Below are 144,179 nucleotides of genomic sequence, written 5' to 3' on the forward strand. Positions count from 1 at the left end.
TTTTGATCTTTATCTCATCCTCTCCTACCTCTTTCCCTCTTTCATTCTTTGTCCACTTCCCCTGCTCCTAGCCCTCTCCCCTGAATCTCCTCTCCCCTGAATCTCTCCCCTTGCCTAGCCTCCTGTCCCTTGTTCCCTTTTTCTAAGCACTCCTTCTCCCCTTGTTGGGGAAAGATCCAATATTCATACTCTGGAGTCTCAGTTACACCTCTGAGAGAGTCCACAGCATCAAGGGAGCCACTCACAGTTGAGGTTATGGTATGGCCCCCCTTGCCAAAGCACTCCCTCTCCCCTTGTTGGGGAAGGATCCAGTAGTTAGGTCTTGGAGTCTCAGAGACCCCTCTGAGAGAGTCCACTGCGACAAGGGAGCCTAATGCAACGGAGATGTGGGAATGATTCCACTTCCCCTGGGATGACAGCTTACCGGACTTTGGATGCAGCTTTTACTCGTCCTCCAGTTTGTGCCCCCATCACCCTCCCCTCCTCTTTCATACTCTTTCTCTCTCCTTCCCCAACCTCTTTCCCTCCTTCATTCTTTGTCTACTTCCCCTGCTCCTACCCCCTCTCCCCTCAATCTCCCCACATGCCTGCTCTTTCCCTTACGTATATGTCCTTATTATTTTTCTCGACCTAACATGTAACTATGATCTGAAATTGTGTAATCTTGTAATGATGTAACCTGCCACTATGGTCTGATACTCATGTAAAGCGCTCTGATACCTTCGGGTCTAGCCAGTGCTATATAAAACCTTTCAAATAAAATAAATAAATACATTTAATGGGTCGGTGGACAATAGTGTAATCATACTTCTGCAATCTCAACCCCCTCCTCTCCATTCAAGGGGACAGCTTGGCTTTTGGTTTCCCAAAAATGATGAGCAATGCCTAGTGGTCAGTGACACGGGTGAAATGTTTTCCGTATAGAAACACATGGAAGTGTGCACAAGACCACAGCACAGCTAGGCTTTCTTTTTCAGGTTGGGAATAAGCATGTTCAGTTATTGACAGACTCCGGCTCACATAAGCCACAATGTGTCTTCGTGCATTTTCACGACCATTGTGCTGATCCAGGATTGACCCCAACCTCACCGGGCTTGCATCAACCACAATCTCAGTATGCAATTTTGGATCAAAATAGGCTATTTCAGTGGCATTCTCAATATCATGTTTGATTTTCTTGAAGCTGTGATCACATTCATACGACCACCTGCTATGGCTCCTTCCTCCCCTCCTTTCCTATAAATTCTTTCAACCTTGTTGTTTGTTTACTGTACCTTACTACGCTATTTTAACTGATGTCATTTGTAACGCTATGTTCCTCTGTTATAGCGCTCAGATACCTACAGGTTTAGCCAGCGCCCCATAATCCTTTGATGTACCTTCTAGCGCAACGTTCCCCTGGTTATGCGCTCTGATACCTCTGGGTCTAGATAGCGCTATATAACCTTCGCGAATCAAATAAACTAAAACAGCTTTTTCTTGATCGCTGACACCGGTGCATCATGGCTGATGACCGGTGGAGCTGCTTGACAGCTAATGAGGAGATTGGCCCTCGTTTTCCCCCTTGACCGTCACCCACCCAGCCGGACTTTGGGTATTGTTTCCTCCTCATCTCCCCGCTATTACTCTTTCCTCCCCTCTCTACTACGAATTATTGAATCATTGTTTATGTGTACGGTACCTTACTATGCTCTTGTATCTGATGTAACTTGTAATGCTACGATGCTCAATGTAAAGCGCTCTGATACCCTCTATGGTCAAGTTTGCGCTATATAAAACTTTATAAATAAATTCCAGTTTGTCAAGTCTCTCAATGGTGCACTGGCCGTGGCAAAATTATTAATGTACCTTGAACTCTAACTGCCCATGCCAAGGAAGGACCACAGAAAGGTCACATCTGGTGGGGGACTAGTGGGTGATGAAGCTTGTACTTTAGACGTGTCTAGTGTCATTCCCCTTTCAGAGAAAACATGTCAGAAGAATTTCAGCTTTGTTATGTGAAACTCACACTTTTCTGCATTCAATGTGAGACCTGCATCAGCAAGTCAATGGCAGACTTGTGTCAGAGCTTTTTGTCATGTTCCTTTTGAGTGGCCCAAACACCAGTAAATCATGACTATAAATAAAGGCATGTGTGACAGGTTGTATTATGCGGCTCATTACATTCTGAAAGAGTTTGACAGCTGACGATACCCCAAAACTTAATTATTCATATCTTAACAAACCAACATGGGTCAAAAAGGTCATAATGTACCTGAAATTTTCTTTCAGTTCAAGATGATGATACCCTTTGTTCAGATCAAGGTAGGAAGATAATTGGCAACACTCAGCTGTGTAATCATATCTGCAGTGTGTGGACTTGGATATTGTTCCCGCTCGATTGCCTTGTTGGCCTGGCACTTATCACAACAGATACGCATGGCGCCTCAACTGTCCTTCCTGGGCGCTACCACTATGGGTGAGACCCATGGGGTCAGACAAATGGAGTATTCAATGATGTCAAGCTTTAACAGCATTTCCAGTTCCTTTTCAACAGTTTCCTGCAAGTGAAAAGCAATCCGACTATGTCGTTGAGCAACAGAACGAATATTCTCATTCCTGTGGAGCTGCCCCTTCATGGTTTTAAGCTTTCCTAGTCCATGAAATAAGGATGCGAACAGACTTGTTATCTCTGCATGTGCATGTACGTTGTGGTTGATAGAAATCAGAACCATGTCAGCAGCAGTGTTGAAACTGAGTAAACAGGCGCTCAACAAAGTGCCTTGAAGATCATTTTTCGGAGCTTGTACCTTTGTTATTCTTGCACCGTATGTTTGCTACAAACAAACTTTGAATCTGTAATTTCATGGAATCAGTCTATGTGTATCAGTCCTTGTCTTTGAAGGCGGAAGATTGGGCACCGCAGACAGTTCATGAGATTTTTCTGCCGGCATGATGTTTATTGATGCACCACTATCAATATTAAATGGTATAGGACAACTGTTCATCTTGGGTGTGATAGTATGGCACTGTCAAAAGAAGTTTGGTTGTTCCACATGGTGATCTCTTTTGGACAGGGCTCTTCTCTGCATGAGGCAAAACCTACATGCGCACATTGTTTACTAATAGACACCATCATCGCAAAGCCATTTTCTGCACCGTCGCTTCACACTGACGTTGAGGAGTCTGTGGACGATTACTTAGATGACGATCACCTTCATTCGATTTCCACATACCTCACTAGTTGTAGCATTTTGGCCTGATGGGCGTGGCTAGAGTGGTTCTGTAACTTTCTGGCATCCATTTTCCCTTCTCGACGTGACATAGTTGGTTTCTTTCTCACTCTGCAATCCGTTAGGAAATGGTTTTCTTTCCCGAAGCCCTTGCATATTTGTCCAATGGCAAGACATTTACACTCGTGTGGAAAGGAAAATCCGCATCGGAAATACAATTTCATTTTCTTCTGAGACATCACATTATGGCCCGCAACCTTGTGCTCAGCTTACTTTTCATGCTCAATGCTGATTCTTTCTGGGCTACTTGGGCTTTTATATCCACTGCCTGTCGATTAGCATGTTCTTTTGCTCTCACAGCCATGAGCACTCTCTCTAGACTGAGTGTCCTGTGCAGCATACATCGTCTGAACGAGTCAGACAGGCAACTAACGAATACTAGGAGGCGTCTGACTTCATCAATTAATTAATTGAATTTGCAATGCTTGATGAGAGTCTCAAGTCTTTCAGCAAATAAACTGTCTTTTTTCATTAATTTTTCCTTTTTTGCTCTGTATGTATGAATTGTATGGTCAGAAAGTGTATAATATATAAGGCTATACCCAAAAGGGAATTCTTATTTGACAATTTCAGCAAATTCATCCATTGTTTTCCAAGCTTGCTGTATAGCTTGTTTGAAGATGTATGTTTCATAGTCAACGTTCGACATTGGATTGAACTTGACCTCTAAAGCTGCTTTAATCTGTCAGTAAGAGATTTCATCAGCTTGTGGTATTGTTTTAATCACTTCTTTCACTCTGTCACCTGCAACGTTCTTCAAGTATTTAATGATCTTCTTGTCATCTGTTTCTTCTAGCACATCGATGAAATCATCGAACTACTCAATCCAGGCAGTCCCTCTGGGGTCAATATTCAACTTTTTGGTGGCATCCAATTGAAGCAGCGACAGTGTATTTCGTGCTTTTTTCCAAGGACATTGAAACTCTTCACTTCTCGAAGGGCTTCGAGTTGTGCTAAATGCACCCTGCAGCTTTGGTGGTTCACTGCTTTATCTACGAACAATTCTGTAAGCAAAACCTATGTGTGTTCACTTGGGTCACTGCACCCAATGCTGAGGTCAGATGGCTCTCTTTACTCTAGCTTTGGTGAATGCACTTATATTCTCCATACCTGGTTGTCGCGGCTTTGGCATTTCTTGAGACCTGTGTGCTTCAACTTTTGGTGCACTTTTGCACCCAGCTCTCACTGCCTACTGTGCTTCTCGTTATGTACGCTTGAAATATTACGCTGAGTGATGGTGCAGTACATCTTTTTTTGGCCTTACCAGTAGGGTTTTGGGCTGACTATGACTGAATTTTTTCTAGGGCCTTCACCTTCTTCAAAAATCTCACACTGGCTGGAGTGGCGTGTTTACTCCACACACGGCAACTGTCGACCGTCACTTTGACTAAGGCACACGTGGCACACACGAGCAGTTTGCAGGATCTCGACAAACTCTCTGGGAGAGCACTCTTGGATCTTCAGACTACAGATCCCCTGACTCGTCGCTAAAGTAGCGTCCCCCCCAACCTGGTAGCATGCAAATGACTACTCCAATTTTATTTAATCACACCTAGACACATCCCAGTGCTTACGTCATTCCTACGTAGTCCTTCAGGCACCAGAGGGGTCCCACTACACAAATATATGCAAGACACTACAGAGATCATTTGACAGCATGAGAAAATAAACATAGGCGGAGTGTTACAAGTCATGGGGGAGTAGTGAAGGGCAGAGACTCTGGGAAAGAGTATTTACCTCCTCCTTTCTCACACACACATGCATGTTTGCAGTAAAAACTTTCCTGCTTCTTCACCCTAATCAATATTTTTAGCCAAAGCTAGAACTGGAGGGAGGGAGAGCTGGGGGTCATTTTTGGGAAGGAGCAGTCTACAGGGAGTAGAAGGCCTGACTTTGATATTGGCCCACCTAAGGGCTTCCAGTTTTAACCCCTTGCACGCTGCGCACATTTTCGTGCTGTGGGGGTGAATTAATTAGTGGGCGGGATACGGATGGCCTTCGGCCATCCTCCCCACACGCCCACCATGACGTCGGACGGCAGGGGGCCGTCTGCAGCATGCAAGGGGTTAATTATGTAGTAAGGATAGGAAAAGATAAACTGCGAGAGGATGTGGAGTCTTTCACTAAGATGGAAATGAGATTGTACATGAATTTATATAGCGCAAATCACCAAGCGGTTTCTAAGCGCTTGCTTAGGGAACCCGTCCTGGTATTCCCCTGTGAGATAACCCCGGCAGGGTATCCGCAAGGTGAAAGCCAGGCATCCCGCCGCGAGGGGCCGTTGTGGAGATTAAGCAAGCTATTGCCCAGAGTCGCAGAGTGTGAACCCGTGAATCGAGTAGGCACCGGAGCGAGAATTGTCGAGTCCATGGACATTTTAGGACTCAAGACCCCGCCAAGCCGGGAATTGAACCCTGGTCCCGGGCTGACGTCTGCATCCAGGTCTGCCTCCTCTAACCAGTGAGCCACACTTCTCCACAGATTGAAGTGTATTAGTATATGAATTTGATGAAACTTTAAAATCATTATTTATGTTCTTATAGATTAATATTATGTAAAATAAGAGGGGATATATTATGTACTAGGGGCATGTCTGTATCCGGATATACATTCTGTTGAAAGGAAGCCAGTACACCAGCTCTCCATTAAATGCTCAAATGTACTGTAATTCTGTCTGAAAATACCTTGAATCTGCCAGGAAAGAGAGACCTTATGGCATATCTCTCGGAAATGGATAACACCGCAAATCTCCCCGAAAAGGAGAATAGTATGGCAGTTCCAGCTGAATGTATATTATAAGTGCATTTACATAGCCAGCCGCAGCCTGTACAGGGAAGAGCGGTGGGGCGGTGGGGGCGGCCGGGGGTGGGGGGATTCGACAGACGACCAAGATAGAAAATTAAATAAATAATTGATTTTCCCACGTCATAGTCTGTCAAAATCGCCCCCCGCCTCACCGCTCTTACCTGCACGGGCCGCAGCTGTATATAGGGCTTCATTGCCTGGACAAAGAATCAAGGTGTGTTTGCAGATGGTAGAACGCTGCTCTGAGGAAATGCTATGATTGGAAGAGTATGCTTCTGTCATGTGTCCTGTATGGGTAGTCTTTTGATGTTATGCGTGAGGATCAGGGTTGCATTCTTATCGTGAGCTGTAAGTGCACTCAGGCATTAAGCTGAGGTAAAAAGAAGTGAGGGAGGGGACCCAGAGGCCTTTGAGCAGGTGAATGAATGAGTAGAGAATGCCTGAGTGCACTGGGGCCTATGTGAGAAGTGTTTTCATGTTGTGCGTTTATGGCAGAAAAGGCTCAGCCTGTGGCGCGATGCTAGCTGTGGTCCATGCAGGTAACAGCGGTGGGGCCCCATAGGGGGCATTTTGAGGGACGATGCTGCGGGAAAATTAATTATTTACTTAATTTGCCCTCTGCGTCGGCCCTCGAAATCCCCCCCAACCCAGGCCCCACCGCTGTTACCTGCACGGACCGCGGCTGCACGATGCCCAGATACAAGTCTTTAGGCAAAATTTCAGAATAGACGAGGTGATGCAAGCAGATGGAGACCCGCCATCTTGGAGCGGTTTGTATCATGCAGTTTGTGTCACTATAGGACTTGCTATGAGTGCCTCGGCATTGAGGTCTGGTATCCCCCTCCACCAAGTTACATCGCTGACAGTTAAATGTACTCCACCACACTGGGGTGTGGCTACCATAGGTGCAGCATGTGCAGTAGCACCTGGGTCCAGAGCCCCGAGGGGCCCATTCAACCCTGATAATTGTTCTATTCTACTACCCTAACAGTATTCAAAGGGGCCATTTTTCTTGCTTGCACCAGGGCCCAATGCATTTTTAGTTCACTACTGCCACCACAGTGGACCTGTGAGATCAGCCCAGGAGAGATTAGACCTCAATCCCTGTAGTGCCTAATAGACACCGCAGTAGCGAGGAAATGACTTCTGTCCAGGTGGAGATTAGGGGTCAGCAGTAATGGACGTGAAGGCCCCTGGGTTTGTGAGGGAGACAACTGAGTGACTGCTATGTGGCGCTGTGTAAGCAATGTATGGATTAGGAAAACGGGCACTGGATGCTCAGACCCGAAATAAACATTATAATGCGGAATACAACAACAGTTGGAACCATGAGGACATTGGCCAGCAATTATTAGCAATGAAGTGGTTGTTAAATTGAAGGTTTACTTCTGGAGTGCCCATCGCCTGCTGTTTAGCACCTCTCACCAGGGTCGGCTTTAGCAATTGTGGTGCCCGGTGCGCCAATCATTTTTGGCGCCCCAACCCCCATGACTTCCTCCTTGGATTCTCTTACTACCACTGGGAAAAAGTATTCCTCATCTCTCCAATCATAGGTTATTGCTAAACATAGTGCACCCCCTGAGGTCAGCGCCCCCCTCCACAGGTCAGCGCCCAGTGCGGCCACACCGGTTGCACTGCCCTAAAGCCAGCCCTGTCTCTTACGTGTTGGCTGGAGTCTCAGATACCTTAGGATCAGTGCTGGAGTTTTGCTGGCAGGTTCCAACATAAGACAGGCAGGTACGGGCCAGACTTGATGGAAAGTCCAAACTGAAGGGAAAACAGGCCAGTTGTGATTTGGTAAATGATTGACAGGTTGAGAAGCTGTCTGGGGGCACATTTGGAATTCTCTGTAGCTTCTGTGGCAAAAAAGGGGTACTCCAAGCTAGAATCCATTATCATAGTCAAGCTTGGAAAGCATTATGTGATGGTAGCTTGGATGTTTTCAGGAAAGTGTATGGCAACATTCCTCAAACACTTCACATCAATTCTAAAGCTTTGCTTGGCCCATTGATTTACTTGTGATACAATGGATCATCCCTAAATTCCTCACTTCGGGGTTAGTTTTGAGGTGAGTGTCTAGGTTCCTGAGACCACAAGGTGAAAGGGTGGTGATTGTGTCCAGTTGCCACAGTTTAGAATTGTTTTTGGAGGTGCTGAGCTTGTAGTGGTTAATAAACATCCAGTGGTCAATTGCGTGTAATCATTTGCCCATGAGATATGGCTCAAGGGCAGATGAGCTTCCAGGCTTAAGAATGATTTCTGTGTCATCGACATAGTTATAGCAGCTGAGGATGTAAGGTCAGGCAGGACTTAGATAGATGGAGGGCACAACGTTTGAGCCTTGTGGCCAGCAGAGGAGGTGAGTCGATCAGAAGACGAAGGTGGGAGTGAGAGGGTGAACACCAACTCCATGTGGTAGGATGTAATTCATTTGAGGGCGGTTCCTTGAAAGCATACACATGAAGGGCCTCATTTATGAAAACTGTTGCATCGCTGCAACAGTTTTCACTGTGTCCTCCTTGCGACATGATGGATGCGCCGCATTTAATGTACCGCGCTACATGTCGCAAGGAATGACAGATACGTGAAGAATCCTGATGAATCTGTTGGCGAAAACGTCACGCACTGCTGAAGTTGTGTCTCAAACATGACGCAACTCCAGCAATGCATGGGGTACGCCTATTCCCATTGCAGTGCATCTCCCTTACGACTGCAATGAGGCAGGCGGAAGGTTTTGACGCAATGGAGTCCTAGAAGTGTTGCAGTGAAATCTCATAGGGCCAGATGTACGACCGTTTTTTGCGGCCGCAAAGGGGTTTTAGGCCCGTTTGCGACCTCAAAAAACATGTGGCCCGTGTACCAACCCTATTTTGCGAGTCGCAAACAATTGGCGACTCGCAAAATATGATTAGCGACTCGCTATTAGGAAGGGGCGTTCCAAGGGCGTCCCTTCCTAATAGCGACTCTAAAAGCTATGTATAAATGTTTTGCAACCACAATTGCAGTCGCAAACCAAACGCAGAAGGGTGGTAAAGCACTTGCAAATGGGAAGGGGTCCCCAGTGGACCCCTTCCCCTTTGGGAATGCCTGTGCAAACATTTTTTAAGGGCAGGCAGTGGTCCCAATGACCATTGCCTGCCCTTAAAAAATTAAACTGAAAAGTTTAATTTTTATTTTTAAAAGGCATGCCTTTTCCTGTAAGGAAATGGGCTGCATTAAAAAAAAAATCTGCTGTATTTAAAAGCAGTCCCAGACATGGTGGTCTGCTGACCCCAGCAGGCCACCATCCCTGAGAGTACTAGTTATTCCCAATGGGGTCGCAATTTGTGACGGCCTCATTGATATTCATGAGGCATGCAATTTGCGACAATCGCAGACAGTGTCTCAAACACGGTTGTACATAGTATTTGCAACTCGCAAATTGCGACTCGCAATTTGTCGCAATTTGTGAGTGGCAAAATGTTATGATCATACATCTGGCCCATAGATTTCACTGCTACACTTCTACGATCCATTTTTGCTAGGTATGCCCACCCTGCATACCTTATCCCTGACGCAAGTATAATGTGGCCCAGGGCTTTGCAAAGTGACGCATCTGCCTAGATGCGTCACCTTGTAAATATGGCGGAACGTGGCGCATTGTTTACGCTGCTGCTGTGTCACGAAAAGTGACATAGCAGCGGAGCAAAATTGTTGTAAGTCCTTCATAAATAAGGCCCGAACTCTCTTAGACCAAAGGCTGATGAGCCACGTTAAAGGCCCTGGAAACTTGAAAGATGAACTTAGATTAGGAGAGCTCTAACTGTTGTGCTGATGGCATCCCTTGTCGCAATTGTTGATGCTGCAACGCTAGGACTAAAGAGAAATCCATTTCGGTAGCCAACAGCTGGATAGTTATGTTCACTTAATTGATGATAATTGATAATACATGCACAGAAAATTTTGCACTCAGAAATCTTTTATTTTTATAATAAAAGGGAGGATTCTGATGAAAGTGTAACTGACATTTACTGTCGTTTACTCGATTCAGTGCTCACAAGTGTATCCTTCGAGCAATTAGAGAAACATTTTTACCACCCTGAACAGCAAATGTAGGGCTGCCCTGGGCCCACGAAGGGGGCCCTCCTACGTGCCCACGAAGGGGGCCCTCCTAAGAGGGCGGCCCTCTTAGTGCCACAGGATGGCACACAGGTCAGCCTCCCAGTGGTGGGGATCGTCGAGGGTCCCCCATGCCTACGTCACTTCCGGGCGGGATGGGGTGGGGGGAGAGGTACTTATACCCAGGGCCGGACTGAGAACCAAAACCGGCCCTGGCAAAGTGGGGGTGCGACCGAGCTCTTTGCCGGGCCGTTTTTCGGCCGATTTTGTTACAGGGCCGATTGTGCAGCTATACTGCATAAACGGTCTTGTAACAAAAACGGCCCCCTGGGGCCTAAAACAGGCCCCCACCCTTACGACGCACCGGGGGATTGCCCGGTGCCCGCAGTGGCCAGTCCGGCCCTGCTTATACCTCTTCCGCCCACTGATTGCCCTCTTTTTGCATGCTGCCCTGACGCTGTTTCCCTCCCACCGCTTACCCGGCGTACAGGCAGGGGGGGTGTTTAACAAACTTATTAATTTGTGTTGCAGGCGGAGTTACAGCGCGATCCAGAGGCTGTAAGGTACAGAAGGGCACCCTCTGCAGGAGCACAGTAAGGGTGCTAAAGCCAAATATCCCCAGGGAGGTTCTCGCGTTGGACCCTGGAGGAGCGACAGCGCCCCGTTAGTCCTATGGGCGGTTGTGGACCTGAGCAACAGGGGGTTGCCTGCAACTCTCCGCTCCCCTTAGCTGGGAGGGGTATGAGTAAGGGGGTGGACTGGCGGTCCCCCAGTGGGAGGGGCTAACCCCTCCCCCAAATCGACAAACACAGATTGGCTAGGGCCACAGTGTATTTTGGCTCATCAGGCGGGCAGGCGGCGAGGGGCTGCCTGCCCTGGGATCGCCCGTAAAATAGCCCACCATGTTCGCATATTTGTTATGCAAATTAACCTGCAGCAATTTTCTCCACTAAAAAGGTGTTGTGTCTGATTATTTCTCTAAAGTATTGCTGTGGGAAGGATGGGGAATGTTGCCGATATTGGCACTATGCAGTGGACAGTTGGTTAATCGGGTGTTGAGAAGGCGCGGGTGGGGGGCGCAAGTCTGTCTGCACAGGCTGAGTGGCCCCAGAGGCGCCCTCCCAACTCATGCCCCTCGCAGAGTTACAAGATACACAGTGGGGAGGATTACAACCACCCCATGACATATTAAAGAGTATTGTAGGAGTCATTGGGTTTTGGAGAGCGGGGGAGGGGGTTCAAGACCATAAAAGTGCAGAAAGATTCCCAGTACCCCTCATCTTCCTGGAATGTGTTCTACTGACCCAGAGAGGACGCTAGAATGGATGACGTCACAGATCTTCCTGAGATGGGTGAAAATTCTGCTGAACCGTCTGAAATGTGCGATGCATCAAATGTTCAGCATCGAGGCACTATGTCAGCGCTATACAAAACACCGACTAGATTAACCAACACATTAATCTCCTTGAAACGGACCTTGGGCATGCAGATATCCCGGACATAGACAAGATCTCGGAAATTACGTGGTTCCGCGGTGAGAATGAGGACCCCCCCTCCCCCACCTCCAAAGCACTTGCAAGGCATATTCCGCCCGTCCTGGTGCACTCTCAGGAGAACACGATGTTTGCACTGCTCGGCCACCCACATTCCGCCGTCCGAGCTCTCTGGAGCGTGGGAAATCCCTCCCCGTGTTACATGGGTGAGAGTTGGGGCAGAGCAGATACATGCGGCATACATAGTCCCAAACTTGACTTTGTTTCCCGGTATTATTACCCCCTACGTGGGTCCTACGCAATCCGCTATGCATACGTGGCCCCCAGTTTTGCTCCTATGTACCACTTTGTTTTTATTCTCTCCCCCTCCGATGCACTGTGTAGTTATTTTCCATGCCGTTTTTTTTTGTTTGTTTTTTTAATCTCTGGTTTTGCTTCCTTACTGCCTGCCTACTATAAATGTAATTTCCTTCTGTGTTTTTTTGTAACAGTGTTTATGTAAAGCGCTCTGATACCTACGGGTCAAGCTAGCGCTATATAAAACTTTTAAAATGAATAAAATAACTATCTCGGACCTATCCACTCTGCACGTTGGCAACGTACGTGGTCCTCAGATTTACTCCTACTCTCCCTGTCACATGCCTCCTCCGTGCACCTCTGACCCGTATGAACAGCCCTCCCTTGGTGGTCTCAGGCCCAACCCTTGCTCGGTCTGTTCTGTTGGTCTCCGCTTGTGCCCCTGGGCGCTACCGACCGACTCTGCCTTTCTACGGAGTCTCCGGTCTCACCTCTGCCCTCTGTCGGTTGACGGACTGCGGGTGGGAGGGGTGGTGGCTCTTCGGCTAGGAAAGCCCCTACCGACCCCCTCTGCTGGTGATCTCACCCTATTTTTGCCAGGAGTCTGGGCTCGAGGGCTGGAGTGCGCCCTGGCAGGCAGGAAGGACAGGATGACTCACTGGGCGCTATATATAGACGCGCTGCTGGCCCCAAACAATGTCTAGCGCCCCCGGGCCAGCCCCCTCCGCCCAAGTATTGTTCCCCAGCGAGAGAGGGAGGGGATTAGTGAAATCCAGTGACCCAGAAGGTCTCCCCTGGCTGAGTGAGTGAGTGAGTGTGTAACTGCACTTGTGAGGCACAGCAGTGTCTGGTCGCCTCGGCTACAGAGGGGGCCCGGGGAAGGTCACAGTGAAGTCACCAGGCAGACATGTGCGTGGGATCACGCATGGGGGACAATGGTGCGCTGTGCCCGCGCTAGTGAGACGCCCTGACTCACCACAGACCTGTGCAGGGTCAGAGGCGCGTGGGATTGACATCAGTCTCAGGCGGCGGCCCAGGGCAGAACTCCACGTCTGGGCAGGAAACAGGACAGTCGCTAGAGCGTCACTCTGTTACCTGCACCGCCCCCTCTCTCACACCTCATGCCCTGGTACTAGTGTCAGTCTACAGACTGATGGTGCGCCTCGTCTGGTACCTGCACCGCCGCCTTCCGTCCCTGGCAGTGCTGCTCTGCAGATAGCCACACACGTCCCTGTGTTACCTGCACACCACTTCCCTCACACCGGATTTCCCCGCTAAGGTCGGTCAGTGCAATGACATTGGGTGCAATGGCGCCTGCATACTCTGCATAGCTCCCAGACTCCGCCAACCCCTGCCCGGCCGCTGACTCACTGCGCCAAGGGACAGCGTCCAGACCCCCCGCAGGTAGTGCCAGGCCCGGCCGTCACATTCACAGCCGGTGACATCAGCGGCCGGTGCTGCACTCTGAACCTGCACCATTGACTCCCCTGCTGCGCTTTCCCTCGGGTCACAAAGGTCAAATAGGCTCAGAATTCAGGCAGCAGAACTATCCTTCGGGTTACACGCATCACAGGAGTTCACACCTAATACAGCAGAGCAACTCCTCCGGTGCACACATCGCGCATGCTCAGATCACAGGCCGCAGAAACAACCACTTATAGTAGTACACACACCATGCAGGCTCGGGTCAGGTCCGAACAACCGCTTAAAGTGCATACCACGCAGGCTCGGGTCACGGTCAGAACAACCGCTTAAAGTGCATACCACGCAGGCCCGGGTCACGGTCAAAACAACCGCTTAAAGTGCATACCATGCAGGCTCGGGTCACGGTCAGAACAACCGCTTAAAGTGCATACCATGCAGGCTCGGGTCACGGTCAGAACAACCACTTAAAGTGCACACCATGCAGGCTCGAGGCAGGCTCGAGTCACGGTCAGCACAACCACTTAAAGTGCACACCATGCAGGCTCGAATCACGGTCAGAACAACCGCTTAAAGTGCATACCATGCAGGCTCGGGTCACGGTCAGAACAACCACTTAAAGTGCACACCATGCAGGCTCGAGTCACGGTCAGAACAACCGCTTAAAGTGCATACCATGCAGGCTCGAGTCACGGTCAGAACAACCGCTTAAAGTGCATACCATGCAGGCTCGAGTCACGGTCAGAACAACCACTTAAAGTGCACACCATGCAGGCTCGAGTCACGGTCAGAACAACCGCTTAAAGTGCACACCATGCAGGCTCGAGTCACGGTCAGAACAACCGCTTAAAGTGCATACCACGCAGGCTCGGGTCACGGTCAGAACAACCGCTTAAAGTGCATACCACGCAGGCCCGGGTCACGGTCAAAACAACCGCTTAAAGTGCATACCATGCAGGCTCGGGTCACGGTCAGAACAACCGCTTAAAGTGCATACCATGCAGGCTCGGGTCACGGTCAGAAAAACCACTTAAAGTGCACACCATGCAGGCTCGAGGCAGGCTCGAGTCACGGTCAGCACAACCACTTAAAGTGCACACCATGCAGGCTCGAATCACGGTCAGAACAACCGCTTAAAGTGCATACCATGCAGGCTCGGGTCACGGTCAGAACAACCACTTAAAGTGCACACCATGCAGGCTCGAGTCACGGTCAGAACAACCGCTTAAAGTGCATACCATGCAGGCTCGAGTCACGGTCAGAACAACCGCTTAAAGTGCATACCATGCAGGCTCGAGTCACGGTCAGAACAACCACTTAAAGTGCACACCATGCAGGCTCGAGTCACGGTCAGAACAACCGCTTAAAGTGCACACCATGCAGGCTCGAGTCACGGTCAGAACAACCGCTTAAAGTGCATACCATGCAGGCTCGGGTCACGGTCAGAACAACCACTTAAAGTGCATACCATGCAGGCTCGAGTCACGGTCAGAACAACCGCTTAAAGTGCATACCATGCAGGCTCGAGTCACGGTCAGTACAACCGCTTAAAGTGCATACCATGCAGGCTCGAGTCACGGTCAGAACAACCGCTTAAAGTGCATACCATGCAGGCTCGAGTCACGGTCAGTACAACCGCTTAAAGTGCATACCATGCAGGCTCGAGTCACGGTCAGAACAACCGCTTAAAGTGCATACCATGCAGGCTCGGGTTATAGAAAGCAGAACAACCCCTTAACAAGCATTGGAAATGCAATAGGTCTCGCACCATTAGAGTTAGTGCTTTTAGAATTGTTTATGGGGTTTTTTTGTCAATGTTTAGCATTTTTGTTTCCTGTAGCCAATGCTAAAGTATTACAAATAAAAAAAGCCATAAACATTTCTAAAAGCTCTAACTGAAATGGTCTGAGAACTATTGCACTGTGTGAGGGTGAGTGAGGGTGAGTGAGGGTGAGTGAGGGTGAGGGGTTGAGGGTGAGTGAGAGTGAGGGTGAGTGAGGGTGAGTGAGGGTGAGTGAGGGGGAGTGAGGGTGAGTGAGGGTGAGGGGTTGAGGTTGAGGGTGAGGTGTTGAGGGTGAGTGAGGGTGAGGGTGGGTGAGGGTGAGGGTGAGTGAGGTGTTGAGGGTGAGGGTGAGTGAGGGTGAGGGGTTTTGGGTGAGTGAGGGGGAGTAGTTGAGGCTGAGTGAGGGTGAGTGAGAGTGAGGGTGAGTGAGGGGGTGAGGGGTTGAGGGTGAGTGAGTGAGGGTGAGGGGTTGAGGGTGAGTGAGGGTGAGGGGTTGAGGGTGAGTGAGGGTTTGAGGGTGAGGGGTTGAGGGTGAGTGAGGGTGAGGGGTTTTGGGTGAGTGAGGGGGAGTAGTTGAGGCTGAGTGAGGGTGAGTGAGAGTGAGGGTGAGTGAGGGGTTGAGGGTGAGGGGTTGAGGGTGAGTGAGGATGAGTGAGAGTGAGGGTGAGTGAGGGGTTGAGGGTGAGGGGTTGAGGGTGAGTGAGGGTTTGAGGGTGAGGGGTTGAGGGTGAGTGAGGGTGAGTGAGGGTGAGGGTGAGGGGTTGAGGGGGAGGGGTCGAGGGGGAGGGGTTGAGGGTGAGTGAGGGTGAATGAGTGAGGGTGAGGGGTTGAGGGTGAGTGAGGGTGAGGGTGAGTGAGGGTGAGGGTGAGTGAGGGTGAGGGGTTGAGGGTGAGTGAGGGTGAGGGTGAGGCTGAGGGGTTGAGGGTGAGTGAGAGTGAGTGTTGTGAGAGAGGGGTGATGAGGCCTGGTTGTTGTGAGAGAGGGGTGATGAGTCCTGGTTGTTTTGAGGTACAGCTGATGAGGCCTGGTTGTTGTGCGCTCTGTGTATTTTCACATGGCATTCTACATTCTTAATGGAGTGCCTGTAACTGTATATTCCACTCAGTTATCTCCAGTTGCATCTGGAGATCAACCTGGGCGGACGCCTTAGCTGTGCTGCAATAAACCTGCTTGTCTTCTTATCGTGGATTTGGCATCATTGTAATAAAGTCGTTCACTAAAAGAATTACATGAAATTACATTGGGAGATGAGGGTTGGAGGCGAGCTAGTGAGAGAAAGAAGAGGGCCGGCTTTCTGTGTGGAAATGAACACAGAACTGCAGCGGCTCCACTGTGGCGTCTGATAACAAATATTAAACATTATTTATCAGCATTGGGAGCCATTGAGAATGTAACCAGTGATTAGTGCTTATCTACTTCCATCGTCTGCTGCGCAGCGCTCCTAGAGCAATGTTTTGTGCAGCAGGCGCTTAACAACCCCCTTCCCCATGTGTAAATGCACACGCACTATAACTCACTGCAAAGCGTTAAATGTCGCTTCGCCCAACAAATATTCATGACTTGCTGATTGTAGCGAATAAAGCAGATATAAGGCTGGAGACATTGTAGGCGGTGTGAAAAAGCTATGCTGCTTTCTGCCACGCCTATTCCTAATGCTGACATGACATTTTTCGATTACGGCCCCAGGAACGTTTTGGAACTTTGTTTCCTGTGACCGCAAAAACGCAACAGGCTGTTGAACAGCGGCCACCACTGACAGCTTCTGAATGACAGCAAAGTAAATAAAGAGATGGGCGAGCCGCGCAGAACAAAAGAAAGGCATGCTACCGCCATTATTAAAGATGAATAAAGGCACGCGCCGCCATTGTTAATGATGAAGCTACCCAACAAAAAAAAAAATGCAGTAAAGCTTTCATTGAATAATTAAAATGTATCAACACATAAAAATGATCATCACTCCCCTAATTGTGCTACTAGATTGCATTAACCAGTTTCGCTGTCGGTGCCCCTCAGCTGAGATTTCAGGGAGAGTGTGTACCCACTGAAAGAACCTCCAGTAACCTCTTTCTTGTTCGTTCTCTGAGGTTCACGGCACAGGAGGACGTTAGTTACGAAGAAGCTGTGGCATGCAGTTACTGTGATTGGAACCTCTGTGCGGAGGAGCATGCGTGGGCTGCTAAAGGGGGCTGGTGGTGTGAAGGTGGCTTAATAGTCTGAAGCAGTAAGGTTAGGAACACGGATGTAAAGGGTACAGCTACAGGAACGTGAAAGCCAGCAGCATGCTTGCCTGAGCCAGAGAAACACTCACAAAGGGAGGAGAGCAAGCATCTGTATACATTAAAGTAAGGCACCCATGAATTGGGTGCCGCTCTAAGCCAGGGAAACGCTCATTCAAATAAACAAGCGAAAGGATCGGAGACACGGCGGGTAAAATAAACAAAAAAAAAAACGAAGCCGGAGGGAAGAGAGGGGAGGGGGGAGGAGAAATGCGACACGGTGGGAAGGGGAGGGGGCGGAGCGGGTCAAATCAACAAACAAGCCGAAGGGAAGAGAGGGGAGGGGGGAGGAGAAATGCGATACTAGATTGCATTAACCAGTTTCGCTGTCGGTGCCCCTCAGCTGAGATTTCAGGGAGAGTGTGTACCCACTGAAAGAACCTCCAGTAACCTCTTTCTTGTTCGTTCTCTGAGGTTCACGGCACAGGAGGACGTTAGTTACGAAGAAGCTGTGGCATGCAGTTACTGTGATTGGAACCTCTGTGCGGAGGAGCATGCGTGGGCTGCTAAAGGGGGCTGGTGGTGTGAAGGTGGCTTAATAGTCTGAAGCAGTAAGGTTAGGAACACGGATGTAAAGGGTACAGCTACAGGAACGTGAAAGCCAGCAGCATGCTTGCCTGAGCCAGAGAAACACTCACAAAGGGAGGAGAGCAAGCATCTGTATACATTAAAGTAAGGCACCCATGAATTGGGTGCCGCTCTAAGCCAGGGAAACGCTCATTCAAATAAACAAGCGAAAGGATCGGAGACACGGCGGGTAAAATAAACAAAAAAAAAAACGAAGCCGGAGGGAAGAGAGGGGCGGGGGGAGGAGAAATGCGACACGGTGGGAAGGGGAGGGGGCGGAGCGGGTCAAATCAACAAACAAGCCGAAGGGAAGAGAGGGGAGGGGGGAGGAGAAATGCGACACGGTAAACAAAGACGGACATGCACGCGCCCGTGACTTTTAAGGTCAATGCGCATGCGCATAAGCTTAATGCGCATGCGCATTGACCTTAAAAGTCACGGGCACTGCAAGGAATCGCCACGATTCCTTGCAGTGTGGATAAAGAGTGGATAACTCGCAATACTCTCGCCTTGCTCGATGCGCATGCGCATCGACAGGCGAGACCTAAAAAGCACACATCACGCAGGCTCGGGTCACGGACAGCAAGCAGAGCAACCCGCTTAAAGTACTCACGCAGTGTATGATAATTGCATTTATATAGCCTTACTACAACTGACCGATCGTCGAAGCACTTTTTCGGCAAGTAGCACACTTCTTTGGAACTTATAAAGGATTACTGGTGAATTCGTATTGTGAAAAACATGTCATTTGAGTGGTGGATATGTTAGTTCACACAGGCACAGGACATAGGCAGCAGAACAACCCTTCATTGTACACACAACCTACCAGAAGCACGTCTCAGCCTGTAGAACTGTGCACAAGGTGACACGGATCCAATGAGCTGAGCCGATTGAGATATCTCTCATGATACAGAGATCTTACAGGCACAGTGAGCAAGAGCACCCCACAGGTTGCAGAGATCTACAGGTTCAGAAACAAGACTTTCCCTCACTTTGTAGACATCTCACGTGCGCAAACTGCAAGAAGACCCTACAGAGATCCTACAAGAGCAGGCAGCGGGGCTTTCACTTTTATTAGAAAAAGCCTACAGGCTCAGACAGCAGGGCTATCCCTCAGGTTTCAAAGATTTTACAGACTCAGGCAGTGGAATTGTCACATAGGTTACTCCTACCTTACTGGCTCTGATTGCAGTACTATCCCGTGACTGTACAGTGATCTTAAGGGCTGAACCGATGTGAAAATCACTCAGGTACAACCTTACAGGCCTCAGCCAGTGAGTAGAACTTTGCTTTGCGTCTCACAGATCTTACAGGCTTCACAAATCAGATCTATCTCTGAGATCTGACCCCTCGGTCTCAGACAGCAGAGCAACCTTTTTAGGTACAGAGGTCCCATGGGTACAGCTCACAGGCCACAGAACTATTCCTAAAGAGACATATGTCTCATGGACTTTGGCCACTGAGTTACCTATTAGGGGATATAGATCTTACAGGCTCAGGCAGCAGAGCAATCCTCCAAGTTACACAGATATGACTGGTTCAGACCTCAGGATTTAAAAATACACCCATAATTAAAAATATCTTACAGACTTGAGGTTGTAGTAGCAGAGCTATCCAGGTTACACTCATCATCCAAACTTGGGCATCAGATAGCGGAACCATCTCTCAGGTTACACAGATCTTATAGGCTTCAGAAATCAGATCTATCTCTGAGATCTGACCCCTCGATCTCAGCCAGCAGAGCAACCACTTTGGGTACACAGATCCCATGGAAACAGCTCACAGAGCTATTAGGGAATACCCCACACATTGCATTACACAATTCCTACAGACTAGGCAGCATGAATGCCTCTCACTTTACAGAAATCATGTAGCCCCTGACAGCAGGTCTAGCTCTCGTGCTGTAGAAATCTTACAGGCTCAGACTGCAGGACTATCCCTCAGTTTATAGAGATTTTACAGGTTCAGACTGCAGGACTATCCCTCAGTTTATAGAGATTTTACAGGTTCAGACAGTATGTCTGTCACTCAAGTTACCCGAACCGTACAGTTTTAGGCAGAAGAGCTATTTCTCGAGTAATACAACTATTAGGCTTTATACAGCAGAGATATACCTTGATTTCACACTTCTAGCCTCAGCAAACCAAGCTATTTCCTGGTTTGCATCTCTGTCACAGGCCCAGATAAAACAAGCATTTACAATGCAACGGTCTCGCCTTTGCAAAAGTTAGAGCTATTGGCATTGTAAATGACAACATTTGTATTTATGTGTTGGTTTTGAAAACAGATAAATAAATGGCATTGTCATTTACAATGCCGATAGCTTAATCTGTCGCAAATGCGAGACCTATTGCATTTGCATCCACACACACACACAGAGCCACACACACACGCAGAGCCACACACACACACACCGAGCCACACACACAGAGCCACACACAGAGACACACACACAGCCACACACACACACACACACACACACACACAGCCACACACACACAGAGCCATACACACACACACAGAGCCACACACACACACACACAGAGCCCCACACACACACAGAGCCCCCCACACACACATACCCCTCGCCCCTACTTGGCTGTGGTTACCGCTCATTTCACCCTCATGCTTGTCTACTGTATGCCTCTGACCTTTAATGTTTGTTTTATTTGTCTGCTCCTGTTTACTGTGCGCTCCGCATAGGACCTGGACACCAGGCGCTTGTTACGCATTACAAACCCTTAACAATCATGTGAATTTATGAAGACTACCGGAACGCCACAGGTGCCCTGTGCAGCCGAGGATGCTCGGTGCTCCCGCACAGGAAACAGACGTGCACTACTAGAAAATGTAGTGCACGTCGCCGTTACAGTTTCTGTCAACACAGCCAAGGCAGTAGGGCTACGAGCCACCTGTTTCCACACAGACACTGAACGCCTGCTCTTTGCCGTGAGGGTGCCGGACGTGTCGACAGGTCTGCACTGAAGCGGCGCGCCACCGGGGCAGGGAGTGGGAACGGCGCAGCCGTCCTCACAGTTTCACTCAGAGAAAGTCCGTCCGACTGTCCACTTGTTAGAGCGTCTGCCTTCGCTTTCTGCAGCTCGGGCACTGCCAGACGGAAGCCCCGGTGCCTGCAGCGGTAAAAGTGCAGCGGTAAGGCGCGCCGGCGAGCAGAGCAGCCCTACGTTTGCACCAGACGCCCCTCCGCCTCCCGCCCGGCCTGTGCACTCACCGATGTCATGGCATCCTGGGGGTCCCTTTCCTGGCCCTGAGTGTGCCACCTCGCCCCGCGTACCCTATGCGGGGGTTAGAGGGGCCCTTCGGCTTGGTAGCGGCAGAGGCACTGCGAGCTGCATCGGTGCTGGTGTGAGTGACTCCTATCACGCTCCAGACTGCACGTCACCGGGAGAAGGCGCGCGCCGGGAGACACACTTTCCACACACTTTGCGGCGGCTGCACCACGCATCGCATGCACACGGGAGAGTGGTGGCTTCCCATCAAGGGTAAGATCAAGGGCGAACTGGGGAAACAAGGATGAGGTGGCATGCAAACCTCCAAGGAATACATCTAATTAGTTAGGGGGCAGGCGGGAGGGGGAGAGGGAAGAGGACGGCGGAGAGAGGGAAAGCGATGCCTTTAATCTTTTAGCCCCGTCTCTTTCAAACTGGGCACCCTGACTTCCTGCCAGGGTAAAAGGTTCCTTATCTTCTTTATGGGGCCATCTGGACCCATAAAGAATATAAGAAAACTTTTACTTAAGCAGTAAGTCAAGGAACCCAATCTGAAAAGGACGGCGCTAAAAGAGAAAGCAGAACGTCACTAGGACCTCTTCTCCAATGGCTGGCCACCGTTTAGGAGGCCAGCCAATGGAGAAGAGGGGCGGGACTTAATCCTCGCTAGTGAAGTTCTCCTCAAAACATAAAATCTCGCGAGCTCGACTGCGCATGTGCGCAGTACGCCACGCGAGACCTAAAAACTTGGGGGTTATCTCCTAAAGGGCGGACCGATGCAATTAAGGGTGTGGCTTCACAACACCTAAGCTAAAATTCTGTGCTTAGCATAGTGTGCCGCCCGTCTGAAATTTTGCAGTTCTATCATTGCATGCAGATATCAAGATACAACAAGTGACATTACACATATAACAAGCTAGGACTATTGGCTTTGCCAATGAGTGTTAGTTGCATAAAATAAAATTAGCATCAACTATGGCTTTGTTGTGTACAGTATTGAAAACGCTTCCATTCTGAAATGATGAGACTGTGAAAGTACTAAAAGGAATTTTTTTGGGGGTGGGGAGAATTGAAAATGTGTTTATTTTGCATAAGTTCATTAAAACCATTGCATAACAGTCAAAATAGTAAAAAAAAACATGATATTAAATCACAAGAAGGATTATATGAGCTAAAAACTTCAATTGCTTTCATGTCCGGTTGAAAAGAGTTTTACATAAAGCGTTGTGGCGGGTCCTTGCGTCAGAGTTCAAGAAAGGTAAGGTAGCTTCAGGTAACGTACAAGGAGGCATGCGCTTCTCGGGGGCCGACCCATGAAAGCAGCATACCCAGAGTCTCTTTGAAGTTACTTCAAAGGCAGTGAAGGGTGGTACTGCTGCAGAGTTCCTATTATTTTTGTTCACCCTGAGAGTTAGATGATTCAGAAAAGGGGGTGGTGATGAACAGAGTGCCTGAATTAAGCAGACCACTCTTACCCAGTCCAAAGATCAGGGCTTGATCCATCACCATTTTTTAGCTCACTGCACCATCCCAGCTCAGAACTTGGCTATATGCAAATTAGTCTGTTCCTGTCCCAGTGCATGATGGGAACAGGGCAAACCAAACTACTAAGCCAATTCTTATACTGGGAAGGAAACAAGCTTCCGGGGACCGGTTTCTGCCATTTCAGGCGTCGTCGGCCCGGCTTGCTTGAATCCTGATGGTGCAATGAGCAAGGGACTCACATCTGAGTATACCCTTCCACGCTTATGGTGGACAAAATGATTCAGAAAAGGGGGTGGTGATGAACAGAGTGCCTGAATTAAGCAGACCACTCTTACCCAGTCCAAAGATCAGGGCTTGATCCATCACCATTTTTTAGCTCACTGCACCATCCCAGCTCAGAACTTGGCTATATGCAAATTAGTCTGTTCCTGTCCCAGTGCATGATGGGAACAGGGCAAACCAAACTACTAAGCCAATTCTTATACTGGGAAGGAAACAAGCTTCCGGGGACCGGTTTCTGCCATTTCAGGCGTCGTCGGCCCGGCTTGCTTGAATCCTGATGGTGCAATGAGCAAGGGACTCACATCTGAGTATACCCTTCCACGCTTATGGTGGACAAAATGATTCAGAAAAGGGGGTGGTGATGAACAGAGTGCCTGAATTAAGCAGACCACTCTTACCCAGTCCAAAGATCAGGGCTTGATCCATCACCATTTTTTAGCTCACTGCACCATCCCAGCTCAGAACTTGGCTATGTGCAAATTAGTCTGTTCCTGTCCCAGTGCATGATGGGAACAGGGCAAACCAAACTACCAAGCCAATTCTTATACTGGGAAGGAAACAAGCTTCCGGGGACCGGTTTCTGCCATTTCAGGCGTCGTCGGCCCGGCTTGCTTGAATCCTGATGGTGCAATGAGCAAGGGACTCACATCTGAGTATACCCTTCCACGCTTATGGTGGACAAAATGATTCAGAAAAGGGGGTGGTGATGAACAGAGTGCCTGAATTAAGCAGACCACTCTTACCCAGTCCAAAGATCAGGGCTTGATCCATCACCATTTTTTAGCTCACTGCACCATCCCAGCTCAGAACTTGGCTATATGCAAATTAGTCTGTTCCTGTCCCAGTGCATGATGGGAACAGGGCAAACCAAACTACCAAGCCAATTCTTATACTGGGAAGGAAACAAGCTTCCGGGGACTGGTTTCTGCCATTTCAGGCGTCGTCGGCCCGGCTTGCTTGAATCCTGATTGTGCAATGAGCAAGGGACTCACATCTGAGTATACCCTTCCACGCTTATGGTGGACAAAATCATTCAGAAAAGGGGGTGGTGATGGGCAGAGCATCTGAATTAAGCAGAACACTCCTACCCAGTCAAAAGATCAGGGCTTGATCCATCACCGTTTTTTAGCTCACTGCACCATCCCAGCTCAGAACCTAGCTATATGCAAATTAGTCTGACCCTGGCCCAGTGCATCATGGGAACAGGGCAGACCAAGGAAGGGATTGGCTGAAATGCCAGAAACCGGTCCCCGGTAGCTTGTATCCTTTCTGGTGAAGAATTGGCTTGGTAGTTTGGTCTGCCCTGTTCCCATGATGCACTGGGCCAGGGACAGACTAATTTGCATATAGCCAGGTTCTGAGCTGGGATGGGGCAGTGAGCTAAATAACGGTGATGGATCAAGCCCTGATCTTTGGACTGGGTAAGAGTTGTCTGCTTAATTCAGACACTCTGTTCATCACCACCCCCTTTTCTGAATCGTTTTTGGCCACTATAGGTGTGGCAGGGTATACTCAGACATGAGTCCCTTGCTCACTGCTCCATCAGGATTCAAGCAAGCCGGGCCGACGAGGCTGAAATGCCAGAAACCGGTCCCCGGTAGGTTGTATCCTTTCTGGTGAAGAATTGGCGTGGTAGTTTGGTCTGCCCTGTTCCCATGATGCACTGGGCCAGGGACAGACTAATTTGCATATAGCCAGGTTCTGAGCTGGGATGGGGCAGTGAGCTAAATAACGGTGATGGATCAAGCCCTGATCTTTGGACTGGGTAAGAGTGGTCTGCTTAATTCAGACACTCTGTTCATCACCACCCCCTTTTCTGAATCGTTTTTGGCCACTATAGGTGTGGCAGGGTATACTCAGACATGAGTCCCTTGCTCACTGCTCCATCAGGATTCAAGCAAGCCGGGCCGACGAGGCTGAAATGCCAGAAACCGGTCCCCGGTAGCTTGTATCCTTTCTGGTAAAGAATTGGCTTGGTAGTTTGGTCTGCCCTGTTCCCATGATGCACTGGGCCAGGGACAGACTAATTTGCATATAGCCAGGTTCTGAGCTGGGATGGGGCAGTGAGCTAAATAACGGTGATGGATCAAGCCCTGATCTTTGGACTGGGTAAGAGTGGTCTGCTTAATTCAGACACTCTGTTCATCACCACCCCCTTTTCTGAATCGTTTTTGGCCACTATAGGTGTGGCGGGGTATACTCAGACATGAGTCCCTTGCTCACTGCTCCATCAGGATTCAAGCAAGCCGGGCCGACGAGGCTGAAATGCCAGAAACCGGTCCCCGGTAGCTTGTATCCTTTCTGGTGAAGAATTGGCTTGGTAGTTTGGTCTGCCCTGTTCCCATGATGCACTGGGCCAGGGACAGACTAATTTGCATATAGCCAGGTTCTGAGCTGGGATGGGGCAGTGAGCTAAATAACGGTGATGGATCAAGCCCTGATCTTTGGACTGGGTAAGAGTGGTCTGCTTAATTCAGACACTCTGTTCATCACCACCCCCTTTTCTGAATCACCCTGAGAGTTAGGGCAAAAATAATGAGCCCGATAGGGACCCGTCCCGGCACCTGCTTTTTAGAACTGCCGGTGCTGAGTACCGGCAGGACCCGGCCCACTTAAATCCCTGGGCTTAGATAGCAGATATTTATTAGCATGTTACAGAGATGTCTTAACCGCATGCGTGCGGGCGGAATTCCGCTCGTACGCTGAGATTTTGAAAAGCGCACTTTACGTGACGAGCTGGGCTCGTCATCAGCGTCGAAGGGGTTAAAGGAGTTGGGGAGGGAAGGGGGGGAGGGAAGGGGAGGGAAGGGGAGGGAAGAAGGGAAGGGAAGGGGAAGAGGAAGGGAAAAAGAAAAGGAAAGGGAAAGGGAAAGGGAAAAGGAAAAGGAAAAGGAAAAGGAAAAGGAAAAGGAAAAGGAAAAGGAAAAGAAAGGAAAGGAAAGGAAAGGAAAGGGAAAGGCCTGTCTATCAGTCAGCCAGTCCACCTCTTTTAGCTTCAGAAACCTAAGCTAACCAAAGGTTACAAATGACTCACAGCCCCCTGGTACAGAGCTGCCCCAGTTTGCAGAAATCCTGCACGCTCAGGCTGCGGGGAAGTAACTCAGTTAGAGTCTTACAGGCCTCTGACACCAGAGACGTCCCTCAGGTTGGACACCTCCCTTGGCCTTAGCCCTAAGGCAATAAAGCTCCCCCTCGGGTTGCACAGCAGGACTGTCCCACCAGGTTACAGCGATTTCGCAGGATCAGACAGCGGGGCAATCCCTCAGGTTATATGAATGGACAGGCCCAAACACAAGAGCTTGCTCCCAGGCTACACAAGTCCTACAGCCTCAGAAAACAGAGCCATTTCTCGGCTTACAGAAGGACTCACAGGCCAGTGCCACAGAGCTTAACCAGAGAGGTCTTGGAGGCTTAACTTGCAGAGGTCTTACTGGCTCAACCAGCGTGGCACCCCTCACTTGCGCAGACCCCTTCTGGACCCAAGGGAAGCCCTTGCCAGGCTGACGGATGGCAGGGACACGCCCCTGGCAGAGATAGCACGTTGCAGGGAGTCCTGGGTGACCCTGGAGTTGATTCAGAGCTGTGTCTAAATATAACCCATGAGAAGGGAGCTATTTACAGACCTGTGTTTGGATGGTACAGTCCAGGGCGTGTATATACAGTCTGCCCCATCCCTGATTATTATGTCCGAATCCTCATGTTATTACACTGCTGGGCTATGGGCATACTTAGGATGACATGTAATGCTTTTATAACACACATGAGATAACATTTGTGGCGATGCCTTGATTACTTGACACACGTTTAGCTTCCTGAAGTTATACAGGTAGTTTTGGCCTAGAAGTATCAGGTTACTCTCTGTAATCAAGACACTAGGCCTCAAAATGGGCTTCCATTCAAATTCCCCTAGCATCCTGGGCATTGTAGTCCTGGTTTCCTACACTCAACCAAGTAAACTAAAATGGAGTGCTTTAGAGTCGATGCATCACTAAGTTGGGAAGTATTCATCCAGTGCATTGCCTTCTACGTATTTTGCTCTTCATCCATGAATGGCGTTCCACTACCAACTCCACCCTAACTTAAGCTCTAAGCTTAAGAACAAAAATGTTTGGTGAACCAAAGCTTGGACTACAACATGGACCCTTAGCCCTTAGATGACATGGAAACATCTGGAAACCCAGAGGATGTGGCGTACGGTCAGAAATGCCAACTTTGGAACTGGGACACCAGGTTGGAGTGTTGGCTGAACATCCTGTGATTCTGAGCAATTTACTTAATTTTCTGTGTGAAAAAAAATAAATAAAAGATTATAACCTTGTATAATATAATGGTGCTCATGTAAAGTGCTCCAATACTTTCTGGTTCAAGTTTGCGCTATGTAAAACTGCAACAAAAAAAAACGCTATCGATCTTGGTAGTCTTTTGATCAAGTTGGATACAAATTCCAAAAGGCCTGTTAAGGAATGAACATTTTTCACTGCTCTCTCCTATCCTCTTTGGAAGTGAGGCAGAACTTAGCTCTGGTGAGAGTGTAGGGGAAAGGCACTGGACCAGTGGTTGCATGGTGAGATGATTTTTTTATTGATTAGCTTTGTGCTGAGGAAGCTTATGTCCATCCCAAATTGGGGTTGGGTTGAAACACAGTCAACTCTTTGGTCTTTGTAAGTAAACTCATGCACACTGTTGTAAAAATATTTTAGTGGATGAAAATATAATTTTTTGAAATTAGGTCCATTGAATGTTCTCTTTTATATGGTGCCAGGAAAGATTTCCACCAGTGGTCACCACAAGATAAATACATGGTTATGCATTTGTAAAATGTTTAATTGATGTTTTTGTTATTTTAAGATATTGATGAGTTTTACATACATATATATATATTGTTTTTCCAAGGACTGCACATGAATATCCTGCTACTAACGTCCCTGGTGATTCATTAAACTCGCTGGCTGTGCACCTGAGCTGTGCTGACCCATTCTTGAAGCAGAGTGGGATTTGGGATATATATACATTGGGAGCGGGACAAAAATATGGAAAGCGAGAATGAGGCTGGGAGGAAGAGAGCAGAGAGGCATAAAATACGTGAGTTAAAAAGAGAGGGGGGAGAAAGAGGGAGAGAGGGAGAAAATTCAAAAATGAGATTGTGGAAACCGAAGAAGCGAACTCTCCTTCCATATCACTCCATTTCCACACCGTGTACTCCCCTCTGTGCCCCACCTGTGAAGTCTCTATATCCCCCATCCTCTCTCCACCAGCATGTCAGTCTTACCTCTCTTTTCACGTGTCCACGTCTCTCTCCCCACCACCACCCTTACTTCCCTCCTCTCTCACTGGCCGCTTCGCCCGTCTCCCTTTTATCTTTCTCCATTTACCCCTCTCCCCTCCTGTTCTCTGAAGCGCCCTCTTTCTTTCTCGCCCATCTTTACTCTGCCCCCCCCCCCCCCATCTATTTTTCCCTCTCCCTCCCTCCCCCTCTCCTCACAGGGAGTCGACACATTTTCCACACTTTGGGGACTCAACAGTGAACTTTTCATCTCTGTGAACAGAGCAAAGCGGTCAGGAGGACATCAGAGACAGTTTGTCGTTTACTCGCAAACAGCCCCCACCCCGCCTCACACCACCCCCGTCACCCGCCCACTCCTTCACCACGTCCTTCTATGTTACCCCCTGACTTTCCATCTTCACCTGCCTTTATTGTTAGTTTTCCTCTACTTTATCTCTTCTACTGTTATGTATTAGCTTTTCTCCTTTCTACATTCGCCTCTGTTTTTTGTTTCCTTTTTCCTTTGACCCATCCTTAGTTTTCCCTCTTTCCTTCTTTATCTTCCATTCGCTTTCCTTTCACTCTTTGTCTTCTTCTCCTCGCTTCGGCATCTTCCTCCTTCCCCTTTACTATTTTTTCTTTTTTAGCTCTAGACTTTTTATGTCTCATCTTGCTTCTCCACGTTTTTCCATCTTCTCATTTTCTTCAGCTTTTCCCCTCTTTTTTCTCCTCCTTTCTCGATTACCTTTTTCTCTAAATCAGTGGTTCTTAACCTGTGGTCCGGGGACCCCTGGGGGTCCCGAAACCTACTTAGGGGGTGTGCGAATGCTTAGACAATCAAATAACATTAACAGACAAATAAAGTGTATAAAAATATAAAAGCAAAATGTAAAATTAAACATTTTAAAACCTTCTGTAAATGTGAAGGAATTTGAAACTGGAGGCAAAACAATTAAGTTGGTATCCTCAGATTGATTGGTGGGAGAACTGTACCAAACAGAATGCAATATGGATGATATGTGGCCTCAATTGAATTTAGAAAATCTCCGACCTTCAAATTAAATTAAAAAATGTTTTTTTTACATTTGTTAAATAAATAATATATTTCTTTATCTGTGCATTTTTTGGATGAATGCATGTGTCTGTGTGTTTGTGTATTGTTTTGCTGTTCAAAGCATCAAAATTGTTTCAGGACTTGGATCCCTGCTTCCCACAATGATTTCAATTTCGATTAGTGGGGGTCCCTGGATTACAATGATGATCTGTGGGGGTCCCTGGATTCAAATAATGGCTCTAATCATGATCAGTGGGGGTCTCTGGATTCCAATAATAATCGGTAGGGGACCCTGGATTCTAATAATGATCGGTAGGGGTCTCTGGATTCCAATAATAATCGGTAGGGGACCCTGGATTCTAATAATGATCGGTGGGGGTCCCTGGATTCCAATAATGATCGGTGGGGGTGCCTGGATTCTAATAATGATCGGTGGGGGTCCCTGGATTCCAATAATGATCGGTGGGGGTGCCTGGATTCCAATAATGATCGGTGGGGGTGCCTGGATTCCAATAATGATCGGTGGGGGTTCCTGGATTCCAATAATGATCGGTGGGGGTGCCTGGATTCCAATAATGATCGGTGGGAGTGGCTGGATTTCAATAATGATCGGTGGGGGTGCCTGGATTCCAACAATGCATTGTGGGGTGCCCTGGATTCCAGTAATAATTAAGTGGGGGTCAACAGAAGTCAAAAGTTGAAGAACTGCTGCTTTAAATCGTTCATTTCCTTTCTTTTACTTCTTGCTTCTTTGTGATGCTTTTATCTATGAGTTCTCTCAAGTAATCTTCATCCTTTCGCATCTCTCTTCTCCCCATTGTCACAACCAGCCTCACTCTCTTTCTCTGTTAGCTGTTCTCCCTTTTGCTTCTGCAGACCCACCCACCTACCTCCCTTGTCTGTCTGTACAATTCCACCCCTTAGCAGGGAACACAGACTTACTGTGGGTGCAGCACAAGCCTTGCTTCCCAATGGCAACACCAAGGGGAGGGAGGGAGATGGGAGGGGGAGAGAGAGAATCCAAAAATGATTCCAGTAAATACAGGAAAGAACACTGTGGCACACCTGAGGACAGCACAATAGCTTATGGTGCACACAAACAACGAGTTTCGGCAGTGAGCCTTTGCCATATATATATTGCAGTTATTTTGCACAAACTCGACCCGAAAGTACTGGAGCACTGTGGCACTTCAGGGTCGCCCGGGACTTGTACCTTAGGTATTGGAGGGGTCGGGGCAGCTGCGCTGGGTAATATCCCCTCAAGGAGACTCACAGACACCGGGGTTCTGGGTAACGCTGGCTTTATTAACTTAAAAGTGCGTTTGCGGTTTATGGTTTTCCGGTAATAAGGAAGTGCTGACTCTGCCTCTTCCGTCAGTCTTTGAAGGCGTTTCTCCGACGCTGTTTTCCTCTCGTCCCGGTGTCTTCTGGGACTGGGAGTCCGGTCCTTCTCCTCCACGGTGTCGGGCCGTCTCGTCAGGGGGCAAAGAAAAGAAAACACAACAGTGCTTTAGGCTCCTGGTCGGACCGGTAACACAGGGAAAGGGGGTGAGGACTCACACGTGCACAACTCGGCTCTAGGTGCTGGGTAGTGGTGGTGGGGGTAGTGCATAGGATGTGAGTGGGGTAATGCTACGGCGGTTTCACCCACTTAAAGCCCGCCCAGCCCGCAAGCCGTGACCGTACCTCTGGTAGCCACACTTCCCTCGATGAAGTGTGGCTGGGCGAAGAGCCTTCCTGATAGCCTCCTGGCTTTCCCCGTCGTCCTCTCTCCTCCAGTCCCGCCTCGTCCTCCTGCCTCCGTTGTTCTCTCGTCTCCTCTCCTGCCTCCTGCCTCCGCTGGTCTCTCGTCTCTCCTCCTGCCTCCTGCCTCCGCTGGTCTCTCGTCTCTCCTCCTGCCTCCTCTTCTGTCTTCCGCTCCCGCCTCTCCTCCGTCTCCGTCTTCAGTCGTCTCTCGTCCTCTTCTCCTCTTCTCTCGCCGTCGCTCTCACCTCCGCCTCCTCCGAGTGCATAACACACCTGAGTGTGCTCCTGGGCGTCCTTTACCTGGGTCGAGGGGGCGTGTCCAGTGACGATGTCTGTGTCCAGCTCCGCCCAGTTAAAGTAACAGGGTCCACCGGTATCGTCCGAGTCTGAGTCGTCCTGTTCCTCAGCTCCCCGCCAGGCCCCTGTATGCTGTGCAAAGAGAGGTGAGAGAGGTAAGCCAGGTGGACCCGCGTCCACCCCGTCACACACCTCCCCCCTATGATTCTCCCGATCGGGGAGAGGATACCTGGAAAGATAATCCGCACTAACATTTTCCTTCCCCTTTTTGTGCAAGACTTTGAAGGAAAAGGGCTGCAAAGATAGGAACCATCGCATGACTCGGGGGTTGTTGGATGCGTTGCGACTCATCCATTGTAGAGGGGCATGGTCGGTGAACAGGCTAAATGTGCGTCCCTCCAGATAATACCGTAGTTTATCTACTGCCCACTTGATTGCCAGGCATTCTTTTTCGATCGTGGGGTACCTCACCTCCCTGGGGAACAGTTTCCTACTAATGAACAGGATGGGATCGTCGTGCCCTTCCTCCGTCACCTGTGACAATACAGCCCCGATCCCGAAGTCGGAGGCATCAGTGTGCAACACGAAGGGTCTGGTAAAGTCAGGAGAGGCTAGCACCGGACGGGAGGTTATCGTTTTTTTGAGGGAAATGAACGCCTTTCTCATCTCAGGGGTGGGATTCTGAAACTCGGTTTTCGGAGTGTGTTTCCTCAAGGTATCGGTGAGGGGGGCTGCTATGTCCGAAAAAGAGGGTATGAATCGTCGGTAGTACCCCACCAACCCGAGGAAGGCCCTCATGTCTCGGAGATTGGTGGGGAACGGGGTTTCTGCGATAGCACGGACCTTCTCGTCTTGTGGCTCTATGAGTCCGTGGCCCAACACGTATCCGAGGTATTTTACCTTTTGGAATCCGATCCTCGATTTCTTCGAATTGACGTGTAGGCCAGCTTTGATTAGTTGTAGCAGGACGGTTTCCAGATGTCGAAGGTGTGTCTCCCAGTCGGGGCTGAAAATAATGATGTCGTCCAGGTATGCTGAACTATATGCCTGATGTTCCCGGAGCACCTCATTCATCAGCCTTTGAAAAGTTGCGGGGGCTCCGTGCAATCCGAAAGGGAGTACGGTAAATTCGTATAACCCGTCGGGGGTAGAAAACGCTGTTTTCTTGCGGTCTTCTTCGCGTAATGGCACCTGCCAGTAGCCTTTGGTCAGGTCCAGGGTACTGATGAATCTGGCTTCCCCCAATTTCTCGATTAACTCATCGATCCTTGGTATGGGGTAGGCATCGAAGGATGATACCGCGTTTAGGGCCCGGAAGTCCATGCAGAACCTGCTACTCCCATCCGGTTTTGGCACCATCACGATAGGGGACGACCATTCACTTTTTGACGGACGGACGACCCCTAGGCGGATCATTTCTTTCACCTCCCTGCTGATAGCTTCCCGTTTGGCCGCAGGTATCCGATATGGTCTTTGTTTGACGATGACCCCTTTCTGGGTCTCAATCCGGTGTTCTGCCAGGTTAGTGGAACCGGGTAGGTCCGAGAAGACGCCCGCGCATCGGTGTAGGACTCTTTGTAGTCCTTCTCGTTGTTCTTGGAATATTTCATCGTTGATGACCAGGTTGTGTATCGTGTTTTCTTTCTGGTGGTCTTTGTCCGGGACCGTGTATGCGGTGAGGGGTGGCACCCCTAGCCATTTTTTTAGGACATTTATGTGGAAAATCTGACTCTTCCGTCCGGGTAAGCGTAGTCGGTAGGTGGTGTTCCCGATGGTTTCCTGAACTTGATAGGGCCCCTGCCACTCTGTTTGGAATTTCTTCGTGGTTGAGGGTAACAACACCAAGGCCCAATCGTGCACCTCGAGTTTTCTCCACTTCTTCCCCTTATCATAATGGGATTTTTGCTTGGTTTGACTCTTCTCCAGTTGTGAGTAAGCCAGTTCTCTTATCTTTCCTATCTGGTTTCTGAGAGCCTGGCTATATTCAAGCAGCGTTTTTGTGCCCCTTGTGGGTTCGGCTTCCCAATACTCTTTTGTCATGTCTAGGAGGCTCCTGGGGTGTCTGCCATATAGCATTTCGAACGACGAACAGCCCAGGCTGCTCTGTTTTTGCCCCCGGATAACGTAGAGTGCCAGGGGAAGCAAACGGTCCCAGTCGGTCTGGTTGGCAGCCAGCATTTTCTTTAAAATACTTTTTAGTGTTCCATTATAGCGCTCCACAAGCCCATCTGTCTGGGGATGATAGATCGATGTTTTGATTTGATGGAGGTCTAGCATGAGGCACACCTCTTTCATAACCCGTGACATGAAAGGAGTGCCCTGGTCAGTGAGTATCTCCTTCGGGAATCCCACCCGAGAGAACAATTCCAAGAACTTCTCCGCGATGTTTTTGGAGGTGGGTGATTTCAGGGGAAAGGCCTCGGGATATCTGGTGGCGTAATCCACGATGACCAGGGCGTATTGGTTTCCTCTGCCGGTCTTCGGGAGGGGCCCGATGAGATCCATCGCCACTCTCTCGAATGGGGTCCCTATGATCGGTAGTGGCTGCAGTGGGGCGGCCGGGGGTCTGTGCACGTTTTTGCGTTGGCACACGTCGCAGGTCTGGCAGTGGGTCTTGATGTCCTGATAGACCCCGGGCCAATAGAAATTCTTTAGGATGTTCTGTGTGGTTTTCTCACTGCCTATGTGTCCAGCTAGTAGATGTGTGTGGGCATAGAACATCACCTGTTCTCTGAAACATACTGGGACAAGGAGCTGTTTAGGGTCACCCTGCTTCCCCTGCCTGTATAGCAAGTCTTCCTGTATTAGAAAACGGGGATATCTGGGATCGGGATTATCCTGTTCTGCATGAGCCTGTTCCCAGGCGTTAAACAATGTGGAGTCATTGGCTTGGGCGAACTGAAAACTTCTGTCGCCCTCCCAGGGATCAGGGGCTATGAGTACAGGCTTTGGTTGCATTCCCCCTCTTTTCAAGGTCTCAGAGAAAAGATCAAGGAAGTGTGGGTTATCAGTTCCCAAAATGAGCTCTTCTGGTAGGCTGTCCAATAACCCAACCTTTACCACTGTCTGACGCCCCCCCTCTAACTCTAAGGGGACACAAGCGACCCGGTAGCTCTTCACGTCTCCATGGACGCACTTTATGTGTACTAGGGACTCCGGTATTATCTGGGAAACACACACAAACCTACCCTGCATCACCGACTGTTTGCACCCCGAGTCCAACAGAGCCTTGATGCTCCTGCCATTCACCAGGACACTCACGTGGTATGCCCCTCCCAGCTCCGCTGAAAACATCACCGGTCTGGGTAGATAGCCAACCTCCATGGGTTCTTCCTGTATCCTCTTCTTAGGGCAAAACCGAGCGATATGGCCCCATGTGCCGCAATCGAAGCATTGTGGACCTCTTAATGGGGTCAAGTCTGGATGCACCGGTCTGGGTGCAGGTAGCCCAGGAGGGGGTCTGGGTTTCCTGTCAACACGAAGCGGGGGTCTGAGGTTCCTTTCAGGTTCCATGGGGTGTAGCCGGGGTTGGGCCCTTGAAAATGTTGAGGCCATTTCTATGGCTTGTGCGGTGGTCAGGTTGGAGTGTTGCCTTAACCACCGTTGGGTCCCGAAAGGTAGAGCCTCTAGGTATTGCTCTAAGTATATTTTGTCCATGATAGCCTCTTTGTTACTCTGTGCGGGGGTTAGCCACTTATCGGCGGCTGCCTTTAGGCGAAAGAAGAGAGTCTTAGGGTTCTCGCCGGGGGTCCCTCGTTCCTTACGGAAGCGGACGCGATATGCCTCTGCGTCTAAGCCTAGGTGATCGAGGATGATGACCTTTATCTGGGCGTAGGGCGTCTGTCCATTTCCGTTGGCCACCTGGTACGCGGCCTGGGCTTCGCCTGTCAGCAGAGGTGCCAGGAAAAACGGCCATTTCTCCAAAGGCCATCCGCATGCGAGGGCTACCCTCTCGAAATTTACAAGGAAAGCATCCGGGTCCTCTCCCGCTATGTATTTTTGTAGGGAGATGCCGGAGGGGGTTGGGGGTGCTCTTACTTCCCGCACTGGATTGCCGGCTTGATCAATCCTTGTCGGCTGCAGCTCCCCCAGGGTCTTTACTACGGAGTCCCTGAGCGCATCTCTGTCCGCTTGGGCTGTGGCTATCTGCTGTTCGATCGCCCACCCCAACTGCTCCTGCCCCTTCACCAACCGTTGTAGTAGCTCCTCCATCGTTGTGTCCCAGATGGCTATCGAATTGCCCGCATTCTCCACCACTTGTGGCACTTCAGGGTCGCCCGGGACTTGTACCTTAGGTATTGGAGGGGTCGGGGCAGCTGCGCTGGGTAATATCCCCTCAAGGAGACTCACAGACACCGGGGTTCTGGGTAACGCTGGCTTTATTAACTTAAAAGTGCGTTTGCGGTTTATGGTTTTCCGGTAATAAGGAAGTGCTGACTCTGCCTCTTCCGTCAGTCTTTGAAGGCGTTTCTCCGACGCTGTTTTCCTCTCGTCCCGGTGTCTTCTGGGACTGGGAGTCCGGTCCTTCTCCTCCACGGTGTCGGGCCGTCTCGTCAGGGGGCAAAGAAAAGAAAACACAACAGTGCTTTAGGCTCCTGGTCGGACCGGTAACACAGGGAAAGGGGGTGAGGACTCACACGTGCACAACTCGGCTCTAGGTGCTGGGTAGTGGTGGTGGGGGTAGTGCATAGGATGTGAGTGGGGTAATGCTACGGCGGTTTCACCCACTTAAAGCCCGCCCAGCCCGCAAGCCGTGACCGTACCTCTGGTAGCCACACTTCCCTCGATGAAGTGTGGCTGGGCGAAGAGCCTTCCTGATAGCCTCCTGGCTTTCCCCTTCGTCCTCTCTCCTCCAGTCCCGCCTCGTCCTCCTGCCTCCGTTGTTCTCTCGTCTCCTCTCCTGCCTCCTGCCTCCGCTGGTCTCTCGTCTCTCCTCCTGCCTCCTGCCTCCGCTGGTCTCTCGTCTCTCCTCCTGCCTCCTCTTCTGTCTTCCGCTCCCGCCTCTCCTCCGTCTCCGTCTTCAGTCGTCTCTCGTCCTCTTCTCCTCTTCTCTCGCCGTCGCTCTCACCTCCGCCTCCTCCGAGTGCATAACACACCTGAGTGTGTTCCTGGGCGTCCTTTACCTGGGTCGAGGGGGCGTGTCCAGTGACGATGTCTGTGTCCAGCTCCGCCCAGTTAAAGTAACAGGGTCCACCGGTATCGTCCGAGTCTGAGTCGTCCTGTTCCTCAGCTCCCCGCCAGGCCCCTGTATGCTGTGCAAAGAGAGGTGAGAGAGGTAAGCCAGGTGGACCCGCGTCCACCCCGTCACAAGCACTTTACATGAGCACCAGTTACATTACCCAAGGACGCAATTATGTTTTTATTAACAAACTACAGAGGCTGTCCAACACCCCTGAACCAGGGACCAACGATAATGACACCTAACAAAAGGTTCAGGTGGGAAAATTAAGTGGAACAATCAAATTACAAACATATAATCAAACATTTACTGAAAAAAGGAGGAGGAAGAGGCCTATACATACAAAAGAAATGTATTACATAATGTATTTAAAACAACACAATAACGCTCAAAAAGGAAAGACTGTTGGCAATACACTAACAAACAATTCACATGCCAAACAAGTGACTAACAACCAGACATTACATATAAAAAAGTAGAAACAACAAACAACAATGATGTGTCCTTCACAAATTGTGGCCACAGGAAGCGTCGACGGCGTTTCGACCGCAGGGTTACTGTGCGGTCATCATCAGGACTACAGTTTATTTGAGCGTAAAATTTCACTTGATACAAGGCAGGCCAATCCTAGCTAGGTTGGCTAATTGCAGGAAAAAACGAACTTCAAAAGATTCAATCCAAAGTTTCCAATTTTACTCAGGCGGACATAGATAACCCTTGTGGGTATGCTTAGACAATATCTTCAGCAGGTAACTAATAAATGGAAAGTGGCAATGGCCCAGTAATTCAGTCAAACAAATATATATTAGAACAATCCACTGTTTCAATTTCACTCGGGCAATTATGAATAACGCCTGTAGGTATGCTCGGTCAATATATTCAGCAGGAGACCAGTAGTGTAGGAATTAGCCCAATAAATCGACTAGCTCAGCCCACACGTCGGAGCACACCACGGGTAACCTCCGTGACGACCGCGCATTCATGTTTTTAGGCACAAATGTGTAGACTCACAAAGGGCCTCCGTACTCTTGGTGGAGACCCCGCAGTCATGGGGGAGTCTCTGCACTCAGGGTGGAATCTCCGCAATCAGAATTTATTTCGGAGATTCCGCCCGAGTGCAAAGACTTCCCCGCAATTACGGGGCCTCGGACACAAGTGCGAAGGCCCTTTGTGAATGAGGTCCAGATGGATTAAGTGATGTGCCCAGAATCACAGGATGTTGAGTCGAGGCTCAAACCTGGTTACCCAGCTCCAAAGTTGACAGCTCTTGCTGGGTAACAATAATGTCTGTACCCTCTGGACCGACATGCGGTTCACAAGTCCACATTGGGTTACGCTTGTGCAGTGAAGTTTTTACCTCGCCCTAAGTCACATATGGCCCCTGTTTGCTCAGGACAGCCCCAGACTCTCTGGGGGTAACCTAGATCCAACTGTTTGTGTAGTAAAGCACTCTACCACTCCCTAAGTAACATAGAGCCCTGTGTCTGTCTGTGTAGGGTTGCCCCTCTCACTCCTTGGGTGTTATAGGGCCCCTGCCATGAAGGCCAGCCTCCATTGCTCCCTATATGCATAGGACTCCTACACGTGCATGACACCCCCATTTTCCACAAATGGGCTCCTCTCTTAAATTGTCCTCTATGTTAAGCACTCTACTTTTCCCAACATACATGGCACCTCTGTCTGTGAACGCCTCTCCCCATCTCTCCCTAGATACACAGGGCCACCTTCTGTGGAGGGTGGCCCCTACCTCTCCCTAGATACACAGGGCCACCTTCTGTGCAGGGCAGCCCCAACCTCTCCCTAGATACACAGGGCCACCTTCTGTGCAGGGTGCCCCCTATCTCTCCCTAGATACACAGGGCCACCTTCTGTGCAGGGCGGCCCCTACATCTCCCTAGATACACAGGGCCACCTTCTGTGGAGGGTGGCCCCTACCTCTCCCTAGATACACAAGGCCACCTTCTGTGCAGGGCGTCCCCTACCTCTCCCTAGATACACAGGGCCACCTTCTGTGGAGGGTGGCCCCTACCTCTCCCTAGATACACAGGACCACCTTCTGTGAAGTGCGGCCCCTACCTCTCCCTAGATACACAGGGTCACCTTCTGTGCAGGGCGGCCCCTACCTCTCCCTAGATACACAGGGGCACCTTCTGTGCAGGGCGGCCCCAACCTCTCCCTAGATACACAGGGCCACCTTCTGTGCAGGGTGGCCCCTATCTCTCCCTAGATACACAGGGCCACCTTCTGTGCAGGGCGGCCCCTACATCTCCCTAGATACACAGGGCCACCTCCTGTGGAGGGTGGCCCCTACCTCTCCCTAGATACACAGGGCCACCTTCTGTGCAGGGCGTCCCCTACCTCTCCCTAGATACACAGGGCCACCTTCTGTGGAGGGTGGCCCCTACCTCTCCCTAGATACACAGGGCCACCTTCTGTGCAGGGCGGCCCCTACCTCTCCCTAGATACACAGGGTCACCTTCTGTGCAGGGCGGCCCCTACCTCTCCCTAGATACACAGGGTCACCTTCTGTGCAGGGCGGCCCCTACATCTCCTTAGATACACAGGGCCACCTTCTTTGCAGGGAAGCCCCTACCTCTCCCTAGATACACAGGGCCACCTTCTGTGGAGGGTGGCCCCTACCTCTCCCTAGATACACAGGGCCACCTTCTGTGCAGGGCGTCCCCTACCTCTCCCTAGATACACAGGGCCACCTTCTGTGGAGGGTGGCCCCTACCTCTCCCTAGATACACAGGGCCACCTTCTGTGCAGGGCGGCCCCTACCTCTCCCTAGATACACAGGGTCACCTTCTGTGCAGGGCGGCCCATACCTCTCCCTAGATACACAGGGTCACCTTCTGTGCAGGGCGGCCCCTACATCTCCTTAGATACACAGGGCCACCTTCTTTGCAGGGAAGCCCCTACCTCTCCCTAGATACACAGGGTCACTTTCTGTGCAGGGCGGCCCCTATCTGTCCCTAGATACACAGGGCCACCTTCTATGCAGGGCGGCCCCTACCTCTCCCTAGATACACAAGGTCATCTTCTGTGCAGGGCAGCCCCTATCCCTCCCTAGATACACAGGGCTACCTTCAGAGATACATATGGCATCTATGTTTACAGAGCACTCTACTTTTCCCAACATACATGGCACCTCTATCTGTGAACGCCTCTCCCCATCTCTCCCTAGATACACAGGGCCACCTTCTGTGCAGGGTGGCCCCTATCTCTCCCTAGATACACAGGGCCACCTTCTGTGCAGGGCGGCCCCTACATCTCCCTAGATACACAGGGCCACCTTCTGTGGAGGGTGGCCCCTACCTCTCCCTAGATACACAGGGCCACCTTCTGTGCAGGGCGTCCCCTACCTCTCCCTAGATACACAGGGCCACCTTCTGTGGAGGGTGGCCCCTACCTCTCCCTAGATACACAGGGCCACCTTCTGTGCAGTGCGGCCCCTACCTCTCCCTAGATACACAGGGTCACCTTCTGTGCAGGGCGGCCCCTACCTCTCCCTAGATACACAGGGCCACCTTCTGTGCAGGGCGGCCCCAACCTCTCCCTAGATACACAGGGCCACCTTCTGTGCAGGGCGTCCCCTACCTCTCCCTAGATACACAGGGCCACCTTCTGTGCAGGGCGGCCCCTACCTCTCCCTAGATACACAGGGTCACCTTCTGTGCAGGGCGGCCCCTACCTCTCCCTAGATACACAGGGTCACCTTCTGTGCAGGGCGGCCCCTACCTCTCCCTAGATACACAGGGCCACCTTCTGTGCAGGGCGGCCCCTATCTCTACCTAGATACACAGGGCCACCTTCTGTGCAGGGCGGCCTCTACGTCTCCCTAGATACACAGGGCCACCTTCTTTGCAGGGAAGCCCCTACCTCTCCCTAGATACACAGGGTCACTTTCTGTGCAGGGCGGCCCCTATCTGTCCCTAGATACACAGGGCCACCTTCTATGCAGGGCGGCCCCTACCTCTCCCTAGATACACAAGGTCACCTTCTGTGCAGGGCAGCCCCTATCCCTCCCTAGATACACAGGGCTACCTTCATAGATACATATGGCATTTATGTTTACAGAGCAGAACCTATCTCTACCTAGACATCACAGGCCCCTTACTTGACTGGTCATTGCAGTCTCCAGCTTTCTCCGGATAAAATAAGGGCATCCATTCCTTGTAGCCGATACCAACAGTTTTATCACAGTCATGTAAAATATGCATGTGGAAAAAAACATTCATAGAAGAAACAACAGTAGCAACACATCATCAAGAATTAAGCACTCATCCTGAAGAAAACATCACACAAGAAACAGTGCAGTATATGAACTCATGAATCCCCCACAGCACCAGAGACCTTCCGCAATCCCAAACGCCATTGGACCACACAGGTGAATTCACCTGCATCAGTGAGAGGCAGTCCCGCCTCACTATCCCTTGTCCTAATACCAGGACATCCCCCTCCCCCCCAATACTAACCTGCCTGAGGGGCTGAAATAAGGTGGTTTTTAGGGCTCGGCCTACGTCACCACGAAGTGGGGCGGAGCTCCGAGCTCCTATTGTTAAAGAAAAAAAAGAAAAAAAAGGTTTCTTTAGGGCTCGGGCCAGAAACATTCCTTAGTGCGCGAGCTTTTTTTATGGCATCTGCATAGTGATTCGTCTTCGCTGTGCTGTCTTTTTAGTAGCCTTGACGCGATAGGCTATATCTAATTTTCGTCCGCCATTGTTGGCATTTTCTATGTGGTTATGCGCACGGCAGTTCATTAATTTTAATTAGGAGCTGTCAGGGTGCTCCTCCAAATGCAATTCAGATGGTGGGAGCGCGTTCACCATTCAGCATTGCATTGCATGTATCAGGCGCGCGTTCGTCTGCAGCGTGTAATGTCTTTTTGTTAGGCGCGCCCAGGCCTGTGCACGGCACACTCACCCACACCCCGACTCTGTTACATTTTAGTAATGTGCATTAACGTTTCACTGTTGAAGCAGAGACACGCTGCTTTACTGCAGGGATACTAGAGTACAGGGTACGGTAACGGGAGCAGCTCTGAATAAAGCCAATTTAATACCCAATGTAATATCGGTCAAGTGGAAGTAGATACTGGTTGGGGGATGTGAAAAAGCTGTTGTGCTGAAATAAGTAATAATAAAAGCGTGCAGCGGGTAAACAGCAAGTTATTTAAAATTCTTTTGATGCTGAAACTTTTGTTTGTTCCGGAGGTGCTCAGTGGGAATGTTAACCGATGACATGATGGCAATTAGCAAAGCTAATTTCCGAGGTGGCAATGTGTGTATTTCTAAATTAGGTGCTCCAGGCACGGGACGTAGGGAGATTGTTCGTGCTGAAGTTTGCAAAAGGCAGAGGGCGAGTCACTGAAAGCCATAGGAAAACGTCATCGACTGCCCATTCACGGCAATGATTGTTGCGTGAAGGCAACGTCAGGCCCGGACTGGCCGTTGCAGGCACCGGGCAATCCCCCAGTCGGCCGCATGTGTGGGGGCCGGTTTTGGGCCCCAGGGGGCCGTTTTTGTTACAGGGCCGTTTTTTGCAGCATAGCTGCAAAAACGGCCCTGTAACAAAATCGGACGAAAACCGGCCCTGGCAAAGAGTGCGGTCGCACCCCCAGGGTAGAGGGGGGGCCAGCTGAGCACTTTGCCAGGGCCGATTTCGGTTCCCAGTCCGGCCCTGGGCAACGTGGACGATAGGTATGTGTGACATTTTCATAATTTTTGAGTAATTTTGAGTGACATTTCAATGACCATGAGTGACACTTTCTCACCAGCAAAATAAATCAATGAAGAGGGAAACATAAAAATACCATAATTTAACCCACTTCAACAATGAGAAAAAGATGATTTTAAAGCTGCTTCAAAGCACCAGATATTGAAGGACAATAATCTAGTGCCCCTTGCAATCAGGTCGTACTGTTAAACTGGGCTGGACGCCCCGTGCTGGAGAGATCGTTGTTGTATTCGGCGCACAGCGACGCCCATGGCGCTATAGTCCGGCAAATTGCATGTAGCGCTAGTCCACTAGCACGGCACACTCACCCACACCCCGACTCTGTTACATTTTAGTAATGTGCATTAACGTTTCACTGTTGAAGCAGAGACACGCTGCTTTACTGCATGGATACTAGAGTACAGGGTACGGTAACGGAAGCAGCTCTGAATAAAGCCAACTTAATACCCAATGTAATATCGGTCAAGTGGAACTAGATACTGGTTGGGGGATGTGAAAAAGCTGTCGTCCAGCGGCCACGGCGGTGAGCAGCACAGGGTAACTGTGGTAACGGGGTAATGGCCCCACTGGCACACATGTCATGGCCCCGCCCCGGGTGTTTAATCAGTAGAGTCAGTGAGTTTGGTCGACAGCCTGGCGTGCGGCACCGCGGTCGGGCCGGGAATTAATTAATTAATGGAGCTAGGCTGGCGGGCGGCTGAGGCCGCAAAGGTAACATTGTAGCACTGCCGCCAGCACTCTCAGTGACTCACTTGACCTGAGCTGGGGAGAACGAGAATTTAACTATTTATAAGCCACACTGCCAGAGCTGCTTGAGGCAAGTCTGGTACAGCAGAGGCAGCATGCTAGCACCAGTGCGATAGCCTGGCTGTTTCAGTGGCATTTAAAATGCGTGACAAAGCATTTCAGTGCGATGATGCAGAACACCGCACCGAAATGCGTTAGTGTCACACGTGATGTGTGACACTTGGCAGGACTGTGCGATGCCAAGTCAACGGCAGATTGTGCGCTACACAAATGGCAATTCAAAAAATACATAAGAGCAGAGCGCGAGGGCACCAGCTTTTCATGCAAGGTGTCGGGTGGAGGCAGAGTTTTCACTGTACTTATCATCTGCACAGCTGTATCACTCACTGTAATGCGTTTATAGTGCAGAGTGACAGTGAGTGCAGAGTGACAGTGAGTGCAGAGTGAAAGTGAGTGCAGAGTGACAGTGAGTGCAGAGTGACAGTGAGTGCAGAGTGACAATGAGTGACAGTGAGTGTAGAGTGAGTGCAGAGTGACAGTGATTGCAGAGTGACAGTGAGTGCAGAGTGACAGTGAGTGCAGAGTGACAGTGAGTGCAGTGTGACAGTGAGTGCAGAGTGACAGTGAGTGCAGAGTGACAGTTAGTGCAGAGTGACAGTGAGTGCAGAGTGGCAGTGAGTGCAGAGTGAGTGCAGAGTGGCAGTGAGTGCAGAGTGACAGTGAGTGCAGCGTGACAGTGAGTGCAGCGTGACAGTGAGTGCAGCGTGACAGTGTGTGCAGAGTGACAGTGAGTGCAGAGTGACAGTGTGTGCAGAGTGACAGTGAGTGCAGAGTGACAGTGAGTGCAGAGTGACAGTGAGTGCAGAGTGACAGTAAGTGCAGAGTGACATTGAGTGCAGAGTGACAGTGAGTGCAGAGTGACAGTGAGTGCAGAGTGTCAGTGAGTGCAGAGTGACAGTGAGTGACAGTGAGTGCAGAGTGACAGTGAGTGCAGAGTGACATTGAGTGCAGAGTGACATTGAGTGCAGAGTGACAGTGAGTGCAGAGTGACAGTGAGTGCAGCGTGACAGTGTGTGCAGAGTGACAGTGTGTGCAGAGTGACAGTGAGTGCAGAGTGACAGTGAGTGCAGAGTGACAGTGAGTGCAGAGTGACAGTGAGTGTAGAGTGAGTGCAGAGTGACAGTGAGTGCAGAGTGACAGTGAGTGCAGAGTGACAGTGAGTGTAGAGTGACAGTGAGTGACAGTGAGTGACAGTGAGTCACACGCCATCAGTGCACGCATCAATTGTTAATGCATCCACAATTAACTATTGTAGCAATCGCAGTATGGTACACTTTACTTGTAAACATATTCATCTAAAGCACAGCATGCCACCATTGGTAAAATTACAATCCAACCCACATAATTCCACTACACACCACATGCACACACTCCATAACACATGGCGAAAAGACATTGCCATTTACAATGCCATTAGCTCAAACTCAAATAAATCCGAGCCCGATTGCATTTCTAATGCTTGTTAACCTTTGCCGAGGAAAGAACCTGAAGTAAGCGGCTGTTAGAACGATTGAGCTAAATAATTTTGCGCTTCAGGAGTCAGGCAGAAAGAGTGACTTTTTGCTGTATTTCCATCGGGGTTTTAACTTGAATTGAGTGCACATCAATTGCACTACCCTGGGCATGAAAAAAAGAAATATGGGATACATTAAGAGTCCTAATCTACACCAAATTACTGAAGTGTGCATATCTGATTTTTTAGAGGAGCCACACCATCCTGAGTGCTTTAGCACCGGTGCACTATAATTATATCAGTGAACAATGTGGGTAAGGGGAGAAAATTGTTAGTCCTGAGGAAGGTGGGCTTATTTATATAACCCCTCCGAAACGTGTCGATGCAGAAGATTTTGTTAAATTTGAAGAGAGTCAGCAACTACAAAAAATACAGGGAATCCTTTCCCCTGCGGGGTGCTGTGTACCTAAGTTTTCAAATTAACATATTGTAAGACAAATTTCACTGTCTGTTAGTTCCTGGTCCAGAGAGGTTACTCATCTATGAATTAGTGTTTATCTGACTAATTAGGTGTTTTTAACATCTTTAATTAAAAAAATATATATTGTTTATTATGATATGTAAATGCCCAAATGTTTATTATGATATGTAATGTTATTATATATTCTTTTGTTTACGTGGTATGATCTATTAAATAAGCACATGAGTACTCATATACTCTGATTGGAATATATTTTTTTTAATCTTGGGAGAATAGTGAAACATCATATGTCTTATGATTGATGAATGAAAGGTTAAGTGTATAAAAGGATTTCCAAAGGTAAAAATTCTGGTTTTAACTATTCGTTTACACTGGAGCTCTGTCCCTTGGGACTCTTTGAGCCCCTCTCCTTGTTTTCAAGGCTGCGATAAGGTGGCCAGGAGCAGCAGCCCCGTGCCCACCCCAGTGATCTGTGCGCCCTAGCACCCAAGCGGGTGTGTATATCATCTGATTGGTTCAGGACTGCTGGACCCTACCCGTGGTCCTGTTCTGGGGAATCTGCTTTGCAGGGCCCCTCTGCTGACTAGAGGTGAATTTAGGATTTCGGATCCCGCCAAAAGGGAGACCAGGGCAAAGAGGTCCTTCGCCCTTCCCCCCCCCCCCCATGTTCCTGCGGTGGCGCGATGCTCTGCTTCCGAAAAAAGGCTGGGGTAGGGTCACCTATATACCTCTGGCCATCACCGCAGCGGTGGGCGGAAGTAATGGGCATACAGCGCAACTTTGGACTTCCCTTTGTCCCCTCCCCGCATCTTGCGAATTGAGGCAAAAGGAAGTCGTCATCTGCCGACTCATCGTCGGATCGAGGTAGGGCCCAGGCCACCATGATCCCCACGGTAATACCGGGGCCTAAACGCCACCCACCTCCCTTAAGGAGGGGACGCTGTATCCATTCTCTCTAGCATCACTTAAAGCACTGCTGTCTGTGGAGAAGAGGGCAGGCCCGGCCTCTCCCGAGACGAAGTACAACACACTAGCATAGCAAGGATGCCACAGGCCCTGTGCAAGCAAAGAAGAAAACAAACAGCCCTTTTGACCAGGGCTTTAAGTGCAATGAAAAAACAAGCATTTACAATGCAATGGTCTCTGCATTATTAAAGTTAGCGCTATTGGTATTGCTCATGACATTATTTTTATTTATGTTTTTGTTTTGAAAACATAAATAAATGGCATTGTCATCTACAATGCCAATAGCTTAATCTCTCGCAAATGCGAGACCTATTGCATTTGCACCCACACACAGAGCCACACACACAAAGCCACCCACACACACATACAGAGCCACCCACAGTCATTCACATAGAGCCACCCACACACACAGAGCCACCCACACACACAGAGCCACCCACAGACAGAGCCACCCACACACACAGAGCCACCTACAAAAAAAGCTACCCACAGAGCCACACACAGAGAACCCCACACACACGCACACAGAGCCCCACACACACACACAGAGCCACACACACAGAGAGCCACATACACACAGAGCACAACACACACACGCACACAGAGCCCCACACACATGCACACAGAGTCCCACACACAGAGCCCCACACACACAGCCCCACACACACAGCCCCACACACAGAGCCCCACACACAGAGCCCCACACACACAGCCCCACACACACAGCCCCACACACACAGCCCCACACACACAGCCCCACACACGCAGCTACCCAAAATCTGAAGGAAAATTATCAGAGCTGCCTAGAAGCAGAGCCCACTTTGAACTTGTTGTGGCAGAGACAGAGCTCTGTGCTGAATGTGTACTGCTGCAATAAATCATACAGACCTGAAACTGCAGTCCTGCAATTGGTACTATGAGAGACTCCTTCAGGGACCTGGGAGCCAGTATGACCTTACCTTCTGCAGGCAACCACCATTTTATGCTGCGTGCAATACAAAGTAGTAGACTAGTGCGTGCTGCCCATCTCTGCACACATTAACGGAGAGCAGATGGACATGGTACACACGTTAGACAATGCACAACGACTTAAGAACTCATTGGATTTTTCCAAGGTCGAACGGGCAGGCCTCCCACTACCATCATTAAAGGCTAAAAGGCAAGGCCCTCTAAGAATCAGTTCAGCTTCCACTGGCATTGTCTCCTCACAGCCTTGTACTACGGGAAGTACACCCTATGGGACTAAGGGGGCAACTTGGACGCACCCCTTGGCAAGCGAAGCTTGGTGTTCTGCTAGGAAGCAGCAATGAAAACAAGCAGCACTCTTACTGGATGTTCAGGTTCTGGAGTTCGCTGAATGAAAAATAACAGGACATATCTTGAACAAGCATTCACAAAGTAAACGGGTCTGGCTTGCATTTAGAGTCCTCATTGAAATACTTCTAAAAAGCGTGCATCAATGAAATAAAAAGTATTGCTTTGTGTTTAAGATGCATCTGTTTACCACAGAAAAGTAAATTTGCAGCTTCATCCACATTTAGGTCACGGTGGCAACGAGGGTCAGGGGGGCACGTACACAACGAGCAACAGGGGGAGGGCGGGGGGTGAGAAAACGAGCAACAGGGGGGCGGGGGGTGTGAGGAAAGCGAGCGCAACGAGGGGTGGGGGGCACGAGCACAACGAGGAACAACGGGGTGGGGGGGCATGAGCACAAAAGGGAACAGCGGGGTGGAAGGGCACAAGCACAACGAGGAACAGCGGGGTGGGGGGGCACAAGCACAACGAGGAACAGCAGGGTGGGGGGCACAAGCACAATGAGGAACAGCGGGGTGGGGGGCACAAGCACAACGAGGAACAGCGGGGTGGGGGCACGAGCACAACGAGTAACTGCGGGGTGGGGGGGCACGAGCACAACGAGGAACAGCGGGGTGGGGAGGCACGAGCACAACGAGTAACTGCAGGGTAGGGGGGCACGAGCCCAACGAGGAACAACGGGGTTGGGGGGCACGAGCACAACGAGGAACAACGGGTGGGGGGCACGAGTACAACGAGGAACAGCGGGGTGGGGGCACGAGCACAATGAGGAACAGGAATAAACAAACAAACAGGTTGCAGGTTCAGGTTTTAAGGTCTTTATTTCGATATCAAAATCATAAAAGACAATATTTAAACACATTTCATTATGATTACATTATTCCTTTAAAAACAACAACACCATTATCTTTAAAAAGTTATTAAACATACAGAAATACAAGACAAACCTGACCATAACATATTAAAATTTGTGAGGCAAACAAAAGATGCGGGAAACATACCTCATGCTATATACAATTTTTCCAACATTTAGTTTAAGAGTGGTGTGGGGACCTTTATGAAGAAATTAAGAGGCCTTAACAAATTATCTGCTTCTTGCCCTAATGGCCCAGGCCCACCCTAGGAATTTGGCTGTACTCACCACAATCAGCTCTGAGGTATTGGTTTTTAAAACCTGAATAGCCTCCGAGGACCTTCTGAAAGGGAGGTGCTGGAACAAGGGTTTTAGCCATTTTGTGCAGGGTACAGAATAGATCGGGCAGGCAAACAAGAAATGACCCTCAGTTTCTTTATAACTTGTGCAGCAACTACAGAATTCAGATACTCCTTTGGCCCATTTTTTTGTAAAGGAATTCAAAGGCAGTGATCCTACACGAAACTGATGATAGAGCTTCTTGTCCAACGGTTTAGTAATGATGTCCCAGTAAGTCTCACGGGAGGGGAACGGACCGAAGCCCAGTACAATGCCTTAAAATCCAGCTTGGATGGGAAAGCGTTGGTGCTTGGAGAGATCCACAGATGTTCAAGTCCCATTTCAATCAGGATGGATTTTACACTTTTTAACCAGGGGATACTCCCAGATCCCCCAATTGACCTAACTTCGGCCAGTTCCCTGGCAAAAGGGGAGAGATCAGGGGATGTCCATAAGCGCCTCCAGAAGGCCACCAGTCTAAATCTAGCCATCTTATTGATAGGGTTGCATCCCATGTCCAAACATAGTGGTATAGAGGGTGACGATTGGGGTAACCCAATCAAGCCCCTTAGAAACTCGCACTGGGTTCTGAATAGGCTGGAGAGGTCAGTATAACCCCAGAGATCAGCACCATACAAGATTGCGGTATTGATCTTGGTGTTGTAAATTTTTAGCGCTGGGGAAACCCGTTTGGTAATTGATCTCCTTTGCTCACTCAGAAGGCAACCAGTGAGTCGGGCAAGTTTAAGTTGTTGGGCACCAACCTGATCCTTCCAACCCAGGCGACGGTCCAAGGTAACCCCCAAGTACGTCATGGTTTCGACTTGTTCCAAGTCGACTCCACTCAAACTAACGGAGCTACGGATAAGGTGCCTCCTGCTGAAAACCATAAACTTGGTTTTACCAACGTTTACCTTAAGATCATTGATGGCACAAAAATCCTCGAAGAGATCCAGCGCCCGCTGCAGACCGCTACGGGTTTTTGAGAGGAGCAAAGTGTCATCGGCGAAGATAAGCATTGGAAACCTCGTCCCTGCCAACAAAGGGGCGTCAGTGGGGGTGTCCGCGAAAAATTTGACTACTTGATCGATGAATAGCAGGAAGAGTGTTGGGGCCAGGACACAACCCTGACGAACGCCACGGGTCACGGGAAAAGATTTTGATACTTGGCCCTGGCCTCCCACCTCACCCTAGCATAATTATCCTCATGCATTTTGACTATCAGGTCAAGAAGTTCCCTTGGTAATCCCAAATCCCTCAGGACGCACCACAGTTTTACCCTCGGCACGAGATCGAAAGCGGACTTCAGATCAATAAAAGCGGCAAAGATGGTGCCGCCGCCGAGCAAAACCACCTTCCAGTAGATCAGACAAAATCTGAACACCTGATCGATGGTGCTCGTTCCAGATCTGAAGCCCGCTTGCATGGGAGATAGAATATCCTCTAGTTCAATCCAGCCTTGAACTCTGCTCAAAACTATGCGTGCAATAATTTTTTGGAGGGAGTCGATAAGGCTAATCGGGCGATAGTTGCCCGGGTTAGACCTATCGCCTTTTTTGTGGATAGGGAGTATCTCCGCACCCTTCCACAACCTAGGAATTCTTGCACCATTGGTTATTGCATTAGCGATCTTTGTTATGTAGGGCACCCAAAGAGCGGGGTTGGCTTTAAACAGGTCAACAGGGATTAGGTCCATACCTGGTGCTTTACCCCGCTGGGACAGGGCAAGTGCTAGCTCCACCTCGGTTTCTGTGAATATAAGTTTCTCCCCTCGAATGAGTGGCAGAAATACCTCATCCAATTCAAAGGGAGGTTCGGATGTTTCGGCACAAAATTGGGCCGAGTAATGGGTCACCCAAACTTCAGGGGATACATAGTTTGTAGGGGTGCGTGAGTCAGTGTCCCTACCCCATTTCACTATATTCCAGAACTTAAGCTGGTTATTTGAGGTGGAGGCGTCCAGAAGATCGGACCAGTACATGTCCTCCCACTCCCGTTTGGCTTCCCACTGAGCTTTCTTGTATTGCTCCCTGGCTGCCTTAACCGCACACATGTTCCGGGTCTTAACCTCTTTAACAAGATGTCTGTGGGCCTCCCTGCACTTTTTGTTGTACCATTTCTGGCGAATTGCATTCCGTTTAACAATACCCTTCTGACCTGGTAGGGAGAGAAGGGATTTGAGCTCATTAAAACAACGCTCATGAAGGTCAATAGCAGTATTTGCAGATCCACCCCCTGCAGTTCCCTGCGCATAATTTCGCTAAACGTGTTTGAAACCACGATCTCGACGCTCTAATGGAAGGTCTCCTCCCCCGCTAGCCTAGACCATTTTAACCTTCTACGGTCATTAGTCAAGAAAACATCCCCTGTCCGGGTGATATTGGGTTCTTTTAATCTCTTCATACCTGGCAACCTCAATTTAAGTGCGAGGGGATTATGGTCGCTTTCTGGGCGGGGTACAACTTCCATATCAACCAGCTGCGGCCAATATTCCAACTTCAGCAGGAAATAATCAATCCTGCTTTTCCTCATACCATTATCAAAGGTGTAGTTGGCACCCAAGTCCGATCTTGACCGGCCATTTATTGCCCTGAGCCCTTGAGTAAGGCACAAAGCCATCCAGTTCAGAGCGGCCTCAGTAGCTTTAACAATTTTGTTTAACAGTAAGTCTGGAATGTTCCAGACTGCATCTTCTGCAGAACCCCAACTGTCTCCGGCTGCATGTAGCGGCTCGAAGGTGCAGTTAAAATCGCCTGCCAGGAGGATAAAGTCTTCTCTGGCCTGTCCTGTGAGAAGGTGATCCAATACATCCAAAACAGCAGGGCAGCGGCCCCCTGGGAGCCCTCTTGCATATACATTAATAATAATCATATCCCGATAACCCTCTTTACTCAATTTGATTGCCAGGATGTCCGGGTTGTCTACAGGTATCTCCGATGGGTGATATCCTGATGACTGCTTCACCCAGATCAGGAGTCCCCCGGAGGCACGCCCTTTGGCACCCTTAATAGCTGGTTTAAAGAAATTTACAAAACCTACTCTATGGACTGGGTCGGGTGCCCAAGTTTCCTGTAGCAGGATGATATCAAACTATCCACAAACTCCAACCACTCTTCTGATTTCATGCTTCCCCTGACCCCTGCAACATTCCAAGACATTATGTTAAAAGTATCCAGTGATGGAACTACCAAAGGGATCATTCGTGTTGGTGCAGCAGGGGACAGTACCATACCTCCCCTTGGCCCGACTGTGTTACAAGAAGACAAACAAACACATTAGATGACAAAAAGAGACAAAATGCTTACCTGCTCGCAAATCGCTACGTCCATCCCGGCAACAGAAATCGCTACGTCCATCCCGGCAACAGAGACGTTACCAACTGCGCAAAAACAGCCCTGTAAAAAAAAAAAAGGAAACGCCCACAAAGGCCCACCTCTGAAAAAGAGACGGGGCTTAAAAAATGAGAAAGAAACGCCCATGAATCCGCTCAAGCCAGGGCTAGAACCGAGTGACGCCCCTCTCCTCCAATGGCTGGCCAGCATTTACGAGGCCAGCCAATGGAGAAGAGGGGCGGGTTCAAACTTCACTGTAGAAAACATAAAATCTTCGGCTCCGCCCACTACTTACGCAGTGCGACGAGGCCTCGACCTAATGAGGGGGTCTCTCAAAGAGGCATGGTTGATGCAATTAAGGGCATGGCTTAAAACACCTAAGCTAAAAATTTGTGCTTAGCATAGTGTGCCGCCCAACAGGTATTTTGTGGCTTCTGTCATTACATCTATATACATAATCCAACAAGTCACATTACACCTACAGCAAGTCAGGGCTGTTGGCTTAGCCAAGGGTTGTTAGTTGTGTAAGATAAACAGGGCACAAGTCCTAAAAAAAGAAGTGGGGGAACGCTGACGTCACGACAGGAAGTGACGTCACGAAAGATGGCTTGCACCATCAGACTCATTGCCTCCCCTCGCTCCCCCCTTAGATGCGATTGCATCAGAGAAGCCAGTGCATGAGCAGCGTTCTGAATGGGCTCCGATCTCGCCCCAGAGAGGCCAAAGAGTGAATGTGTGGCTCCATTTTCTCCAGTTATGAAGCTCCCGGTAAAATAAGTGGGGGGACGCCGTCCACCCGCGTGGTACCACGACTCGAGCCCTGATTAGATAAATGACCAACAACTATGGCTTCATTGTATAGAGTATTGGCAATTCTTCAATTCTGAAATGATGAGACTGTGAACAAATTAAAACAAGTCTCTTTGACGTTACATCAAAGCAGTGAAGAGTGGCATTGCTGCAGAGTTAATATTTTTTTTCGCCCCGAGAGCAAAAATGGAGAGCCTGATAGAGACCAGTCTCAGGACCTGCTTTTTGGGTTTCGCCTGCCGAAGGCTGCGCTCTGCGCAGCTCTTCAGCGCAGGTGAAATCCTATGTCGTCAATAAGGACTCCTGGAACGTCCCCCGGCTCTCATTGGTTAGCTCCATAAATGGAGGCTAGCCATTGAGTGCCGGATCTGTCCATCAAGGCTGGACCAGATTCGGGGGCGTTCCGGAGATTTTTTCCCAGGGCGGAGTTACGTTTTTTCCCGTTCCCTCCCCTTTCACTGAAAGTGAATTCAGATGCGCTGTCCATTCCCGCCCCCTCCGTGTGCCTTTCCGCCCCCCTTGCTGTCCTGTGCACGTTTCCCGCCGTCCGTGTCCTCTCCCGCCCCCTCCCGCCGTCCGTGTCCTCTCCCGCCCCCCTCCCGCCGTTCGTGTCCTCTCCCGCCCCCTCCCGCCGTCCGTGTCCTCTCCCGCCCCCTCCCGCCGTCCGTGTCCTCTCCCGCCCTCCTCCCGCCGTCCGTGTCCTCCCCCGCCCTCCAGGGCAAAGCTTCGGGCCGGAAAGCGCCCCTATGGCTGCGAGCAAAGTTCCAGGGACTGCTCTTCCGACTGGGCTGCTACATTCAGAGGAACTGCGGCAAATTCCTGGCGGTGGGTCTTCTCATCTTTGGCGCTTTCGCCGTCGGATTACGGGCCGCCAACGTGGAGGAGCTCTGGGTGGAAGGTAAGATGTGACCCTTGTTACAACATCCTATTAACAGCTCACAGACAGGCCTTCATTGCGGGTGTAAAATATCTTGCTTAAAGGCGAAAGTGAACGTCATAACGGAAAATATTCTATCCATATGGATTATAACAACATTAGTCATTGATATTTTTGTTTTTTTGAGCGTGCTGTTGCTCTTTGCGAAAGTTTGCAGAGTTGCCATCTACCTCATTATCAGCAGCAACGTCTATTACAAGTAAATGGTTGTTTATCCGGCACTTTGCATGCCGGGACTCGTAGTTTGGAAGTTCCTGTGCCAACGTGATTTTTTAAGTCCGAACATGCAAAGTGGTGAAGGTAAAAGTAGGTGACCATAAAAAGGTGCACGCGATGACACGGCGAGTCTCAGTTTGTTGCGCAACAGAAGATTTTGCACTAGGTAAACAAACGGCCTGCAGCCGAGGGCCCTTCTCATCTGACTGAACGCCTCCTCGTGCCACACAGAATGCTTACCGAGGTCGGGTGCTTACGCCTTGCACTTTTCTCCCCCGCCAGGGGAGGGGGCAGACACAGTGGCCATATGATCTGTGGGTCCGGCGGTATCGGGGTGCTGACTCGAATCTAGGGTGCGCCAGGAATAACAAGCGTGAAGGGGGCCGGGAGAGAAGGGGCAGGGTCTTAACCAGTGCGGGGAGGACCCAGACCTACAGCGGCCTCACGACGGGGGGAGAAACCGGGAGCTGAGACCCCAGGACCGGGGAGAACCGGAGCCCCCCTGCCTGCTGGGACTGCAGCCAGCGGCACAGTGGAAAACCAGGAGGGGACAAGCTTTAGGTGAGATGGGGTGGAGCCTCTGGCTGGGGGGTGGAGGGGTTGAGTGGCATCTGTAGGGGGAGGGATAACTGACCCCGAGATCCCGTCACCCTGGCCCCCAGAAGCCTGCCCTGAGACCAAGCTTCCAAGACCGCCGGGTCAGGCTCTCCCTAAACACTGCTCGAGCAGCTCCCCATTGCTTCTAAGCACTATATGCCCACTAGACAAATGACGAGGAAAAATCATGTACCTGGACCCTGGGAGTAGAATATAAAGGAGAAGAAGGGTGTCTGCTAGAAAACTGAACACATTGCTGCTGGTGAACCTTACAAGTATATACATGGCACAAGGAGAGAGAGAGCACCAACAGGTTTTCATCCTTTCTGCCATTAAAGTGGTTGTCACTCTGGCAAGATGGTTTGTACCATGACCTCATCGCTGTAATGTAGAGGTCTCAATAAAAGGCAGCTCGCTGTTCCTTTCTTCTGAGGTCGATAAACGGAGTACTGTTAAATGAGCTGTTAACAGCATCTGTTATTTACCGTGCTAAGAGAAGGCAGAGGTGTAGTTTGAAGCGCTATATAAAAAGCCCATATTATTCAGCATGACGTTGGTGATTCGTGTTTGTATGTTGATTTATTAGTTCTTCCAATGTGTGTAATGGTAGGACTAATCAACATTTTAGTGCGTTTCCTGAGAGACAATTAGCATTTCCCTTAAATGCCAAACAGGTGAGATCAGTTGGTCGTGCATTTTTAGGTTTGAGGATGTTTGGAAGGTTATGGTGTTTATTTTGTACTGTGTAATTTTTGTCTTTAAGTATTGACTACTTATTCATTTGTACTCAAGGCTGGTGCTACTTTTAAGCAATTGGAGACGGCTGCCTTATGGTCCCTCCGCAAATATCCATAGAGTGCTGTAAATGGTCTTAAAAATGTACCTCTCGCTGATGGACACGCAGCACCCAAACAGCAAAATGTAAATTTGCCTGGGCTCTTACACTGAAACTGTTTGTAGTGTTTGATACTCCCCCTCGTTGTGCTTGCCTTCCTGCCCCCCCTCGTTGTGCTTGCTTTCCTGCCCCCCCTGGTTGTGCTTGCTTTCCTGCCCCCCTGGTTGTGCTTGCTTTCCTGCCCCCCCTGGTTGTGCTTGCTCTCCGCTCCGTCCGTAGGGTACAATAGTTCTCACATTTGCGAGATATTGAGCTATTGGCAATGTAAATGACAATGCCATTTATTTATCTGTTTTCAAAACCAGCACATAAATATAAATTTTGTCATTTACAATGCCAATAGCTCTAACTTCTCCAAAGGCGAAACCGTTGCATTGTAAATGCTTGTTAAAACTGCCGGTGCTGAGCACCGCCAGGACCCAGCACACTTAAAGCCCTGCTTTTGACTACTATTGGTCAGTAAAATACAGCAATTATCAGGGTTCAATGAGCCACTCAGGACTTTGTGCTCCGGCACCGCTGCACCTCAGCACCAATTGTAGCTATGCACCTATTACCACAGCAGTTTGTACGTTTTTAATTTATTTATGCGTTTTATAGAGGGCGGGTCTGTCCCTCAGGTTTTAGCGAGCTTTGTGTCTGTGCACTGTAACCCCCTAGAGTATATCCATTCGTATCCCTTCCCTATGTATATAGAGATAACTCTAATCACTAGTATATGCAGTAGACCTTGTACTCTCTACCATTCCTATGTGACTCTTAGAGTATATCCATTTGTATCTCATCCTTGAGTGACTTTACTACTTGTACATTTGCAATTTTTCTTTGTTTGTATATTCTCCTTGTGTGACTTTACATCTTGTACATTTGCAATTTTTTTCTGTAACGCATGTAATCCTAAATCCTTATGTTTTGCAAATGGTTCTTATGTAAAGCGCTCTGACACCTTCGGGTAAAGTTCGCGCTATATAAAATCGCATTAAATAAATAAATAAATGAATCACTTCATGTTTTTCTTGTATCTGAGTCCAATAATCAGAGCTTTCCTCGCACATGCAAGTGCACAGCCTGAGCCCTAGGAGTTCGCTTTTCGCTGGGGGTGGGGGCGGGGGGCAGATCCCGTCCGGCGCCGCCCCCTGCCGCCTCCCACCCCCTCCAGTCATATAAGTACAGTCTGCCCGGGCGCCTGACACACCCAGCGCCGGCTCCCTCCCTTCCCTGCAGTGCCGACATTCCCTGGAACTGGGGGAGGGCTCAGGAGCCAGTGCAAGACAAGCGCCCGGGGAGACACACTGCAGACACACACACGCAGATAGTGTGCAACTAGAGAGAGAGGGCAGCCCTGCACCTGCGGCAGCGACGCACCTGGAGAGAGAGAGAGGGGTCGCGCGACCACACTGACAATCCGCGGTGCACCTGGAGAGCGGGCAGCCCCGCACCTGGGGGGAGAGAGGGGTCGCGCGACCACGCACCTGTGTCAGTCCGCGCCGCTCCTGGAGAGACAGAGGGTCGCGCGAGCACACACCTGTGCCACTTCACTGACAATCCCCGGTGCACCTGTGTCAGTTCGCGCCGCTCCTGGAGAGAGCGGGGTCGCGCGAGCACACACCTGTGCCACTTCACTGCGGCACCCACACTCCTCGGTGCACCTGGAGAGCGGGCAGCCCCACCCCTGCTGGAGAGAGGGCCGACGGTGACAACTGGTTGGCATAGGTCCGTCCTGCAAGGCTGGCTGGTGCCACCGGCCGCTGGCTGCGTTTACCCACAGGAGCAACAACAGCTGCCGAGGTTTAGATATCAGCAAAGAGCGCCCGCTACTGCCCGTGCCAACCCGCAGGCCGAGCAGCCGGCGAGAACTAACTCCATTGTTTGCGTGCGATATCGACCTGGTGCCAGCTGGTGCCCGCGCCAAGAGCGGTGCCCGAGGAGAACTCAGGTTAACAATATCAAACAGGAAGCCCATTGAAGTCGACCTCAAAGTATTAAAAATACACCAATCGGAGAGGAGACGGGCCCGGTTAGCATCAAGCTATCATAGTCGATCCACTATATCAACTGAACACAATATCACCAAAGAAACAGTTTCAAAGTAAAGAAGACAATAAAAAAGAAGAAAGTTATCAAAGTGTCTGAGGTAAAAACAAATGTACTGAGACAATATCAACAATTGTGGAAGAGAAATCAAAGGTGAACATAGCTGAGGCCTCCACAATCTCGAATTGCATCAAAGACGATAGGGCGTACAAAATGTATTGAAGACCATATCTAGGACAAGACCGTTGAAGAAACTTCTCGAAGACGGTTTCAAAGTCCCAAACTAGGGATGATGATATTGAAGACCTAATTCATCGAAAATAACCTCAAAGTGCGCGAAAGAGGAGACAGTTCCACGGACTGCACTGGGGATGAGGATTTTTTTTTCTGGAAATGATGCCTAGGAGAGATAGAATTGTCCTAAAAAACTTGTAGACGTTTTAGACATTTCATCATCCTAGAAGTGCTCGCCTTTTGGAAGGTTCTGCCCGGTTGAGCTCCTTTAGATGGACCGGTGGCAGAAGATGTGGTTGGGTGCCACCTTCACTGTAAGAGAGGTGCTGAGACCCACCTGGATGCTCCATGCCACATGGTGGAGTCAAAAGAGTTGCCAGTAGCGGATTTGAATTAGTTGGCTTTGGAGGAGACATAAAAGGTACCATTAGCGGAGACACCGGTGCTGCCAATTGTGAAATCACTGGAGTTGCCTAGAGCAGAGTCAATGGTGTTGCCAACAATGCAGTCGATGGTGGTTCCAACAGAGCAGTAAAAGGACGTGCCACTAGCAGAACTGCGGTAAAGTCGCGTGCCCGCTTGGAACAAAGGGCCTTTGCTTCGTCCAGGGGCTCTAGACGGGACCCATTGTAGCCGGGCTGTACTTTTAACTCTCTTAAATGCCCCAAAAACACTGGGCCTGGAGTCAGCATGATTTGGAGGTACCTGCTGCTCTCGCTGTGGTACCTGCGCCTCTCTGATGCACAGGTAAGTCGTCCAGTTTAACCGCCATTATTCACTGTGTTCCATAGGCAGGGCCACTGGAATTTTGCTGCAGGAGAGGGTCAAATTATGTTACAGGGTTGCGTACATCATGCGGCAAGAAAAGGCAAATTATGTGGCATAATGCTGCACACTTTGGAATAGTATTACTTCATTTTTTGTCAATTTGAAATTTGGAAACACTGTTGCACTCCATTACTGCCAATTCAACACCCAAATTTAGCAATAGGCTTTGTAAAAGCCCTTCCACCATGCAGCAACACGTGTTGACGTATTTTAGTAACTTTGAACCGTTTGAGCTAGAAACACCTTTTTTTGTTAAAATTTGCAAATTATGCAGCGGATAATGGATGATGTGGCAAATGCGTCAAATGTATATTTATGCGAAAATCGCCACACAATTGCATAGTTCCAGTGGCCCTGTCCACAGGCAACATGACTACGGCCTCTAAGGAGCAAGAAGAAGTATTTGTTTTGCTTCCAATAAATACCTATATTGCTTCAAAGCCTGTACATACATGTGGGCTAAGCACTATGTGAAAGCTCTAAAAATAGAACTTGGCTGTCTGCAGAGTTTACAGTAACAGGGCTATGGGTGGACGGGAGCTCCCTGCAGAGCTTAGAGTAACATAAGTCATACAGAGTCAAGATGGGGTTCAAGTCAGAGTTTATAGCGACACTAGTCATAAACACATCGAGGTGAGAAGGAACTTCCTCTAGCATGGGCTCAGGGGTAAGAGAATCTCTGAGTGCATTTTACTGTGTCATACAGTGCCGGGGTGGGCGGGAGCTCCCGGCAGAGCTTACAGTGATACAAGTCATATGCAGAAAGATGAAGCTCAGGTCAGAGTTTGTAGTGGCAGCGCTATGAAGACAGGGAGCAAAAGAGTGTCCCTGTGGCGCAGGTGGGTTGCACCTTGCGTGGGAGGCTCTGCATAGGAGATGCGAGCCGGAAGGCCCCTTAGTGCTGGGGGATTAGAATCTTGCTTGAAGGTCAATATTAAAAGTGTGTTGTGAATTGCTAATTATGCATGTGAATTTCCTTGTCATGTTTATGAGATGTGTTTATTAAACATGGCCGTTTTACACCCACGCAAATCTCTGTGGATGATTTACCTGTGGGTTTCTGGGTACCTTGGGGGGGGCGGGGACTATGCTGGGGGATCCGAGTCCTTTCCCGTAGAGTGCACAGTAACACAAGCCATACATAGGTGAGATGGAGTTTATAGTGACACAAGTCATGAAGGAATGGGGGGTGAGAGGGAGCTCTCTCAGGCAAGGGCCCAGGGGTAAGAGGATCTCTGGGTAGATCTTAAAGTGCCACTATGGCAGGCGAGAGAGTGCTCCCTGCAGAGCTCACAGTAACACAAGTCATACAGAGACAGGTGGAGCTCAATCCAGAGTTTATAGTGACACGTCATAAGGGCATAGAGGCGAGAAGGAGCTCCCTCAGGCCCAGGGGTAAGAGGATCTCTGAGTGGAGGTTACGGTGTCATACATCCGTGCTCTCGACGGGAGGCCACTGCGGCTTGCACCACACTTCGCCTTTGCCAGCTGCCAATGACAGTGCCAACACAACTACTAACCATCACGCTCATACAAGTGTAACAATTCATACTTTGCTAGGCCCCCAAAGCTATAAGAATGGCTTGGGAGGCAGCTATTAATCATTGTAAATGTAAATTGAACTAATAAACACCTGTTGTGTTCATACCTGAATTAGCCAAACAGTCTCTCTATGTGGCAGACTGCTGGTAATTACGTGCCGGTGCCAAGCACCGGAAACAACCGGCTTAAATTAAGCACTGCATACAGCGCCAAGAAAAAGAGGGAGCTCCATGCAGAGATTTCCCTGAGAGGTACAGGCCGAGGGGTGAGAGGACTCTAGTCATACAGGGAAAGTGGTGAAAGAGAGCACAAAGCTGGGCTCACAGTAATACAAGTAACACAGGGCCAGGGTTAGAATGAGGGCCATGCAGAAATGAAAGCAGCCTATGTTGCCCAAGCCAAGGTGTGAGAGAAAGTATTAACCCATTGAGCTGCCTCGCTATAATTCCACTCTTTGGACCACTGCCTCCTCAAGGATTTCAAATGAAGGAGCAGTAACCCCTTGTACAGTGCTAGCAGGATTAACAGATATGAAGCAGATTACACAGAGATTTACAAAGAAGGCACATTATCTCGCTGAGCAATCTAACCTTTTGACTGGGAATAAGTCCTCTTACATCTCCCTGAGGAATGTCTCAAGTGCCTGAAAGTGGAGAGACAGGCACGCAGAGGCCAAAAGGGGCGCTTGACTTCAGACTGCACTTATAGCATTTAGTGGCACACAGGTAGGAGAATTGTCCACCACTGAAATGTGGTAGATTGAGACTGGCCGAAGTCAGCAAAGAGGCGTGAGAATCAATGGTCACTTCATAGCGGGAGGCCTGCCCGTGGCCGGGCCTCAGCTCTCCTGCGGTCCAAGGTCCATGGGGAACTTCCTGGTGGAATGTCCTGTTCATTTTAGGAAGTCTATGCTCTTCTGAAGGTATCCAGGTCCTTGGGGCCCTTCTAGGGAATGTCCTCCCTGTTGGCTGGGGTCTCTGCTGTCCAGGTTATCAAAATCCATAGCCACTTCCTGGTGGAATGCATCTGCAACACAAGGGGGCTCCTCGTTCACGGGGGTTCTCAGAATTCATGGTGGAATGCCCTCTCTCTGTAAAAGTGGCTTTTCCTGATTCATTTTATTTTATTTATTTATTGAGTTTTATATAGCGCTGGCTAGACCCAGAGGTATCAGGGCGCTTTACATGAGGAAGGAACATTGTTTCGGAATATGGTTACAAAGTTACATCAGTTACTGGAGCTTAGTTACAGGAATTACATGAGTACAAAAGCATAGCATAAACAGGAGGAAAAAATAGACAATGGAGAGAAGAATAGGGGAGGTAGAGAAGAATAATGGAGGGAAGTGGAGTGGGGGGTATAGGAGGCACAGCGGGGAGATGAGGAAAAACAGTGTCGGATGTCCGGCTGGGTAGGTGCCGGCCGAGGGGTGAACCAGAGCCAAACTCCTCTATAGCTGCGTGGGACAGCTCCACCGGTCATCGGCCAAAGGTTGCTCAGGCACCGCAGTACAGTCAGAAAGGTTATAGTTTCCGCCTAGGGGGCATAATCCAGAAAGTTTCAATGAGCACGCCAGTCATGGTGTACGGTGCTGTGATTCCAGGGGTAATAACCCAGGCCTCCGCTGTGTGAGACTCCCTTGCCGCTGTGGACTCTCTCAGAGTGGTCTCTGAGACTCCAGGGCATAAATGCTGGATCCCTCCCCAATAAGGGGAGGAGGAGTGCTTTGGAAAGGGGCCCACTCATGAGAGGAAGGGGCACATTCTGGTGGAATGTTCTTCCTCTGGAATTCGGGGCTTGTACAGAACTCAAGATACTAGCTTCCCCAGAGTCATTGGAATAAAATCTTGCAGCTCTCAGAGAGGTGAATGCTTTGTTCATTTACAGACCTAGTCTGAAATGATGATCACAGCAATATCAATATATATGACAAAGTGCCCATGACTGCGCGCCATAAGGATACAGAGTACCCTCCACAGGATGCCATAAGTATTTGGAGTACCCCTCTATTACATTATTATGATTCTAGGCAGGAAACTGGTATCAGAAGTGGAAAAATGTTCAAACCAGCCCAGATTGCAGGATGCTGCAACTAGAATGGGACCATGGTAGGGCCATGGCAGCCAACCCTGCTCTGAAAGCAGCCCCCTTGCCCATTGCCTTCTGGGGGAAAAAAGCCATAGTGGTAGAATGACGAGTCCAGCCCTGGGTATGGCATGTCACTGACATGCTCAGCAAGCCCAAAGAATAACATTTGGTGGAAGACTGAGTTACTCAAAATCCAGCCACACTGATTTGTGACTTGCTATACCTTTAACAAAGAATGGCAGGGGGTACTTTATCCTGTATAATACATGATCATGTCATTGCTCGTCAGTTTCATTACAATGCTTGGTCTCTTGCTCCCTGTGAGGCAAGAGACATTTTAATTGCAGGCATGCAGAAAAAATAAAAAGCAATACACAGCCTGGAAATGTGTTAAAAACGTATTCATTTCACACAGTGGAGTATCAGTCATTGGTATGCCTGTGTTAGGATTCAGAGGGTATGCTTGTCGGTAGACTGATTCCTTCTGCTCACCACTGAATTCCAGCAGTACAAGAAATAAATACTCATATAAATGTCTCAATATCAACTGACAACTGTGAATTTTCAGGAAATATTTTTTTTGAACACCCATCATTAAAGTTCACGTGCAAGCTACAAATACAGCAATGCAGCAGTGTATTAATTCCATCATCTTCCTCAATCGACTAGGATTGAGGCAGACACACATACATACATACACACAAACACACCTCTGTGACAGATGTGTCAAATCACTAAGCACTCTCATTGGGATTGGAGCCTAAAGTCAAGGATGCCAGCAGCAGGTGAATTAACCCCCGAGCTATCTTACATGTGATCAGGAGATTACACCCAGATGTGTGCCGCCGGTGCAAAAACCCACTGTACTATCTTACTGCGATGGGAATCTGTAGCCAGGAATGTTCCTGATAACTCGACAGAATGTGCCTGAAAAGACTGAGATATCGAAATACAACATGAACCTTTAACCTACAGGTTACACAAGATATCCTGCAGCAGGTGTTCGTATTCATGTATCACAGGTTAGCGTATGGCTAGGGGCTTTTGTATCTCCCGACAGCTCCAAGGAGCGTGTGCCATCACCAGCTGATGCCACAAGATGCCCCGAGGGATGTGGAAAAATGTTATTTCAGAACAAACAACTTCCCTTCCCTCTGTGGGTCTTGCGCCTGCGGTGTGGTGTGTTCAGGTCTACTGCCGGTACAAAAGCACAGAGCTTTCAAGTTTCTCATGTTAGCATTTCACCCAGCACAGGATTCCTCTTTGCATTCTGGGACTTGTAGTCCTGGTTTTATTTATTGGGATAAACAGGTGTACAAAGTCCAGAATGTAAGGGCAAAGGCCTGAGCTGGATGAGTTACTCACGCATGGAACTGGGAGATGTGAGAGCCCAGTTAGTGCTACAAACGCCCCCACCCCCCACAAATTGTTAGGAGAAAATGAACTTCACTCGTGACTCTTCATTATTATTGCACGTGATTCCTACTTTAACTCCCACTTATAACATCATTAGCCCGTGACGAAGTAACCGTCCCCATCTGTTCTCCTTCATATAAAATTCCAAGTGATTTCACAGTCATGTGACGTGAGATGACTGGCAAGCATCTGACCAGGCAAACAAATTCCCTGATAGGGCCCTTGGAAGTGTCTTTCAAGTAGGCCCACCCCCTTCACCCCTTGCATCCTCTTTGATCCTACTAAATCTCTCCAGATTTAGGGGGATTACACAGGTGCAGCTGGGAAACCTTGTTAGATCTCTCAGGAGCCGTTCCTGTCACGCTACATTAGCTTTACTCAGACCATGTTCACATTGCCTTCTCTACAGAGGGGCAGATGGGGTCTATGTCTCCGCCCTTTCGTCTTGGCCCACTTTGTGTTCCACCACCACAACTGTTGAACATGCCAGGGGGTTGAGACAGAAAAACAGACACTGTCAAACAGATGAATTTGGCCAACTACCTTTCACTTCATAAGCAGTGTTAATTGCTTAAAATGTTTACATTTTATTTTGTGTATATATATATATATATATATATATATATATATATATATATATATATATATATGTCTGTGTGTGTGAGAGAGTATGTGTGTGTGTGTGTGTACATGCACACACACAAAGTCAGATGAAATCTTTTAAGCAAACATGTACACATATATACATACACACATATATGTGCATATGTCTGTATGTGTGTATATGTGTATGTCTATGGTATTTCTGTAGCACACACATAGCCAAGAGGCAGCAGAGTTATGTACAGGCCCAACCCTTTGTAGGTGGATTCAACATTTTTGTTTATGGCTCAATGTATGCCCCTCGTAAAATTCCCTTCTAGAAACGCCATTGCTTGTCCAATAACAATTAGATTTAATAAAAGTCTGTCTAAATCAGAAGTGGTGTTAGGATCCTTTCCAAGTAGGTACAAGATCAAGTGTGTGACAAACCAACATATAATTGGTATTAAATGCAAAAAAGCGGGTCAGAAATCCCCGTCCATGTGACTTGCTAAAGCCGTTTAAGGTAGCAATTCAGACACTACTTCAGATTTAGACAGACTCTATTGTGTCCTGATCAGGTCCTTTGACAGACACCACCTTGGGCTGAAACGTCAGCATCACGGCAACTGAACTGCGTATTATTATCACATACACATAGCTAAAGAGAAGCGGAATTGGCAATTTTAAGCTATTGAGGCCTAGGGTTTTACCAACTGAATCTGTACCATCTATAAATATTTGTTTGCATGTGTCACAGAGCATGCTCCGTCTACCCTATTTAAAGGATTGTTCACTCACAGTAGGACACTGGATGTAAATTTCAATCATTTGAGGTTATGCAGCAAAATTGGGTCCCCTTGCATTTTTGTGACCTTTAATGCAGTGCTATGAATTCTTTTGATAATAAGCTTAAAGCCTAAAGATCTAATTCTTTGATGCACTTCCCACATATGGGTATCACAGAATCATTCGCTCTAGTTATTACCCACTTCCTGTTGGATTTAAGGGTCAGTCACTGTGTTCACTACTTGACGTTTTCGTGGACATTTTAGGGGATGTTCTGAGTTCTACAGAATGCTCAGAGAACTCTGAAGTGTTTGCCATCCTTCTATATTCCCTCTGGCCCTATTTCACCCTTCTCGCTATATATAAATACACACAAATGCACCTAAACAATATTTGCCTACCCACGGCCGCTCCCTCACTCTATATATACTCGCATGCATCTGTGTGCCAAGGATTCCCTATACATAGACAGATCCTCTGTCTGTCTCCTGGGAGATTAGACATATTCATATCTCGCTCCCTGAGTCACCCGACTGGTGGTTAGTCAGTTCCCTGAGGTCACAAAGAGTGTCAGAACCTGGGTTAGACCCAAGTTAAAGCATCCTGCTCCAGACACAACATGAGACAGGGAAGCCTGTAGAATTCGCCACGGTCTATAAGACAGTGCCGGATGTTTCAAGGAAGAGAGCTGGTAAAATCTGTGTTCAGTTAGGGATATCTCTGATGCCCAGTCCGTAGATAGGTGTAAAGTTGGTAATACTTCCCTGATGTCTGAAGCCTGAGCCTGTACCGTGAGTGTAACCTGTGGGATATTGTTTCTGTGTGAAGTCTAAGTCTGTAATATCTGTGTAACCTGAGGCGTAGCTCAGCTGTCTGACACATGAACCATAGAGAGTTCTGTATCCTAAGGGACAGCCATGTTCTCAGAAACCTGAGCCTGTAAGGTCTGTGTATTCTGTAGCATGAGGGATGGCTCTGCTGTCTGAAGCCTGACAATGTGACAGTGAGAGCTGTGTTCCTGGAGGAATACATTTGGTCTCCGAGAACCCTCCTATCAACCCTCCTATCCACCAACCACCATCTTTGCGTTTTTCCCTCTCCCCTCAGTTCATATTTTGAACCCGTTTGTCCTCTAACATAAGACATGTGTAAGTTCCTGTTTGCTACGGTCAGATCCCAGAAACAACATCTGCCAAAATCCCCACACCTAGTTTATCAGGCAAGCTAACTTCATGTGGTTGCCTCCGAGCCCACCACACACTCATTCCAATATGCGAACGTCCCTAATACCATAAATTCACATGCCAGCCTAACACAATGCTTTTATTTCCCCCGCTCATAACCATATGCCACCCACGAGCAGAAAAAAAACACTGCCCAGCATGTCATCAGTGTTCGATGATTCTGCGGTTCACCACCAGTTGACACAAACACAGCTCGGCCTTATACCATTGTTTCCACATGTTAAAGCACTCATCCTCACATGTTAAAGCACCCATCACTTCCATTGAAAGAACAAACATAGCTGTGGCCTCACTGTCATCCACAAGTCCCCATGACCTCAAAATCTCTAGGAACACTCAAACCTCACCATCGCACAGCCCCTAACTGACAACTCCCCAGTTCTTGCCTCTCAGACAGGCTGAATGCGGCCTGATCTACAGACACCCCAGGAAACCGCAACCAATTGAAAGAGGTATTAACAGTCCTCCTCACCAGATGATCCTTCAATCACACCAACACCATCACCCCTGGGAGCTTCAACTTACCAGGAAAAACTTCTACACCAAAAAACTGAAAACTGTACTTTTCAACCTACTGGGCATCATCAACTAAGTCACGTTGCGAGCAACGCTCCGGATGTATTCTTTACCTCCAGGCCCTCCCTCAAATGCCACCTCCCTGCACAACTCATTTGATTCACCATGCATTTCACATGACCACCCGTTTGGGCCACCCACAACTAGCCAAGTAGAAGTAACCCCACATCAGGGTTTTCCCCACCAACGCAAGCCTTGCTCACTCTATTTACCACCACGCGGCCCACAGCCAATGTAAACACACTCCTGAGCTCTATCAACAATGACTCTCCTGGAGCACGCGCTGTGTCTGCAAACAAGAAATGGTGCAAAACCCTATCCCAGGACAGTCTCATGTCAAATCGCAGACATGCCTTATCATACCTGTAGTTGGGAAACAGCTGAACACCTTGCTAGCTGAATTCTACATTGAGGGCTTCACCCCTCACCCCTGGGGGAAGTAAGATCCCTCGGTTTCTGGATTGATTTTGTTTATCTAAGAACTCATACATTTAGCACACCCTAAAGTCAGTGTGGTACCTCTCCCTTGAATAAAAAAGATAAAACCTATTTTACAACCAGCTGATTTATGTTGGTGGTTCAAGCACTGGAGATCTGATGCATTGACTTTGGCAAAGCCACAGTCATGGGTCTCCATAAACCCTCTTAGCCACATCTCAAAGCTTTGACGGATTTTGTCACCAGACTCCTACCAAGGACAAAACCGTTTAATCTCATCACCCCTGCACTAAGACATCTTCGATGGCTTCCTCTTGAAGTCATAATTAAATAGTTAGCTTTTAAAATAAAAAAATTAAAAAATCTTACATTTTCATTTTCAGGACATGGTCTTACAGAAAGATATCCTAAAATACATGCATAAACATACTTAGACACAACTCATTACATTAACATCAATTTAAGTTAAAATAAGCCCCTTTCAACTGAACCAATAAAATCCTGTATGTCTCATTAACAGAGAGTATAGTGTTTTTGAAGTGCATTATGTAAAGTGCATCACAGATCGATCAAAAACTATCAAATTCGATATGTTAGGCTGGGATTATAAAATATATATATATTAACATCTACGGACTCATTGCAATTTGTACCGTTTTAAAAAGAGCAGTACTAGACAATTCGCCTTCAGCGATCTAAATAGACCATGTATCAGCCACTAAAAGAGATGAATCATACATAAATTGTGCAACAATACATTTCAACAGACATCATTGTACCTACGTACAAGAGTGCTGTTGTGTCATCTTAATATGCAAATACGTGGGTAGTCCTTTCAAAACACTCCATCTTTAACTCTTCTCCGGAACTGCCAAAATCTCAGAAGTAAAGAAATACTAACCGTTGAAACTACGACATTCAAATCACATTTGACTTCGACCTGGTGGGTCTGAAGGGTGGTTTCTTCCCTTTAAACCTCATTACCCGAAGACCACAGGTTTCAAAAAGAGCTTTTTTCATGAATTTACTAAAAAAAGTCCCTTATTCAGCTGTTGTCTGGTTCTGTAACCATGTCCTTATTGCCTTAGTTCCTTGTCTACCTCTCTTCCTCACCTGTCCCATCTTCCTCTCTTTCAGAGGCCTTTCGCACTTCTTCTATACAAAAACAGGGTACCTTCTCCTGGGTTCACTAAAACATAAATAGTATTTTTGTACCATTCATGAGGGCGTTAATGACGACGCAGGGGGTTACAATGTTTCACCAGTTACCAAATTTACACCTTTGTGCCTAATAGTATCAACAATGACATGAAACAGTAATATTTATAAAAACATTGATCAATCATTTATTGCAAAAAAGGTTAAAAATTAGTTAAAAATAAATGGTAGCATGTACAGGGTAAATGCACAATTTATAAAGATTTTTAAACAAAAACATACATCATCCTTACAAAGTTGCTAATATAGCAATGTGTTACGCAAACATTACAACATCATCTTTACAATTAAAATTAAAAGAAATTTATCATAGGAACGAAAATTGTCACTTCTTCCACAATATCCTACCGTAGCCAAACCACCACTTAGCTTTTCTCCCTTCCCTCTATAAAGTTACGAGCTTTGTCTGAATTTTGCAAGCATGAGGTTCAGTCTTTGAGCTTATATATTTTTCTAAAGTTTTCATATGTTCTCTCATGCTACTCCAGTGGTGTAAGACAAAATGGTGGGGCACCCCTTCAGAATGTTAAGAGAGGTCCCCGAGGTTCTCATATCTCACATATATCCATTGGCCTTGAGCTGAATGAGGACCCCTTGGAATGTTGGACATCCCCCTGACAAGCTGGGCCCCCCTTGCACCACAGGCGAAGCAGGGGCCCTTGTTATGCCGCTGAGCTACTCATTTTGTGGCTATATTCAGGGCACACATCCTAAAAAGAAGCAGGGGGACTAACCAAGTTAGGCAGTATGCAAGTGACATCATGACGCATGATATCTCGGCACATGACATCACGTGGCATCACAGGAAGTGACATCACAGGTTGTGGAATCACAACCCATGACCTCACAGGAAATGACATCACAAGAAGTGACATCAGATCTTAACACCTCAGACATATGTTAAGCAGTTCTATCACAAGTATATTTGAGCACATTACGAGATTAGGCCCCGGATCCCCCAGCATGCTCCACACCCGCCTACCCACCGAAACAAGCACTTGGGAACAGGTGGGTTTAAAAAGGCCATGTTTAATTACACTTCATAAACATGACATGTAAATCGTTTATACATTTCTCAAATTATGAGCAACATCCCTCCTTTATTATCAACTCTTCTTCATCAACTTTATTATACGTTTCAACTTGTATTTATTTTGCTCATAACTTCATGCTTCTCACAGCACCAAGGGGCCTTCAGGTTCGCATCCCCCAAGTAAAGATGCCCGCGCCAGGTGCAACCCACCTGCGCCCCCCGAGCGATGGGCCCCAGCCCTCGGGTCCTTGTCCGCCATTTCCAGGGCCCCACCTCTCATCCACCACGCTGCTAGGAGGCTCGTACCTGACGCCCTTGCCTCCCCAGCCGGTGGTCTCCATCCCCCTGCGGAGAGCTTACCCTCTCTCCCCTCAGTGCTGGCGTAGGGAGTGCGCAAGGCGGACTCCACTCCATTTTTCCAGTCTATCAGTGTTCAAATGTCTCTTTTCCGCAACGCACCCTCCAAATCACTGCCTCAAGGGACGGGTGGGTGGGAGATTAAAGTTAGCTGACTAACGGACAGGGAGTGGGCGATCAGGTCCGGCGCAGGCGGGGAAAGAGGCCGAGTTGACCGTGACCCAGACCTAAATAGGTCATGGCCTCTGCCCCACGCCCCCACCGGACGTGCGTCACCCGCCCCCTGACCCGGAAGTACTTCCCAGGATGGCTGCCCATAGGGCAGCCTCCTGGGACCTAAGACCAATAGCGGCGCGGTGTGGGCCGGGGGGCCGGGCCCTAAAGGCGGGCTCGTCTAGCCTCGCCCTTGGTATAGGCCCCGGATCCCCCAGCATGCTCCACACCCGCCTACCCACCGAAACAAGCACTTGGGAACAGGTGGGTTTAAAAAGGCCATGTTTAATTACACTTCATAAACATGACATGTAAATCGTTTATACATTTCTCAAATTATGAGCAACATCCCTCCTTTATTATCAACTCTTCTTCATCAACTTTATTATACGTTTCAACTTGTATTTATTTTGCTCATAACTTCTTGCTTCTCACAGCACCAAGGGGCCTTCAGGTTCGCATCCCCCAAGTAAAGATGCCCGCGCCAGGTGCAACCCACCTGCGCCCCCCGAGCGATGGGCCCCAGCCCTCGGGTCCTTGTCCGCCATTTCCAGGGCCCCACCTCTCATCCACCACGCTGCTAGGAGGTTCGTACCTGACGCCCTTGCCTCCCCAGCCGGTGGTCTCCATCCCCCTGCGGAGAGCTTACCCTCTCTCCCCTCAGTGCTGGCGTAGGGAGTGCGCAAGGCGGACTCCACTCCATTTTTCCAGTCTATCAGTGTTCAAATGTCTCTTTTCCGCCACAAGGGAGACTAGGGCCCTCAGGTCCGTCGCCCTTCCCCCCTGCCGCCAAGTTCAGCACAAATGACCAAATGCCTTGAATCCAAGCATCCATACCAATGTCCGACAAATGCACCCCATCCTGGTGAAACATTTCAGATCCCGAGATCATCCTGTGCGGGAGATGTAGCAAGCGGCCCTTTCCTGAGCACATCTTTGCCAATTCTCCGTTGAGACGCCTCACAGACACATTCACCGGGTACGGCCGGATCCCATTGCCCCACCATCGTCGCGGGATCATGCATGACCATGCTATCCTGGCATGGGGGAAGGTTCGCCCCAGCCAAGCAAATTCTGTAAGTAGTGCCTCATTGACTGCGAGGCGGCCCCTGTCCACCATGTCGTTGCCGCCCAAGTGGATGATGACCAATGCGGGAGACTGCCTCTCGCGCCCCTTGATGTCTTCCACCAGCCGCCGCAGGTGCCGAATCCGCATTCCTCCCACACCATGCCACAAAAACTCCGTCCCTTCCAGCCCGGGTGGCTTCCGCACTCGCCGTTGCCGCAGTCGCACCGCTGCCCGTCGAACGAACGAGTGTCCCAATACCCACACCACCTTCCCTGGCATACTAGTAATCGGAGAGGAAATAGAAAAGTCAAACATGGGCATGGCAATACACGACGTCATAGCAATTCGGGCCTTACATATCGTTTAAAGCAGTCGGACGACCAACGGCCCACCTTCTTCACAGCCTTGGAAGAAAACCCTGCCCCTGCCGCCAATGTGGCAGCGCCTATCCTGAATGAATGGGACGAATAACCAGAATCCCCGAGGCCCAGGTCACCCAGAGCCACCCGAAGTACAGCCTTGAATTGGTATTGCGAGACACACTCACCCCCCTCATGAATGAACAAGGCCTGACTCTTCTCCCCAGGGCGGATGGCCAGGTATGCCTGCATACAGGCTACCGGGCACACAGGCGCTTCTGGCGCTGGGCACAACTGGATCCAGGCCCCTTTTCCCAGCTGGTCGGTCTTAGACTTTCTGAGGAATACCTCCATGGTCCCTGTTCTAAAATTGAGATCCCTGAACTGCAGCCCCCCATTATGATCATTGCGAGAGGACCCCACGATCTCCCCCAGACGAAACGCCCCATAAAAGGCTAACGAGAAGACTGCAGAGAATAAAGTGCTCTCAAAGGCAGAGGTGCACCGTCTAGGGAGGGCGTCTAGCATACTCTTCAAAGTCCCCACGTCCAAGGGCCGTCTACTGTCTCGCTTAGGGCCTTCCCTCCTAGCCCACCCAGTTAATGCTCTCTTGACTACATAAGACATCCCTGGATCATACAAGCCGGCCAATCTGGCAAAGAATCCCACAGAAGTGACGTGCGTTCTGGCATAAGAGAGTGACCTGCCCTGGTCACAGATGTGCTGAAGGAAGTGAAACATAGCTTGATCAGAATGCCAACATGAGAAACCCGCCTCTTGCACCAATGTCCTGTAATACAAAAAACTCTGCTGATACGTTTTCCGAGTGCGGTCACTCAATGAGGCACCTACCAGCCCCGCTAAAGCGGGGCTCCAATCTTCCACAGTGATGGTGGGAACACCGTCCTCTGATCCTCCGCTCCAGGATGGAACCTCCGAAATTCCTGCAGCTTGGAACGAGACAAAGCATCAGCAGCATGATTGTCGACCCCTGGAATGTGTGCTGCCTTAAACGTTAAATTCAACCTCAAACATGCCAACACCAACTGTTTCAACAATCTCAGCACATTCTTACACGTGGCCCCCTTTCGGTTAATGGCTTCAACCACAGACATGTTGTCTGACCAAAATATCACTGATCTGTTCCTGAAGTCCTCTGCCCAAACGGACACCGCCACCAGTATGGGGAACAACTCCAAAAAGGCTACATTTCTTGTCAAACCTGTTTTGTGCCACTCTTCCGGCCACTCCGCCCCACACCACTTAGGCCCGAGGATAGCCCCAAAGCCGACGCTGCCTGCCGCATCCGTGAATAATCCCAACTCTGAGTTGGACACCGGGACGGACGGCCAGACAACTGTGCCATTGAAATTCGCTAAGAAATCTCGCCATACTCTCAAATCTCCCTTCACCTCAGCCCGTAGGCGCACTCTGTGGTGCTTCTGAGTTAGGCCCACCATCGCCCTGGCAATAGATCTAGAAAAGGGGCGACCCATGGGGATGATCCTGAGGGCGAAGTTTAGCTGTCCAACCACGACCTGAAGCTGGTGCAAAGTCACCTTTGTACAAGCCAAGACCACATCAATGGCCTGGGAAAAGGCCTTCACTTTGTCGTGTGGTAACCTGCATTCCCCCGCCACCGTGTCAATTTCAATTCCCAGAAAAGTCATGCATGTATCGGGGCCCACTGTCTTGCCCGGGGCCAACGGAATATTAAACTCCCTGAACAAGGCCACCAGTTGGTCCAACGCCTGATTACAAGCTGTTGAGGCGGCTGGTCCCATGACCATGAAGTCATCCAAATAATGCACAACCTCCCTGCACCCTGTCTTATGCGAAAACAACCATTGGAGCATGCAACTAAAGGTCTCAAAATACTTGCATGAGACAGCACAACCCATGGGCATACACTTATCATAGTAAAACTGTTGGTTCAGTTGGAATCCCAACAGGTGATAATCCTCCGGGTGAACAGGCAACAGGCGAAAAGCGGATTCTATGTCTGTCTTGGCCATGATGGCGCCAGGCCCTAGTGACCTCACTTTATTCAAAGCTACGTCGAAGGACGAGTAAGATACTGAACACAAAGCTGGGTCGATAGCATCGTTCACAGACTCTCCCTTGGGGGCAGATAAGTTATGGATCATCCTGAATTGCCCCGGTTCCTTCTTCGGTACTACCCCCAGAGGTGAGCAGACAAAGCCTGGGAGCGGGGGGGGCCCCGAACGGGCCCGCTACACGCCCCACACTAAGCTCCTTCCTTACCTTCAACTCAACCACCGCAGGCATCGCCCTTGCAGATAAAAGGTTATTGCAAAACTGAACCGGGGGGACCCCAAGTGCTGGAATGCGAAACCCCTCTGAGAACCCCGAGTACAAGAGTTTGGCTGCTGACCGGTCTGGATACTGATTCAGCCAAAAAACCAGTTTCCCAATGTCCACCGGGGTGGGCAGCTTATGGCTGGGAGGGCTTAACCTCTTTGCCCCCCCCCCCTCCCCGTTCCTTGGATTTTTTAATGCACTTGAATTCGGGATGTGAGGGGTGCCCGCAAAAGGAGCATGCGTGCTTGAACTTGCACTTGTCCGGCGGCCAGGTGCACACCTTCCTGTTAAATTGCCAACATGTCCCCCGCTTCTCCCCAGGTCCCCCCTGGGATGTCCGAAAGGGCTGTCTATTGTTTTGCGACCCACATGCTTTGGCATTCACACTTTCTAACCATACATTGACCTCCACCTGGTCCCAACCCATGTCTGGGTCCTGCACCTTCTCCCATCTGAAATCCCTATCATAGTCCAGCCAGGCTGTCCCTCCATGCGTCGTGTGCGCCTTCAAAATCCTATGCATATAGTACACCAATGGCCCCGCCAACTCTGGCTTCTTCTCAATAACTACTGTTATAAACACCTGGAAACCAAAGAGCCAATTCGTGATAGATTCTTCCACCCTAGGTCTCCTATCCTTAGAGGAGTTATCCTTACCCTCCTTGTCCTTACTCTCCACTTCCATTCTCTTGGGCCTAATCAATGCAAATATATCCACGAATTCACCCTTCCAAATGTTTTCCTTCATTTCGGGAGATACGTGTGTAGCCAGGCGGCCTGGTTTAGACAAGACATATCCCTGGCCACCCCCCGCCAACGCTCCCCCACCGGGCTCCAGGCCCTTCATCTCAGGCTTACCTCCTGAAGTACTAGGGGCGCAAGCAGGGGCCGCCACCACTGATGGTGCCACAGGGGCGTTCAAAGACTGAGCCCTAGCCAACAGCGCCAATTGTTCCTTGATCTCGCCCAGGGGGCCCCCATCCCTATTCCCAGGGGCCCAAGGCGTGACTGCCGGTACCAAGGTCGGTGCCACGGCTATTGGAGGAGGAGGGGGCGCTGAACCCGGAGCTCGGGTGAGCGCCTTCAGGGCAGTTAAAATTTCCCCCAAAGCGCCACCAGTCCCAGCGCCCTCGAATTGGGGCAGGGCGGAAGGGCTGACCACCACTGGCGGGGGCACTGCCACCTTCTCAGGAAGCACCGGGGCAGATCCCAGCGCCGCTATTGCACCCAAGATTTCTTTCAAGATGCCATCTGTAGGCTTAGAGGCCGGGGGTATCGCCGGAGCACCTGGTGCCGCTGGGGGAACCACAGGCGCTTGTGGCGCAGGTAGAGGGGCCCCTGGCGCTAGTGGTGCAGGCGAAGGAGTTACAGGCGCTTGTGGCGCAGAAACAGGAATTACTGGAGCTAGAGGCGCCGCCAACGGAGTTACTGGCGCCTGGGGCGCAGGAAGAGGAGCTACTGGTGCAAGCGGCGCCAATGGGGGGGCAATCGTTACTACCGGTTCTAAAGGAACCCTCGGAGGGGGGGGCGGCCCCGAGCCCCCACCGCTCCCCTTCTTCTTCTGTGCGCGTTTGCCCCTAGGATTCTGTGCCCTCGGTTTCTTGGGCAGGGGAGGGAATGCTGCTTTGGGCGGGACCCCCTGCCTGCGTGGGCGCTCAGCAATGTTCGGGGGCTCCCCCTCCGGGTCGGAATTGGGCCCATCGGTCTCTCCTTCACTGCTCTCGTCGTCCCTGTTAAACTTTTGAAGGAGCAAGGCCAGTAACTGCGCAATCTCAGGGTCTTTGCCCTTGCGCTTATGGCTCTGCCCCCTGGATGCCATGGTATCTCTTCGTACCGCTAACTCCCCTCCGGTTCCCGCTAACCCCTCTCCCTCGCCCTTCGCCTACCCTGCCGCCAGGCAACGGCGCCGGAGCTCTGCTGCCCGTCTCTAGGCAGCTGCAGGCGAGCACGGGCCCGCACCACGCTCTCTGCCCTTAACACCTCACAAGGATGCAGAAGGAGGACGCGACAAACCAGTCCCGGACCCGCGCCCGCCCCCAGCCTCAGCTAACCCCGGCACCTCACCTGGCGACCCGGTCGGCGCTCTCTCCTCCGCCGCCCGTCGAGGTTCGTCAGCACTCCGTCTTTGTCCTTCTTCGAGGGTGAGACTATGGGGCGGGGAAGCTACTGGGCCACCTAAGTTTTTTAAAACTAAGATTAAAGTTAGCTGACTAACGGACAGGGAGTGGGCGATCAGGTCCGGCGCAGGCGGGGAAAGAGGCCGAGTTGACCGTGACCCAGACCTAAATAGGTCATGGCCTCTGCCCCACGCCCCCACCGGACGTGCGTCACCCGCCCCCTGACCCGGAAGTACTTCCCAGGATGGCTGCCCATAGGGCAGCCTCCTGGGACCTAAGACCAATAGCGGCGCGGTGTGGGCCGGGGGGCCGGGCCCTAAAGGCGGGCTCGTCTAGCCTCGCCCTTGGTATTAACAAGTGAGATTTTGCACCAGGGTTGTGCCAAAAGTGAAGCAACCCCGACACAAATCCTAGGCCTCAACTTATACATTTATATTTTTCAAAACTGCCACAAAGAAATTGACTGCAAGGAGAAATTTAACAGTAAATCTGTTCCGCTTAATTAGTTGCAAAGTCTGCATTTTAAAATATCTTATGGGGTTAAGGTACCTGCTGCAGAAATCTTTGCGTACCGGCAAATCTCAGGGAATAATAATAACTGCAAGATAACTCTGGAGGTTAACACATTTGTGTCAGAGTTGTATAAAGGGCTAAAGTGTTTCCTGCAAAGTAGCATAAAGGGCTAAAGTGTTTCCTGCAAAGCACATCGTGTAACATGCAGATGCCAGATTTGTATTTTGTGTATCTAGGTAAATGGGTTGCTGCTTTTAATACAAAGATCCTTTTGTTACTTGCAGTTCATAAATTGTAATCCTTCTAATATAGCAAGGCTAGCTATGAAAGGCATGTGACTGTTACACCTTGTAACCGGCACTATCTTACCTAACACATCCTGTACATTACACACATGATTTATTGTCAATGTATAATGTTTACGTGTAATGTAAAGTGCTGAATTGGGATGAGTTGTGCTATAAAGAGATAAAACAAATTAGTATTTAAATTGTTATTTGTACTGGGCAGATCTATACATTTGACATTCTCACAGTGCATGGATTTCTCTCAAATGCAGGGACTAAACAAAGTCAAAAGCATACCTCTCTTAAGTATCTGTGAATTGATAAGCTGTGTGCCTTTGTTTCCCCTTCATTGCCTTTAGGTGTGAGGCTCCAGTTAGCTCCCAGCCAGGTCACTGGAACAAAAGGAGGCCAGATGGCCTCTTAACTTCGGCCATTGTTTTGGGCCCAGCTGGAATTTAAAATAAGAGAGCCCCCTCCCTGCCTGCACCTTGCTGCATGGAAGGAAAGCAGAGGACATACAGGCCATGCTGAAAGTGTCCCCGTGTCTGAAACCTACACCAGAACGAATCAATTCAGCATTTTTTAGTGGGGCCAACTTCTTCCATTCCTATGAAAAGTGGGTGGACGGTGGACGCCGTCCACTCACGTGTACCCCCCGATGTGTGCCCTGGCTATGATGTAAAGGGTGTATGTATGTAGAAAAAAATACGTCCCTTCAAACTCAAAGTGCACCATATCCATCACGCTAAGGGGCTTCTAGCTCCTCACCGATCACCCTGGCTCTACACTGCTAAGCACCCTCCCCCCCCCACCACGACTATACACGACCGTAGACCATCCCCTCTCCCCATCAATGTATAGAGCTCTGTTGACCCCCAGATAGTTTTGTGCCAATAAACACATACCTACATTTTTGTATTCTTTGTACCCTGAGGGATAGCTTTGCTGTCTGGCCCTGAAAGAGATTTTCACCGGGTTCAGAGGAGAGCTGTCTGTATGTCAGCCTGTAAAATCTGTATGATCTGAATAGCGGCCTTGCTGGCTGAGCCTGTAGCCTCTGTGTAACCGGAGGGATAGCTCTGCTGCCTGGGGCTTGTGCCCTGGGGACCTTCCTCCCCTGCAGAGTAATTATGCTGCCTGACACCTTAAAGTGTAAGATCGGCACAACTTGAGGGATATCTCTGCTGTCTGAGAATTGAGCATAGAAGCTCTTTGCAATGTGATACAGGTGTATCTCTGCTGGTTGAGCCTGACAGATCTGTGATATATTAGGAGTAGCTCTGCAGTCTCGGCCCCTAGGATATGTGCCCCCCGAGGGATAGCTCTGCTGTCTGTACCTGTGAGTGTACATGTGACTGTGTAACTCTAGGCGATGCGAGGTCCCACAGGAATGCAGTACTTAGTTCTTTGTGGGGCCTGTGCTAACACCCCCCCTTCTTTCTGTGGCCCTCCTGTTACCTCCTCACCGCAGGAGAGGGCCAGTCCTGCCGAGCACAATGCCTGGCACCGTGCCCCCTGGATCGGTGCCCCGTGAAACCCTACCCTTCACATAGCTGCCTTGGACTGGCACCAAACTGGCTCCTCTGTCAGATTTGCCTCCGACAGGCATGTCAGCATGTGCAGAGTGAGTCGTAAGTCAGCCACAACTTGGCTTGTGAATGAGTATGTGGGTGTATGAGTATGGTGGCCCTTCATGGCATCGACCAGACACGCGGCAAGCTCTGCTACATTGAATTTCTCTTCGCCGTATATAAGCAGTGTCGCTATTCCACAGACAAAAATCGAGCCTACGTGAATGACTGCCCCAGGACTACAGGGTTTTCAGAATCACTGTATTACCTTGTATCGCCCCTCCCCCCCAAAAAGATAAAACACCCTACATTTATCTCAGCTGTGCTACTATTCCTTAGATGGATGACAAGCCTGACATGTAGCTGGCGTTTACCTGGTCCTGCTGGCCTGTCAGAGCCACCGGTATTTCCCAAATTCCCTACCGCCTACTCTGACTTAGCGCCAAGAGGCCTTAGGGTGAACGAATACTCTATAAAGTCCCGATAACATAACTCCTGCCATGCGCCACGAGTGCAGTTGATGGTTTTGTGGAGGGGCGTCTTTTTCCCGCCCACCACCCTAGAACGACGCGTGACTCTGTGGTAAATGATATTCGTGGCAACTGGGCCAGGGTGGCGGGGCTGGGCCAGTGTGCGGCTCCTGGTGGCACCGAATCTGCCCGTCAGTGACGGGGTAGGTCTGTGGTGACCTTGGTAGCGATGGGTGACCCTAGGGCGTCGTGGCTGCCTCTCATGCACAGATGCACCTGGTCAGATCGCACCTTTCTTAATTCCCCGGAAGACATTGCCCTCGCGGGGGAATACAACCGGGTGAACGCAATCTGAAGAAGGCAACTTCCCGCCAATTTGACTCTATCCCGCACATGTACATGTTGATTGTGGCCGCTTCATATTACTACTGGTGTGCAAGCAATAAGGGAGACCCGTTCTGTCAGCACATATTACACGCTTTTTTAGAAATGATACAAATAATAACTATTGTATGTGTTGTTATGAGAATTCCACCACTTTGGGGTTGTCCACAAAAATGCTTTCAATTGCTTGATCGCACAAACTATTGGCGGGTCGAAGTACCTTGCCTTGGCAGTGGTGGTTCTTACCAACTAAGGAAGGCAGAGGCAAGAAAGTATTGGGGTACGGTCCTACAGCTCTCTGGTGCAGGTAGCTCCATTCCTGGTGGGTGGGGGTGGGGTGTGGCTCCAAGCATCTGGGCCAGGTTGCTTCTTTCCTGGTTTTCAAGGTAGGGAGCGCAGAGCTGCTGGTCACCAGAGCAGGCTGGTCCAGTCGTGGTTTTTGAAGCTGAGAGACCACAGCTATTAGGTGAGGGTGGGCTCAGAGTGAAGACCCTTACTTCTAGTACTATTTTCACAAGTGTCAGTTCTTTCTAACCATGTTTGTTCTTTCTTTTACCTTAGAGTGACCCTGTTCCAGAGGAGGTCTTCTCCGTGCTGAGCGCCGCCTCCGTCCGGTCCTTCGCAGACCTCAGGACCCTTCTGCGCATAGACTCCGTAGGTAAATCCACTCACCGCCCCCCATTCCGCCTTCCAGGGGTTTATTTATTTATTTATTTATTTGAAAGGTTTTAGATAGCGCTCGCTAGACCCATGGGTATCAGAGCGCTTTACACGAGGAGAAGCAGTCCAAGAAGAAGACAGTTGTCCCTGGTAAAAATAAACAAGCAAGTACAATACAACAGTGAGTTGAAAACCCATTGCTTGGCTTCAGCTCCCAGACTACAGAAGGGCCCAAGGCCGAGAGGGGGAGAGGGCCTCCCTAGTGCTGGCTCACCTGGGACGGTGGGGTTGTAGACCACCCACAACCCACAACTCACAGCCATGAAAGGGGGAGCTCTGGGTGAAGGCTGGAGGGATTGTGGGAGGTCTCTATTCCCTCACTTATACACGAGGAGGGAAGGGTATGGGCTGTGGATCGAGGAGAGAGCTCTTCATAACCCCCCATCACCCTGGGATAAGCGAGTCAAGGAAGGGACTGTTAGAGTGTGTGTGGGCATGCTTGGGAGGGAGACTTTTCAGACCTGGCCCAGCCCCTACGAAAGGGGCTGGGCACAGAGGTGACTGAGAGGCATCTCAGGGGACCCTCCAGGTGTGACAGGAGAGCGCTGACTGTGGGTGGGGGAGGGAGCCTCCCAGATCCAACACCTCCCCCTCCCTCCGAGTGTGAAAGAGGCCGGCGGTTAATCAGGGTTGACTGGATGGATTAAAGTGTTGGGGGGGGGGGGTATAAAGACACCCCCAGTTGTGTGAGGCAGAGCGCGGTGTGTGGCAGGGCGGCGGGTGGAGGGGGTCAGTCAGGGGGCTCCCGCAGACCCCGCGGATAAGAGCGGGTGCAGGATGTACCCCTCACACACCTGGCTGCCCCCCAGGGTGTGTGGGTGGAGGCTGGGAGGGGGCCAAGGAATGCTTTGAACGGGAGCCAGAGAGGCCCAGGGAGGGAAAGGCAGGAGCCTCTCAGAAGCCAGGAGGGGGGGGGCGTAATGTACGGGTGGGGAGGAGGGGCGTGCACCGTGGAAGAGCTGAAATGCACTGGCTGGCTGGCCCACTCCACGGAACACATTGATGTTAAAAGAACATCTATTCTATCCACTACCACAGAACTTCTGTCCCTGAACACATACCCACAGCTCCAGCTCGACCCTCTATATGTATGTCATCTGTGTGATCACTTCCACGCGCGCGGCCTACCCTTCCGGGCCTATCACTGTACAAGTCCTCGAAATGGGCAGGTACTGTCCGGTACTTCCAGGCTTATTTATGAGAGCCCTGCGTCACTTTTGCACCTCATAGAGTGGTATATGCGTTCCACAGGGCTCTCATAAAGATTTATGAAGCCACGCAAAGCGCCCCAGCGTGGCTTTAAGTGGCCTCATAAATCGTGAGTAAGGGAACGCAGTGCACGTGGCTGCACAGCCTCACTCTGCGCCCGAGAGGAGTTCCCTGAGCGTTACAGTGGGGTTTTCCACTCAATTCTCGTGGAGTCTGATGCTGCCACAGATTTACAAAGTGATGTAAACCTGGGGAAGCGTCAATTTCGTAGGCCTCTGCAGCACACATGAAAAGTATTGTTTTTGTGAAGGAAGGTGCCCCTTCCTGCACACAAAAAAATGCTGTCTGCAACAGAGGCACTCTTGTACTATGGTGCAAGGGTGCCTACGTTGGCACTAGGCTGCTTAAATACAGTGCATTTCGGCCCTTTCGCATTGGCGTAGGGCAGCGCCCTATGCCAAAATGCCATAAATGAGGCCCCCAGTTCCTGCCCTTCTTTAACATGAAAGGGAGTTTGCCTGCACTTCTCAAGAGCAAACAAGCACTGCAAAGAGTGAATACCTGCACTTCTATATTTCAATTTAAAGCAGTGGGTTGAACAATCCCAACCTGTCCTTCTCTGTGAAAGGAATTCCTTTCACAAGAGCCTCTCAACAGCCCCCACCCACCCTTGCACGTAAAAGTCCTTTCAGTTACTTTAACACCCTTCCACAGCCCCAGCTTGTCCCCGCCTTAGTATGTGTTTTTTTGTACTTGGAAAGCTCTGCTGGTGTTTTTCTAAAAGATCCAAAACTGTAAAATGCATTTTGTCTCTTACAGAAGAAGAAGATTATTCCTGGAGGAACAGAACAAAAAACAACTCCAGTATGTCAAGATCCAGACGCAGCTTAGGTATGTAATCTTTCAGTACTAGTACTACAAGCATCGCTGCCAGTGCATCTCATCCCTGGTTTGCAACACCCCATGCTCTTCTAGGAGTGCAACTCACACATAGATCTGCCAGTAGACCCCAATCCTCACATGACCCGCAACATCCTCCTTATTCCAGCCAGTAGCCTCGCAAGGAGGCCATTGGGCCTGTTGCAGCCTTGGAAAATGCCCCTTTTGATTCAGTGCTTAATTTGTAAAAAAAAAAGAAATAGGTGCCAGGGCTCTTGTCAGGAGGCCACTGCAGCTTGCACCACACATTGCCCTTCCATGCAGCCAATGATAATAACACAACTACTAACCATTTTCATACAAATTAATCACAGCCTCAGACATAAGATGCACCACCCTCAACTATTTCAGTACTAAAACCAAAAACAAGTCTACCAGTGCATCTTAGATCCGGCCTCCCCACTATTCCTCACACAGCTCTGCCACTGCAACTTAAACGGATGTATGAAGTTACAACGCATATTTTTACAATGCATACCTTTACAACGCATTTTTTACAACGCAACATCCATTACAACGCTTTCCATTACAAAGCATGCCATTACAACACATTTTTAAAAACTACCTTTACAACGCATTCCACTACAATGCATACTACCTTTACAACGCATAACATTACAACGCATAACATTACATTGCATGTATGGTAAGTATTGGATAGTGTAGGGGTACAAATTACTATTCTAACTCCAGGGGGTGCAACAGTAGGGTATGTGTTGGAAAGTGTAAGGGTACTATGTGTTGTAATGTTATGCGTTGTAATGGTATGCATTGTAATGACATGCGTTGTAGTGGTATGCGTTGTGTCATGCGTTGTAATGGCATGCGATGTAATGGATGTTGCGTTGTAAAAGTTTTGTTGTAATGGTAGTGCGTTGTAAAAGTTGTGTTGTAAAGGTTGTTTCCCCCTTAAACACAACCCGCTGCACCATCTTGCTATCAGTAGCAGAGCTTGCATGCCTTGGACTCTGGAGCAAGCAAGGAAAATTGCCCCTTTGGCTGCTTTTGAGGTAGTAAAATACAGCAATTATCAGGAAGCAATGGGCTCCTCTGGGTTCTGGGCCCGGTGCCACTGCACCTACTGCACCAATGGTAGGTAGGCCCTGCTTGCTATTCCAACTCGTGTTACTTGCTAGGTGGGCACACTTTTCTAGAGTTCTCCAGATGTTGACACTCTCTTTTTCCCCTTCCAGAGGTGGAGGCAGCAGTGATAGCCGAGTGCAAGCCCCGCACAGAGGTCTTCCAGATCTCCAGGAGCCTCGTGGACCCCACTAATGCCAATTTCCTGGTGTGGCCCCCCTGTGTGGAGGTGCAGCGATGCTCTGGCTGCTGCAACACCAAGACCATGCACTGCGCGGCCTCACTTGTGCAGCTCCGGCATGTACAGGTATGTGTGTGTACTTCATTATGATCATTTATGGAGCAGTTATTTGCTAATAATTGTATGGCTGCAAGTTAAAACTGTCAACAGTATGCATGTTAACCCACTGAGCTATCCCACTGGGATTAGACCTGATTTTTAGGTGCACAGAGCACTGCTGCTGGTTTTTATGGGACTGTAACCTGTAACCTCCAGGTTATATTTACGCTCCCAGCACAGTGAATATTAGTCCACTGGGGTTTCCCTACAGCTCAGGCATTAACCCTCTGAGCTATATTACTGGGGGTTGAACTGACTTGTGGGGCACATGTTTCTCTCCAGGAGGTGCGTTAACCCACTCAGCTGTTCTATTGGATTGAAACAAGGTACATGAAGATTACAAACAAAGAAGGGGGCATTAAGCTCATAGACTATTTTACTGTATTCGAAAACTAAGACCTACCCTACACAAACCTCTTCATTAAGAGCCTCAACTCACTGAGTTATCTTACTGGAGTTGGAAACGGTGACTTGCATGTTACACACAGATCTCAGCTGAATGCAGCAGGTGCATTAACCCAGTGCACTATCTCACTGGGATTGGTGCAGACATGTGGGTTACAGGTGTCGCTCCAGCGGATGCACTAACCCACTAGGCCCTTAAACAGGCCTTCAACCCTGTGGCTTGAAAATCACAAACATGTGCCATAAACAGGTACATGAATTTAAAGGTTCGGAAACCTGTGAGCTGCAGATCACACGCAGCAGCAGCTGGTGCATCAGTCCACTGAGCTATCCCAGGAAAGCTGCATTTGTCGTCTGCTCCAAGGCGCAGCCACAAACAGACAAGTGAAGTTTAAATACAAAAAATAAAAAAAACACAATATGGGACAGTCCGGAACAGATTAGAGAACAAAGGGTACGGAAATTTGCACGGAAAAGCCCCAGCATGGGAGAAGGGGCGGGAGAGCTGGGGTGTTTTGGTGGAAACAAATGTCAGAGGAATATGTGTTCTAATCAGGAAATATCACATGGGGAGGGACGTAGAGAGATCAAATGGCGGGGAGGGGGGAGTGATGACACGCGCCATCGGTCCTGGGGGTTGGAGCGTGCAAGGGGAGGTCAAAGGGCAAAGGATACATTAGAGGTCTGCCTTTCTCAGACAGTGACATTCCTTTGGAGATTATGAGCCTCGAGGAATTTCATGGGAAAACACTTTAAATGTATGGGAGTGTTACTGTAGATAGGACATCCTGTGCGTGCCTCCGGGCATGGTGTGGCACGTGCCTTGAACAGCTCTATCCACTCTTCTCCCCTCAGGGAGGGAAACAAAGGGTTCAAACATTACCCCAGGGGACAGAGAAATGCCGATGACGCAGCATCTGCCCTATGTCACCATCGGCTCAAAATATCAAGTTGCAAAACCATCCACCCAAAAACCACTGACTACAAAAACATCGACTCTGTATTTAGCATCAAGAAATCAAGAGCATTTACTACAAAAATACAGAATCCGTGAATATGGATTACACGTGTTATCAGTTAAAATGTCCATGTGAAGAATTTGTACTCTATTTTTTAATTATCTCCCTACATATGTTGACAGTACTACCCCCTCATTGAAAAAAAAGAAAATTGCCCAATATTTAATCCCTGCCACAAAATAAATGTATACATTGTTTTGCTTATATAACAGCGATAAAGCCCTTCATTTGTCTCTTGTTCTGAAAAAGGGTTTTAAAAAGTTGTTTTCTCCCACAAAATAACCGCTCGCCCCCACCCACCAAATATGTCCTAAACATGAGCATATTTTATGGTTTTGCCCACAGACAGCGTTAGACCTAATGTGTACATGGCCAATACATAGAGTGGGCTTGGTAAGCCCATTGGCTTTTGGCATGGTCCGCTTTTTTTGCCAAGTCTCATTTCTTGCTTCTTAGTCATGGCTTCCCTTCCTCTGCTTCTGTTTGTTCCTCCCCTAGAGCATAGTTTGCTTACCATCCCTTGAGTTGGATGACCTTTATCGTTCCACACTTGGCATCGTGTAGTTACTTTATATTTCTTTTTGTTTCAGCACTCCAAGGTACTGCATGTGTTTTCTTGCTGTCTCCCTTGTGTGTTGCAGCCTCCTCACAGCCTCGCCTCCCACTGTCCCAGCCACTGTCGCTCGTCTATTGCTCCCTCAGCCCTCCATCACTTCATCATTACTTTAGAAATTATTTTTTATTCTCAATTACATGTGCGAGGGTGTGGTTGCGGTACACTGTTGCTGGACTGCTTGCTTTGCCAATTATTCCTCCACGGTACCACCTACCCCTCCCTGCATTGACATTATTTGCTTTATTTATAAGTTTTTCTCTGAGTGTTTGCCAACTGCACACTGCTGTTGGGTCATTCCTTTACCCATTTGTTGCTCTAGTGTCCTCCCGTAACCACTCCACTTTCCGCTTCTCCGCTTCCACCATTGCCCTTCTTTTTTGGGCTTTTTAGGTCTCGTGACCTATCAATGCGCATGCGCATTGAGAGAAGCGAGACTATAGGGCTTTAAACAAAGTTTAACTAACTGTGGCGATTTGGTGCTGTGCCCGTGCGCTTTTAGGTCAATGCGCAAGCGCATTGACCTAAAATGCGCGTGCACATCATCAAATCGCCATCTGTTCCCCAGCAGCACTCCTCCCACACCTTTGAAGTGAAGCTTAGCTTCACTTCAAAGGCCCCTGCTGCTTAACACCCTCATCGCCGCTCTCCCTGCTCGGCCCCCTCCCCTGCCCGCCGTGTCGCATTTCTCCTCCCCCCCTCCCCTTCTCTGCCTTCCCTCATCGTGATAAGGTCCCTCTCCCCGCTCGGCCCCCTCCCCTGCCCGGTAGCCAAAATGCCGGTTTGCGATTTTTTTATTCCTACTATTTATTTGCTTGAGCTTCACCTTGATCATGTAGCTGTCACGTTTTAATCTTTTCAAACTTGCAGCTTTTTTTCTCAGTGGACGACGCCAAAGACACTCATACTGGCAGCGATGCATTCTTCAATGTTCCATGACCGAACTGCATCCTCATCTGAGACCTTGCTGAATTAACAATGCCAGACAAAATGGCGATCTCTCGTGATGGTTTTGCCTACTGTTTCATCTTTTTTTAGGAGGCTAGATTGAATTTATAGTAGTCGTAGTCCACTTTCTTCTTTGTTAAGAATTTGTGTTTAGCACCTCTTATTTTCTGGTACGTGATGGTCTGGTGAAAGTTTTTTTGCTCATCCTGCAGGTATCTTTTACAAGATTTTTTTTAGCATTGCTCATTTCAGGGTCTCACCTGTTTCTTGTGTTGTTTTGTTGAAGTCATCAAAGTCATAGAGCCACTCAGTCCATCCGGGGCATACGTCATTGCCAGGAATTATCGTTAGTTGCTCAGAGCGCCTTAGATTTGAGGCCGGGTTCTGGTTGACCCTCCTGTCTACAGACATGGTTTGTGTTGATGTTGTGTAATTACTTGATTGACTGCGCGCAGATTCTTTGTTATTGTTGTTTTACTCCTGCTTTCTTTGGCCCAGTGTACAGATGTCTGGCTTTGTGATGGCTGTATCTGATATGTACGGTGTTCACTCATCTCTACTATGAAAATTGAGGTCTGTATTTTTAGTCTGGCAAGACTGTGGCTTGGTGGGGTCGTTTAATGTCCCAGCTTGTGTGGCACCACTTTGCCATCCAGGCCGCTGCTGTCGCCGGACATGTGGTTGTTCTTCTGGCTACGGTGATGGCTGGATCATCTTTGTTGATTGCAATAGGTGCTTAGAGGCATCTAGTCTCCCCGTTCTCGGTACATATTTGTCTTGCAGTGCTGCGCTCTGCGGAAGGAAGAAGGCGCACATAGACCGAGGTGTTTCTTTATTTCCGAGTCCTGGCCTCATCTACTGAGGGGGGAGCCGGCCTCCGCCATGTCTGTCCTCGTCGTAGACTTTGGACCTGCCCCCTTCTGGCACTTCTCAGCATTTCTTGTCTCGGTCTCCAACTCTTCTTTGTGGCGCACGGGTCCGTAGGTGTGTGTGCGCAAGCAGGCACGCACACACACTGAATTCCATCACCGCTATCCCCTCCTCCACAGGCACACATACACACGCACTCGATATTCCCGCACACCCACCTACCCACCCCCGCTGTTCTCCCACACTACTGCTCCAAAGCCTCCCCCACGCATAACCTGCCCTCTCGTTCATCCTGTGCGCCGTGCCTCCGTCTCGCGCCAGCCACACATCCGCTCGCTTCTACAGTGCTACACCAAGCCTTCTCCCGCCATTCTACCAGCCATCCTCTCTTCCTCTCCACAGTGGCGTAGCAGGTGTGTCATGTGCCCTCGTGCAAGAAAGAAAACGGGACCCTGGTCGCAGTATGAACTGCGAAGTGCAGCAATAATGATGGTCTACTGGACCGTTATTGCTTCTGGGCTCCGGTGCCACTGCACCTGCTGCACCAATGGAAGCTACACCAATGTCCCTCCCCCTGGCTCTCATCCTCTCCCTTCCTGATCCATTCACTCTGGTTTATTTCTTCCCAGGTACCCTTTTCATAGCAGCCATTATGCGATCACTACACATCTCCCTTCCTCTCTTTCATTGTTGCCTGCTCTCCCCTTCATATTATGCTATGCCTCCTTGTATAATAAATCCATGATCAGCCCATCTTCTTCTCTTCGCCTACCTACGTCTTCTCACAGCTCGTACCCACCTACTCAATTTCCCTCCTCCTCCCCTCTCCTCCAGCTTCTCTCTTTGTACATCCAATTCGCTTCACTCCCTCGTATCTTCTACCTATGCCGCCCTCTCCTCTCCTCTGTTCTTTTCAATTCATCGTCAACACCTTTCTCATTTTCCTTATGTCCTTTATGCCCGTTCCCCCTTCCTCTACCTTATTGTCTCCATCACAACCTCACTCTTATCGCTTTTCTGCCTGGTTACCCTTTTTCATCTCATTTAAACCGACAGTATTGATCTCCACCCTTATCCACCTTTATGTTTCCCCCCTCTCTTCCTCTGCTCTGCTCACCCAGTGTCTCACGCTTGCCACTGTCATTACTTTTCTCTTTTCTTCATTTTGTTTTCTACTTTGCATCTTCTTTCAGCTCCCCTTCCTGTCTCCACTCTCCCCTCTCACCACCACTCTCCCCTCTCACCACCACTCTCCCCTCTCACCACCACTCTCCCCTCTCACCACCACTCTCCCCTCTCCTCACCACGCTCCCCTCTCCTCACCACTCTGCCCTCTCACCACTCTGCCCTCTCTCCCCTCTCACCACTCTGCCCTCTCACCACTCTCCCCTCACCAATCTCCCCTATAACAACTATCTTCTCTCATCCCACCTCACCAGTATGCACTCTCACCACTCTCCCCTCTCACCATCACTCTCCCCTCCCTACTCTTTTTCCCCTCACTCCTCACTCTCCCATCACTTTCACCTCCCCCTCTATCCCCACTCTACCCTCCCTCTCACCACTCTCCTCCCTCTCACCACTCTCCACCCTCTCACCACTCTCCCCTCTCACAACTCTCCTCTCTCTCCTCTCTCTCCCCTCCCCTCTCCCATCTCTCCTCAAGGTACACACAATTGTCAATGAGCACTAACACAGCATAATTTATACCATTTCGGCATTAGTCAACACCACTAGTTTTTCCCTGTTGTTCTCATCTTCATCTCCCCCATGGTTACTCCTTTCCCAGGTCTATCTCCATTGCTCTGCCTTCCACCTCTCATGCCTCTCTCCCAAACTTATCTTCTCCCTTTCTATACTCAACTCTCTCACTTTCTATAATCTCAGATTCCCTCTCCCTTTCTATAATATCAGACTCCCTCTCCTTCTTCTCTCTCTTGCTTCGCTCTTGGGCTCCCTGTCCGTACTTCTCGCCCCTGATACACTCTGTCTCCCTCTCCATGCTTCTGTCCCCTGCTGCACTCTCAGGCTCCCTGTCCGTGCATCTCACCCTTGCTTCACTCTTGGGCTCCCTCTCCGTGCTTCTCTTCCTTGCTGCACTCTCTGCTCCCTCTCTGTGCTTCTCTCCCCTGCTGCACTCTCGTGCTCTCTAGAGATGTGGCCTAACGACCAGAGCTGTCATCTAAGTCACGTAAATACAAAACATGTTGCATTCCAAATGCTATAGGTGTCACATTTGCGAAAGTTATAACTATTGGCATTGTAAATGACAAAGCTATCCATTTAGCTATTTTAAAAACCAACACATAAATAAAATATTTGTCATTTACAAGACCAATAGCTCCAACTTTTCTAATGCGAGACCTATTGCATTTCCAATGCTTGTTTTATTCTGTGAGGGCTTTGCTACTGGCTCACTCGCTTCTTCATTTTAGAGCTCATGCACATTTGTTTTGTTAATTTTGAGTTCTGAAATGGCCATTCCCCATGTTGGACCAGTTTATTAATTGGAAAGACACAGGGAAAGCAACCTTCAAAAGTTGGTTCAACTGGATTACTTTCCTAAGAGGGGCAGACAACATAACACTAAAACACTCACCCAACTTGCGCTCAAAGGGCGAGATGTGGCACTCCTTGGACACCTACCTGGGCTCTCACCAACCACCTTAGGCAGCCCACACATCTCGGTATCCTGCACCCAGCCGCCTCCCATCGCAAACTTTGGAAGTATGGCTGTTAACTAACGCGCTACCCTTCCTTTCTTTTCTTTTCTTTCATTTTCTATTTTCGTTTCCCATTCTCCTTTTAAAGCCTTCCCTCGAAGGTAATACACAAGATCATCAACGTCAGCAAACGCCATGGGTCGTGAATGCCTACCTAACATATAAATGTCCCATCATATCTAATGTAAGCCAACTGTAACCGCAAAGGCATTATAACGAGACCAGTATTGCTTTCACTGTCTCTGTACTGTATACATAAACATTTTCTAATAAAGTCTTTTGAAATAAAAAAAAGGCAAAATTCTTACCTGTGCATCACAACACATATGTACACGCGCATACATGGGCCATCTTGGAATGGTGGCAAACCACTGTGTGTGCACATGCATGTATCTAACTCAGGACACACCAGCAGCCTTTTTAATGCGCTGTTCCAAAATGGCGGACAGACATTTTAAAACGGTAAATCAAAAAACATTTGTAAAGTCGATAGGTCTTGTCCTTTTTACCAGGTGCCAACATATGGACTTTGCCACTGTTTTTTTTTCTTTTGTTTTCCAGAAACGCCCACATGGTGGTCACCAGTTAGAAACAAAAATTAACAAACACTGGCAAAGCCACTGTTTTGTGCCCAGTAACAAAGTTGCAACCAATTGGCTTTACCAATGCTTGTTTTCTTTTGTTAATTTAGATGTGTTTTCACATAAATGACTTTCTTTCTCCAAAACAGATTTCTTTAATAAAGAAAAAAAAATCTTTGACTAAATGCCCTACATTTGCCTTAGAAATGTTCTACCCTATCTGCACCTCAAAAACACATAACATTTCCTAAATCTGCAACTCTCGATGAGTGGGATTATCCTCTTTTCTGCACTCTGACTAATCTTTTTACATTTCTTTTCAATTTTATTTGTAAATTTGGTTTTAACAGAACCTTTTTCCCCCTTATTTTACATAATGCATTACGAAATGGAAATCATTTGGTAATTTCCTTCAAATTAGAAGCCATTTCGTGTTAAAATATTTATTGAAAATGTTTCAAAAACCCTTATGATAATTTTCCCCAGGAAGATTTCACTAAATTCCTGGGAAGCGGCAAAACTCAAGGAGAAGAAGGTGTGCAAACTCCAATACTGTATGTTATGCCTCATTCAAACCTCATTAGCTTAGAACGGGGTGGTAATTTTGCTTCAGGGTAATACAGAACTCCACAAAATTATCTGCTTTTATATACGGCAATCCCAGAATCACCTCCTAGGAGGAGGCAAGGATTGGAACTACGGTGCTCAATGTAAATGTTTCATGATAGACACTGGCTATGTAAACGAATGCCATTTAGGTTAATTCTGGATTTATCTCCTTGATATCCTAAAAACCTGGCCTGGATCCCGCCCTCCTGGACTAACCCTAGACATGGAATTGTACACTTTTGAGGAAAGGTGAGAAAGATAATAGAGACTTCAAAGTCCTATAACCAACCAATAAGGTGCAGAAAAGCTCTATTTTGGTGTAACCCCTCCAGGGTGGGGAATCTTGATCTGAGAGTGAGGCACAAGGCAGTGTTTGTGCGCAGGAACTGGGTTGGGGGGGGGGGGCGGATGCAAGGGATAGCCCCTAGCAGAGGAGGAAGAGCAGGTTGGCGGTGGAGGTGAATCAACAATAATGGAACTATTCTACCTCACATTCCTCTCTCGCCCCCACCTCAGGTGAACAAGATTGAAGTGTCGCCTAGGAAGAAGCCGGTTTTCCACAAGGTCCTGGTGGCCCTGGAGGACCACCTGCAGTGCCACTGCCAGCCTGTGGCGGGGACCCAGCGCCATGCCCGCCTCCTTGGCACACCTGAGCCGCCAGGTAAGGGGAGAATGTTTTGCAAACTGAACTGCCTCCAGGCGCTTTCAGAATAGCAGTTAAATCATTCCAATTCTATGTACTGCACTCGTGTAGACTTCAAAATGCTGAATAAGATTTTAAACTGAGCCTCATGTTACAGAAAATCTCTGCATTAACCCATAGATTGACTTATCTATCTATCTATCGATCTATCTATCTATCTATCTATCTATCTATCTATCTATCTATCTATCTATCTATCTATCTATCTGTCTGTCTGTCTGTCTGTCTGTCTGTCTGTCTGTCTGTCTGTCTGTCTGTCGAAACACTGTTGTACATAGTGTTATGCCACCCAATGGTTGTCTCAAAGCACTGAGGCAGCAACAAAGATAGGGAATGAGGAGGGAGCCTTGTGAATGCTGCAATCTTCTGAAAAATTTGAGCATCTCACCAGTCTATAAGGTAGTGCATTGTGGGTAATCGACCATCCACAAATCAGGAGATTGATTCCTCCTGTGGTTGTGTCTCTGAAAGGCCTGTAGGGCTTGGGCCAGACAGTCGGACAGTCAGTCCAGCCCTTGAGATATTTTGAGTTGAAGACCAGTGTGTGGAAATCGGGTTTCGGTGAATATATATCACTTGAGCATCACCAAGTAAAGTGTCTTGATTTCTTTTGATCCTATTAAAATGTTTGTTTCCATCACACTTCAGAATTACAAAAAAAAGTGCTTCATTTGTGCTTTCCTAATTTCTGATATAATTTGAAATGTGTATAGTTAATTTTCCGACATTTGAATGTTGTTGTGTGTTAGAAAAAAAACTGATCCACCACAGCCTTTCCTTTCCGTTTCCTGTACCCCAGCAGGATTGTCACCTAGATCACTGTATCAAAAATCCTGTCACTTTGCAGTCAGAGAAATAAAAGTGCACTCCAGTTTCTGAATAAGCAGCAGTTTGTCAGAAGATACAGCCTGATATTTGACCTTTGTCTGCAACAAATGTCACCGGATACCAAATTTAAGAGCCTCTTTATTGCTCATTCACCTTCTGAACTCCAGCATGATTGTTTCTGGGGGTGCTGCTCCAACCCTAAGGTGTTACTTGAAAGTGGGTCTGGGATCCACGGGCAGTGGTGTAGCGTGGGCCGCTTGCCCCAGGTGCAACATTCTTATGGGTGCAAAATGTAAAAAAGAAAAATGGATGGATACTTGCCTTGCCCCGGGTGCTGGCAACCCACGCTACTCGCGCTGGTTCCACCCCCATGGTGAGAACATCACTCAGTTTCCCATGAGTGCAATGCAACTCCTCACCAGCACCATAAGGGTAGGGCTCCAGTGTCTACCAAATAAAACCTCCCCTCTTTTTCCTACAGTGGGCTCGGTGAGTGCAGGTGCCCCAGGGGCAGGTGCGCTGTAATTTGACTACTCAAAACTGTAATTTAATATTTTTTCAGGTGTGATCAGATGACTTTTTAAATTTGATTTACGATCATTACTTTCATTTCCAGGGAGATTAGAGACGGTGAAGCTACATTTGAGGAGATCGTAGGTAGTTATATATATGCATTCTAGTGAGAGTGTCACAACGGCCTCAACAATCTTGGTTTCCAAGGTAGTGTGTCGTAATTGTATGCATTGGGAGAGAAATTTGTCATACTTTTGTATAGGTCAGTGAGATGTGTGTGTATTTTCATGAAGGTGCGAGTTATCTCTGTTGATATTCAGGGGAGTAGCCTCCTTTTTGTGCAACAAGTGCAGTGGCACCAGGGTCCAGACCCTGAAGGGTTCACTGAACCCTGCTTATTGTTGTTTTTTAAAATTCAAACAGCAGCCAGGGGACCACGTTCCTTCCTTGCACTAGGGCTCATGACACACTGGCTATGTTACAGGTCTCTATTTGTGGGTAGCTGAGTAACTGTGTACACTTGCAAGGTAAAGATAGAAAACTGGTCATTTTTAGGCCGAAGGGGTATGAATGTGGCTATTTGAGTGCAGTCCTTAATTTGTAAAAAAATAAGTGACAAGGAAAAAGCTTTGTTTAGGGTCCCTTGGCAGGCACTACCGAATGGCAGGGGTGCCTAATACTACCCCGTCTTTTTTATCCCTCACAAGGAATCCCCCACCCATTTATCTCACTCTTGTAGGGTTCCTGCTTTCTCTCTTTTGACGCTATCTTTCCGTTTTACTCTTTCTTCCTCTTTTCCCCTTGTGTGTTTTTCTCCATTTGACACAATCTTTCCGTATTTCTTCTTCTTTTCCCCTTATGTATTTTTCGGTCTCTTGTAATGTGTCAAAGCCTGATGAGGAAAAATATGTGCGAGTCCTAAGTGGGCCCCACCTGCAACCACTGGCTCAAATTAAGCACTGTTTCGGAACTATCACTAGTATTTCATCCTATTAAATCCAAGGTCTCGCATATTATCACCCAAACTTCACCTCCTCCTTCTTGTTTTCTTTCTGCAGGTGAGCCACCAGTTGCCACCACCCTCAGGCCACGGACCACGGCCCCACCTCCTGTGGACTCACGGGAACGGACACGCCCACGACCCGCCAAGCGCAAGCACCGGAAATTCAAACACATGCAGGCGCCTAAGACGCTGAAGGAGTTGTATGCCCCCTAGAGGGGGTTGCACCATGTAAGTAATGTTGTGTGCCTGGTTGGATGGTTGAATATGGCCAACAGGACATCACAAGTGGCGTCCATATTCAGCCACCCCATGGAACAGTTTGTGTCATGCTTTAAGTGGTTCATTTGTTTCTGTTAGTTTTATGTCTGACTTTATAGGGTGATCTTGTTTATGTTATGTTTAATTCTGGAGTGTTTTTGTCTGTTTGTGTCATGTTTTATTTTAATAGGGGTATGTTTGATATTTTGATTTGTCTTTTGTGTTCTATTTTGGTAGTTTCATTCCATAGTGTTTATCCCCGGCTAGGTTTTGAGGCATGGACAAAGTGGGCTCTGGCCCCCTGATAGAGCCAGCTCTGTCTTGCATAGTGTCTTGCCCTGATGACCTTGAATAATTCTGAAACAAATTGTTTTAAATACAATTTTCCTTTAATTTATTTTTAATGTGGGTGATGTGAAGAAGTATGCAGTCCACACACGGGAGTTATAGATATCCTTGGATTTACACAAGTATCTTAAGTAAATGTGAAACGTCTCAGCCACCGCTTCAGTCCATCTTCCAACTGACAACCCTCTGCACATTATTCCCCACATTCTCATAATCCTTACATCATCACCTTCCATGAGCATGTTCTGTAAAGATAGAGATATCACAATAAAGATACCACAGGTGATCTGCGAGTCTGTTAAAGACATTTTGCAGAGATATGTCTTTTTGTTTCATGCGCCAACCATAATAAAAGTTTCTTTGAGATCCAAGCAGGGCCTCACATATTAAGAATGGGAGGGTGTCACAGAGATTAGTTGCAGTAATATTAGTGACCTTCCGCTGTGTTACAATATTGAAACACGTCACTATCCCTAAATATTAGCTGTAACACATTTAGAATTTGGAGGAGTGTGCCTGTGCACTGTCAGTGACCTGGTCATAGAGGGAAAGAAAGAGGTGAAATTGGATCATACATTCCACGGCCCCACAAAATACGTTTGGCCCAGGGCCTCCAAAATCCTTAAGATGTTCCTGTGTCTTCCATGCAATTTTTGTGTCATGTTTCAGTTGTGTTTCTTTTACTACCGTTTAAGCCATGATTCTTTCTTCAGTGTTTCTATTGTCTTGTTTGTTTCATGTTTGATTGTACACAGATTCTTGTGTATATCTTGTCATGTTTTATTCTTCAGTGTTTTTTGTTCCTGCTTGTGTCGTGTTTAGTTCTATTGTATTTCTTTCTTGCCTTGTTACAGTTATGTTTATATACTACAGTGTTTATTTTGCCTCCTTTGTGTTGTTTCATTCTTGAGCGTTTCTTTCATCTCGTTTATAGTGTATAATATTTCAGTCTGTAGTGTTCTGTTTTCTCATTCTGTCATGTTTTATTCCGTAACAAATCTTTTCTGCCGGCTTGTGTCATGCTTAATTCAAAAAGGTTTCTGTAGTTCCTGTTGGTGTCACGTGGAACTACCTGCTGCTGATAGTGACATGTCTTCCCTTTCTTCAACAGGTTGCGATTGAGCGTGGACTGGCTTTACCGTCTCCGTCCCATGAATGTAGCCCCTATGGGGTCATCGGTGCTGGTCCTCGACCTATCTGTGCACTTCGAGCGTGCGACATTGAATGGTCATCTCACTGCCATCTCTAAGGCTTTCCAGCTCTTTCTCCATGGGCAGTGGTGCCTGGAATAGCCAGGGAAATGCTCTCTGTACTACTGAGCCCAACTGAGGGAACAACACACCTGCTAAAAGCAATATTAAAGTACAACCCCATTAGAGATGCAGCCGAGTAAGATGAGGGCCACGGACCAGAGACGAGTACCACCACAGCGACAGACGCTTGCCCTCCGCTGACCACTGCTACTATCCCGCCCGCCACAGACAAGTGTCCAAGACAATAACAGAGTTCTATCACTGCCACAGAAAATAGTGGAGTATCACGACGGCTGCTGGCAATAGTGGTGTATCACGACTGCTACAAGCAATTGTAGAGTATCACTACTGCCACAAGTAATAGTGGTGTATCACGACTGCCACAAGCAATGATGGAGGATCGTGATTGCCACTGTAGAGTGCCTAACCTGCAGGAGAGAATGACAGAGAATGGCTAGTGGCGCTGATATTTGGCAAGTAGCACAAATGCCTTGGAAAGACAATCACGACAATGAACAAGAGCTAAAACTGTAACGGACAAGATATGCCCCTGACCCCCTTGTTTGAGGGGATTGCGCACAGGTGGGCATGAGATAGTCACAAAATAGGGAAATTACTTATCGCCTCCCAGACCTGCTGTAAAAAGGGGGGCGATCGAAGGACGCCCTGTCTCCCGGGGTGGATAGGGTTGGGTAGGCGTGGCCATCGCTTAACCAAACCACTAAAATGATCCATGTGTGGTGCTGGAGACGGGGGCTAAGAGAAGGTCTGAAGGGCAGGATGATGTGATGTGTTGCCCTCCCACACCATGATGCGCGGATCATTGCACACTGGATGTATATAATTGCGCTTTTTAATTTAATTTTTTTGTGTATTGTTCCAGGTTTTTTTATTCTTGTGCCAACTGGGATTTCGGCCAAGCCCTCAGGTCTTACTGTTCTCGTTCTTTCGGACCTCGCCTTTCTCATTCACTCCTCTTTTGTCTGTCTCTCAGCACCCGTCACCGCCCCCTCTCTTCTCACAGTGCTGTTTTACAGTGAGATCCCTTCTGGAGACGTGGTGAGTGGGCCATGGTAGGCCTGTTCAAGGTCTCTGTGGTGCTAGTAAAGTTTTGAGGCCCAGACACAACTCTCCCAATGCACGGCAATCTCAACCTGCAGCCGCACTTGCTATTCCACCTCTGAAACCCACATGCATCTGTATCAATGCACCTCGTTCCTGACCTGTGGCATCAATACCATTCCTTCACTTAGACCACCACACACACTCGCGGATCTCTGCCAGTGCACTTAGATCCTGGTCTCACCCCTACATTTTTGAATACCGAATCCCACATACAGCTTTATCAATGCACCTTAGTCTTGACCTATGGTCCCTGGTATTATTTCTGTACTGAGACCTAAAGACAGCTCTGTCAGTGTACCTGAATCCTGACTAGAAACAACCACTGCTACAGTACAAACTATGCTTATACACCGCGGCGACCCATGCAAAGCTCTGCCAACGCACCTCAATCCTAGGCTGCGGCAACCCCTGCTGTGCCAGTGCTGGTACCCTTTCACAGCTCTGCCAACGCACCTCAATCCCAGGCTGTGGCAACCCCTGCTGTGCCATCGCTGGTACCCTTTCACAGCTCTGCCAATGTGCCTCAATCCTAGGCTGCTGAAACCCCTGCTGTGCCAGTGCTGGTACCCTTTCACCACTCTGCCAATGCGCCTCAATCCTAGGCTGCGGCAACCCCTGCTGTGCCAGTGCTGGTACCCTTTCACCACTCTGCCAATGCGCCTCAATCCTAGGCTGCGGCAACCCCTGCTGTGCCAGTGCTGGTATTCTTTCACAGCTCTTCCTGTGCACCTCAATCCTAGGCTGCAGAATCCTCTGCTAGGCCAGTGGTTGCACCCTTTCACAGCTCTGCTAATGCGCCTCAATCCTAGGCTGCTGAAACCCCTGCTGTGCCAGTGCTGGTATTCTTTCACAGCTCTTCCTGTGCACCTCAATCCTAGGCTGCAGAATCCTCTGCTAGGCCAGTGGTTGCACCCTTTCACAGCTCTGCTAATGCGCCTCAATCCTAGGCTGCGGCAACCCCTGCTGTGCCAGTGCTGGTATTCTTTCACAGCTCTTCCTGTGCACCTCAATCCTAGGCTGCAGAATCCTCTGCTAGGCCAGTGCTTGCACCCTTTCACAGCTCTGCTAATGCGCCTCAATCCTAGGCTGCTGAAACCCCTGCTGTGCCAGTGCTGGTACCCTTTCACAGCTCTGCCAAAGCGCTTCAATCCGAACCTCCATTTTATATTGGCACAGGGACCCTCACATGCCTCCTTCCTGACCTCTACCACTCTCCATTATTCCAGCACTGTAGTGTATGAGATGCCACTAGCCTGGGCCCCCCACCCCCTGCTGCCCCATACCATTTTCCAGACAAACACATTCTTCTCGTGCCTGTCTCCTCCCCTCACCTCAGGTGCTTCCTCCAGGCCAGATCCCAACCCACTGGAAAAAATACAGACGTCCTCTATTTTTGTTTGTTTTTCTATGAAAACGTATTTATATTCAGTATTTAAAGTTGTACAAAAGGATGTGCTTCGTCAACTTTGTATTAAAAGAGCCAACAACATGTTTTTGGGAATAAGCGTTGTTTTCATTAAAAAAGATCAGAGAGTTGCCAGAGCTAAATAACCTTTGCAGTACTGCCAAAATGGTGATTTTCCCTCCCGCTGGTGAGAATTCTTTTTTTTTTAATGAAGTCTGTCCACTGCAAGAACACTTCTCCACCAGCTCAGCATGCTCTCTTCCTCTCCCTTGGATGCAGTTTCTAATTTGTGTCTTTTTTTGGGTCTCGCCAATCAAACAGCTTTAGCTATCTGTTTGCGAAAGACCACTCTTGGATTAATCCAAAAACACAAAGTGGGCTTAGAGCCCAACGATTGCTTTTATTGGTTGGCTTTATTGTCACTTTTTTTCCTTGCTTCTTATTCCGTGGTTTTCTTTCCTCTTCTTGAGTTAGCCCCTCCCCTGGAGCATTAACTCTTTACATCCTTTTGAATGGCTGACCTGTATCCTTCCACTGTTCACTTTTAGGAACCTACTATTTTCTTTTACATTAAGCACTCCACGAGAGTGCACGTGTTTTACAGCTCTCCCCCTCTTGTCTTTCTTCCCTCGCTAAACTCTTGTCCCCCCCCCCACCCACCCCCCCTTGCTCTGTGTTGCTCTCGTCCTGGTGTGCTGTTTTTCCGCTCATTTCTCACCTGGCTTTATTTTTATTTCATCACTCCTTTCAGCCGCACCCTATTGCTTCCCATGACCTGCTTCTCTATTGCTCACCCACTTCCACTTCTGCAATTATAAGTGTGTGTGTGTATATATATATATATATATATATATATATATATATTTGTGTGTGGGTGTTTGTACATCTAATTACATTATTTTACAGGTCTTATCAAGGGCCCAGCAGGTTTTATTTGCTACCGGGCCGCTACAGTTGCACACATGTGCTTTATTGTAACTGATTTTTTTATTTACCACTGTAAGTGGCAGTTGCCATCTTGGATAGGTAAATAAAAAAAAAATAATGGCGTATGAGTTATTCTTTAGCCGTGCGCATACGTAATCAAGCATGCACTGGCCTACTGAATAATGGAGGCGTACATGCTACAGGCATGTAATGTAATGAGGCATTTTTTCTTTTTGCAGATGCGGCCATCACTGGCAAAAGGCATTTTGCTTTTTAAAGGTACTGTAAAACATCACAAAAAAAGCATTGACAAAGCCAATAGGTCCCAAACATGAGACCTGCTGGCTTTGCCGTTGCTTGTGTAATCAGCTGATAAGATAGCTCCGTGAAGCAGTGCAACTGGTGTAGAAATATGCAGGTTACCTGCAGGGAAGAGGCTCCTGCCTCTGTGACAAATCTGAAAGGGTTAAAGTGTCTGCAGAAGAGCTCTGTGCGTCCCCTTTGTGTTGATCTGGTTTTGAGTGTATGGCTGCCCATGTTGTGGGCAAATCCAGAGACCTGGTGAGAACCGCCTTCCCAGCTAAACACAGTAGGGGCACAGGATGCCTTGATTTGCTGGCAAAGGGAGTCAGTTGTGGCCATGTTGACTGAAGAACCGGGTTTTCTTAGAACCCAGCGGTGCCAGGGACACACCCGAAGTCTTCAGATTCACCTGTCTTAGACTACAGAGACACGGAATACTTCTGGTTGGCGTCAGAGATCAATTTATCAGCTGCAGCTAGTAACAGTAATCCCAGCAATACAACACGGTCTACAACTCAAGAAACTGTTCAACTTTTGTAGAGCAAGACATCACCTTATATTGGCAATTGCGACCACTTACAAATGCACACCCACTGCGGCAAATTCTGACCAATAGAATACATTTTACATACATTATTATATTCCAAAAAGCTCACTTTACATCGTACCAACCCACAAGTTAATTATTAGGAATGTCCCAAATTTGATTACCACAAGCCGGACAAACCCATAATTGAAAGCACCACCCATGTAATGAAAAGTCGTAAAGGAAAGAAACAATTCAGATGTTGAGTAGGATATGATATGTGCAAGAACACTAAAAACTAACGATATCCTGAACATTGATTGGGAGCTCAGACAACGATCAACTAGAGAAAACTGGCTTCGTAAAGGGTCAGTTTCAGGTGACGGGGTCAGCATCTTTGCTGCTCACTTGCAAATCGAAAAGGGCCTGTTAAATGCGTACATGAACAACGAGGCCCATGCAACTTCGCGTTCGTTCGTTTACTACCTAAGCCTACGTGAGGGCAACACAAAATGGCGTCTCCGGACGACGCAAACAAAATGGAGTCCGGTCCCATAAACCACGGAACCTCAGACCCTCCTTTTGCCATTACGTAGGCAATGACCCAAACCCATGTCAATCTGAATCCAGGTCTATATCTATCCTCATCAGGTCATCAAGGTGTTGCTGCAACATCATCTTATTATCCCTCACTTCTCTCGGGATGGGTCTTCTCACACAGATTGTAGCACAAAGGCCACAAATGGCAGGACCACACTGGATGCATAAGCAACACGAGAAAAGGATAGCTAAAACCATACCAAAGAACATCAGAATCTTCCATCCCCATTTGGACAGCAGTTCCCAAAACCATCCTATCAACGACCAGTTCCCTTCGTCTACATGTATAGACTCAGCGGACTTATGTAACCTGGCTTGGTACACTGTCGGGGCGTTATCTGGTATGAAAACGCAGCAACTAGACCCGATCAATTTACATACTCCACCTCTATCTGCGAGTATATATCTAAAGCAAAGCGGTTCTGTAATGTCGTAAGGCGATCCGCTTTAAGCTCAGCTGTAATATTACTTAGAGCACCTGCAGTCTCATTGATAGTGGCCTCAACGTAAGCTGACGAATAGTCCTACTATTAGCCATAGGACCCCAAAAGGGCAGGAAACCCTTAAAGAAGTCTCCAACTTCTTGTGCAGCAGTGTCTTTCACATCGATAACACCTCTACCATATCTTGTCTTTATGGTAGTCGAAAGCAGCTGTGTATGTAGGGGGAAGCAAAAACGCCACATAACATGTGCCTGAAAAATCAGAAGGCAACCATGTATATGCTCTGTCATAACAAACAAAATACGTGCCTTTGGCTGGCACGAACGGTGGAGATTTCTGGGACGTATAGACATAGGTGTGAACGCACACACTCCTACCAAACTGAGCTCTCGGATTCTGACCATTACCTTGCAGACAAAGATGACCTCGGTGGGGTACGATCCAAATAGGAGGAGACCTTTTCTGTCTCTCTTTCTCTGTCAGACTAATGCTATATCTCGTCTTGTTCCAACCAATATATGCTCGTACCTCATCTTTAGGGATAGCATTATATGCATCGATATCTCTGACCATATCTACTATTCCCTGTATCAAAGCATTATTTTTCGCATTATCTTTGACAGAACGTACAGGAGATGCTTCATTCGCATAGATAAACATTGACTGGAGTGCCCATACTGACCCATTGGGCGAAAAAGGCAAAACCAAATATGGCATTCCCTTATCAGTCGAATGCGGCATAAGACCACACACCCAACAATTCGTGGTATTTACAACTAGCTGATGCTGATGTAACATCTGTATAAACAAATTGTTCACAAATTCTGATCTTCATGTCTGTTCATGTTCAGGCAACGTATGAAACTCATGTGGGGAAACAGTAGGAAAAGAAAGAGTAGGTTAGGAGGTAGATGCAAGCATCTGTTGTGTGACATAGAAAACCCAACCCACACAAGCTATTGTAATATTCAAAAGCATTAGAAAACACATTATTAAAAAACATTTGCTACGAATCAATGTCCACATTTTCACTCTGAAATCAACTCTTTTAACACCCTTGTTGGACTCAAAAGACTCCATCCTCTAACGTGCTGCTCACGGCAATTTTCCCTCTTCACTTAAGTGTGCGCCAAGATCGCACTAACGACCCTGAACCGCAGACCTTGCGTCAATACGCGGCTCACCCCTTAAGAACTTATACCGTGACCCTGCAGCTGAGTCCGGATGGTGACTCGAAAAAGAAAAAGTAAAAAAGTCTCTTGATCCGACAAGGTGTATTTCACTACATTAAAAAAATGCCAATCTTTATTTGTCCATAGCAATAGGCTTTCTTGGCCTCAAATCGTAGCGTTCTTTACCAGGTACAGTCTGATCCTTAAAGAGGAGTTCCGGATTCGTCGTGTCGATTCTCAAGGACGGAGGCACAGCAGCTTGCAAAACATCGTCATCCTCGCGCTCTGACTGAGTCCATGTCAAATGTGCATCACTAAAAGGCACGAATCTGGGAACTCTTTCGCATTCCGAGTCAGCTATTCCATCCCTCACCCACTTGTCATACGGTAAGGGCAACTGAACTTTCTTCGTATGGGTGGCATGCACCCACTTCTTTTTACCAGCTACTCTAACAGCAGTTCGAGTTACCAACAACACCAGAAAAGGTCCAGTCCATCTCGGTTCCAAGTTCTTGGATCGCTGGAAGTTTCTGACGAGAACTGAATCTCCAGGTTGGATAACATGCCCCGGATCTGTAGTAGCTGTCGGCAGACTGTCATAGACCAGTCGGTGGAGAACACGTAATTTAGCAGTCAAGGCATGTAAGTAATCCACCAACATAGGGTACTCAATACTGCTGTATTCTTTTGGACGAGGCACACCCCAAACATTCGCTGGATGACCAAACACTATTTCGTAAGGGCTAAGTCCCACACGAGAATGCACAGTCGTCCTTGTTGACAAAAGAGCCAACGGCAAGGCATCCGGCCATGTAAGACCAGTGTTCGCTTGAATCTTAGCTATTTTCAGCTTCAATGTGCCATTATAACATTCAACAAGTCCAGCTGACTGGGGGTGTTTCGCTGCATGGAACTTCTGCCTTATCCCTATTCCAGCACACACTTTCTTCATAACTTGACCCACAAATTCAATCCCATTGTCCGACCATACAATTCTCGGCAAACCATACCTAGGGAAATACTCCTTAAGCAAAATCTTAGCTGTAGACAAGGCAGTATTATCCTTTAGGGGGTAGGCCTCTATCCATCTGGAAAAGGCACAAACGACCACAAGGACATACTTCAGATTGTTGCATCTCTCCATGTGTATGTAATCTAACTGTATCACTTCAAACGGATACGTAGGAGGAGCAAAATGACCAGCTGGAGTTTGAGTTCCCTTGCCAGGATTATACTTCAAACAAATCATGCAATGCTTCACCACGTTCTCAGCACATTTCGGAATTCCAGCATTCTGCCATACTGGAGCCAACAACTTACATATCCCTTTCGCACTAATGTGAGCCATTCCATGAGCCATTGTAACCACTGGAAGCACATACGCGTCAGGCAACAACCATCGCTGGTGTTCTGACAACTCAACCCAACAACCTGTCGAATCCAACATACCCGTACTTTCTTTCCACGTACTCACTTCTTTCTCAGTAGCTTCAGCCTGAATCATCTTCACACTTTCCATTGTGTCTTCACACATTCCTCTTTCCACAACCCATCTTGCAGGACCTGCCACATACATTCGGGTCATCATGTCTCTCGCGTTTCCTTCGCAACTTCATCCGCAAACGCATTCCCTCGACCTACATCGTCCACAACTTTCTTATGCACACTACACTTCACAATTGCAATCTGCTCTGGGAGAGTAAGAGATTCCAAAAGTTTATTCACTAACTGCCCATGCTGAATCTTTGTACCATGGGAAGTCAGGAATCCTCTCTCTCTCCACAAACGTCCAAAACTAAGGGCAACACCAAATGCATACTGGCTATCGGTATAAACATTCACTCGCTTTCCCTCTGACAACACACACGCTCGTGTCAATGCAATCAACTCTGCTGCTTGCGCAGAATTCTGTGCTCTGCGTGCTGTCTCAACAACTGTATGTAAAGTTGTGACGGCATATGCTGCAGTCATTTCACCATTCGGAAGCTTAAAACACGAACCATCTACCCATAAAGTACCATCAACATTCTCAGGAGGAGTATCTTTTAGGTCAACCCTAGCTTTCGTTTCTTCCTCTGTACAAAGAAAGGAATCATGCTGTTCTTGAGCATCCGACTCTGTAGAGATCGGCAACAACGTAGCTGGATTCAACACATTGCATCTTCTGATGTGAACATGACTAGCTAACAGTGTCAACTCGTAACCTGAAAGACGTGCACTAGTAAGGTGCTGTGTCTTGGTCCTGTTCAATAAAGTATCCACTGCATGTGGGACCATCACAATCAACGTATTATCCAATACCAAACCAGCAGACTGTCGGATAGAAACAGCCGCTGCCGCTGTAGCTTTCAAACAACTCGGCAACGCCTTAGCAACTGGGTCTAACGTAGCTGAAAAATACGCACATGGACGTTGCTTGTCCCCGAATCTCTGTGTCAACACTGACAACGCACAACCTTCTCTCTCGTGCACGTACAACATGAAAGGCTTGCTATAGTCTGGAGTACCCAATACAGGAGCCGTACACAATGCATCGCGTAATTCAGAAAAACGTTTCAGCGAGTCAGTGCCAACAGAGGTTTCGCTAGCAGAGAAAAATTAGGGATCCATTGTCTACAATACAAGGTGATACCCAAGAAAGCACACACTTCTCTCTGTGTGGATGGTACACTCATTTGCGCAATCGCTTGAATTCGTTCTGGGGTCAACCTTCTTCCCTCCTTCGACAAGAGATGACCTAAGTAGGTTACTTATTGTCGGCAATACTGTAACTTCGAAGGTGACACTTTATGATGAAGGTCAGACAAATGTCGCAACAAAGAAAGAGTAGCCTCTTTACAAATCTCTTCGTCATCAGCAACCAACAGATCATCAACGTACTGGATAAGAGTAGCACCAGTAGGCAACACAAAACTATCAAACTGAGTTTTCAACGCCTGACTATAGATGGAGGGACTTTCACAATAACCTTGGGGAGCTCTCTTAAACCGGAAGCTTCGTCCTCCTAAAGAGAAGCCAAAAATATCCCTACTCTCCTCAGCAATCGGAATACTAAAGAAAGCATTCTTCAGGTCAATAACAGAAAACCAGGCTGCCGAAGCAGGAATCAGAGTCAACAAAGCAGTGATATCCGGGACAACAGGAAACTGTGGCACCACAATCTTGTTTACCTCTCGAAGGTCGATCACAAACCGATACACAGGTGGCTTAGAAGCATCCGTTCGCTTAAGGACAGGCAAAACAGGACTGTTACACACATTACCTCTCGTCTCTTCAACTACACCCTTCTCAACCAAATCATAGACAATCGCTAGAAGAGCTCTCTCACCATCGCTAGATATTTTATACTGTGGGATACGAGGTAGCCTAGCATTCGATTTGAGGGTAACAACATAGGGCGGAACCTGCAAAAGACCAACATCATTCGGACCCGTAGCCCAAAGGGTATCGGGAAGAGAACGCAATTCCAGTGGAAGACAATCTTTAGACAAATACATCGGAGAAATCACTTTCTTACCTAGGGAAAGTTGTACTCCCGAAGGAGAGCAATGTAATGTCGCATACAATCTTTTCAGCAAGTCCAATCCCAACAGATTCTCATTACAACCAGTCGTTAGAATGAGAGGAGTGTGATGTATTCCTATAGGTACTGTATCGATTCCCCTATTCCTGACCCTGGTTTGGTTAATAACTAACTAGCAGCCATCCAACGGTGCAAAAACCGTTATCTGATTAAGCCACACCACGGCACAGAAGCGCGTTATCTGATTAGGTCATAACGCATGCCATCTAATTAGACAAGCGATATTCCTCCAGCCCCTGATAAGGCATACGGAGTTCTCAAAACAAATCAAACCTACAGCGACCTGGGAAATTCCCATAGCCATTGTTTTGATTTCACCGAGAACTTCAGCAAAAGAATGTGCGAACGAGCCCGTTCATATGACATCCTTATTGACGTATATATGTCCATCCTTACGTCAATCTCGGCACCTTTCAGGTATAAATATTACCGACATTGCCTTAAGCAAACACATGCGGTGGTGACGAGATCGGAGCAGCGAGACGTGCTGAGGAGCCCAGCAGAGAGCGAAGCCCACAGACGCTGCCCCGCCTTCCTGACGCGCTGAGAACGAGACGCTGCCTTTCTCCTGCCGAGAAATCCAGCTCTGGCGCTTCCAAGCAGCCCTCGCAGGCAGCTGGAATATCAAGACCTGGGATAAGAGATACCAGCCCTCCATCATTCTAGATCTCAGGTACAGAACTGAATAACCCCTTGCAGAGAATTCTCGAGTCAGTCCCTTGGCAAAACAAACTTAACTTAAACTGCTACTTATCTACTCCCGCCCACGTATTAGGCTTAGGTCAGGTACATTGGGGTAGGCGTGGTTAGAAGCACCAGTTGAGTACGATTAGTCAAATGTATATATGTATATATCTATTTTATCCATTTTAAAGTATCATATGGCTCAGAAACCATATCAATGCTTTTGCAGTATTATTTTATAATTCTGTCTCTACTGTATGCACTTTACTTAACTATAAGTATTGCAATAATAGCGATTCATTTCTCTTGTATGAGAAAAGAGACTGATCAATAAATAACATCTTTTATTGAACCATGCCCATCTCTTATTTCTCTACAAACTGGTGAAACTAAGAATGCACGTACTGACTGAGTAAAATAAGTTGTCTATTGTTTTCACACGACTCTAGAGATACACTCTTGATTAGGGGAGAGCAAAGTTGTCATGTTCTATGGTTGTCAGAAACTAAATCCCTTCTTGTCTACCCAGGGAGGTTAAAATCCTCCTTGTCTATTCGAGAAAGTTTCTAGTGAACTCTGAGCTAGCTGGCAAACACAAAACTTTAAGTCTAATATCGTCGGTAGAAGACCTAGTTAACCTCTGCCCTAGGTCTATACTATTGAAGATATTATTCCAATGCGCAGAGCCTATTGGGATAATAGGAACTACACTACATGGCGCCCAACGTTTGGATAGGCGATAAAACTAACGCAAGACATTAGAGTAACTCAGTCGTGCTTTTTCACACAGAACCCCTTTTTCCCATAATACTCCAAAGACGTCTGGAGTGGGTGAAAGGTCATATCCGCCAAACCTCGCAGGAGGAGACTCCTATGTATGGTTCTTGGTTTATTCAACGTTGAAGGATACACTGTTCCAAAATATTGTGCATCTAATCTTTGTTCCCATAGAAACCTGATCTGCAAATAAATAAAATAATCTTCTTGACAATAGTATGTCAGAAACTGAAGAAGAAAGGGAGACAGCTAGAATAGCAGCTGAACTCCTAGTAGCAGACAATACTCTGCTTGAAAATGACCCAGATGCAATACTCATCCCGGTCAACATAAGGAAATCTATAACCCTAAAACTTATAGAAAATGGACTGACACCAAGAGGTGGTACAGTCATATTCGTAATTGAGGCACACGAATATCGGCAGACAGAGGTATTCTATTCATGGATAAACTTTCCAGCAGCAAACGCTGTAACAAAGGACTTCCACTATTACAAAATAGAGGAACCTCCTAGTGAGTACACTCCTTTCGAGGAAGTGGAAATACCACTCAAATTCCAAGAGCACCTGCTCTTGTTTAATGGCGCCCTAAAACATAATAATCACATCACCAGGCTCGGTCCACTAGGTAGACCAGGAGCAACGTGGCCGGTCCTAGCCGGATATACACCACATCCAGACATTGAAGAAATGCCTGCACCAGAGCTTTTAACACTGCTAAAACAATTAATAAAAATACATAGACAATTAGTTCAATATGTAATGCGGACTTCAACAATCCAACCAGCAATTAAAATTCCACAGCTGACGAGTCATCAGGGGAACACAAATAAAATTACACCACAGAACATACAGTCCTGTCTAGGTAAGGTACCCGCAAAACGGGAACAAATTCCTTTCTGGCTAGCACAAAAAATCACTCAAATAGAGGCGGTGTTTCCAGATACCACCCCTGTTGAGAAACATAGGATTCTGACTATCTGTCTTCCAATGGGAATCGCACCACATGTGGAGGACTGTGACACTTGGGGAACAGTCTTTGCTTCCATTTACACAAAAACACATGGTGTACCATCCATGTCAGTAATACCAGATGTGCTAAAACAGATTCAAGATGAATACGGTCCAGAGCCCGCCTTAACTCTCGGTATGAAATTACCGAAAGATTTCAAGCAGGTCTCTGCAATATTATTAGCCAACATAAAGGGAGAAGCAGCAAATGTGGCGATTCGCCAGAGGTTAAAAGAGACAGATATAGCAGACCAACCATTTGAAATTGCCAGAATCATAGAAAAATCCTATGAAGAACTAGGAAGAGATAGTTTGGGTGGAATACCAGTGAAACCCCAACTAGTTGAAAGTCCTGAAAAGGTATTTATAAAAAATAATTTAAACACTCAAAAAAAGAGCTGGGATGGAAATAAGCAATCCAATCCTAAAGAAAAAATATTCCAGTCCAGAGGAAGGTCTCCTTGGCAGAGAGAAAGATCTCCCGGCCAAGGACGCAAATCTCCCCAACGGGAGCCCTCTGTGAAAAAATACAACCTTAGAAATAGGGATAATATAAAGAAACCTGATAGATATCAAGATATTGATACACGTCCCTCTCAATCTTTTCAGACTTCCTCGCAGAAATCGGAAAGAAGAGGACGATCAGAACAAAGGAAAGAGCACGTCAAGTCCAAAGACAAAGAACCTGCTCATCTGAATAAAAATTACAATTTCCAAAAAAGAAGGTAGCCAGTATTAAAGTAATCAATAATGCCGAGAATACTGAGGACACAGCTGAAAAACGGAGAATGGGCTCAGACAATGCTAGACAGCGCAGCAGAAGTCAGCATAGCTCGCAAAGTCCTTATGAATCATCTGGAGACAGTGGACACGAATGAATACATTCAGGTGGAAACTGCAGATACCAGAGTTAGCAAACCTCATAAAATATATGAAATAACATTGCTTATAGAGGGGGATAAGACTAGAAAAATAAGGGGACTATTTTGGGATAATTTGTCCAAGGGCTATGACATCCTTCTAGCTGAACAAGACTGGCCTCCAGAGTTTGCCAGGGAGTGCCCACATGGCGAAGAAATAATTATGCCTGCCTTCTCAAACCATATTCCAATTCATAAAAAATATACACTTGCAAGAAAGTGGGCAGTAGCTCAAGCCCCTGCCTTATATAAAAATCATGTGGGATGGGATGAGGACTCTCCTCCTCACAAAATCCAGTTAAAATCACAACCTACTGCCCAGAGGCAGTACCCGATTAAGCAAGAAGCTAAAAAACAGGTAAAAGAGATCCTAGATCAACTTGAATACCAGGGGGTGATTGAAACTTGCACCTCACAAATGAACAACCCTTTGTTTCCTGTCTCCAAGCCAGACAATTCATATCGTCTTGTTTTGGACTACAGACACCTTAACTCATGTTGCAAAACATTTGCAGTACAAAACTCGCACAGTGCTGCACTAATGAATAACATAGTGCGCAAAAAATACAAAACAACCTTAGACATTTCTAATGGTTTCTTTTGTCAAAATATAGCACCAGAGAGCAGATATTTGACGGCGTTCTCAATAAATGGCACGCAAAAGAATTTCTGTCGTTTGCCCCAGGGGTTCAAGAACAGCCCAGGATTATTCTCAGCGAGGGTAACAGAGTTACTACAAACCTATGATGACGAGGCATTATCTTATGTCGACGACATCTATCTAACAGACGATGACTTGGATACTCACATGAAGAGAGTGAACACCATAATACTTGGGTTCGCAGCAGAGGGTTACAAATTCAACTTTAAGAAGTCAAGAATTGCCCATCTAACAGTCCTATTTTTAGGATATGAACTATCAAGTGAAGGCAAAAGCCTGGCTGACAATTTCCTAGAGAAATGTGCTGTAATCCAAGCACCCAGAACACTAAAAAACCTACAATCAATTCTAGGCTTCCTGAATTTCGGTAGAACTTACATTATAAATTATGCAGAGAGAATTAAACCTCTCTATGATCTAATAAAACCAGATTTTAAAAGAATCAATTGGACTCAAAAACACACAGAAATTTTGAGATCTTTACAAACAGATATGTTAGTAAAAACAAAATTACAAACACGTGACAACACACGCAACCTTGTGATTCGAGTCATCCCAGGAAGATGCGGATTCACATACCTGACCTCTAATGAGGGAGAAAAGGTACCAATAGCATACAAATCACATTTGTACACAAAAGCTGAAATGAAATTTAGCCCAACGGAAAAAATTCTGACCGCGGTACAGACTGCTGTAGCAAAGGAGCGGGCCCTAGCACAGGGTAAACTAATAATCATCGTGACACCAATACCAGCCCTAGAGGCGGTAACAAAGGCAAGCATTCCGAATGCTAAAGCACTCCATCCAAGATGGATACAGTGGGCTAACTCTCTTGCTGCAACAGACGTGGTATACGAATTTGATCCCAATTTAAAAACACAAGAATTTCTCCAATATGAATTCGAATGTCCTCCGCCGACCGAAATTCTGCCTCTAGAAGACTACGGCTGTATAATATATACAGACGGATCAGCACAACCCGCAGTGGGGGGTAAGCAAGCTTACAGTGCTGCGTGTGCGATTGTTAAAGGTCGCTGGCACGAAGGAAAATTTAAACCAGTGGTCACTAAAACGCAATCTCTAGGAGACTGTACAGCTCAAAGAGCAGAACTACTGGCATTCAAGATGGCGCTTGAAAATACTGATCGAGAATTCCCGACACTTATTGTGTGCGATTCGTATTACTGCGTCAAAACGTACAATAACGATTTAAAGAAATGGATTCAAAACGATTACAAAGATGACACAGGTGCAACAATAAAGCAAAAAGTGCTTTGGGAACAAGTAGCTCTTTTACTGAAAGAACTACCAAAAACTCACGTGATACATTCACTGAGTCATCAGCGTGATGGCGTTCACGTTGCAGGGAATTCATTGGCTGAGACAGCCACAGCGGTAGCAACTAAACCGGCTTCCGTAGCTACAAAAAAGCATACAGAAAAACACATTGACGGTGAAACTATGCTGGCGGTAAAAACGCCATCAAAAGGCGACTGCTCGGCGCTACCGATCAATTATCCACTCAATTATACATACATAATCGATGCAAACTCAGTCCCTTTTGCTCGAATCCCTGGAGTGGGGGATAGAGTGATTCCAAACACGGACAGGAGAGGCTTGTTAATAGCAGACGCACATATGGGTGAGGGTCTCAGACACCTTAAACAAAAAGATTCTCTGGAAGAATTACAATCAGTGTACTGGTGGCCAGGCATGAGCCTGCATCATCACATTTTTGTAAAAAACTGCCCAGACTGCAATAGAGATCGCAGTGGCGAGCAGGGAGGACTATTGCCCTGGCATTTCACTCCAGATAAACAACAACAATAAGGAAAACCCCCATCATAAAAGAAAAAAAAAAGCGTTATAATAACATAAAAAGACTAATTTTCACTTATAATGTAGACCCCAGCGCTCGGCTGACGTCTGGACTGTTATACAAGGATTTGCGAGTCTATAATGGCATATACGCTAGGAGCATGCTACGTTTTGACTAATGTATTCCTTTTAGTCTTCAAGCTTATGGGGAAACATGGCCAAATGAGCATAGCATAGCGGGACTCTTCTCACTTCCTTCCTGAGGGATACGGGATGGTGTAAAGAAAAAACCAAGACATAAAGCAATCTATAACGGAAAAGGTATTAGGTTCGGGTGCTGGGTGGGTCAAACATCTAATAAGTGTCCAACGTAGTCTAAATAACCTGCCAAGGAATTCTCTGAAAGGGTTCAGTCCATACGAACTATTGTTCGGGACTAGAATGATAATCAAAGATCTTGATAGTCAGACTTCAGTGGTTAAAGACAAAAGCTTTGATATCAAAGATCGTTTGGCTATTTTGCAGGACTTAAATGAAACAAGAAAAGACCTGAGCAACATAAAACTGAAACAACAGCCAACAACCACTGAAGAGAAACCACCTGTCCCAGCAAGGCCTGTCTGGATTCCAAAAGTCGGGGATCTAGTCAGAGAAAAGATCGCGGTAAAGAAGGAATTTGGGCCTTCTTACAGAAAAGCAGTTCCTGTCTTGTCTGTCAACGGGACAAGATCAGTAGTACTACCGCCCCTTGCTGGTAAAAAGGAGAACCGAGTTGTATCCATCGACCTGGTTAAACCACAATCATGTGGCCGATAACAAACAGTAGGCCAAGTGGACTCCCAAGAAGTAGCAGGACACCAATGTTTGCTACGAATACAGAGGCTCAAAATGGAAGACTGATCACATTTGGGAAATCTACAGTGAATCAGCAAGGACTATGCAACAAAGCAATGGAACTTGAACCTCTTAAAACCCAAATTAAAACTTTTCATCAAGAAACAACAACCTATGATGATGTAACTGCAGACTTTGCTAATGAAAGAAAGCAAAATCCAAAAACAATTGGAACAATTGACAGAACAGCATCCGGCTACTTCATCAACTTCGATGATTCATCTGAAGACCTGAGTGAAGCAAAAAAACAGCCATCAACAAAAACTTTTAAAGACAAAGCTAAGGAACTTTTTCAACAGCTGAAAGAAACCTATCTGATCTCTCCATGGATTGAATTTTGGGTGGCATTCGGTGCATTTATCCTCATTCTTTGGCTCATCCTAGTACTATGTTTGGGACATTTCATTGAGGCGAAATATGCTAAAATGGACACAGCAAGCCAGAAAATCAACTTGGTCCTTAAACCACACACATCTTCACACATCGAGAAAAGAGAACTTTCTTCAGTAAACTTCACAGCCAATCCCATACCAGGTGGTGTAGCATGGGACAAAACTGATTATGAAATCTATGGTCCGGTTGAAATCCTGAAGTATCCTCACCAATTCAAGATCTCATTGAGTGACTTTGTAAAACCAAGCTCATTTGCAGATGATTGGGACTTTGAAAGTATCAATGATATGATGTCTGATCTTGTTATGTCTGCTAAATTCACAGAACATGATTATTTGCAGGGTTCGTCTAATTATGATCAGATGTTCTGCTACAACCATTATGGTAACCATTATCTACATAAATCTGCTCAACCTAGAAATGTATTAAATTATAACCAATGGGAGCATTGTGCTACTCCTCCAAAAGATAGCTCAAAAACATTTTATGATAAATATTCATACTTTTCAGGGTTTAACACAAGTAATGCAGAAACATTTTATTTCAAATTGGCAAATAAGACAGGTATGAAGACCATGCTTACAAACACAAAATTGATATATTCCGATTCATTCTTTGAACAAATGAATACATTTGGGTTTGATTTCTGGAACAATAATATTGAAGCAAAAACTGTTTGGGGTACAAGAGATTGGCAAGTACAGGGTATAGAATCATTGTTTAGAGCCTGCATGATCCCAGAACAAATTATATTTTTGAATGACACCATTCAACAAACTACCTGTCTTGGCTTAGCCAAAATCAAAGATTTGAACAAACCGTCTATTCCAAAGCCAACAGTGAACAGTAATAGCTCTATAGATGTTGAGATAGACGTAAACCATATATTAAACCAAAACAGAACACATCCTGAATGGAAAAAATGGTTGATCTGGCCCACAGATACAAACAACTGTCAAGACAGATTCCTGAACAAAGAACAGGGGTTCACATTGACTAGGCCAGACCCAAGATATTCCCAAAGACAACATCCAGGGATAGTAACAACCTACAGCGTGGGCAAGCTCTGCCTTCAATGGCTACAAACGTCCACACTGGCTGAAATTAAGCAACACCTAACTTTACTTACAGAAGGTGCTGACTTGCGTGATTTCATATTGGGACCACGCAAACAGCGTCAAAAATGTTTCATAGCGGCCTCTATATATGCAGCTTATAACGAAGTCTGGAAAGTAACTCAAATTGAGACAGCAGAAAAAATACGGGAAATTGACCGTATTAATTTGGAAAAATCACTTTCTGTGGTGGACAATGGGTTAATGACTCCGTCCTCCAGAATATATTCTCTGGACAGCATTGTGTCTTCAGCAATCGATATAATATCGCAAGACTTGCTGATGTTACAACACGGTCAGTCCCAATTGCGTTCTATTGTACAGCTAGGCTGGACGTTACAAAATTTGCGTTCTGGCTATGTGCCTTGGCGTTTAATCAACACAACGTCATTATTTAATATCTTTAATCTCCCTGATAAACAAATCAGTTTGGCACAGAAGGGTGCTGACTATACAATTCTGAGCATTGAAAAACTTGAGAGATTACCATTGACAATGTCAGAACGACCTGTCATTGAATGGATAATACATGGAATAATAAATATTCCGATAACTACTTTCCAGTTTCAATTCTGCCAAAAATATATACCGGCAGGCCAGTATGAAAGGTTGAGTAAAGGATACATTAAGTCAATATGGAACTTGCCCTATACACACGAATGTGTCAGCAATAAAGGCCAGAAAGTGTTTCTCAGTGGCGATAATTGTGCAAGATCACTGAGCGGTACACTTCTGTGTCAGGGTATTAGTTTGCACGGAGCCTGTGAAGGGACTTCAAATAACCTTTCATGTTACCAGCTAGGCACACCTGCAACACAAATAGAACCATTCTTTAGGAGACTCTCGAACGGGAGTTACATTCTAATTGTAGATCGCAGATGTTGTAGTTTGCTGCCCGGAAAACCTTATCTCATAAATGTGACTAGGAAGGTCATGTGCTGTGAACATGTATTGTTCCCCAGCGAGTCTGTAGACAGGGAGGCAAGGTTATGGCCCGATTTGAAAATTGCTTCTATTCGAATAGATACTCTAAGCAGAATGAAGACTGTGCTCCTACAGACGCCGACGAGGCTCACGTCATCAAAAGAAACGTATGATCTCCAAGTTGCAGGGACAACAGAAGAGATTCATTCATTGTTATCAACCAATTCCCCCATACATTTCGCAGAAATACTGAACGAAATCTTAAATATTTCTGATACCACTGGGATCTCCAGTGTATTTAAAGCAGTGTTTTCGGGTGCTTTAACTCCATTCAAAGCCATCCTGGGTATTTTTCCAGACTTTGTCCATTCCATTTTAGGCGGACTCCCTCTCCTTTTAGGACTAGTAGCGGGTATTCTATTTTTGATCCTGTTATTTCGCTATGGCAAACCGTGTCACAGACAAAACACCTGCGACAAGGGAAGAAATGATCCTAGCCATTGGCTACCGGGACCGGGTGACTAAAATCCTTGGACTATCCCGGCTTAGAGACCTGAACATGACTTGGTTTCTTTCATTTAGACCAATGTGGCAAAATTGTGTTATGTGAAAAAAAACAAGGACCCCCTGTGGTGGATAAATATCCTGGGACAGGGCAAACAATATATGTGAGATAACAATCCCAGGCATACAATATCAAAGAGTGGCACAATAGACAAATGGCAAACACACAACCAATTCAATATGAAAAAATATACATGTTTAATATGGTACAGACATATAATAAAAATCAATACATTGATCCTAATTGATAAAATAACATTGTATTAATACATATGTAGTCACAATAAAAATTAATATGTAAGAAGTTGACGGTTTCCTGTCGACGCGTTTCGACATACACACTATGCCTTCATCAGGACTGTAACCATCATTATTCTCATGTTAAAAAGGATTATTCATATGATGAACACATAATTAGTGTATATACAGAAATAGCAGAGCGGTGTTCACACTATCATAGTTAGTCTCATGGACATCAATATTTTCAGTTTATATTTTATTGATGTGGGGGGAGAGAAGCAGAAAAACGATATCTTCAGGTTGGCGATATAGTTACCCTCGAAGGATTCTAAAAAGAGGACAGCCTGCAACGTTGTTTTTAATACATATCACTGGAAAAATCCCAGCTCAAGCGACTCCTCGTTCACTCTAAGTTTGGAAGAGTCAGTAAGGGACAGTTCCTGCGAAATAACAACAGATTCGTTACCGGTAGTGACAGATCCTGGTTTGCGCGATATATTTGGGATATCTTGCGCAAAGTTTGTGTGTGTAACGACATCTTGCGCAGACTCTTCCAAACTTAGAGTGAACGAGGAGTCGCTTGAGCTGGGATTTTTCCAGTGATATGTATTAAAAACAACGTTGCAGGCTGTCCTCTTTTTAGAATCCTTCGAGGGTAACTATATCGCCAACCTGAAGATATCGTTTTTCTGCTTCTCTCCCCCCACATCAATAAAATATAAACTGAAAATATTGATGTCCATGAGACTAACTATGATAGTGTGAACACCGCTCTGCTATTTCTGTATATACACTAATTATGTGTTCATCATATGAATAATCCTTTTTAACATGAGAATAATGATGGTTACAGTCCTGATGAAGGCATAGTGTGTATGTCGAAACGCGTCGACAGGAAACCGTCAACTTCTTACATATTAATTTTTATTGTGACTACATATGTATTAATACAATGTTATTTTATCAATTAGGATCAATGTATTGATTTTTATTATATGTCTGTACCATATTAAACATGTATATTTTTTCATATTGAATTGGTTGTGTGTTTGCCATTTGTCTATTGTGCCACTCTTTGATATTGTATGCCTGGGATTGTTATCTCACATATATGCAAAATTGTGTTATGCCTGTATTAAGATGCTTGCTATGCGGCGAAGAATGCGTGTTGGACACCTGTCTGGCACTACAATCGGATGTGCCAATGGATGCAGATACCTTGTTGGGTCCGGTAACGGCTCATGCATTGTGCTGTCCCCAGCGGCTACCAATCCTGATGACGGCATTCGTGGAGTCTTCACCACTATGATTGAAGGGTAGTGAAGTACAAGATGAAAGCAGCATCGATCAGGTACGACCTTCAGTCAGCTATGCTGATCAAAACATCAATGGAGGCAATCATGCTCAAGCTCATGAATGCATGGTAACATCTTTTTCCGAATTAGTGGAACTTACGCAAGAAGCTGTTGACAGTTTTTTCAACAGTCTAAATGATATGATGTTTTCACCAGAGCAGCAGGAATAACTTTGAGCAAACTAGCACTTGGAGTTCCCCACATCCTGACTTGGCCTTCAACTTTTTAAAGAAAAGCGATATGAAAACATTTTTCTATTCATTTTTTCAGACTGCAAGAACTTTTCCCCAATTCCAAAATATTTACGATTTTTGGGACACTTATCTTCTGCTTAAAGTAGACATTATTCTTAGAGAACTAAATTTCTATTTTAGGTAATCACGAGACATTCGCTATCCTCTAGTACTATTATACATAACTTTATGATTGTGATGAAATGGTCTCGCATTTTTTTTCTGTATTAAGAGCCATTTCATGTGTAGTTTTCGCATTCATTCATGCATTATATGTTTAGCATTATTAGACAGCTTGTGCATATAGTATACGTGACAGTATATGTGGTTGTGTTTCATATATTCTAAGAAAAATCCAATTTCCGGAATGCATATAAATGTATTTTTGGGGTGGTACGGTATACACAAACACTACTGATATTTACTATGCCTAGATTTGTAAATATGGACATAGTCTACGTGGAGTGGGTGTGATGTATTCCTATAGGTACTGTATCGATTCCCCTATTCCTGACCCTGGTTTGGTTAATAACTAACTAGCAGCCATCCAACGGTGCAAAAACCGTTATCTGATTAAGCCACACCACGGCACAGAAGCGCGTTATCTGATTAGGTCATAACGCATGCCATCTAATTAGACAAGCGATATTCCTCCAGCCCCTGATAAGGCATACGGAGTTCTCCAAACAAATCAAACCTACAGCGACCTGGGAAATTCCCATAGCCATTGTTTTGATTTCACCGAGAACTTCAGCAAAAGAATGTGCGAACGAGCCCGTTCATATGACATCCTTATTGACGTATATATGTCCATCCTTACGTCAATCTCGGCACCTTTCAGGTATAAATATTACCGACATTGCCTTAAGCAAACACATGCGGTGGTGACGAGATCGGAGCAGCGAGACGTGCTGAGGAGCCCAGCAGAGAGCGAAGCCCACAGACGCTGCCCCGCCTTCCTGACGCGCTGAGAACGAGACGCTGCCTTTCTCCTGCCGAGAAATCCAGCTCCGGCGCTTCCAAGCAGCCCTCGCAGGCAGCTGGAATATCAAGACCTGGGATAAGAGATACCAGCCCTCCATCATTCTAGATCTCAGGTACAGAACTGAATAACCCCTTGCAGAGAATTCTCGAGTCAGTCCCTTGGCAAAACAAACTTAACTTAAACTGCTACTTATCTACTCCCGCCCACGTATTAGGCTTAGGTCAGGTACATTGAGGTAGGCATGGTTAGAAGCACCAGTTGAGTACGATTAGTCAAATGTATATATGTATATATATATTTTATCCATTTTAAAGTATCATATGGCTCAGAAACCATATCAATGCTTTTGCAGTATTATTTTATAATTCTGTCTCTACTGTGTGCACTTTACTTAACTATAAGTATTGCAATAATAGCGATTCATTTCTCTTGTATGAGAAAAGAGACTGATCAACAAATAACATCTTTTATTGAACCACGCCCATCTCTTATTTCTCTACAAACTGGTGAAACTAAGAATGCACGTACTGACTGAGTAAAATAAGTTGTCTATTGTTTTCACACGACTCTAGAGATACACTCTTGATTAGGGGAGAGCAAAGTTGTCATGTTCTATGGTTGTCAGAAACTAAATCCCTTCTTGTCTACCCAGGGAGGTTAAAATCCTCCTTGTCTATTCGAGAAAGTTTCTAGTGAACTCTGAGCTAGCTGGCAAACACAAAACTTTAAGTCTAATATCGTCGGTAGAAGACCTAGTTAACCTCTGCCCTAGGTCTATACTATTGAAGATATTATTCCAATGCGCAGAGCCTATTGGGATAATAGGAACTACACTACAGGAGTTTCCAATTTACAAGGGCCAATAAAAAGGGGCAAAGGATTAGAAATCGGGTTACAAACTGGGGCGCCTGAAAATCCTACGGAAACATTGGTCAAGCCAGACAAAGGTGCGCCAGGAAGTTTAGAGTGCATAATAGAACTCTTCGTCGCACCAGTATCCAAAAGAAAAGGTTGTACCACACCTGATGTAGTCACTTCAACATAAGGTCCACTCTGGTCTACTGGAACTGACACTACTCCCTCTCTTTGCCCATGGCTGTCCTAACTATCATTATAACCAGCACTCTCACTATCGACATAATAATCGTCAACATAGTACTGTGCAGACTGACCAATCAAAACATTCTGTCTGTCAAAGTAATTCGCAGAATTCTGTAGGAAAGAGGAACGCTCATTCTGGGGTAACACACCACGTCCCCTACCTCTAGGAGCTTGCTGGAAACCACCACGACCTCTCTGACCAGATACACCATTCGCACGCTGTAACAAAGCCGGGCAATTATTCTTGAAATGACCTTCCTCTCTACAATAAGCACACTGATTAGGTCCAGGAAAGAATCGCTGAACATAAGGCTCAGGCTTCTGTAACAATCTCTGAAACTGTGGAGGTTGCTGAAACTGTGGCTGATTCTGACGAGGCGGATAAGCTTGCTGCAAAAGAACTTTCGTCTTTAAATCTTTCGTTTTCTTCTCTGCTTTATCCTTCTCATCTTTATCCCTATTCTCATAATATTGTGCAGTAGCCAATATCTGGGCCGACGAAGAAACAGCCCATGAACTCTGAGTCTTTTAACTTCTTAGAAAGCTCGGGAAGCAAATTAAAGACAAATTTGTCCACGAACAACCTTTGACCACCTTCCGTACTCATGTCCTGACCACTATGATCGATAAACGTTTCTTCAAACCTCGTGAAGAAATCGGACACACTCTCGTCTTTCTTCTGCTTGCATGCTGCTAACTTGTCCCAATTCACTCGCAAAGCAGGCATCATAGTTTTCATTAGATTAATAATCTTACCAGGTAATTCTGCAACTGAAGGCTCAGGTTTAGCACCTCCAACCTGTCGACCATCTGCAGCAACAATATTAGCCCATGTATCACCTAATTCTGCCGCATGATTCTCATGACGAATCTTCGCCCACAAAGGTTGAGGGACTACATTACCCATCAACATGTCTATGTCAGCTAAATTCATAATACACGCTTCAACTGTCTGAGACAACTCCTTGTAATAACCAGCAGGATTCTTACGGGGATCAGGTAAGGTCTGCTTAAGTGCTAAGACCTCCGCTCGCTTCCAAGGAACATGTACCCATACTCGCTGAAAATGGGCTTCTGCAGCCTGAATACCCCGATTAGCATCAGCCTGAACTGCCTCTCTCCAGACAGGGGGAACCTCTCTCATAGGATACTGCTTCACTTTCCTCCTAACAGATGGATCAGGTTCATGCAATGGCTGAGGCGGTAACCTAGACCTGAAGGCAAGTATCGTCTCTACAGCATCTGTAACATCAGATTCCACTATCGTCCCTGTAGCAAACTCTGACTGAACATCGAGCACTTCCTGCGGAATCGGACCCAACTTATTATATACCCATTTTTGCCTCAAAAAGGCACACATTATATTAAAAACATACCTTTGCTTAGGCGGCTCCCACTGAAAGAAAACATCCATAACTGATGGCAAATTATGCCTGGAAGCATTCAAAATCCATCTACGAGCCAATAAATCCAACACTACTCGTTCTTCGGAACTAGGAAGCTGACTACGACTCTGCTTACGTTACGAAACAGGGGTCACACTCAGTGGCCCAAACAATGGAGACAACAAATTGACAACAGTTTCCGTCATTCGTTTTCGTGCAGAAGGAGAAGAAGTAGGCGTAAAAACAGGAAAGTTAAAATCTTGAGACGAAGGAGGAACAGGAACAGTAGGAGTTTGAGATGCAGAAGCAGAACGCAAAGGAGTTTGAGGCACAAATGGAAGCAAAGCTTGCGATCCTAGAGTGGGTTGCGCAGTAGGAGGCAAAACCATCTGTGGAGCGCCGGGTGGCTGAACAACAGCAGGAGGATGAACAACAAAGGGTGGAACAACCGGGGGTAATGGAGGCGCAGTAGCACCCTGCACATAAGGGGGTAGCAATCTCAGTAAAGGAGACATCACAGGATCTTTTTCAAGGTCTTCCGTCACTTTTGGCGGAGAAGACGGCAAGGCCGGATAACATTTATCTATGGCCAAGCAACGCTGTCTATCCGATACTTCACTCACTCGATCTTCCTCGTCTGCTTTAAACTGCCTAGCAGCTTGTAGTACTGACATATTCTTATCTTTCCTATCTCTCTTCGCTTGATTAATTTCTCGCTATTTGGCTTCCTTTCGCCAAAGGCGGAAAGAGTCAAACATTGCCGGCCGGGCTTTCTTCTTAAATAGCGCAACTTCCAGATTATAAATATTTAATTCAAAGCTACCATGTTGGGGCCATCGTAAGACACCATCTTTTCTTGTATAGCGGACCCACACTTCGTTATAAGTAATAGGACCCACTCCGTGTTTTGAATAGAGCTCATAAGTCGGAGTTCCAACCGGAGGTATCGGACACGAATCCTCCAATCGGGAATCCCTGTTGCAACCACAACTAAACCATTTCCTAATTTTGCTAAGACCAGGCATCTTATAGCTCACTAATCTAGCTTCAAACTTCAAGGGGTTATCAATTATCGATACCCTCGTAAATATACAAGCCCCTCGGCTTCGGTTGCTGCGGTACCCGAATCAAACCAAACCAAGAACCAAACAAAGTCGTGGGAGTGACCCACTTATACTTCACCAAAGTATCTGTCACGCCACCAGAAGACCGTCTATCGTCTCGCTCTACAAAGGATCAATCAAGGGTCCAAGACAGGGCGACAGTCAGGGCAGCAGTCCTTCGTAGCCGTCGGAAAGCAGGAGGCCTCGCAGCAAAGACTTTCGGTCCACGTCGACATGCAGGGGTCGATGAAGTGGCGGCCTTCCTCCAGAATTTCTTCACGTGGCTCCTCACGATCCTCAGGCTTGGACCGGTACCGCTGAAGTCGCCCCACATTGGGCGCCAACTGAAGAACCGGGTTTTCTTAGAACCCAGCAGTGCCAGGGACACACACACAAAGTCTTCGGATTCACCTGTCTTAGACTACAGAGACACGGAATACTTCTAGTTGGCGTCAGAGATCAATTTATTAGCTGCAGCTAGTAACAGTAATCCCAGCAATACAACACGGTGTACAACTCAAGAAACTGTTCAACTTTTGTAGAACAAGACATCACCTTATATTGGAAATTGCGACCACATACAAATGCACACCCACTGCGGCAAATTCTGACCAATAGAATACATTTTACATACATTATTATATTCCAAAAAGCTCACTTTACATCGTACCAACCCACAAGTTAATTATTAGGAATGTCCCAAATTCGATTACCACAAGCCGGACAAACCCATAATTGAAAGCACTACCCATGTAATGAAAAGTCGTAAAGGAAAGAAACAATTCAGATGTTGAGTCGGATAAGATATGTGCAAGAACACTAAAAACTAACGATATCCTGAACATTGATTGGGAGCTCAGACAACGATCAAATAGAGAAAACTGGCTTCGTAAAGGGTCAGTTTCAGGTGACGGGGTCAGCATCTTTACAGCTCATTTGCAAATCGAAAAGGGCCTGTTAAATGCGTACATAAACAACGAGGCCCATGCAACTTCGTTCGTTTGTTTACTACCTAAGGCTACGTGAGGGCAACACAAAATGGCGTCTCCGGACGACGCAAACAAAATGGAGTCCGGTCCCGTAAACCACAGAACCTCATGACCTCGATCCATGCCAAATTTCTGCTTAATTCATGTGGCATAAACTGACATAGAATCATTCTAAATGGGACCCATTTACACACTTCATGCTTGTCTCAATTGTGTGATCTGGTCCGTATGCCCACTGCTGATCTAAGTTATTCATTAATCCCAGCTTCTACAGGCAGATGAATCCTTTTTTTCTTTTGGACGACAACATTTATTTGCATTTAATTTTTTCACAATTTAACACAAAAAAAAGGAGTAGATGGGCATGTCAGTTTGCCTGCGCCAAATGCAGTACATTTAGGGGCATATTTATGACATTGTCACGCAGTACACCGCAACAAGTCACCTTGCTGTGCTGCCATGTATAACAGTACAAAAGGGGGTGGTGATGGACGAAGCATCTGAGCCAATCAAACACTCACACCCAGTCAAAAGATCTGGGTTTGATCCATCACCGTTCTTTAGCCCACTCTGCCACCCCAGTTCAGACATGGCTATATGCAAATCAGTCTGACCCTGTGCCTCATGGGAACAGTCCAGCCCGAACTGCCAAGCCACGTCTTCCCTGGACCGGAAACAAGCTTCTGAGGACTGGTTTCTGGCATTCCAGCCGTCTTCAGCCCGGCTTGCTTGAATCCAGTGGCAAAGTGAGCAAGGGACTCACGTCTGAGCATACCCTGCCACACTAGTGGCGGCCAAAGCGGTACAAAAGGGGGTGGTGATGGACGGAGCATCTGAGCCAATCAAACACTCACACCCAGTCAAAAGATCTGGGTTTGATCCATCACCGTTCTTTAGCCCACTCTGCCACCCCAGTTCAGACATGGCTATATGCAAATCAGTCTGACCCTGTGCCTCATGGGAACAGTCCAGCCCGAACTGCCAAGCCACGTCTTCCCTGGACCGGAAACAAGCTTCTGAGGACCGGTTTCTGGCATTCCAGCCGTCTTCAGCCGGGCTTGCTTGAATCCAGTGGCAAAGTGAGCAAGGGACTCACGTCTGAGCATACCCTGTGTTAGACCCGGCTTCCTGGGCGCCAGGGCACTCAGGGGTAACTGCGCTCCAATCGCATCAACTGGAGTGTTCCCTCACTGGTGTCCTGGGGCCTCAGTACTAAGGGACCCAAAACTGGATAACCAAGTACTCCTCTCCAGCACTTGACTCTCTCAGGGTAGCGAGACAGAGCAGTCCAAGGCTTACTCAAGGAGGTGAGGTGGGGTTAGACATTCAGAATACAGTGTGAACCGTACCACCAGCTGATAAACTCAATGTCCAGTCAGTGCTTTACTTTTTATAAAAGAAAAGTACTTTAATACACATAAGATAATTATTCTACACATAAAACTAGGATAGACAGTGAAAACCAGAAGTCTCTACAACCCTCTGGGGCAGAGTTCTGACCCCAAACAGTATTATAGCGCCTAGACGCCAAGCACTATAAAAACACAGTTAACATGAAAACACACAGTAAGCATTGCATATTACAGATCATGTTACACAGGGCTGTTCTCATTCACTAGAGCCTTGATACCAAACTTTGTATTGAAAGGATATAGTTTCAGCATATGATGCGAAGTCAAATGGTTGTGATCAGCCCCATAACCCCCCACCCAAAGCAACAGAAGTGCCCTCCCATTGTAAGTGAGGACACCGTTCTAGTGGTGTCAGGGATCTGATCAAAGGTGCCGGATGTCTTGGCACAGTTTACTGGAGTCCCACTAGTCCAGTAGCCACTGGCTAGCTGAAGAAGGGTAGTGGCTGGACAGAGTGCCAGTTCACCCTGATACCCTCAGAGTTCACAAAAAGTAAGGTGGGGTCTGCTTCACTGGCCTCTCTTCCCAGTTACTGCTTGTACAGGCTCCCACAGCGCAAGGGAGGAGCCCAGAGGGGATTTGATCTCACCTTCAAAGACTAGAATCAAGCATCCTCCTCTCTCTGGCTCTCGTCATGTGCTGCAAGCTTCTTTCCACCAGCCTCTGTGATGTGCTGTAAGCTTCCTTCCCACACCTTTGGTGATGTGCCGCAAGCTTCCTTCCCACACTGGGCAGCTGTCTGTAATTTCCTTGGTCCAAAGCGAACGCTCCTCCAAGCCTTACAAACAGCTGGTCCTTAATGACCTTCCTTCCAGACCGCAGTGAACAGAGTCTTATCTTCTGTCTTCACACCGCGGGGTCCGTGCCTGGCTATCTTCTCTGTCATAGCCCAGTCTTTGAACCACAGCTGACCACTCAGGCCAGACTTTTATCACCTCTGATTGATAGGCTCATCCAATCAGAGGGTCTGCTACTTTTTACACCTCCAATCACAGACCATTCACCGCGTGTTCAATGCATGCTGCACAACCCTCTAGAGAGGAATTTTAATTAACTCCAGCCCAGGAGGCCCTAACCAGTGGGGGAGGATTCTCTCCACAAAGTTAGTGCAGCTAAACCCAGATAAGAGCTGAGTGTCTCCCCCAGCCCACCAGGCCTTTCCAAGGAAATAGGGAGGGGGACGGGGGAGCTGGGATGTCCAGCAGGACAGCTCGCATTCCTCACACGGGCTCAAATCACCATTCTTCCCCCGTACACCCATGGGCTCTCAAACACACATCAGTCAGACAAAGGCAACAGGCCCACATGCATGGCAAACTGCACAGACTTGGTCAGGAGGGTGCCTAGGGACTCACCCCTCCTGACTATAGATTTATTGCTGCCACCACTGTCAGTCTACCACAGCCTTAATAGAGAGGGCAGTAGCCACTCTCTGAAAAATAGGGGTGCACTAGGCATGCCCCCTCGACCTCAGAGCCAAGCTCTAGGGTCTCAATCCAGGTAAACAGGGAGACCCTCAGTGGACATGTATGATTGTCATGCTCACTGAGGTAGGGATCTAGAAACTATACAGTAGCTTTTTGAGTGACTTGCCTGGAGATTAGCATAAGGCAGGGGAAGCACTCTCTTCAGAGACATGCAGGAGACTTCCCGTCCCAACATATGCCCTCCCCAGATCAGAATGGCCGGTACTTACTTCCCAGTGGGAGAAGACCGATCATCTGATTGGATAAACCGGCGGGAAAGTCCATCTGCATTACCGTGCTGTAAGCCTGCTTTATGTTCCACTGTAAAATCTAGTCCCTGCAGAGATATGGACCACCTGAGCAACTTTGGATTCTCACCTTTCATTGCCATAAGCCACTTGAGGGGCTTGTGATCTGTTTGAACCACAAACTTTGCACCAAACAAGTAAGGCCTGAATCTTCGAAGGGCCCACACTATGGCAAAGCATTCTTTTTCAACTGCAGACCAGTTCTGCTCCCTGGGGAGTAGTCGGCGGCTGATAAAGGCCACCGGATGCTCCCTTCCCTTTTCATTGAGCTGGGCAAGAACTGCCCCAACTCCCTTGTCTGAAGCATCCGTCTGCACAATGAAGGTCTGACTGTAATCAGAGGCCTTCAACACAGGTGCATTGCATAGTGCAGCCTTCAATCCATCACATGCCTTCTGACACTCTTCAGTCCAGATCACCTTCCTGGGCTGCTTCTTAGCAGACAGGGTGTACCCTGTGTCTGTGTCAAGCGCACAGATAGGCGTCAGCCCAGGGGTAAGTGAAAAGAGACGGGACAATCTCCCCAGCAGCTCTTTACACTCCACCTGCTGTTCAGGTGTCAGTTCAGAGGCAAGCTTAACTCCCTCAAATGAACCATCCTTCTCATCACCTTGCAATAAGTCAGGGAGGGACTCACTCTCCTCTTCCAACTCTTCAGCCATTGCAAGTAAAGAAACCGTGTCATTCCTGGGAAGACACACCACCCTCTCTAAGTGTACCTCCACGACTGGTAGGGGAACCAAGGGTGCCTTCATCGGGCCACCAGACATGCTGCTGGCCTGACAGACCAGGCAGGTATGGCAAAACTTCTCCACCTCCTGACCAACTCCTGGCCAGTAGAACAGAGGTGCTAACCTGTCCTTTGTCTTTTTGATGCCCAGGTGACCAGCTAGGGGTACATCATGGGCTAGCTGCAGCAGGAAATTCCTGTGCACCTGAGGAACCACCAACCTTTTGCTGGTTCCTGGCTCTGGGTCAGGAGGCTCACTGTAAAGGAGTCCATCTTCCCAAGCCACCTAGTGCTTTCCGACTACTCCAGTGGAGACCTGCTCCTGAGCAGTCGTCCGCAGGCCAACAAGTGTAGGAGACTCAGCCTGTGCCTTATAAAACTCCTCACGGGACGGTCCTCCTGCCACAAGCAGCTCCTGCAGCTCTGGCAGGGACCCAGACTCCAACACCTTATCCGCCTCTGGATGCACACCCTCCTCTCCAACAGGAGCAGGAGGTGCAGACACCAGTATAGGTGCCTTCTCAGAATCTGCCCTTAGTTCTTGTTCTGGCCTGTTCCCCTCTAGTGTCTCTTCCACTAGAGCGGTCCCCACTTCACTAGGAAGCAGTTTTTCAGTCTGTGCCCTAGTGAGCACAGCTGATGAAATCCAGGCCATATAGGCCTCAGGGCCTGGTACTAACCCGGGTTCAACAAGATCATTCCCCATAAAGCACCCAGCACCCTGCTTCTCTCGCACCCCGACATTGACCATGGCCTTCCTGCCATTCACCCCTACCTGCACTCTAGCAAGAGGGTACTCCATGTCATCACCACTAGCTATAAGTCCATACCCCTTGGAACCAGGAATGATCTCTTCAGGTTTGAGATAGTTACGTTCAACCATAGTCCTGTGGGCACCAGTATCCCTCATGGCAGGAACCTTCCTTCCATTGATACTTGCCACACTCATATACCCCATTGAGTTAGGGTGAATATGCTTAAGGGCTTCTGGGTCAAGTTCCCAGATGTCCCTGGTGACTAAGTTAAACTCACTTGGGCCTCCCTTCATGTCTGCCCCCAATGAAAGCACACTTGCTATCACGGGTGCCACTGGCACCACGTCCTTCACTGGGCAGTCTGGCTTTAAGTGTCCCTCTCGGTGGCACTTATAGCATGTAATCACCTTTGGAGTGAAAGGAGCCTTACCTCCTTTCCCCTCCTGGTACTGACTAGAGGCCCCGTTCCCCTTAGACTCTTGTCCTGACTGAGAGCCTTGGGAACCGTTCTGGCCCTTCCCCTCTGGTTTAGGGCCAGCCTGCTGGGAGTTATTCTCCCCCTTGGGTTTGGAAAGGGGTTGCCCCTGCCCCCTGTTCACTCTGTTGGCAAGCCACTTATCTGCCATCACTGCAAGTTTCTCAGGATCCCTCTCAGGAAGGTCAGACAAATACTGTCTGAGTGGGACAGAGCATTCCTCCCGGAGACGCTCTGCAAACATCACCCGATTTAGGGACTGGTAATCATTTGCTTCCATCCCTCTCACCCACTCATTCCAGTCTCTCACTATGTCATGGACCCAATTCTCAAAAGGAACCCCCTCTGCCTTCTTGTTCTCACGGAACCTCTGCAAGTACTGGGCTGGTCTCAACCCAAACCGCCTAATCAAAGCATCCTTCATGCACTTATATGTCAGACTGTCTTTCTCAGGCATCCTTTCAATCACTTCAGTCCCTTCCCGAGGGAGGCGACTCAGTAAAGTCGCTGCTTTGGACTGACCATTAAGACCTTGAGCCTTACATGCTAAATGAAAGGCACGCATCCAACTGAGAATATCAGTGCCAGGGACATACATGTGTATCAATTCTTTTGGTACCTTGGTGGTATTTTCCTTTCCCTGGGACTTTGAAGTGGATGCACCATCCACAGAGCTAAGCCCTCTATCAGCTGCTAACTTGAGCTTCTCTTTCTCTAGGGCTATCTGCTCTTTCTCCAATTCCCTATCCTTCTCTTTCTCCTGTCTCTCTCTTTCTTTATCCAGCATCTCCCTTTCCCTCTCCTTCTCTTTCTCCTGTCTCTCCCTTTCTTTCTCCAGCCTCTCCCTTTCCCTCTCCTTCTCCTTCCAAGCCCACTCTTCCTGTCTGACCCTTCGCTGCTCCTCTTCTGCCTGGCGGGCCATCCTTAGCTTCTCCCTTTCAAACTCCCTTGCTTTCTCCTCTGCTAAATCCTTAGCTTCCTGGAGTTTCAGCTGAAATTTAAGGGTCTCTGCTAGCTCAGTCCCTCCTAAGGAGGCGAATCCTGGGACAGGGGAAAAGGTAGCCCTGGAGATAGGGGGAGGTGAAAGTCTAGGGGCAGGTCTAGGGGAATACCTAGGGGAAAGCATGGGGGAAAGCCTTGGGGAATGCCTTGGGGCTGGTACAGGAGAAGCCTGCACTGACTGACTTGGCAGGCTTGTGGTATCAGTGCTCTCCAACTCTTGCACAACAGTGACTTCTTGCTCAAAGCATTTTCTCATGTGGCTAATCAGGTGTTCCCTGTCCTTAGACCTTGGGACCTTCCACCCCCTTTCAGCACACATTTGCTTTAATTGCTCCACAGTCAAGTTCTGCAATTCCAATTCCTCTCCAATGTTATCTTCCATTTTACATATAGCTTATGGATATCTGCTGGAATTATCAACTGGCCTCAGTGTCCACTGAGTCTGAAGTTTAGTGATCCGTCACCGCTTGCCACCAATGTTAGACCCGGCTTCGTGGGCGCCAGGGCACTCAGGGGTAACTGCGCTCCAATCGCATCAACTGGAGTGTTCCCTCACTGGTGTCCTGGGGCCTCAGTACTAAGGGACCCAAAACTGGATAACCAAGTACTCCTCTCCAGCACTTGACTCTCTCAGGGTAGCGAGCGAGACAGAGCAGTCCAAGGCTTACTCAAGGAGGTGAGGTGGGGTTAGACATTCAGAATACAGTGTAAACCGTACCACCAGCTGATAAACTCAATGTCCAGTCAGTGCTTTACTTTTTATAAAAGAAAAGTACTTTAATACACATAAGATAATTATTCTACACATAAAACTAGGATAGACAGTGAAAACCAGAAGTCTCTACAACCCTCTGGGGCAGAGTTCTGACCCCAAACAGTATTATAGCGCCTAGACGCCAAGCACTATAAAAACACAGTTAACATGAAAACACACAGTAAGCATTGCATATTACAGATCATGTTACACAGGGCTGTTCTCATTCACTAGAGCCTTGATACCAAACTTTGTATTGAAAGGATATAGTTTCAGCATATGATGCGAAGTCAAATGGTCGTGATCAGCCCCATAACCCCCCACCCAAAGCAACAGAAGTGCCCTCCCATTGTGAGTGAGGACACCGCTCTAGTGGTGTCAGGGATCTGATCAAAGGTGCCGGATGTCTTGGCACAGTTTACTGGAGTCCCACTAGTCCAGTAGCCACTGGCTAGCTGAAGAAGGGTAGTGGCTGGACAGAGTGCCAGTTCACCCTGATACCCTCAGAGTTCACAAAAAGTAAGTTGGGGTCTGCTTCACTGGCCTCTCTTCCCAGATACTGCTTGTACAGGCTCCCACAGCGCAAGGGAGGAGCCTAGAGGGGATTTGATCTCACCTTCAAAGACTAGAATCAAGCATCCTCCTCTCTCTGGCTCTCGTCATGTGCTGCAAGCTTCTTTCCACCAGCCTCTGTGATGTGCTGTAAGCTTCCTTCCCACACCTTTGGTGATGTGCCGCAAGCTTCCTTCCCACACTGGGCAGCTGTCTGTAATTTCCTTGGTCCAAAGCGAACGCTTCTCCAACCCTTACAAACAGCTGGTCCTTAATGACCTTCCTTCCCGACCGCAGTGAACAGAGTCTTATCTTCTGTCTTCACACCGCGGGGTCCGTGCCTGGCTATCTTCTCTGTCATAGCCCAGTCTTTGAACCACAGCTGACCACTCAGGCCAGACTTTTATCACCTCTGATTGATAGGCTCATCCAATCAGAGGGTCTGCTACTTTTTACAGTCAGTCAGTCATAAGCTTTTATTCGATACTCAGAGATATCTTATAAGCACATACATAATACAATCAATACAGTATACAAAAAAGTTTATGCCATAAGAAGTCAGTAAGAAATATTAGAATGTTTAAGAGTGATAAAAGGATATAAAGTCCATTAATAAATTAGCTAAAACAAGAATTAAACAGCTACTGACAATCTCTTACATCGAATATGCCAAAACTGCTTTAAAAATTTAGCTATTCCACAGACTATTGGGGGGGAAGTGTCCGTGCTTAGGATACGCAAGGCTACTAAATGACTGCGTGTGCCCATGTTACGGCAGAGTGGTTTCAGCCAAGAGCTCCTAGGCCTTGCATAATCCGGGCATTCAAATAAAACGTGCACAATAGACTCAATCTTAGTCGGGCAACATGCACAGTTGGGAGAAGTGCGATCCGCTGTTGACCATTTCGATACCAGGGCACCTAACGGGAGGGAACCAACTCTAAATTTAAAGTAAAGGGCACGGTCAAAGGGGAGAGTAATCAAGTCCAAATAAGGTTCAAAGGCCACAGTGTCTTTAATTTGTAAAAAGGTGGCAGTGGACCTGCAGTGATTTGGGCTAGAGATTAGACGCTCAGCAATCCATTTCCAAAAAAGCGCCTTGACAACTTCTTTTGGAGGGGCTGAGCGGGATGACCAACAATCCCCTAGTCCTATATTCTCCAACAGCTTTTTGGTGTCCTTTAACCATTTTATTTTGGCCCAACCCCCCTGGCTCATTATGTCTCTCAGTGCATCAGCATAGGATTTTAATTCTTCGCACCTCCAAATCCGTGTCCACAACAGGAGCGGGCGAAGCTGGGCCTGATCTTTAATGTTTTTACATCCCGTGTCCATCCTCACAGGTACTGACGGTGTGCTCAGAGGGAGAGCGATGAAGGATTTTAATAGCTTGCTCTCAGCAGTAACTAGGGCATCCAGACGGCAGTGACCCCACAGTTCTGCCCCATACAAGGCTGATGTCGCTACTTTGGCCTTGTAGATGTCAAGTACTGGGGTAAGTGATCTCCTAGTTGAGGCCCTGTATTCCCTCATGAGAGCTCCTCCTACTCTCCTGTGGTTAAGGACCATTTTTCCAATGTGGTTTGCCCATGTCATCCTGTCCGTAATCCGAATGCCAAGGTAGTCGAATTCGGCTACTTTCTCCAGGGGAATAGAGTTAAGTGTAGGTGGGCGGCCCAATTTTTTAGGTGGGTTAACAACTAGGTATTTGGTTTTGTCTACTTTTTACACCTCCAATCACAGACCATTCACCGCGTGTTCAATGCATGGGTAAAGCATGTAGCAGGTCATGTTCTGGTATCAGGCTGCGCAACCCTCTAGAGAGGAATTTTAATTAACTCCAGCCCAGGAGGCCCTAACCAGAGGGGGAGGATTCTCTCCACAAAGTTAGTGCAGCTAAACCCAGATAAGAGCTGAGTGTCTCCCCCAGCCCACCAGGCCTTTCCAAGGAATAGGAAGGGGGACGGGGGAGCTGGGATGTCCAGCAGGACAGCTCGCATTCCTCACACTGGCTCAAATCACCATTCTTCCCCTGTACACCCACGGGCTCTCAAACACACATCAGTCAGACAAAGGCAACAGGCCCACAGGCATGGCAAACTGTACAGACTTGGTCAGGAGGGTGCCTAGGGACTCACCCCTCCTGACTATAGATTTATTGCTGCCACCACTGTCAGTCTACCACAGCCTTAATAGAGAGGGCAGTAGCCACTCTCTGAAAAATAGGGGTGCACTAGGCATGCCCCCTCGACCTCAGAGCCAAGCTCTAGGGTCTCAATCCAGGTAAACAGGGAGACCCTCAGTGGAAATGTATGATTGTCATGCTCACTGAGGTAGGGATCTAGAAACTATACAGTAGCTTTTTGAGTGACTTGCCTGGAGATTAGCATAAGGCAGGGGAAGCACTCTCTCCAGAGACAGGCAGGAGACTTCCCGTCCCAACACCCTGCCACACTAGTGGCGGCCAAAGCGGTACAAAAGGGGGTGGTGATGGACGGAGCATCTGAGCCAATCAAACACTCACACCCAGTCAAAAGATCTGGGTTTGATCCATCACCGTTCTTTAGCCCACTCTGCCACCCCAGTTCAGACATGGCTATATGCAAATCAGTCTGACCCTGTGCCTCATGGGAATAGTCCAGCCCGTACTGCCAAGCCAAGTCTTCCCTGGACCGGAAACAAGCTTCCGAGGACCGGTTTCTGGCATTCCAGCCATCTTCAGCCCGGCTTGCTTGAATCCAGTGGCATAGTGAGCAAGGGACTCACGTCTGAGCATATCCTGCCACACTAGTGGCGGCCAAAGCGGTACAAAAGGGGGTGGTGATGGACGGAGCATCTGAGCCAATCAAACACTCACACCCAGTCAAAAGATCTGGGTTTGATCCATCACCGTTCTTTAGCCCACTCTGCCACCCCAGTTCAGACATGGCTATATGCAAATCAGTCTGACCCTGTGCCTCATGGGAACAGTCCAGCCCGAACTGCCAAGCCATGTCTTCCCTGGACCGGAAACAAGCTTCCGAGGACCGGTTTCTGGCATTCCAGCCGTCTTCAGCCCGGCTTACTTGAATCCAGTGGCAAAGTGAGCAAGGGACTCACGTTTGAGCATACCCTGCCACACTAGTGGTGGCCAAAGCGGTACAAAAGGGGGTGGTGATGGACGGAGCATCTGAGCCAATCAAACACTCACACCCAGTCAAAAGATCTGGGTTTGATCCATCACCGTTCTTTAGCCCACTCTGCCACCCCAGTTCAGACATGGCTATATGCAAATCAGTCTGACCCTGTGCCTCATGGGAACAGTCCAGCCCGAACTGCCAAGCCATGTCTTCCTTGGACCGGAAACAAGCTTCCGAGGACCGGTTTCTGGCATTCCAGCCGTCTTCAGCCCGGCATGCTTGAATCCAGTGGCAAAGTGAGCAAGGGACTCACGTATGAGCATACCCTGTCACACTAGTGGCGGCCAAAGCGGTACAAAAGGGGGTGGTGATGGACAGAGCATCTGAGCCAATCAAACACTCACACCCAGTCAAAAGATCTGGGTTTGATCCATCACCGTTCTTTAGCCCACTCTGCCACCCCAGTTCAGACATGGCTATATGCAAATCAGTCTGACTCTGTGCCTCTTGGGAACAGTCCAGCCCGAACTGCCAAGCCATGTCTTCCCTGGACCGGAAACAAGCTTCCGAGGACCGGTTTCTGGCATTCCAGCCGTCTTCAGCCCGGCTTGCTTGAATCCAGTGGCAAAGTGAGCAAGGGACTCACGTCTGAGCATACCCTGCCACACTAGTGGCGGCCAAAGCGGTACAAAAGGGGGTGGTGATGGACGGAGCATCTGAGCCAATCAAACACTCACACCCAGTCAAAAGATCTGGGTTTGATCCATCACCGTTCTTTAGCCCACTCTGCCACCCCAGTTCAGACATGGCTATATGCAAATCAGTCTGACCCTGTGCCTCATGGGAACAGTCCAGCCTGAACTGCCAAGCCATGTCTTCCCTGGACTGGAAACAAGCTTCCGAGGACCGGTTTCTGGCATTCCAGCCGTCTTCAGCCCGGCTTGCTTGAATCCAGTGGCAAAGTGAGCAAGGGACTCACGTCTGAGCATACCCTGCCACACTAGTGGCGGCCAAAGCGGTACAAAAGGGGGTGGTGATGGACGGAGCATCTGAGCCAATCAAACACTCACACCCAGTCAAACGATCTGGGTTTGATCCATCACCGTTCTTTAGCCCACTCTGCCACCCCAGTTCAGACATGGCTATATGCAAATCAGTCTGACCCTGTGCCTCATGGGAACAGTCCAGCCCGAACTGCCAAGCCATGTCTTCCCTGGACCGGAAACAAGCTTCCGAGGACCGGTTTCTGGCATTCCAGCCGTCTTCAGCCCGGCTTGCTTGAATCCAGTGGCAAAGTGAGCAAGGGACTCACGTCTGAGCGTACCCTGCCACACTAGTGGCGGCCAAAGCGGTACACTGGATTCAAGCAAGCCGGGCTGAAGACGGCTGTAATGCCAGAAACCGGTCCTCGGAAGCTTGTTTCTGGTCCAGGGAAGGCATGGCTTGGCAGTTCGGGCTGGGCTGTTCCCATGAGGCACAGGGTCAGACTGATTTGCATATAGCCATGTCTGAACTGGAGTGGCAGAGTGGGCTAAAGAACGGTGATGGATTAAACCCAGATCTTTTGACTGGGTGTGAGTGTTTGATTGGTTCAGATGCTCCGTCCATCACCACCCCCTTTTGTACTGCTTTTGGCCGCCATAAGTGTGGCAGGGTATGCTCAGACGTGAGTCCCTTGATCACTTTGCCACTGGATTCAAGCAAGCCGGGCTGAAGACGGCTGTAATGCCAGAAACCGGTCCTCGGAAGCTTGTTTCCGGTCCAGAGAAGGCATGGCTTGGCAGTTCGGGCTGGACTGTTCCCATGAGGCACAGGGTCAGACTGATTTGCATATAGCCATGTCTGAACTGGGGTGGCAGAGTGGGCTAAAGAACGGTGATGGATTAAACCCAGATCTTTTGACTGGGTGTGAGTGTTTGATTGGTTCAGATGCTCCGTCCATCACCACCCTCTTTTGTACCGCCATGTATAACAGAGAAAGGGCAGTAATGTGCCGTATTTAAAAGAATACAGCGCAATCCTGCTTTTCCTGTGCTTGGGCTGTTTGAGCTGCCTAGCACTAATGCAGGCACCATGTGCAAGGGTATAAACAACACAGGGCCTGACTTAACATGAACACCTTCCATTAAATTCAAGACACGGTGGGGGTTTCTAACAACTTTCCAATACTCCCTCACAAGAACGACTCACTATCGCCAATTCAAGTGTCAATGTGTTCTATTTATAACCAAAAATGTCAATACAACATAGGAAGACTCCCACCCATACGAGAAAGAAGAACCATTTTTTTAATTGGGAAAGCTTTCAGCACTGAATAAAAGTTACGTCGAGCCAATAAGCTTTACCTCATTTTAAACATTGGGAATTGCATCTCTATTCTCACGTGGTCCAGTGAGCACTCTAGTGATACTTTGCCCTGACATTGCATTTACATTTGTTTTTTCGCTATCTTTTTTTCCTTCATTGTTCGAGAATTTCACGATGGAACACACACTTTTTCCTTATGGGGAGAAAGCAACCGATGATGATAAGTGGGTGTGCTAGTGAGTACCAATCAGCAAGCCCCCCCTTGGTGTTACGACCATGAGGTGCTTTCTCTTCCTATGTTGTATTGACATTTTTGGTTATAAATAGAACACATTGACACCTGAATTGGTGACAGTGAGTCGCTCTTGTGAGAGAGTATTGGAAAGTTGTTAGAAACCCCTACAGTGTCTTGAATTTAATGGAAGATTTTCATGTTAAGTCAGGCCCTGAGTTGTTTATGGTCTGTTGAGTGGGGGGCGACCTGACTGTTCCTCCCCCTGTTGCTCCTTTTGTGTTGATGAACCATGTGCAAGGGTCCCTGTGTTGCATGCAGGCTTGGTTTTGTGCAGGAAGGGGCATATTTCTGCACAAAAACAATCCTGAAAGGCATATTCCCCTATCTATGTGTGCTACAAAATGGAGCACGCATAGAAACAGGAAATACAAAGGAGAAATAATGACATTTCTCTTCATTAAGCTTTTCCAGGGAAGCGGTATCTTTTAGGCTCATTCCCAAGTTTACCAGTTCTGGTAAATATGGGAATGCATCAAAAACCATAAAAGTTGAGAGGGAACACCCACGCAATGCCCTTGGAAGGCCTCCCTAGCACGGAGTAAGGCAACGCAGCGATTTGCACTGCATTGCTTTACTCGAGATTGATGAAGTCACCCAGAGTCACACAAAGTGTTCCTGCGTGGCTTCATAAATCTCATTTTTCAGTTGCACTGTGCATGTACCATATTGTGTGATACAAGCGCGGCTCAACCAGGGTCATAAATATGGCCCTCAATCCACCCACTGGGAGCAGGGAAGCAAGGGGTGACAACCCCTGCTGACGAGATCTGTGAGGCATCCGCAAGTTCGAATCTATGCAGGACCACAAAATGCCTGCTGGGTAAGTGCTGAGAAGCCCATCTGTGCATGGTGTATGATGCATAAAAGGGTCCAAGTGATAACTGGGGAGAGGATGCAGCCTTAGGGCTAGAGCGGTCTACCTCGAAGCTGGGGAAAAGGGTTCGAGTCTCGGCAACGACGCTCAACATCCTGTGATTTTGGGCAAATCACTTAATCTCCCGGTGCCTAACAAAAATGAATGTGTCCTTCTGTAACGAAGCTGGTGCTATGTAAAGTGCTCTAATAACCAATGTCTTGGGTCTAGTTCGCGCTATATAAAACTCTAGAAAAAATGTTTTAACTGTGTGCATCTAAAAACCTTGCACTGGTATACTTAAGGGGTGGTGTCTTAGGGGGCATAAAGTGGTTTGAACGAAACTCAGTACTGAAGTAAGGGAGAGATAAGATGGCATTTAAGCCTAAAGCACACCATCCGGGCCGGTGCAGCAGTAAGGGAAAAAGAGGCAACTGTGACAGCAGGCACGAGAAGGCACCAATTGCAACAAATGGACTCCAAAAAGGACACTGATGGTATGGGAGAAGGATGGATCATAACAAAATATAATTTTGCCAAGGGCTCTGCAACGCCTTCCATCATAGCTGCACACAATTACACTTCATGTAGAAAAAACACAAAAACAGCATACAGTCACCGACGGGTGAGTGTGAAATTCAGGCATGTTTATGTCAGGCACAAATTGGTGTGCTCCCTGGGGCACTACTCACGCGCATCCCTGCAACTCGGCACTCTGGCTGCTCACACTGAGAAGGCGCTTACAGACTCCCGAGCTCTCTCTCCCCTGTTGAATATTTACTACTGGTGGTCAAATGACAGGGATAAAACCCGGCCGGAGGTGGTAGGGAGGAATGAGAAACAAGATGATGCAGCAGCACAAGGTCCCATAAAGCAAGAGTTTTTCCAGCCAGACCTAAAAAGTATCAGGTGGCAAATATGGACTTTACAAAGATCTGAGCCCAGCTCTAGTAATATTTAGTGCATCCATAACACAAAACGGCTCGATCTGAAGCAAAGGGGAACGCAAATGGTATTGTATTATAGTATTTATATAGTGTTGAAGCACTTATCCACAAACGTAGCATGCTACTCCATCTGAGTGTGTGGCTGGGAGCATGTTGTCTTTTCGCCTAAGTGGGACGTGTTGCTAAATTATGCATGATGACCACCGAGGAGTGGTTATCATGTTATGGAATGCACCGTTCAGCGGGATGATGGACGAGGAAGTGTGAGAGATGGAAGCGCAGTTCCCTAATTTGTGTTATGCAGGCAGAATCATGCATGATGAACACTGAGGAGTGGTTATCATATTATGGAATGCACCGTTTAGCTGTTTGATGGATGAGAAAGTGTAAGAGATAAGTGCAATCCATTTCCCAGCAGCCCCGGAGGCGGGCCAGATGGACTTTGCATTTTTACGCCTCCTGGTGCCAGGTAAAGGCCCTCGGCAGCTTCCTCGTGGCAGGAAGCTGTCTTCTTCACTTCATTGTAGGAGGTGTCTCCTGTTGCTGCCTACCTTCGCACCACACTGAGAGCGTCTTCTCCTTGACAGTCTCGATCCGGATGCCATATTGCTTACGGAAACCTGGCTAAAAGACGAGATTGACCTAGACATCAGCTCCATACTACAACGTGGCTATGGATTACAGAGAGTTGACAGGAAGAAGGGAAGAGGAGGAGAACTGGGGATATTATTTAAAAACTGCTACCAATGTAGAGCTTGCCCAGTCGAAATCTCGGACTGTGAAAGCATGAGCTTTGCCTTAGATCTATCTGCCACCTCAACATTTTCGGACTACTTCTCTACCGTCCTTACAGGACAAACAGGAGATTTCATAGAATCCCTTCCCTCCCACGTTGCCGAGCTAGCTATCTCCTCACCTCACTTTACAGTGTTGGGAGATATAAATATACATCTGGATGACCTCTCAAACCCCTTAGCTAAGTCCTTTTAAAATAACCTTGCAGCCCTCCAATTTACCCAAAAGGGATTCGAACCCACACATAACAAAGGCCACCTGCTGGATGCAGTTCTAAGCAACGATCGCAGGCTTGAGGTAGGGACCCCAGTCCCCCTTGCTTGGTCCGACCACTTCCTAGTGCCACTAATTTGGGAAATTTCAAACCCCCCGTCAGTTCCCCCTCGTGCCACTCTAAAGGGTAGGAATTGGGCAAAGATATCAACCGACCAATGGGCTAACTCCCTCTCCACCATACCACTTCAAACAGGAGACAACCCTGATATACTTTATAAACACTACATTGAATGGATACAGTCCTCACTAGACGCGATAGCTCCCCTGAAGTCCCTCAAGGAAAAAACCAAATGCAAAGAGTCACCTTGGTTTAACCCTAAACTAAAAGAGCTAAAACAGAACTGCAGGAGGCTAGAGAGGACATGGAGACGCACACTTAGAGAACAGGACAAGAACAGACATCGGGAAGCCATCAAGGGATACAAAGCCGAAATTAATTCGGCTCAGTCAGCTTTTTATGAGGAACAAATTAGGTCCGCATCCAACAGCCCGAGGGAAATATTCCGGATAGCCAAATCCTTGATTAGCACCCCTCCCATTATGCACGACCCCAGCGAAGCCCAGAACCGCTGCGAAAGTCAGGCAGAGTATTTTTATCAAAAGATCCACACCATCTCCCTATCCTTTAATTCCACCGAACTGCATTCCTCTCAAACAGATACCTCCCACACTTCCCCTGTCCACCAGCTAGCAGAATTCCCACTGCTTGAGGAAGACTCGCTTAAAACATTAATGCAAAAAGTAATATCCGGATCCCCCACCGATCCTGCCCCTCCACGCCACTTGTTGAAGGTTGCGAATACCATCAGACCAACCATCTTAAATATCATAAACAGGTCTATAACTACAGGGAACGTACCAAAAGCCTGGAAATGTGCACAAGTCAGAGCCCTCCTGAAAAAGCCCAATCTCGACTCTGGAAAAATGGCAAACTATCGCCCGATCTCGCTCCTCCCTTGGATAAGCAAGATGCTTGAGAAGCACATCAATTCTACCCTGATGCAATACTTGGAGATTAACCACCTACTCCATGATTCTCAAGCTGGATTCCGCCCAAAATTGGGAACAGAGGCAGCCCTGCTAACAGTAACAGAACTAGCCCGGAAGCACATGGATCAAGGCGGCACAACAGCAATCATGTTGCTGGACTTGAGTGCCGCCTTTGATACCGTCAACAACAACATCCTAATCTCCTGCCTATCAAATCTAGGAGTGACAGGAAATTCTATCACGTGGCTAAAATCCTTTCTGAAAGATCGCACATTTCAGGTAGTAGAGGGGGCTACTCACTCTAAAATCTGGCCCCTTAATCAGGGAGTGCCCCAGGGCTCCTCCCTGAGTCCCACATTATTTAATGTGTACATGGAACCCCTGGCAGGAATTGTACACCCATTTGGGTTTGAAATCATAACCTATGCTGACGATACACAATTAGTTGTGTCCCTGAATCACCCAGACAGCACTCCTCACAACCTGAGGGGCTGCCTAGAAGCCATAATAAAATGGATGGCCTTGTCCCACCTGAAGCTAAATGGGGATTGTTAGACCTGGCATCTTTGGCGTGGTTTGCCCTATCTTTTTGCCTCTACCTTCTGTATTTTTGATGCTGTGCTGGATTTCGTTTTTGCTGGTTTAGATGCTTTGGACACTCTGCCACTGCTGATCAGTGCCAGAGTGTAAGTGCTCCCTGTGTAAATTGTTATTCTGATTGAAGATACATGTTTGGCATATTTGTATCACCATGAAGTCCCTAGTAAAGTGCACTGGGTGTGCCAGGGCTGGTGATGACAAATGCTACTAGTGGGCCTGCAGCACTGATTGTGCCACCCACAGGAGTAGCCCTAAAATGATGTCTCAGGCCTGACACTGCAGTGCCTGTGTGCAGTTTAGAACTGCCATGTCCTCCTGGTCAGTGTCCCCACTGACCAGGCCTAACCCTTCCCTTTTTGTACACATCAGTCACCCCTATGGAAGGCCCAAGGTACCCCCCTGGGCAGGGTGCAGTGTATGTAAAAGGTAGAGCATGTACTAGTGCAGGTGACATGCTCTGGTAGTGAATGGCAGCCATTTCCGTTTTTCACTACTGTAAGGCTATCTTGCTCGATAGGTTAACATGGGGGATGCTGGCTACAGAGGTTAACAGCATTTCTTCCCATAGGAACAAGATAAGACATAAGTATCTAGTATCCCTGAACTCAGAATTTAATAACACATCTTTTATGAAAGGTTGTTTTTAAATCCTGTGTTTGAGAACAGCACTTTTAGAAAGTTGCTGTTCTCTTGTCTGACCCTTCTGTGTGCCTGGGCCTGTTTGTGTATTGACTGTCTGGTTTGAGAGTGACAGGGGCTGGGGGATTCCCCAGGAGGCTGGATGAGTCAGCACTAGGCTGAATGACTGCATTGGCAACTGGAGTGGTGGGAGGAGTTAGCACCTGGGCTGAATAGGGCTGTGCCTGCTTTCCACAATACTGGCTCCACCCCCCTGCTGGGCGGCTGAGGACCCAGCCCCTCACTCTGAAAGGAAAGATGCAGCCAGCAAAACAAAGTACTCAGGAACCACCCAGAACTGGTTCAGACCGGGCTCAGGGCCCACATGCACCAAGAGAACAAAGACTTTACGGGTATAAGTACAGGACCCCTGACAACAGAAAATTAGATCATCCTGGAAATCAAGAAGGAACCTCTGCCAAGGAGAAAGCTGAAACTGAAGAAGGAAGACTGTCCTGCTGTTGCTCTGCTGGACTGACCTGTTGCTTTGCTGCCAAGGAGAGGGGAAGGACTTTGCTTTGTGCTGTGTCCCCTTGCTTGAAGGAATCTCCAAGGGCCTGAGTAGAGCTGGCTCCCTGTTTTGAAGTCCCAGGAACAAAAGGACTTCACCCCCAGCTTCCCTGAACTCTGCTGAGAGAGTTCTGTCCTTCCTAGAGTGCTTGATCCAGTTGTGGGGCCTCTGGAAGTTGTACCTGTGCTGGGAAGCTTGAAACTAAGCTTGAGAGACTTTTGAAACTGAAAAGTGTCGCATCGATCGCTTGCGGAGCGCATCCCCGACAGTGCGAGAAGTTTCCCGCCGCTACGGAGGTCGAGATCATCGCAGCGCCTGACGCCGCTGCCAGAGACGTTGCATCCTTCGTTTGCGGGACGCACCAGACCGGTGCGGGAGAATCGAACATCGCTGCGAGTATCGTCGCAGAGCCTGTCGTCGCTGGGTGAGAACGCCGCACCGCTTGCTTGCGGACCGCATCACGTCGCTGCGAGCATCGTCGCAGAACCATCGCACCAAGGAGCTGCGAGAGAGAGGATCACCGCTGGACCGCGCATCGTCGCCCCGGAGATCGTCACAGCCCCTACGAGATCATCACATCGTGCCTTTGCGAGAACAGACTTCCTACGGAACCTATGCACCGGAATCCATACAAGTGGCCTTCCTCCCCTTACAGACCGGATTCGCCGCAACACGCCCGCTGCTGCAGTGGGGCTGTCGCATCGCCTCCCCAGGGTCTCAGGAGCAACACACCGCTTCTTTTCCACCGCACCAGCTTCTGCTTTTGGAACTTTGTTGCAACTAAAAGGTACTGTGAGTAAACGTGACGCAACTGTGAACTTTTCACGCATCAGTAGAGAATTCTATCGCAACGTAGAGAATTCTATCGCAACATAGAGAATTCTATCGCAACCTAAAGAATTTTAACGCAACCTTAAGAACTCTTTTGAAACCATATTCTTTAACTGTGTATGTTGGATTTTTGTCGTTTTGGTCTTGTGTAGTTTAGATTAAAAATACCTTTATTTTTCTAAACTGTTGTGGAGTCAGTTTGTGGTGTTTTCACTGTGTTACTGTGAGTGTTGGTACAAATACTTTACGCATTGCCTCTGGTTAGCCTAGACTGCTCGTGCCAAGCTACCTAGAGGGTGAGCAGGGGTTATCTCAGAGGGTTATCTCCTTGCCCTGACTAGAAGCAAGGGTCCCTATTTGGACAGTGGTACCTACCTCTGCCAACTAGAGACCCCCAGATCTAACAGGGATAAAACAGAGATAATGTTTCTGGAGAACACAACAGTACCAAGACCTACCATCGACTGGCCGACCTGCATGGGCACCCCACCAGAACCAAAGGACCGGATTAAAAGCCTAGGCGTATGGTTAGATGACACCCTAAGTTTCAATCAACAGGCCACAATACTGTCTGCCACATGCTTTGGCCTACTGAGGATGCTGAAGAAAGTTCTGCCCCTCCTCCCTTTTCAAGCCCGGAGAATAATGGTCCAGGCCATTGTCCTGTCCCGTCTTGATTATGGGAATGCTCTCTACTTGGGTGCACCCTCTAGTACAATAAAAGGACTCCAAGTAACTCAGAATGCGGCAGCCCGCCTTCTTCTTGGACTTCCCCGAAGACATTCAGGAGGCACCGCCTTGAGGAAATTGCACTGGCTGCCCATCCAAGCCAGAGTAAAATTTAAGGCGATGTGCATAATGCACAAGCCATGTGGAAGAAAGCCCCTGCAATGATTTGTTCCCTAGCCACCCCCTATCACCCGCCAAGATCTCTTCGCTCAAGCACAGCCTTTCTGGCCACAACCAAGAAAATTAAACGGGCCAGATGGGGTGGATGCTCCTTTTCACAGAATGCGGCCTCAGTCTGGAACTCCCTGCCACCCACACTGCGTAGCGAACCCGACCTACAAAAATTTAGGAAAAGCTTGAAAAGATCTCTTCGATGATTAGTTTCCTCTGTTATTAGCTTCATCACACTAAAAGTAGGGTTTGAGGAATAGAAATGCAGTTTAGGCCTTAGACAGAAACATAGATGGTACTTTCTCGGCTAGTGTTCAGCGTGACGCAGCTAATTAACATGTTATGTACGTTTAAATGACACCAGACACCCTTTTTCTTTTACTCTGTCGCCTCCTTATGAATATCAACTCTAACCCCTTCTTGTAAATAGGTTAGCTTCGCTAGGCAGGACTG

The 144,179-nt window shown here is 47.9% G+C and overlaps 1 protein-coding gene across 1 annotated transcript; it reads left to right on the forward strand.

Annotated features, from left to right (window-relative positions):
- Positions 1-56,546: 56,546 nt before the first annotated feature.
- PDGFB (platelet derived growth factor subunit B) lies at positions 56,547-98,553 on the forward strand. The gene is made up of 7 exons (XM_078683494.1): positions 56,547-58,304; positions 79,535-79,631; positions 81,722-81,793; positions 83,035-83,228; positions 91,546-91,690; positions 94,132-94,304; positions 95,794-98,553. The coding sequence occupies exons 1-6, from the start codon at positions 58,248-58,250 to the stop codon at positions 94,287-94,289; spliced, it is 723 nt and encodes a 240-aa protein (XP_078539620.1). The 5' UTR covers positions 56,547-58,247; the 3' UTR covers positions 94,290-94,304; positions 95,794-98,553.
- Positions 98,554-144,179: the final 45,626 nt, after the last annotated feature.

Source organism: Lissotriton helveticus, chromosome 1_1 (genome assembly GCF_964261635.1).
Source record: "Lissotriton helveticus chromosome 1_1, aLisHel1.1, whole genome shotgun sequence".
NCBI lineage: Eukaryota > Metazoa > Chordata > Amphibia > Caudata > Salamandridae > Lissotriton > Lissotriton helveticus.

Coding starts and splice junctions, on each gene's coding strand:
- PDGFB (XM_078683494.1), top strand. CDS start 58,248: ATGATTTGGAGGTACCTGCTGCTCTCGCTGTGGTACCTGCGCCTCTCT. Junction 58,305..79,534: donor TGCGCCTCTCTGATGCACAG/GTAAGTCGTCCA, acceptor CTTTTACCTTAG/AGTGACCCTGTTCCAGAGGA. Junction 81,794..83,034: donor AAGATCCAGACGCAGCTTAG/GTATGTAATCTT, acceptor TTCCCCTTCCAG/AGGTGGAGGCAGCAGTGATA.